General features: G+C 43.8%; 1 protein-coding gene across 1 annotated transcript; it reads right to left on the minus strand.

Annotated features, from left to right (window-relative positions):
- Positions 1-11,239: 11,239 nt before the first annotated feature.
- Positions 11,240-73,791, minus strand: slc16a10 (solute carrier family 16 member 10). Its single transcript, XM_034076684.2, has 6 exons — positions 73,378-73,791; positions 39,254-39,398; positions 37,690-38,119; positions 22,476-22,619; positions 21,995-22,223; positions 11,240-14,685 (listed from the first exon to the last, which is right to left on the minus strand). The coding sequence occupies exons 1-6, from the start codon at positions 73,679-73,681 to the stop codon at positions 14,441-14,443; spliced, it is 1,497 nt and encodes a 498-aa protein (XP_033932575.2). The 5' UTR covers positions 73,682-73,791; the 3' UTR covers positions 11,240-14,440.
- Between the last annotated feature and the right edge of the window lie 64,299 nt (positions 73,792-138,090).

A 138,090-nucleotide genomic window follows, 5' to 3' on the forward strand; every position in this document is an offset into this window, starting at 1 on the left:
GGGCTGACTATCAATCCATCGAAGTGCGTCTTTGCCGCTGCAGAGACGGAGTACCTTGGCCACATCATTGGACGCGGGGTGATACGGCCACGGGTCAGCAAGATTCAGGCCATCGAGTCATGTCCTGTGCCACAAACAAGGAAGCAGCTCCGATCTTTTCTGGGCATGGCAGGCTTCTACCACCGCTTTGTACCACAATTCTCTGCCAGGGCAGCTCTACTCACGGACCAGACTGGATCCCGGTCTTCAAATCAGATACAGTGGACAGAGGAGTCCATGGCAGCTTTTCACGACATCCAGGGATCATTGAGTAAGAAACCTGTTCTTTACAGTCCAAACTTTGATGAACATTTTATCTTGCAGACGGATGCTTCTGATAGGGGTCTGGGCGCTGTGCTTCTCCAGGGGTCATCAGACAACCGCCATCCAGTGGCCTACATCAGCCGGAAACTGTTCCCCAGGGAGGTCAGGTATTCAACCGTGGAAAAGGAGGCACTGGCTATCAAATGGGCCCTCGACTCTCTCCGGTATTACCTCCTGGGTAGAGAATTCACCCTGGAGACTGATCATAAAGCGCTTCAGTGGATGGGAAGGATGAAGGATACCAATGGAAGGATTACCCGGTGGTACCTGGCACTGCAACCATTCCGCTTTAACATTCAGCACATCCCAGGCAAGGACAATGTCACAGCTGACAACCTCTCTCGCTGTTTCAGCGAGAGTCTTGAAGGGGGGGGAGTGTGTGATGGCCACAGCCACACAGGGTAAACCAACTACACTGCATCCTCATCTTCAGTAGTTTTGCTTTAGTGCAGCTACAATAAAACATGCCAATTAACACCACACATTTGCTCTAGATGGTAAAGTCTTTATTTGATTGTAATCTGACATTACTTCAAACATTTTAGCACAGCTAAAACACAAGTATTTGTTTGTATTAATTACATTCTTTGTCTCTTCAGTTACCATGTCCATTGGGGGAGGTTACTTCCTGGTTCAGCAAAGGGCGTGGCCGAGCGCTGAGGGCTCATAAATACTGCAAGGAGCAAATTGGGACAGATTGGGACAAACCACCTGCTTCCATGTCAAAGGGGGGGATTTGGGTTTCGTCAGTGTCCTGTGTATGATGTGACTATTAATTATCCCTTAGGTTCAACTTCGTTTGGCCAAGTCACTATATAGGTTCCTTGGTTTTTCATTGTAGGAGGTCCGTTTGTTGAGTTAACACCTGTTATGTTTCTTTGAGGTATTTTCTGTTGACCTCTTTTATAGGCCTTGCTATTATATGATGTGTTGTGGATTTTTGGGTAAATAAAAACCCTAGTTTATTTAAACCACTCCTGTGTCCTGTTGTCTTACTGCTTGGTCCCTGACATTCTCAAACAATCAAACATTGTACACAGATATATTATCATATTGGCCCCAAAAAGAACCTTGAAAAGGACATGTGTGCGTTTGGTAAAGAGGAAGTGTATGTGTGTGTGTTATCTTGGTCAGGGAGTGTATTGTGTGTGTGTCAGGGTGTCTGGGAAAGTGTGTGTGTGTTGGTATCTTGGTCAGGGAGTGTATTGTGTGTCAGAGTGTCTGGGAAAGTGTATGTAAGAAGGTTTATATATATATATATATATATATATGATTACTTAAAAACAGTCCCAAATAATACATGTTCACTTCAATACAGTTCAAGATAATACCTGTTTACTTTAATACAGTTTAGAACAATATCCGTTTGCTTTACTCTTAAACGCACCAAAGTTATATTTATCTAATATTTAACTCCCTCCACCCCCGCATACAATCCCGTTTAGAAGCCCCTCTTCTCTAATTCAACAACGTTGGACCAAATAGACATTAAGAGAACGGAATTTACAATTAAAAGGCTGTTCAACGTGTGTTGCTAACTTGCTTCGGTATCCTAGCTTAATCTGTTATCTGTAAACGTTCCCTAAATCTACTAATGTAGGGATAATCCACTGACATCCTTTAATACATATGTTCATTTGAATCAGATGTACTGATAATATCCGCAATATAAATCTTTAAACTTCTTCTTACCTTTAAAAGTCCGTCACGAACGGTCTATTATGCTGAAACTCTACAGCTCTGCTAGCTTTGGCGCTAACTTCCGGGGAACGATTGAGAGGCTCCACGATCCACCATTGCTGTAAAAAAGTGGTCCATTGGAATGAACGGAGATGTCGTAACTCTTCTATTATATGGCTCTGGGTAGGTGAAAAGGTCAAGCTGCATAATAGATTTATAGCATTTTTTAACATAAAAAAAAATAGTATAAAATCAAAAGGTGGGTTTTTTGACAAAAAAAGCTTTGTGTTAAGTGTAGGGCAGTTAGCTGAGTTCATCAGATGTGTTTTGACATGGGTAGGTGAAAAGGTCAAGCCGCATTATAGATTTATAGCATTTTTTAACATTAAAAAAATAGTATAAAATCAAAAGGTGGGTTTTTTGACAAAAGCTTTGTGTTATATAGGCGGGCCTTGTATTAACACATCGAAGTTGGTTTGACAAAAATTCGTCCATCGAAGCCAGTGTTAAATAGATTTTTCGAATGTGTCGAATATCCAACGTCCAATATAAAACCAAATTTACCACGGTAAACAGCCGTGCAGTACGTCCAGCTAGCTAGTTAGCGTTACATATTTATCCGTATTTAACGAAAATGTACGTTTTAATGCCCCTTGGGATTGACGTGTGTGATGTTAGTTAATTTAAAGTAAGTTAAAACCCAATACTCACATTTATTAGTGATTCCTCCGCTTGCGGCTGCTTTTAAATCCACTCTGCTGGGGAGACCGGAAGCCATTTCATTTGAAAATAACTCACTCTTCCCTGTGCGCATTGCACCCTGGGATATGGTAGGCCACGGAGTGTACATCAGATGTATCCTTCAAATTGGGGAAAAGTAGGCTGCATTCGTGGGCAGCATTCAGAGGAGTCTCGTCTTTTTTTTAAATTGGGACAGCCTTCTTTCGGCGGAAGTGACGTGTGCGGTCTACGAATGCACCCTTCTAAGGATACAACCCCTGAATTGAGACACAGCCCATGTATGAATTGCAGGCCCAATCCCAAACCACTCCCTCGACCCTACCCCTCCGTGATGGAGTGAACTCCGTCTGTAGCCACACTCGCAGCTCAACGAGGCTCCCGCATGTCAGATGGAGGGAATAAATACAGCAGCAAGCTTTGGGACGGCCTCCACTCTCTCCGGCAGAAACAGGAAGTGCCGTAACTGTATGTAACAACGGTTTCAAATCAGCATCTCTTAGACAAAAAGTTTAAATGAATAACTCAAATGAAACTCCAAACATCTTTCATTGTGTTTCAAAGCTCTTTTAGTTTTAAACCTGATGTTTATAAGCTTCTTAGTTTTTGCAACAGTCTGTAAATATACACAACTTTATAATAAAATGCACACATTTACCTTTTTCTAGACTAAACACAGGTTTGATCCTAACCCCTAGTTTCCACCGGGTCCGTCTGCGGCGCGTTACGGGCGCGCCGCGGTTTTGGTCCGGCCTCCTCCGGCGTCATACCCTACCGGGCGCGTTTCACGAGCGTTTCAGAAGCATTACGGAAGCGGAGCGTCGTGCATGCCGGCTCGCAGTTTCAGTTGATTTGAGCATATTTCCTGGACAGACTTTGTATAGACAAAGTTAATAATAATTGTAATATCCCAGTTATAAACGACATGAATCAAAGATGTGTTGCTGTATTTTAGTGGTAAAATCATCATAATTATTCTATATATAGGCTATAATTTACACAGTGCCTGTAAACCGGAGGAGAACGCTGGCATTTCTCCTCCTACTTGAACGACTACGGAGGGATAGGGTCTGCAAAATGAGTTGCCGTGTGTATATATATGCTATATATGCTCTGAACGTTCCACTTCCTGCCTGCCCGACATTACCTTACGGCTGCGTCGCGTTGAAAAATAGACTTCAATCCTATTTCGAGCGGAGCCCAGCGGCGAGACGCTTCTGGGACGCTTCTGAGCCGTAACGCGGCGCGTCTGGTGGAATAGCACCCATTGACTAGAGTGGCCGCGATCCTTGCGGACGCCGCAACGCGGCCGCAACGCGGCCGTAACGCGCCGCAGATGGACCCGGTGGAAACTAGGGGTAAGTTGAGGTTATCCTGAGGTTGTTAACATCGTAGTTTATCAGTGGATGTTTGCTGGAACTACTTGTAAACAGCGTGTTTCCCGACGGACACACACAGCGTGACTCCGGTCAGGGAGAGACCGGTCTCAAGTCAGCACCGCTGCAGACTCGCTGTTTGAGGGCTTGATAGCCCACTCCCCCTCCACACTCGTTACTTTGGAACAGCCCTCAATATGGCGGACCCTCCGCGTGAACGCGCAAACGGGGTCTGTAGGGGTAGGGTGTAGGGGGCGGTTTGGGAATGGGCCGCAGTTTCATGCCACACGGGCTGAAGGTGGCCCGACTGGCCGAGGTGGAAGGCCCACAGGTTGAGGGTGAGCTACCCCTGTCTGGAGCAGCTAGGTCTGAAGTAAGGACAAAAAAGGGGTGATATCCCGCAGGCTAGAGCTCCTACCCCACAATGGGATGAGGATGCCCTGTCTACGAGGGTTTCCTGTAGCCATTTGCAAACCCAACTTGATTGCACCTGGTTTACTATAATTTCTTAAAAGGGAAGTTACATCTGAGTTATCCTGTGTGTTGTAAACATTTTCAGACAACTTATTTATATATTTATTTTGGTGACGATCCAACCTTCCGAGGCAGCAGCGTTTACAGAGTACTCCACATGCTACAACTCTTTGTAATGTTCAAACTGCATCCACCAAACAATCTGATTCACCTGTCTCCACCTCCCCAACAAGAACCAAAATCTGACAGCATGTCAAATGTTTGTTTAGCTGTTCTGCCGGCATTTCCTGGCAAAATGTGCGGTCCTTCAAGGACACTTTGACCACCACGTACGCACAAAAACGGGCGAGATGAGAAACTGTCACACCGATGGCCTGGCCCGCTAAGTGGCCTGCTGGCCTGAGGATTTTTTTTTTAATGTATGTATTGTGAACGCAACGCTGCGCAAATGTGGGTCTGACTCTGCCTCACAGAGGGTGACTGGCTGTCTACATGATGTGGCCTGCCCACATGGCCACTTTCATACAGACCATACTAATGCCCTTGATTGGTCTCTTTGTGTCATTCAAGCTCGGGAGGGTGTGTGTATGTGTGGCGCGAGCGAGTGAGATAAAGCGTGCGCACCGGTTACGTGTATTGTTGTTGTTAGCATCTGGTGCTAGCTAGCTGCGCTAACGGATATAAGGATCTTGTTCAACAACAAGGTGGAGGAGAGTCCTCTCCTGTCAGACTGAGAGACTGATAACCTCAGCTCAGGTGAGGTAAAGGACTCTGAGTGTTTAGATACTTAACTTAGTCCAAGTTATCTCAGTGGGTCTCAAACGGTTTGGTCACCATTTATGTAAACACATATTTCCATTTGAGGGGGGAGTGATTCGTAAAATATGCATGAATAATATAAAAAAACGTTAACTAGGTGAAAGGGGTCATTCCTGAATGGGAGGACATTTCATGTCTCCCATATAAAAAATCTAATAATCCATGCCCAAAATGCTAAAACATGCACTTACTTGTCTTGAGACAAAATGTATATAAAGTTGTAGAAAAAGTGGTTTCAAAATATTATTTAAATTATCAAATGGCTCTCGAACATCCCCTAAAATGGCATTTTTCTCTTGTCCCCGCTTCTTGGTGACCAACTTATAACATTTAAAATAGGGATTTTATTTACTTTTTTTGGTATTATTCTATTGATATATGTCTCTTGTAATGGTAAAATAAATGTGTTAAATCATAAACATATTTTAAATAACAGTAATTTTGCACAGAAGGTGTTCAACCCTGTTACCCAAACCTTTTTAGATAGGCACAGGAAGTGAAAAAACTGTAAATCAGATGACACAGTGGAAGTGACATCAGCAAGCCATGTGCTAGTGCCATGGGTAGACCAAAACTAAGTCCTCTCTTTTATTTTTCATATTATTACAATCTTTTCAATCTTAAAAGAGTGTGGCACTCTGACCCACTCAACCCTGTTACTGATATTATCAGAATAAAGCATATTCATTTCAAAGTTATCTTTCTTGCAATAGATAAGTTTGTCCTTGCCTTGAAAGTAGCATTACATGCTACATCTAGCAATATTTCCTGAGGTTAAAGCTCAAATTAGCATTGATTTTCAACCCTGTTACTTTCAATCCTGTTAGAGTACTGGGGTAATTCTTCATTGGAAAATATACATTTGATGCCTAGCTGGGCAAATCACTTTTTTTGATGGTTTATTATCTGTTTTTCCTAAATACATAAAAAGAAATTATAAAATAAAAGGTTCATTTTTCAAAAATGTTGGTGTCTAAATTGTCCTCCAATTCTGGAATGACCTTAAGATAAACTATTAAAACTTGTTGAGAGCTAAAACTAGTCTTTGCTGCTGCCTCAAAGAGGAGCAGGAGGGAGAAGGGGGAGACAGGAGAGGCTGGGTCAGGAGCACAGACACACTCACAACTATAAATGAGCCAAAAACAAATAAATAAACAAGTTTCAATGTTTTTTCATATTGGTTATGGCCATGTTTTTATGATTTTTTAAATGTATACAGTTATGTTTCATACTGTATGGGTGTAGTCTCTTCTTACCGGGGGAGCATGCCCCGGTAAGATGTAGTAGATTTAGAGGCAGGCCCGGTTCTACGGGGGTGCATAAGGGTGCATTGCACCCTCAGTTGAGTCGTTATGCACCCTCAGTTGAAAAATTAAAAGTGAAAAATAAAAAATAAATTATAAGTGAAAAATATTACATATATGATAACAATAATAATAATAGTAGTAATAATAAGAAGAAGAATATAGTTGAAATAAAATAAATTGTAATTGTGGTTAAATAACATTGTCTGCTCAATTTAAACGGTAAGTAACGTTATTATGTCAGGTGCGCGTGACCTGTGCCGCTGCGTGTTAGTCATCTGAAAGGTGCTGACACAGCAGTCAATGATGGAACACAGAAAATGGCTAAAACAACCAGCCCTTATCGCCAGCAGTAACATGCATCTACTGCAGGTAATGCAGTTCAGATCATGGGGACATTACGCTACCCGCGGCCACTGTCGTGGACACTAACGTCCTCCCGCCCGCCTTGCCCACGGAGGCGGAGGCGGGGCAGCCGCAGCCGTCTTCGTTGCCCCAAACGCCGCCACCCCTCGGCGGCCCGCAAGTGCCAGAGGACCTCGGCAAAACAGAGCCTGCCCAGGTATATTTAAACAGTGTTGGGACTAACGCGTTACAAAGTAACGCGTTACTGTAACGCGTTACTGTAACGCCGTTATTTTTGGCAGTAACTAGTACTCTAACGCAGCCTTTCCCAAACTCAGGGTCGCGACCCAAAATGGGTCGTGGACCCGTTTTGATTGGGTCGCCAGTTAAATGCATTGCTACACGCACACACAGCGTCAGAGCTGATGGCTGCGTTGCAAATACAATTTTTTTATAATTTTTTATTTTATTTTGAAAATGAAATTATGCAATATAGCATTGTATATTGAATGATTTAATTTTCTAAATACAAATAAACTAAAAATAAAAGATTGTATTTGTATCAGCTCTGACGCGTCCCCCGCGAATGTTTTCGTGCCGTCTGTTTATTGTCTGTTGATTAATCCCGATCGTACATGATGGCAAAAAGACGATACAAAGAGCAATTTTTAAACGTTGGCTTCACGAAAGCTTGAAAATGAATAAATTGGACCGACATCTCCAAACAAAACATCCTCTGCATCGGGACAAATCGAAGAATTTTTTCATCTGCAAAGAAGAGTCTTTCAAGCGGAAAAGTAAGTCACTCATTTTAATAATTTGTTTTGTGTGTTTGTGAGCCTGTCAGGGTCTGTTGTGAAATTGTTTCGTTAATGCAAAGGTGGATGAAATGCAGACTGAGCCCCGGAGCGGACCGCCAGCTGCGCGCTCCCGCGAGTCCACTACATTCTGCAGCGGCATAGAGCGGTGTTTCAACTTTTACTTGCCTGAAATGTTTTTAAAACGGCCGGGAGAAAAACAGAGAAACAATAACCACAGGAAGATTAGAGGGAAAGTGACAGGCAGTATGAGAAGGAAAGCGAGAGAAAGTATCAGCGCACGGACGTGACTGCTGCAGTGTGATGCACAATACATATGGGGGTTATTCCCTATCTTTATTCAAGAGCGTGGTCTTTAAATTTGAGAGCATACTTTATTGATTTCACGTTCCGAATATGTATTTCTTTCCCTCAAACCCTGTCCTGGCACTCAAATAGTGCCTGCTTGCGCTTAGATCTGCTCTGCTTCTGCTCAAACTACGCTTGCACTCAGATATATTGCTGCTTACAGATTTCCTGTGTTCCAACTTAAAACCTTCTCCTCGCACTCAGGCTGTTTCTGTGCGCTCGTGAAATGTGTGCTCTCAGATTTCTTCTGTGTGCGCTTGGATCTTTTGTGCAACAACCCTGTCAAAATCCCTCTGTGGGGATTCCCCACAGTATTGAGTATGTAAGTCGCTTTGGATAAAAGCGTCTAACAAGTAACTAATGTAATGCGCTATAAATGCGGTTGCCAGGTCCACATTGGGTATACGTACGCCGTCTGGTGTTTAAAATCACCCAATAACCCAGCAATGTTAACGATAATATCTTCTCTGTTATTTTCAGGCATTCAAAGGGAACAGAGGGGGACTATCAAGTCAGCCTCCACACAAAAAAAGTTAATCAGTTGCCAAGTGTTGGAGTTTCTTTGTCTCTGTGTTTTACAACAGCTCTGTTCATTTAAAAGTGTTTGTGTGTACATAGTTTTTGATCTAGTGACAAACTTAATGTTGCACTTCTGATCATTTAAATGTGGTTTCACCTGTGATGTACTGTATACTGCACTTCCTATAGTTAGTGTTTTGTCCCTTTCTGTTTACAACATGTTTGTTCTGTGTTCATTTAAAATAGTTTAAAATGGTGTGTACATAGTTTTTGAGTTAGTGACAAACTTAATATTGCACTTTTGATAATTGTATAATTTAAATTTGAACTGTATATACTTGACTGCACTTCCCATGTTTCGTCTTTCTGCGTTGATCCTTATTTTCTCTGGGCAAGCTCAAAGGGAAGGTTGTTATGGTGAGAAACCTAATTGCTGCGATGCACTTTTATAATTAAATAAATATTTTCATTTTAAATTCATGGTGTGTTGCATTCTTTGTTTATAACTGTAGATATTATGGAAAACCATGACATTTTTTGAGCTTGGGTCCCTTAGGACCACAACATTTCTGTTTTGGGTCTCATGCTGAAAAAGTTTGGGAACCCCTGCTCTAACGCATTACTTTTTAAATTCAGTAACTCAGTTACCGTTACTACATGGTCCGTTACTGCGTTAGTTTTTTTATATAGTCAACAGCCAGGCGAACAGAGATGAGAACTGTACTTAAGTACAGTACTTGAGTAAATGTACTTAAATACTTCCTGTGTCACATGCGGAGACGGCCTGGGGGCGTGTTTGTGTTGTTTACTAACAAGACTATCATGGCGGCGGCGGAGCTCAAGTCTAGTTTCTCCACCTGGAGATATTCTCACTATTTCACTTTTGTCGAGCACAAAGAAAAGAAAGTTTTAGTTAAATGTAAGTTGTGTCCTGGCGGGTCAAAGAGCCTATCTACTGCCCAAACCAATCATTCAAATCTCTTAAAACATCTGCAGAGACAACATGCTGGGACGAAGCTAGTAGCTAAGACCAGAGACTCAGCCGACGCCACTCCACCTGCACCTAAGCAACAGCGGCTGGATTTTAACCAAGGGACTGCTAGCCAGGGAAAAGTCGATAGAGCCATTGCACGGTGTGTTGTAGAACACATGCAGGCTATCGCTACAGTGGAGTCACCCGCTTTCAGGGAGCTAGTTAGCATGATAGCATGTCCGGGCGGCACACGGCATATGGGACGGAAAACTTTTTCCAACTACCTGGAGAAAGAATATACAAAAATGTAAAGCCAGCTAATATCGATGCAATCCAGATTGCATATAATGCATGTCAAGTTGATCAACAGATTGTATTATTCTCCAATGCAATAACAGTACTGAAATGAAGGCTCTAAGGGCATTAATGTAATGGGAGCCCTTTTTTTTAAGTAACTAAAACGTTACTTTTCACAGTAACGCATTACTTTTTGGTGTAAGTAATCAGTAAAGTAACTGAGTTACTTTTTAAATGAAGTAACTAGTAATGGTAACTAGTTACTGGTTTTCAGTAACTAGCACAACACTGTATTTAAACAAGTACCAAACTCGCCTGTACAGTGGGATAAGGCGCTCATTTTGCAGCTCATGGTTTCAAAACAGAGCTTGGCTGGAATATTCATGTAAAAAAGATGCCATCTTCTGCTGTGCATGTAGAGTCATTTCAGTCTTAAAAAGGGAGTGATTTATAAAATATCCATAAAGAAAAAGTAAATCTGTTTACAGTTCTGTTTCATATGGTGTTAAGAGATGTATCCATAGATCTCTTCATGTTGCTCTCAAAGTGCACCAGATTGGTGCTTTCAACTTCAATATTTAAAAGAAAATCTTCCTGGGGGAGCATGCCCCCGGACCCCACTAGAGGAGGTGAGGACCCCCCTAGAGGAGGTGAGAACCCCCTTAGAGGGTGTTAGGTCCACTCCCCACTTATAAAAATAGCACTTTACCTCTGCACCCTCTCTAATTACAGATTAGTCATTAGTCCTGAGTCATTTTGTTCTGGAACCGGGCCTGTTTAGAGGGCTATCACTATGGGCAGCAACGCTGTAAAAGTTGACAAATAAATCCAGCAAAATGGCACAAAAAACTAGTAGTGGCCTGGCTGGGTGTATAATTCCCGGCCTGACTTATTGTCCCGGTCCGGCCCTGCCATTGGCCGAAGGAAGAATGGAGAGAAACATGTGAAAATAATACCATGAATCTAAATATTCCCTCTCATGAATCATATATGAATAATTAATTTGCAAAAATTGATAACAGTCTTACAATGATACAATACATTCAACATGTGTTTTGTTGTGTAACTGTAAAAAGGACGAGGTTTATGAACCTTGAATCATGTTCATTTGAGCCGAAATGGGCCTTACCTAACAACAGCAATACCAGACAAAGACATGGAGATAAATTATAAGAAAGTCTCAGAAATTGTAAACGTTCTTTTTTACTGTCTTGAAAATTCTGAAATGCGATGTTTACATGTTTACATAATATTACATTTGATATACTGTAGTTCACCACATGTCCTGCAGGAAAGATAAGAAAGTAATACTTTTGTAGAAAACATTTCAAGATATGCATGAAACAAACATGTAGCAATAAATGAACAAATATTAGGCAAAAATTATGCAGAAATAGGATGAAAAAAAGATCAATTTCATACACGAGATATTCAGAATAAAGCCTGTGGTTTAATTAATTTTAAGTTTAAATAATAACAGCAAGTTCTGAATGAAATGCTATAAACATTGTGGAGAAAAAAGAAACGAAAAGCAGTCTAAAAAGAACCTAAAGTCTGCTATAAACAGTCATTCCATTTTAATGACATTAAAAAAAGATACATTCGAATGAAGGCAACAGATGTGATTTAATTGTAATAAAAATATATATTTAGGGGGGAGAAAATATGTAAACGCTGTCGAAGTTCCTCATATCAAAAAAGGCAATTTTGGTTCTGAACAGCAACCAGCTCATTAAAGAGCCACGCTTTGGAGAGAGGTATCTAAGACTTGTAAGTCATTTGGTTGGTCGAGTCACGCTGCTGTGGTGGAGGAACAGAGCTCGACACATTTACAACATCTGAGGTAGAGGAAACACCATGGACTCAAAGCTCTCCACAATCATCTGCCAGTCAACACAGACACTACGCCAACAGCATTAGCACTTTCATTCCACTACATTTTGGTCTTCACTAGAATAAATCAAGGCTTTAGGCAAATGCCCGTCAATTACAGCATGACATTCTCCACACAAACCAACAAATAAATACAATGTGAAAACATAAAACAATCCCTTTCTATTAACAGCTAGAACCGGGCACAGAGATAATGATTAACTGCCTTCACTGACTGATGGTCCCAGTCAATGATTAGTCACACTCATGTCCTCACTTCCACTTGTGCTTCCAATGATACCATACTGTAAATGTGAGGTGGTGTGTTTTTTTGGTCCTTTTGTTTTTTTTGGACGCGAGCAGGTGATGACTTGTTATGACCTTGACAGAGCAAACTTCATGTTCTTTATACAGTCCCCTCCAAAGCTGCTGGAACAGCGAGGCCAATTGCTTTATTTTTGCTGTACACTGAAAATCACTAGGTTTTTCATCAGAAGACTGAGATGAGCCAAAAGGTCCGTACTTCAGGCATTTACATCTAGATCTGTTAAACAACTGAGAAGGAAGCACCTTTTGTTTAAACACACCCATTTTCCAAGTGAGGAAAAGTATCGGGACAGAGACTTCACATAGTGTGAAAAGTGAATAATACTTAGTAGTTAGTTGCACATCCTTTGCTTGCAATAACTGCATCAAGCCTGCGACCCACTGACATCACCAAACGTCTGCATCCTTCTTTTGTGATGAGGCTTTCACTCTTTCAGTTGTTTGAGGGGTTCTCCCCAATAAAGCTATTGGCCTTGCTGTTCCTATAGTTTTGGAGTGGACTGTATACCATGAAACATATGAGACTTTACGACAAAGGCACGACTTTGTGAATCCATGTCACACGATGAGAGTGTAAACTAAAATGTTACTAAATTACAGAGAAAAAACATTCAAAACAAACCTCAACACTGGCGGTTAACAAAGAAATACTGCTTAATGTCAATACTACAGCCACTAATAGACATGGGGTGAGCGGAAAAACGAAGAGTGGATCAGGCGAGCAAGTGTGCAGGTGTGAGTCATATGAGAGGCCCCACCTTACATTTTCCGCCACAGATTTGGGGAAATTGGTCCGTGCGCAAAGCATTGTGGGGATTTTAAGACCGGAGTCTACACATGTGCAGCCTCGACATTTCTCCAAACGAAGTACGCCGGGCTCGGTAGAATTCCAAGTATGCTGGACATTGGAACAGTCCTTCGGCGGCACTCGATGACGTAGTATGCTTGAAATAGTGGCTCTGGAGCAGCTTTACTCGACATTGAGAACCACCCATACAGTCTAAATGCCAATATGTTTCCAATGAGTCAATATTCACGTTCATATCTGAACGCTTGGGTGTGTGCGCTGGACAAGAGTCTTTGTTGTTAAAGGAATGGTTTAACGTACGGGGAAATGAGCTTACCTTAGCTCCTCGCCGAGTAATAGTCCGGCACATGAACCTCAGGAACACCAGCACTAACATCCTTACATTCATCTTGAGATCAGACACACTGAGCCTTAGGGATGTTCCTCCAGCTGTTCCCAGGCTGGTTGCTAAGCTAAGCTAACCTTCTGGCTTTATAAAATAACATATAACAGAGTGGTACTGTTAGTACTGTTGTGGACGTGTTTCTGTTGGGCTTTCTCTGGCACAGTCAGGCCCCTAAAACCTCTGTGGCCCCCCACTTTCTGTATATTGGGTTTGTAATGGTTAATCATTAGGTTATGCTTATTCCATATATCACAATTTGATATAGGAATAAACACCAAATAAGCTGATATCAAGTGAAATGATGAAGTCACACACACTGGGGGACATCGTATATTAAGACTCTTTAAGGCCCCTATCATTTCAGTTTATGGCGTACATACACAATTACCAAACTAATGTGGAATGAATTACAACAAGCTAACTGTGACATGGTGAACGCTGAACCTTGAGGGTCTGGGGCCCCTGAGGGTCTGAGTGGGGCCACACAGAGCTCCTGGATCCAGTCAGCCCCCACCCCACACACTCTGCCTGCCCCTTTGAATTCTATGACCACATCACCCCCAGTGTTAAATGTTGGCTCTAAGACGTAGTTAACAGGAGACGATAAAGATGGCGGCTTCAGGACAAATAAGTGTTTTTTCTTCTAAGTGTAAGTGTGTTGAAAACTGATTGTAAAGAATGGCCTGAGTCTGCCTTTCCCTTAAGACTGCCACATCTGTTTTTGGTAGATACAGTGGCTTTAAACTTTGACATTACGTTGGTAATAAGCACAGCATGCCTTCTTTCCCTTATGGAAACATGAAATGAGCAGTTTTCTCAAATGTTCTGTTGTTAGACGAGCTCCGTCAAACGATCTAATGCATAGTTCTTCAGGACCACATTCATGTGGAACTGGACTTCACCTTTGATTCTTTCTGATATGGTTCAACACTTTGGCATGTTTTGGTGCTGATCCAGCTGGTCCTGTGTCTCTGTCAGTCTGCCAGTGGGACACTTAGAGGACAGACTCGCCAGTTTTTCGTTGTGCCTCTTGCTCCACCTTCTCAGGCTCCGCCTTCTCAGGCTCCATCATCCTCTGAGTGACGTCCTGCTCTTTGTTCAGGGCCTCCTCCTTCTCCCTCCTCTTGCGCCTGGCCTCCACCCAGGGTATCAGACACAGCATGGCCCCTCCAACGATGGGGGGGATACCTGCCAGGTAGAAGGCCACGTCGTAGCTGCCCAGTCTGTCCCTCAGGAACCCTAGAGCAGAGACAGAGATGTTCTTAACTTATGACTACTTAAACACCATAGAAAGAGCTGCAGCAGCACCCTGCCTCTTCACCGAGTGAAGCCTGTACATGGGCTGTCTGCAGGGATACGTGTGCCTCCTTTCATTTATATTCAGCATCCTGGAGTTAAAGCATGCTGATTGGGAGAACCATTGAACACATGCGAGTGAACCTGAGGGAGCTGACCGCAGGCTCTCTGATGACCTCCTATGCAGACATGTATGTGCACTAAGGCAACCTGTAGGAAGTACAGGAAGCTGCTTATCATTTCAAACATCGTCTTAATGAGAAGCCCAGTCTGTCAGTGGTATCTTCATACATGTGAGAGAGACGAATGAGAAGACTTCAGACTGGATGAAACAGTGACACGGTGCACTTCATTACTGCAGAGCATGTTAATGATGTCATCGTGCCTGTGGTTCCTCTTCATGTTTAAAGAGGGTCCAAAAGAATCTGAACCGACCTGGACACTTACTGTGTCTCTGTGTTGCTTTGTGAGGAACATGTATTTGTATTTGAGAAGGATCAGCTCTGCATATGAATCTGCTGAAGTGCTTCTTACTTTATCTGATATATATATATATATATATATATATATATATATATATATATATATGTATGTATGATATCATTCCTCAGGAATGGAAACATCTTTGGCTGTACTCCCTACACATTCAGCAACTGCAAGATGCCAAAATAAACAGTAGGTGGTGCAAAAGAGCCAGGAACAGAAGTTTGAGAGGACAGACACACAGGAAGGAAAAGCTTCTTTACTCTGAGGTCAGTGGTCCACAGACAGGTCAGGGGTCCACAGACAGGTCAGGGGTCCACAGACGGGTCAGAGGTCAACTACATTTCATTAAACTTCATTAAGCTGATACTTTTATCTGAAGTAACTACCATACACTTCAATAGAGTAGATATGCTTTCATGAGCAATTAGTGGGTTCAGTATCTACACTTCCACATGTTGACGTCAGGAGCTGGGGATTGAACCACTGACCCTCTGATGGGTATACGCCCATACACCCCCACAGACTGAGTCTTCTACTAGAACTAGTGACTTACTCCAGATCTCATGAGAAGTCTCTAATGGCGCATTTCCACTAGACGGCCTCGCTCTGTATGGCTAGGCCTCGTTAGGCCTTGTTAGGCCCGGCTCACTTTATGCTGCGTTTCCATTACAGTTTAGGAACTGGGGCAGTATCTATAGTAACGCAGTGTTGGCGGAGCCGTGACGTCATCTTCAATGAGAGCCCCAGAAAAACAACACAGCCGTTAGCTCTTAGTACTCAGAGCTCACAGCTCCTCATATCTGTTCAGAAACTAGACAGAAGTGAAACAAGTACAAACCACAGACTGTCTGTGTCATGGAGAATACAGTCGCTGGTTTATTTATGTCTGTAGGCCGTTGTTGTGAGTGTGGACGGTCGGAGCATATATAACGTTAGCTTAGCCAAGCTCCATTCAGAAAACACGCATTTTCTTTTTTTAATATATTTTTTATTGACATTTGGCAGCAAACAATTACAGTGTTTTTTCAAGACATAATAATTGTACATTTTCAGTTTGTCTCTCCGAAATGCCTTTTTCTTTTTTTTACACAAAGATAAAATAAAGACAGTAAAAAGTACGAACAATAGGGAGTGATCAGGTCTTCACAGTAAAATCATACGTTTGTAAAAATTAAATCTGGCCTATGAGGTTTTACGAAATCAGTCCACTTTCTCCATCGTGACACAAATAGTTCCAGTTTGTGATTGACAGATGATGTTATCCTCTCCATTTTGTAAATGTCCATTGTAATATCCATCCATGTGTTTAAAGTTGGGCTATCAGGTGATAACCACTTCCTAGCAACAGATTTAATAAATATTTCTCTTTTTTAGTCCATTCTTGAGGTATGAGTCCAAAGAACAAAGTCTTACTATCCGTGGGCACATGATATTTTACGCTCCATGGGCACATGACACATCTTGTAAGGCTTTATGTATCTCTCTCCAAAAGACCTCAATAACAGGGCAGTCCCAGAAAACGTGATAATGATTTGCATTTGAATTCTCCAGCAGTCTGAGTTCCCACCAGAGTGAGACTTCTGAGAGGGTGTTATAACATATCTTATCAGGCCTTTCCAACCAAACGGCCTCCAGTTATGTGAACTGGTACATTTCCACTGATATTTTCATATTGTTGTCCATTCCTCCTCAGATATGATAACCCCTCCTTCCTTCTCCCACTTGGGTTGAGTGTATTTTAAGACTCAATAGCCCTTTATACATACATGAAATGACTTTGCTATCTGTTTTTGAATCGTATGCTTTTTTACATAGTTCTATCACACCTGTACTTGACTCTGTTATAGTTTTAACATTTTTGTTAACATAATGTCGCATCTGGAAGTATCGATAGAAGTCTTGTTTTTCTAATAGGAATTTCTCTTTAAGCATTTCAAAACTAAACAGCGTTCCCTCTTTAATGCTGCAAAGAGCAGTTATTCCTTATTAGGAGTAAAGTCATATGCACACCATTTCAGAATTGTAATATGTTCCTCTAATTTATACTCAGTTATGACTGTTTTCCATACTTTAAGAGTCAGTTTTACCCATGGATTTTCAATGGTATATATGTAGCCCTGTAGGTCGCTGTCAGCTATGATTGCTTGTATGGGAATGGATCATATTTTCTCTTCCATGGTTTTACATTAGCATCATACGATGGATTGCACCAGCATACCATAGGAGGCAGCTGTGCTGCCCGGTAATCCTCTTTAAGGGAAGGTAGGGCCCACCCCCCCTTTTCTTTTGATAATTGTAAAGTTTTAAAACAAATTCTAGGTCTTTTAGCCTGCCATATACACCTTGATATTATTCTGTCCCACTCGTTACATTGTTTTTGGTTCATCTCTATTGGTAAGGTCTGGAACAAATAAAGTAGTCTTGGCAGTATGTTCATTTTGATGGATTAAATTCTTGAGCTGAGACTAAAGAAAGGGATTAGGTTCCATCTAGCTATGTCCTCCTTAATCTTTGTGTTTAAAGGCGAGTAATTGTATTCTGATAGTTCTGAAAGATCCTTTGGTATTATAACGCCTACATATTTGAAATGCTCTGTGTGCCATGCCAAAGGGTCTATTTCTAATTTACCTGGTGGTCTGTTGTAAGCAATTGTGTCTGAGCAATATTGACCTTGTATCCTGACAGTCGACCATATTGTTCAAGTGATTGCATCAATTTAGGGAGAGAGTTTGTTGGTTGAGCCAAAAATACAAAATGTCGTCCGCGTAGCAAGCCAGCTTGTGTTCCCGCCCGTGATTAGTAATTCCCCCAATCTCTTCAGTCTTATGTATTGAGCCAATGGTTCCAAGTAGAGTGCGAAGAGTAGCGGTGACCATGCACAACCTCGTCTCGAGCCTCTTTCGAGGGTAATGCTATTTGACAAATATCCATTAACTTTAATTCTAGCAGTTGGCTTGTTGTATAATGCCTGTACAGTTTTAATAATTGTGTCATGTAAGCAAATCTATGTAGAACTCGATAGAGAAAATCCCAATGTACCGAGTCAAAAGCCTTTTCAGCATGTAGTCCATGACATGTAGTGTCCTTCGTATGTTGTCTTGTGTTTGACTTGTCGAATAAAACTTGTCTGGTCATTGTGGATCAATTTAGGCAGGACTTGTTCTAAACGTCTGGCCATGATGGAAGTAAAAAGCCTGTGATCCACATTCAGAACAGATATTGGTCCGAATGATCCACACTCCATTTGATCCTTTCCTTCTTTTGGAATTGCAGATATTATGGCTTTGTTCCAGCTGGGCGGTGTTTGAGCCTTCTTTAAGACCCAATTGAGTGTTGAGAGTATACTCGGTGTTAACTCGCCCTTACATTCCTTATCCCATTCTGCCGTACAGCCATCTGATCCTGGTGACTTGCTTAGTTTTAAGTTTACTTATTGCAATTTTTAATTCACCTAAACCTCAGTTATGTCGACAGTCATAATTTTATTTTGTTCTTCATTTAGGGTCGGCAGATCTATAGAGCTTAAGAAAGTGTCAATTTAAGTAAGGCTGCACCCTGGAACTCCAGAGTACAATTGTTTGTAGAATGCTTCAAAAGCTTCCTGGATATCACTTCATTTGGTTTGATTATTTTGGTTCTTGGATCCCTGATTTGGTGGATTGTATTCTCTGCTATCTTTCTCTTCAGTTTCCATGCCAGTACTTTCATAGATTTAGTCCCGCTCTCATAGTACCTCCGTTTAAGAAACATTCATTTTTTCTCAATTTCTTATGTAGCCAAATTGTTAATTTCGTTCCTTATTTTCTTAATCTCATCCAATGCATCCTGAGTCTGTCTAATTTTGTGTTTTCTTTCTAGTTCCTTCAATTTATTTTGTATATCCTCTTGTTCTTTATTCCTCTTTGTTTCTTGTATGCGGACAGTGCTATCATGTCCCCTCCAAGAACAGCCTCTAAAGCATCCCACAACATGGGAGGGGACCCTCTCCATTATCATTGGACTCCAAGTAAAGGCCGATCTCCTTCTTGATTTCTTCTTCAACAAAGGGATCATTGAGTAAACTTGCATTTAGTTTCCATACATTACTCTTGGTCTTAGGTCCAGGTCAACTGTCTGTATATGAGTCACTTCAATCTATTGATCCAATTCCACGCGTGTTTATTTTACCTTTACCAAATGTTATGAAATAATCTATTCTCGTGTATGAAGAGTGAGGGGCGGAATAATGAGTACAGTCTCTTCTGTTAGGAGAGAGGTCCCGCCATATATCAATCAGACCAACATCTTCAAACAGTTTGTTCACTTTCTTATGTAGAGATGTTGTACCATTAGTTTTCTTCCTAGAACAGTTTCATTCAGGGTGTAAGTGCACATTTAAGCATATTAGAATACCTGTCGTTTCCATTATGATGACATCAACCATTTTCTGGAAGAAATGAAAATTCCTTTCAGGAGGTGCGTAAACATTCAACAGAGTCATTGGATTTCCATCCATGTTATTAAAACAAACCCTCCTCATCTTTCATTTCAAAGACTTTCTCAAAGTGTAGCTTGCTTGACGAGAAGAGCAACTCCTCTTCTGTGTCCTGATTTGTACGAGGAGAAAAATACATTCGCAAAACCCATTCTTTTAAGTTTTTCATGTTCTTTATCGTTTAGATGTGTTTCTTGTAGGTACACTATATGGGGGTGTTCTTTGAGTTAACATGTTACTGCGTTTAATTGGATTCAACAGCCCATTCCCATTAAAGGAGATGAGTTTGACTTTACTTTGTCGTTAGCCATGTGTCTCTTACTTTCTGTGTTTCAAATCTAACGAAGAAAAGAATAACAGATCTACTCCCTGAACAATGAAGAACAACACAACATGTAACATAACAAAGGTGTGGTTCCAAGGTAGGGGTCTCCCGTGGAGGACCCTTGCCTGTGCTAGAACATCTCGCCATGGGGGAAAGCCTCTCTCGCCTGTGGGCCCCCGTTGCAATCTCCATGAAGATAACAGTCTCCGTCCATTACACCGGGTATTCCTCCCGTGTGTATTCCCATTTGGAGGGAGGAAGGTGATGAACATAGCAAACAAAATATAAAGTACCTGTTCATTTTAAATCTAGATCCGCTCACCGACGTTATCCAGACGTCACATCTCCTCTGAGGGGGGCGAGGCTCCTTCCTGAAGATCCGTAGTTTCTCTCTGATGCCCTGCTCTCGCGCATCCTCTGCCCCCTGTGGTTCGGATCCTCCGACCACCTTCCAGGCATAGCGGGCCAGTTGCTCAGCCAGGCTCTCCTTGGACTTGGTCACTCTGACAGGCAGACCTCTTTTAGTCATGTCCGTTGTAGCCTCGTCCACCGTCTGGTACAGCCGCGTCCCATCCTCATAGTATACTCGCAGCTTGGCGGGGAACAGAGTCTGGAAGCGGATCTTGTTCTGCTTTAACACCCGTTTCGCTTCGGAGTATTCCTTTCGCTTCTGCAGGACTGCAGGGGGATAGTCTTGATCAAAGTATATCATTCTTCTGTTTAAAACACCCGTTCCTTTCCCCAGGCCCTCCGCAAAATCTCTTCTTTCACTTTGTAGCGGTTAAATCTGATTATGATTGACCGTGGTTTGTCTCCTGGTCCCCCGGGGGGCTTTGGAACGAGCGACCCGTGCGCCCTCTCGATGTGGACCTCTGTAGCGGGGGGAAGTCATGGGTGTCCCGTAGTAATTTTTCCACAAAGTCCACCTAAGACGTTCCCCTCCTCACCTTCGGGGACATTATATATCCTTATATTCTCCCATCTAGATCTCCCTTCTTGGTCGAGTAGTTTGCTTTCTTGCCGAGTCAGCACTTTCATCATCTTAGCTAGCACCTGCTCCACGTTTTGAACACGGTCTTCCATCTTTTCAATTTGTGTCTCTGCCTCGGCTATTTTTGTATTAACGTTGGTAAGCTCAGCCTTAATATCGCTTAGTTGTTGTTTCGTGTCCTTTCGAAAGTCCTGTATCTCCTCCAAAACTTTGGCTAAGCCCAATGGGCTAGCGCTAGCTTCGCCATCTTGTACCTGCCGTTATCCGTTTTTTCTTCATTTCCAGGTTATCCATCGGCTTTTTTATTGGTTCCATCCCTTCTTCCCATTATTGCCCCACTGTCAAGTCGCTTATTCTCAGAGTTTGTTTTATTTGACGACCTTACGGGGTTAATTAACTATTACTTTGGAGGAGCTGCTATCTTAGGCTGCCATTCAGGGCGATGACGTCATCAGAACCCGACAACACGCATTTTAAAAGGTTTTTCGCCTGCCGTCTGTCTGCAGACTTGTCAAAGCATTAATTCATGGTTTTTACTAACCGGTATCAGTATGTTGTTACTTCGGCATCATTTTGAAACGTGTATTACAATTAAATCACGGTCAAATATGTTCATCGTGTTGTAGTTGTAGCCCCCTTGCCAGCGATTCTCTCTCTAGTTTAGCATACTCAGCCCGACTCAGCCTGGTTGTTGGCCTGGAAAGAACCTTGATTTTATGGGGCCAGAAAAACTGTGAAATAGTACCCGCTAGCCGGTAGGCTTACTAGGCCAAGTGGAAACGCAACCAAAAACGGGGCCCGCACGGCTCGGCACGTTCAAAGCGAGCTCCGCGCTGTAGTGGAAATGCGCCATAAATGCACTAAACCCCACACTTGAATGACACGTGGTGGACAGTCAGTGTGCTGGGAGTATTTACTGTATACCACATGCAGGAGCTTATAGAGCATTAACACCGTTTTAGAGTATTCCTGTTACCTGCGATGGGGGGCCCCACAGTCATGGGCACGGACATCAGGCCCAGCAGGAAGCCGATGGCCTGGGAGACATCTTCGTCTCCGACCAGCTCAAAGGCGATGGGGGCCATGATGCAGATGAAGCAGCCGTCAAACAGTCCCATCAGCAGGCACACGGCGATCAGCCCCCCGAAGATGTTGCACAGAGGAATCATCATCGACATGAGGCCGATGACAAAGAACGAGGCCACCTGGAAGGACAGATTCTTACTCCATTATTCAATGGTTTATTTCTCTTTATGTAGAACATTGACATTTATTAAGTGTCCTTGAAAGGTTGCAGTTTCATTTCAAGTTAGTTTGGATTTCAGTGAGTTTTAGTATCACATGACCTTCACAAGTTTAGTTTGAGTTGATAGTGTAATGTAATATGTAATATGTAAATAGCCTTATCAGTTGGTGAGTCCAGAGGGGACCAGCTCAGCTCGGTGTGTTTCCCTCACCTGTAGGTACACTTTGTTGACTCCGTTAACGTAGTCTGCCGCCCTGCCGAAGATGAGACGGCCCACACCGGATGTGATGCCGATGCACATGAGCAGAACTTCTTTACTGGCCTCCTTTCCAAAGCGCTCCTCCACATGCTTCATCTGGGGACATTTAGGACAAGGATGAGCACAGCTGTGGCATGGCTCTAATCCAATGTGAACTTAAAACAATGTCAGAAGTGCACACAGAAACACCACAGGGCTGAAAATGAACATGTCTTATGATGTTAAATATCTCTGGATAGTAAAGCATTAGAGGTGAAAACAACGGTAAGATGAGCCTTTTGGAGTGGCAGCATGTCCATGAAGAAGAACGTTCACCAAAACAACTCGACAGCGGCTCTTCTTCCTCCGCAAGCTGAAGAGGTTCAACATGGACTCCAGGATACTCTGTAACTTCTACAGGTGCTCCATAGAGAGCATCCTGACCTTCAACAGGTGCTCCATAGAGAGGATCCTGACCTTCTACAGGTGCACCATATAGAGAATCCTGACCTTCTACAGGTGCTCCATAGAGAGGATCCTGACCTTCTACAGGTGCTCCATAGAGAGGATCCTGACCTTCAACAGGTGCTCCATAGAGAGCATCCTGACCTTCTACAGGTGCTCCATAGAGAGCATCCTGACCTTCTACAGGTGCTCCATAGAGAGGATCCTGACCTTCTTCAGGTGCTCCATCGAGAGGACCCTGACCTTCTACAGGTGCTCCATAGAAAGGATCCTGACCTTCTACAGGTGCTCCATAGAGAGGATCCTGACCTTCAGGTGCTCCATAGAGAGCATCCTGACCTTCAGGTGCTCCATAGAGAGGATCCTGACCTTCTACAGGTGCTCCATAGAGAGGATCCTGACCTTCAGGTGCTCCATAGAGAGCATCCTGACCTTCTTCAGATGCTCCATAGAGAAGATCCTGACCTTCAGGTGCTCCATAGAGAGCATCCTGACCTTCTTCAGGTGCTCCATAGAGAGGATCCTGACCTTCTACAGGTGCTCCATAGAGAGCATCCTGACCTTCTACAGGTGCTCCATAGAGAGGATCCTGACCTTCTACAGGTGCTCCATAGAGAGAACCCTGACCTTCTACAGGTGCTCCATAGAGAGGATCCTGACCTTCTACAGGTGCTCCATAGAGAGCATCCTGACCTTCTACAGGTGCTCCACAGAGAGGATGCTGACCTTCTACAGGTGCTCCATAGAGAGCATCCTGACCTTCTACAGGTGCTCCATAGAGAGGATCCTGACCTTCAGGTGCTCCATAGAGAGGATCCTGACCTTCTACAGGTGCTCCATAGAGAGCATCCTGACCTTCAGGTGCTCCATAGAGAGGACCCTGACCTTCTACAGGTGCTCCATAGAGAGGATCCTGACCTTCAGGTGCTCCATAGAGAGGATCCTGACCTTCTACAGGTGCTCCATATAGAGGATCCTGACCTTCTACAGGTGCTCCATAGAGAGGATCCTGACCTTCAGGTGCTCCATAGAGAGGATCCTGACCTTCTACAGGTGCTCCATAGAGAGCATCCTGACCTTCAGGTGCTCCATAGAGAGGACCCTGACCTTCTACAGGTGCTCCATAGAGAGGATCCTGACCTTCTACAGGTGCTCCATAGAGAGGATCCTGACCTTCTACAGGTGCTCCATAGAGAGGACCCTGACCTTCTACAGGTGCTCCATAGAGAGGATCCTGACCTTCTACAGGTGCTCCATCGAGAGGATCCTGACCTTCTACAGGTGCTCCATAAAGAGCATCCTGACCTTCAACAGGTGCTCCATAGAGAGGACCCTGACCTTCTACAGGTGCTCCATAGAGAGGATCCTGACCTTCTACAGGTGCTCCATAGAGAGCATCCTGACCTTCTACAGGTGCTCCATAGAGAGGATCCTGACCTTCTTCAGGTGCTCCATAGAGAGGATCCTGACCTTCTACAGGTGCTCCATAGAGAGCATCCTGACCTTCTACAGGTGCTCCATAGAGAGGATCCTGACCTTCTTCAGGTGCTCCATAGAGAGGATCCTGACCTTCTACAGGTGCTCCATAGAGAGGATCCTGACCTTCTACAGGTGCTCCATAGAGAGCATCCTGACCTTCTACAGGTGCTCCATAGAGAGGATCCTGACCTTCTTCAGGTGCTCCATGGAGAGGATCCTGACCTTCTACAGGTGCTCCATAGAGAGGATCCTGACCTTCTACAGGTGCTCCATAGAGAGGATCCTGACCTTCAGGTGCTCCATAGAGAGCATCCTGACCTTCAGGTGCTCCATAGAGAGGATCCTGACCTTCTACAGGTGCTCCATAGAGAGGATCCTGACCTTCAGGTGCTCCATAGAGAGCATCCTGACCTTCTTCAGGTGCTCCATAGAGAGGATCCTGACCTTCTACAGGTGCTCCATAGAGGGGATCCTGACCTTCTTCAGGTGCTCCATAGAGAGCATCCTGACCTTCTACAGGTGCTCCATAGAGAGCATCCTGACCTTCAGGTGCTCCATAGAGAGGATCCTGACCTTCTACAGGTGCTCCATAGAGAGGATCCTGACCTTCAGGTGCTCCATAGAGAGGACCCTGACCTTCAGGTGCTCCATAGAGAGGACCCTGACCTTCTACAGGTGCTCCATAGAGAGGATCCTGACCTTCTACAGGTGCTCCATAGAGAGGACCCTGACCTTCTACAGGTGCTCCATAGAGAGGACCCTGACCTTCTACAGGTGCTCCATAGAGAGGACCCTGACCTTCAGGTGCTCCATAGAGAGGATCCTGACCTTCTACAGGTGCTCCATAGAGAGGACCCTGACCTTCAGGTGCTCCATAGAGAGGATCCTGACCTTCTACAGGTGCTCCATAGAGAGGACCCTGACCTTCTACAGGTGCTCCATAGAGAGGATCCTGACCTTCAGGTGCTCCATAGAGAGGATCCTGACCTTCTACAGGTGCTCCATAGAGAGGATCCTGACCTTCTACAGGTGCTCCATAGAGAGCATCCTGACCTTCTACAGGTGCTCCATAGAGAGGATCCTGACCTTCTACAGGTGCTCCATAGAGAGGATCCTGACCTTCTACAGGTGCTCCATAGAGAGGATCCTGACCTTCTACAGGTGCTCCATAGAGAGGACCCTGACCTTCTACAGGTGCTCCATAGAGAGGATCCTGACCTTCTTCAGGTGCTCCATAGAGAGGATGCTGACCTTCTACAGGTGCTCCATAGAGAGCATCCTGACCTTCTACAGGTGCTCCATAGAGAGGATCCTGACCTTCTACAGGTGCTCCATAGAGGGGATCCTGACCTTCTTCAGGTGCTCCATAGAGAGCATCCTGACCTTCTTCAGGTGCTCCATAGAGAGGATCCTGACCTTCAGGTGCTCCATAGAGAGCATCCTGACCTTCTTCAGGTGCTCCATAGAAAGGATCCTGACCTTCTACAGGTGCTCCATAGAGAGCATCCTGACCTTCTACAGGTGCTCCATAGAGAGGATCCTGACCTTCAGGTGCTCCATAGAGAGGATCCTGACCTTCAGGTGCTCCATAGAGAGCATCCTGACCTTCTACAGGTGCTCCATAGAGAGGATCCTGACCTTCTACAGGTGCTCCATAGAGAGGACCCTGACCTTCTACAGGTGCTCCATAGAGAGGATCCTGACCTTCTACAGGTGCTCCATAGAGAGCATCCTGACCTTCTACAGGTGCTCCATAGAGAGCATCCTGACCTTCTACAGGTGCTCCATAGAGAGGACCCTGACCTTCTACAGGTGCTCCATAGAGAGGATCCTGACCTTCTACAGGTGCTCCATAGAGAGCATCCTGACCTTCTACAGGTGCTCCACAGAGAGGATCCTGACCTTCTACAGGTGCTCCATAGAGAGGATCCTGACCTTCTACAGGTGCTCCATAGAGAGGACCCTGACCTTCTACAGGTGCTCCATAGAGAGGATCCTGACCTTCTACAGGTGCTCCATAGAGAGCATCCTGACCTTCTACAGGTGCTCCATAGAGAGCATCCTGACCTTCTACAGGTGCTCCATAGAGAGGACCCTGACCTTCTACAGGTGCTCCATAGAGAGGATCCTGACCTTCTACAGGTGCTCCATAGAGAGCATCCTGACCTTCTACAGGTGCTCCACAGAGAGGATCCTGACCTTCTACAGGTGCTCCATAGAGAGGATCCTGACCTTCTACATGTGCTCCATAGAGAGGACCCTGACCTTCTACAGGTGCTCCATAGAGAGGACCCTGACCTTCTACAGGTGCTCCATAGAGAGGATCCTGACCTTCTTCAGGTGCTCCATAGAGAGGATGCTGACCTTCTACAGGTGCTCCATAGAGAGCATCCTGACCTTCTACAGGTGCTCCATAGAGAGGATCCTGACCTTCTACAGGTGCTCCATAGAGGGGATCCTGACCTTCTTCAGGTGCTCCATAGAGAGCATCCTGACCTTCTACAGGTGCTCCATAGAGAGCATCCTGACCTTCAGGTGCTCCATAGAGAGGATCCTGACCTTCTACAGGTGCTCCATAGAGAGGATCCTGACCTTCAGGTGCTCCATAGAGAGGACCCTGACCTTCTACAGGTGCTCCATAGAGAGGATCCTGACCTTCTACAGGTGCTCCATAGAGAGGACCCTGACCTTCTACAGGTGCTCCATAGAGAGGACCCTGACCTTCTACAGGTGCTCCATAGAGAGGACCCTGACCTTCAGGTGCTCCATAGAGAGGATCCTGACCTTCTACAGGTGCTCCATAGAGAGGACCCTGACCTTCAGGTGCTCCATAGAGAGGATCCTGATCTTCTACAGGTGCTCCATAGAGAGGACCCTGACCTTCTACAGGTGCTCCATAGAGAGGATCCTGACCTTCAGGTGCTCCATAGAGAGGATCCTGACCTTCTACAGGTGCTCCATAGAGAGGATCCTGACCTTCTACAGGTGCTCCATAGAGAGCATCCTGACCTTCTACAGGTGCTCCATAGAGAGGATCCTGACCTTCTACAGGTGCTCCATAGAGAGGATCCTGACCTTCTACAGGTGCTCCATAGAGAGGATCCTGACCTTCTACAGGTGCTCCATAGAGAGGATCCTGACCTTCAGGTGCTCCATAGAGAGGATCCTGACTGGCTGCATCACGGCCTGGTTTTTTAACTTGTAACTTGCCGTGTTGAGGAACCTGCAATCTGAGTTTTTCATGCATTCCATAACTACACCGTAGTTGTCTATGTAATGACAAGAAACCTTAAAATCTTGAATTTAAACTCGTTTCTCTGCACTGATTCCCCGGTATACTATTTAAAAATATGGTGTTTGTGTGGTTTGAGGGCGTTCAACATGATTTCGTTTTTTAGGAGGATCTGAAATCCAAGTGAATCTCTCTTAGTTAAAATAATGCTGTTTTGTGAAGGAAGCGGTGTTTCTCAGATTGTACATTGCAGTGCGTGCTGAAGACCATTCTCTCGCATGGGGTGCTCACTGTTCTGCATTTATCAGAAGACAGGCTGTTTATGTCTGTGAGCCCTTGAGTGTTTGGAAGTGTGAGGGCTAACTCGGACAACACACTGCTGTCTGGCAGCAGTGTGTTGTCGTTATCAGAACTGTTATCCAACACATGCCACCTTATCTCCTCTGTGTGCAGCCGCTGTTAGATTCACTGCAGACTGCTAGGAAGGCAGCCCAGATGCTTTGCACATATTACCTGCTGTATGTGTCTCCAGAGTCCCAGTCTGAGAGGCCCTGAGTTTGAGAGCCAGTGAGAAAAGAAGGGCCCGCTTTGTGGAGCTACTTCTAGTTCCACAAGCAGCAACAGGACACCCCCCCTCCCCCACATCCATCTGCAGAGACCACTCTATGGTTTATCATCTTTGTCAATATGCCACAACAGCGTGCTCTGTTCAGAAAGGTCCTGCTCCAAGAAGCAGTGCTGGAGGCATTGGTTTTTGATCACTTTTCTTAACTAGAAAATCATGAATGACTTAAAATGATATTCCAGTATCATTCAATTCAATTCAAAACCTTTATTTATCCAGGTAAAATCCCATTGAGATCAATGATCTCTTTTTCAAGGGAGACCTGCAGCAGTAGGTTCCACAAGAAGACATAAAAACATAAACAACAGAACAACAAAAGGACATCATACAGCAACATGTACAGGGATTACAATTTACATATCTAACCACATGTACCGGTACGAACAGCTTCTGAGTGAGTAGCATCCAACCGAGCTTTAAAAACATGTAGTGGTACCAGATTGGTAATTTTCCATTCTTTTTGCAGACTGTTCCAAGTTAGTGGAGCTGCACATCTGAAAGCTTTCTTCCATAAGACAGTCCTAGCACTTGGCACATTTAATAAAACCACAACATGCGATCTCAGGCAATAAGTACTTTCAATTCGCCGAGAGATCAGGGAGCAGATATAAGATGGTACTTTATCCAACATGGCTTTGTAAATGAAAAAGTACCAGTGACTGAGCCTCCGTACAGTAAGTGATGGCAAAACCGCCTTGGTATACAGGGTACAGTGATGCGTAAGTGCTTTACAATTTTTCAACAATCTCAGTGCGCTGTGATACGCAGCATCTAACTTGACCAGGTAATAGGCAGGTGCATTCATATATAACAAATCACCATAGTCCAGCACAGGTAAAAAGGTCACAGAGCCTTTTCCTGGCCTCAAGCGAGAAACAGGACTTGTTTCTGTAGAAGAAACCTAGCCTAACCCTCAGCTTTTTAAGCAGGTTATTGACATGACATTTAAAAGTGAGACAATCATCAAGCCAGATACCCAGGTATTTATAACAGGCAACAACTTCAAGTTGTATTCCTTGCGTAGTTACAATATCCAAAACTGTAATTTAACAACAGCCTCGTTAATCGAGGGACCTGCACAGTACATAACGGTATCGTCCACATAAAAATGTAAGGTTGCTGCTTCGACATTTTCACCTAAACTATGAATATAGATAGAGAATAATAGCGGACCTGAAACAGAACCTTGTGGTACACCATTAGCAATGTTCAACCACTCAGAAGACAGCCCATCAAACTGAACACATTGGGACCTTTCAGAGAGGTAGTTCACAAACCACCCACTGCATGGCTGGACATGCCTATACTGGCTAACCTCTGCTTTAAGATGCGATGATCGACGGTGTCAAACGCTTTTGAAAGGTCAATAAATAGAGCTGCACAACTCTGCTAATTATCTAAAAAACTCGCCACATCATTCACCACTTTCATTGTGGCAGTGATGGTGCTGTGTTTCTTTCTGAAGCCTGACTGATGTTTAGACAGGATGTCATTTGTACATAAAACACCTTTACCTGTTCACTCACTAGGCGTTGAAGAACCTTAGCCAGAACTGACAATTTAGAGATTGGCCTATAGTTATTTAATTATTTAAGGTGGCCTCCCCTCCTTTTAGCAAAGGCAGAACATACGCTGACATATACTTTTGGAATTGTGTTTGTGCTGAGGGAGAGGTTAAAAGGAGTAGTGAGAGGTGGAGCAATACAATCTGCAGCTATCGGATGTAGCTCATTACGGATATCACCGGTGGATATCGATTTTATGGCTTTCCAGAATGTTCTAGGGTTGTTCAGGTTCTTTGTGGTAACTGACAGATAATACTTAGATTTAGCACTTTTGACATGTGAAGTGAATCTATTCCTTAGCTGCCTAAAACGCAGCCATTCTACCTCTGAGCCTGATTTCCTAGCCTTTGCCCAGGCCTTGTTTCTCTCATGAAGGAGACTGGACAGCTCAGCAGAAAACCAAGGATTGTCTCGTCCCTTCACTCTAAATGTACGCAGGGGTGCATGTCTATCTATAATTTCCATAAAACCAAGATAAAAATGAGACCATGCGGTTTCTACATCAGCACACAGATCGATTTTTCCCCAATCAAAATCAAACAGATCATGCACAAAACCCTGCTCCACAAAATGTTTTATGTCTCTCTTGATGATAATACGAGGTTTAACCTTTTGGACCTTAGTGTCCCTAATTGTGGCTACAACACAGTGATCACTCAGATCATTTGCAAATACTCCCACAGATGAGTATTTATAGGGAGCATTAGTTAAAATGAGATCAATTAGGGAGGATTTATTAGGGGACTTAATGTTAGGGCGAGTAGGACTGTCAACAATCTGAATAACATTTAAAGAGATACAAAGGTTTTTAAAATCCTCTGACACTGCAGTTAGTCTGGTCTGGTTAGTCCCAGTTAAAATCTCCAAGTAGCACTATTTCCTTGTAGTCTAGTTGCGATAAAAGATTTGCTAGCGAAGACAAGGAGTCTTTGACAGCTGAGGGGGGTCTGTAACAGCCCACCACCATGACCCTTTGTCACTTCTATATTTAAGGCTAAAAACTCAAATTGCTTACTGATCGATTTGGAAACTAATGTGGTTACACTGAACTTATTCTTAACATAAATGGCAACGCCACCACCTTTATTAGGCCGGTCGGTACGATACACATTAAAACCATTTAAGGCAATGTCAGAGGCCAAAATCGATTTGTTTAGCCATGTTTCTGATAAAACAATGACGTCAGCGTGAATCGAGCTCGCCCAGATACGGACAAAATCTAGTTTACCTAACAGACTGCGCACATTCAAGTGGATGAAACCCAACCCAGACCTAGCTTTAAAATCAGCAGGAGTAGTGATCTGACTACTACTACTGGGCGGACCAGGGTTAGGTTGTACATTTCCTGACAGTAATAACAACAACAAAAACAGGCATCTTTTCCTCTTAAACGACACACATACATTGTCATCTAATTTAGAAACAACATATTTTGTCGAGCAGATTGACTGTGACAAGGCAACCGGTAATTGTTTGTGCAACACATCCAAACCTTTGCAGGGGATGCCCACTGCGGGTGGCCGAACAGACCTGAATCCAGTAGTCTTCTCAGAATGACTAGAGATCTTCTCATAGTCCAAAACAGTTAACAGGCACAGCAGAATCCCGATATGGGCCATTTTCTCAGACCAGCACACAGAATCCACGATGTGCAAAATCAGCACAGAAGCAAAGGACAGCGCAGCAGCGTGGTATCCCCGGGGTGAAAGCAGGCCTCTGCAACAGCAGAACCAGGACAGGTGGAAAGCAGGCCCCAGCCGTGGTAAAATCCTCCTCCGCACAGCAGCACACGCCTGGTGGAAGCAGGCCAAGTCCGAAGCGTGGATCCACTCCGTTTCTCCGCGACGACTCTGGGGTAAAAACCTCTCCAGTGCAGCCGTACTCTACAGGTGGGAGCAGGCCTCCGTAGATCGCAGGCAGCAAACAGGTGGAGCTGCTCCGTCTCTTCGCGACGAGCAGGCCTCCGTAGATCGCAGATCGCAGGCAGCAACAGGTGGAGCCGCTCCGTCTCTCTTCGTGACGTCTCCGGAGGAAAACACCTCAGTACAGCCGTACTCGACAGGTGGGAGTAGGCCTCCGCAGATTGCAGACAACTAAAACTACTACTTGTATAAGCAGGGATGGCTAAACGTTTGTGAGCAGGAGGCATCTGTTAGCTAGATGCTAACAGATGCCAGATGCTAACAGGCAGTGGGAGCCTGTAAAAAGTGCGGACACCTGAACATCAGCAGGAGAGGACTCTTTAAAGTAGAGACACTACATACTGTTCAGTAACACCTCTCAGTGTGCTACGTGTCACTTTATCTGAACACTATCTTTAAAGCTTTGAATGTCTCATCAAACTGTGACAGAGACTTCCTGTGTGAGGTCAAACTCAGCTCTCATTTCCTGCGCTGCACAGACTAACTTCCCACTAATAGCTCATTTGACAGCACAAATCATGATCACTCCGGTTCAGGGTTTCCGTTAGCCGGTAATTACCGGTTTTTAGCTGGTAAAATGTATAAAAAACCGGTAAATTCAAAACCTGACGGTCAAAATGTCTGGTAATAATTAGCTGACGGGCTGTCAGGAGAGAGAGGGAGGGAGAGGGGAAAAGAGAGGATCCGTTTCTCCCGTGTTATTATCCAAATGTAATATAAACTTTTGAATAATGTACTTCATCTACTACAAGTAGTTTGTTTGAATGTAATAATTATGTTGTTTGTTGTTTGTGGAATAATTTATTGAAAAATGAATCTGAATTTTTCGATCTGTTACGATTATGAACTGAAGCAATATAAAAATGAGCCCGTGAACTGAGTTTTAAACATCAGCATATCCGCTCATAGTCCGGTAATTACCTGCTAACGGAAACTCTGCTACACAACTCTTAGTATTATTATTGAAATATGACCGGTAAGTTTCAAATTAGTCCGTTAAAATAAATTCTGCCCGGACATTTGACCGGCGAGAAAAAATCCTAGCGGAAACCCTGCTCCGGTTATGGAAATTGTAACGCTATGTTTTAAAAGAAAATCTATTCACCGGTTAAATGCAACTTAAAATGAAACATTCATACTGGGAGAAATGGCTTACTATTGCTCACACACATTCCTACTGATCAGCTTCATGCAGACGAGCAATGGAAAGGCAATATAACTGCATCTGCCATCTACAGTTAAGATAACAGATGTCATTGCCCAGCAACACAAACAAACACACACCGGTGATCACAGTGCCGGAGCAGGTTATCTCTCAGTCGTAGTGGCTGTGTAAACACTTCTGTATGTTTGAGGCAGAGACAGGAAGACATTCCCGATTGAGCTCAATCACACACTGCATCAATAATGTCTGTTATTAATTAATTAATTAATTAATTCCTTACATTTATTATAGCGCTTTTTCAATGACTCAAAGCGCTTTACATATACACACATTACACATATATCATACATGCAATGGTCAGAAACTGTGGACAATACCCACAGGAGCAAGTTCAGGTGAAGTGTCTTGCTCCTCTGTCCTACATCACATGCTCTGATAGATTGATCAGTGCTTATCTCACTTCCATCCTGTATTGTGTTCCTGTTAATTATGGAGCTTTTGTTACGGTTGAGTGAAGCAGGCAGGACCCAAATGCAGAATAAACTGAAGGCAGAGACCATGGAGGGGCGAAGGCCACAGCGGGCGAACTCAGGGGGCCGGGCCCGAGGGCGAGGACCGCGGCCCTCAGCTGGCCAGGCTCGAGGGCGAGGACCGCGGCCCTCAGGGGGCCAGGCTCGAGGACCGCGGCCCTCAGGGGGCCAGGCTCGAGGGCGAAGACCGCGGCTCTCAGGGGGTCGGGCTCGAGGGCGAAGACCGCGGCTCTCAGGGGGTCGGGCTCGAGGGCAAAGACCGCGGCTCTCAGGGGGTCGGGCTCGAGGGCAAAGACCGCGGCTCTCAGGGGGTCAGGCTCGAGGGCGAAGACCAGACAGCTCCAGAGGCCGCGCAGAAAGGCGCTGACAGGACAGCTCCGGAGGCCGGGCAGGACCCGGTGTCGGCCGGACAGGAACCGGAGCCGGTGGGACAGGCTTCGGCAGGATCCCCCACGGAAGAGGACCAGGAGTTGGCAGGACCCCCGGTGACACAGGTAACGGCGGGACCTCCAACGGAACAAGACATGGGATTGGCAGGACTCTCAGTGGGTCCTCCAACGGAACAGGACATAGAGTTGGCAGGACCCCCGGCAGAAGAGTAGTCGGCGGGACCCCCAACGGGACAGGACATGGAGCTAGCAGGAACCCGAGTGGAACCTCCAACGGCACAGGACATAGGGTTGGCAGGACCCCCGGCAGAAGAGTCGTCGGCGGGACCCCCAACGGGACAGGACACAGGGTTGGCAGGACCCCCGGCAGGAGAGTAGTCGGCGGGACCCCCAACGGCACAGGACATAGGGTTAGCAGGACCCCTGGCAGGAGAGTAGTCGGCGGGACCCCCAACGGATCCTCCAACGGCACTTCAGTAGGGACTTGAGTAGGAACTTGAGTAGGGACTGGATAGGGGACTGGAGAGGGGACTGGAGAGGGGACTCGAGAAGAGACTCGAGAGGTGACTGGAGAGGGGACTCGAGAGGGGACTCGAGAAGAGATTCGAGAGGAAACTTGAGAGGGGACTCGAGAAGGGACTCAAGAAGGAACTTGAGAGGGGACTCCAGAAGGGACTCGAGAAGGAACTCGAGAGGAGACTCGAGAGGGGACTCGAGAGGGGAAACTCGTCGGCCGGTAAGCCAGTACGGGAGCCGAAACTGGAGTAGAGACCATGGCTACTGGGGCCGGCACTGAAGCCGGAACCATGGCTGCTGGGGCCGGAACTGGGGCCGGAACCATGGCTCTTGGGGCTCGGGATGCTAGCCTGGCCGTGCGACTCCTTCTTTTAGGAGCCGTTTGGAGGCTCAGTGGACCTCCAAAATCCAGACGAGTTCCAGAGAACGGCTCCTGGACAGGAGCAGGACATGGGGCAGAAGCACGGGTTGACTCCGGACGGAACACACCGAGACGTTTGTCGTCAGCAGGCTGGAAATCACACACCCAGAGGAAGTTCACAATCCAGCCAGGTAAACATTTCACCAAGCCTGGTTTCTCCACAGCCAACCGGTGCGCCTCTACCAGAGCGGCCCCCTTCTGCAGAACACTGGACGCTCCCTTCCACCAATCAAAGCAGCAAGCCAGAGAAAAGGTAAAATGCTGCAATTCTACCTCAAATGGATCATCTGCTGGGTCCATTTGTGGTTGGTTCATTCTGTTACGGTTGAGTGAAGCTGGCGTGACCCAAATGCAGAATAAACTGAAAAAATACCTTTATTTCAAGGTCGAGAGGCACAAACAGAACACTAACACGAGAACACAGTCAAAGACAAACAATTAACCGACAAAGACAGACAAAAAACCCAGAACTTAAATACACACAAGACTAATCACACAAACAAGACACAGGTGAGGAGGGAGGAGAACACACAGGGCACCAGGTGAACACAATCAGGTAATCAGGCAGGAGGGAACACAGGCAGACAGCGACAGGCAGGACAGGGGGCGAAGACCTTTCAAAATAAAACATGAAACCAAAGACAGAAAAAGACAAAACAACACAGACAGATGGTGACAGCTTTAGATCAAGCCATGCAGCAATCAGTGTGTCGACATACACTACTCTCACTCTCACCTCCCATTGGTGTGCACTGAAGCATGCCAACACCTGGGGCACTTACTGTGTACTAGGATGTATTAACTGGTAGTTTGTTGAGGGTGTCTTTTATCAAGCTTTTAGGAATACACTCGCATATGATGCAACTCAGCTAGTCGTGTGGCAAAGAAGAGCTTAAGCATACAAAATAAAAGAATACATGAACTCTCACAGAAAGACCCAGGCATGCTGTCCACACACTGGTTTCCTCAGAACTAAGCTGGGCATTTCTGCAGCACTCACCCACTGCATACATCTCCCATGAACCCATTGACCTGAAGTACACGCCTGAACTACAGTGACAGTACTTGTTGGTCGGACCTATTCAATGTTGGTTTGGGTCTTTTTTACATGATAGAATTTGACAAGAGTCCAACACAGGTGTAAACAGTGGTATTATACACACGGGATTCTCCTGCTGTGAAGGAAACATGTAAAGGAAACATGTAGCTGCTGTGAAGCACACATAGGCTGCTTTAATAGTCTGTGTTGGGGTTGATTAATTTCTGCTTCAGAGCCCCACTGTGCTGTTCTCTCTGCTTAGCTGCCTAATGGTCCCTGAACCCTGCACCGACTGCAGCCTGCCAAGGCTCCTCACTACACACTGAAACAAAACCTCTCCAAAGAAGAGGCAGCTTTGTAAAACAATACCGTTCTGAGTACTGATGCAAACTGACTGAAAGAATGTGCCGTTCTTCAACATGAGAGGTGTGGCAAGGCCCTTCAGTCTGAACAAGGCCGTACCTGAAGGCAACATCTTCGATCAGCAATACGCGGAAGATAATGGGCAGGTGTGTGTGTGTGCAAACAACCTAGATTGGACTCTACACTTCTGCATTCTTCCCATACGCGCTGCTTGGTTTGTAAAGAGCTGTGTGGGGGGGAAGTCTCCAAAAGGCTGCACTCAGCATTTGTAATGCAGAGAAGGCGTGAGCATTGCACCCACACAAAGGACAGACTTCCTGAAAAGCTGAACAATATGCTGTTTGACACCACGTGCTATTTCCTTCTTCTCCTTCCCATGCCGTGTCACAAGACAGAGGCCAGGCCTGCAGGGGTGGGGCTGTGTTTCGGGTGCTGGAGCTATACAACCATGGGTGGTGATGCGGCTGCAGCCGAGGCCCTGTGGCGTCCCAGTCTGAGTAGCAGACACATGAGAAGTGTGTCTTTGGGACCATAACAGTCACCATGTCCAGTTAAACAGTCACTCCTGAGCCCCCCGGCTCGGCGGCCCAGCCCTCCCAACATGTCTCTCCAATATCATGTGTTCCCATCCAATGGGGAAAGGAACACCTGTTGACAGAGCTGGGTCCTGGCTGCAGGTCGAGCCTTCTGTCATATTTGGTTATTTTATGAGAAGAACACAGATCAGTACCTGCTGCTGCTGTGACGCAGACACACTGAGACCCATGAGAGGCCTGCAGGCTGCCCGTCTGCACACTGTGAGGACATTAGGTCCCTTCACCTCTTGAGGTAACAAGCAATGAGAATAGCTAGCTTATACACGACCGACAAACACTATTTCTGAATTTAGTAAATGAAACTCTGGATTTTGAGACCAGACTTGGAGATGGCATTATCAAGGATCACATACATAATTGTGAGCTATTCTTTAGGTTAAAATGTTATGTAAATGAAGTTTCTTATCTGACTATCAGCTCATGAAATCAGAACAGAGGGATCATGCTTTGTTGCTTCTTGCATAAAAGATTTCAAAGTGTCTTTTTCTTCCAAAGCTGTTCCTAATGGACAGAGACGTTTCCTGAATGCTGAGGTACACGTCTCATGGCAACACTCCATGGTTGACTGCCTGCAGGCTGGGGCTCAGACTGTTCCTCCTCTCATCTTTCACTTTCATACATCTCAGGTTGCTAGTGCGGCTTTCTGACATCTGTGTTGTTGGAGCTCCCTCCTTTGGTAACCCTAACTCCTTCCTTGTGCCAATAAACACATCCAAAAGACGGGATAAGGATACTGAGAAATCCCACCATGGTATTCCTCTATTGGCATTGCTGTGCTGTTTTTCATCATCAGTGACCTTTAGCCCAGAGAGTGTGGCAACGGTACCCAGCAGCAATGCAACAAGACAGTGTGAGCACGGAGAGAGCAGAGCACACTCACCAGGTGGACGTAAGGCACAAAGTAGCCGTAGAGGGCTGCTGGGATCCCGAAGGCCCAGATGCGATACCCCAAAGACTTCCAGATATGAATGTTGAACATCTTGTTCATGGGGGGGAAGCGGCTGCCGGTGCGGGTGTTGCCGGGTTTGACGGGCAGCAGGGGCCTGTAGGTGAAGCCCGCCAGCATCAGCACAAACATCAGGATGCAGAGGACCCTCATGGTGTTCTGCAGGCCCACCCGCTCCAGCAGACCCGACAGCGCGAAGGGCAGCGTGATGGTGAAGAGGCTGCTGCCCGCCGTCACGATGCCGTTCACCAGACCCAGCCGCTTCTTGAAGTAGTGGCCCAGGATGACCAGGCTGGGCTGGTAGGCGAACGAGCAGCCACAGGCGAACACAATGCCATAGGTGAAATACAGGGGGCCCAGGGACCTGTGGGGGGGGGGGGGGACACAAGTTACATCACTGTCTTAGCAATTCTGATTTTGTTCCTCAACAAGTTGTCATAGCTGTAACAAACAATGATGCATGTGGTAAAGGTCAAAGACTGCAGGGTGTGTGCTCCAGCAGTAACGGCTCTATGTCCTTGCTGTTTCATTATGTGCACTTCAAAGGCTGCTCACATTGTAGGCCGACACCACTGAGGCTACTGCTTCCTTCTGACGCTCTTTAGTGCCAGTCCCCAGGTGGCTGGTCGAGGTGTCCCACTCATATTAACACGAGGCCCCTGCTCTGTGCTCTATACGGAGTGTTTATGGACTGCTGACGGTAACATCTTGGATGCCATCGACCATTCTGCAGAAGAGAGCTTTGTGAATGTGTGCTTCGCCCTCTATCACTGAATTCTCTTTTGATGTAGTACAAGGGGATTGTTATGTGAGGAGGACTTCCTGAAGACATGCATCTGTAACTCTGCCAGCAGGAAGCCACTTGGCTTTTCAGCAATGGCAAAGGACTTGGAACAGCACACTATGAGTGATTTGGGTCTGGTGGAGCAGGTCCACGTACATGCAGGGTGGTGGGCTCAAGAGGTTAGAGTCCTGTTCGGGGTAAACACGTCTTAGCAGTGACATCACGTGACTAAGACATGTTGCACCTTAGAGCTGTGAGGGGCTGGGAACGCTTTTGACAGCAAATTGATAAGCAGTAATTCAACCGCTTTATTACTTGTTTATTGCACCTACGAGCGATAAAGTAAGGGCTGAACACTTGCAGCCTTGTTGGGATCACACATTTCTGTATGTGAGTGTGAGTCTCACGTGTAGACATAAGGGATTCCAGCTAAGTGTGAGGTCACACACACACACACACACACACACACACACACACACACACACACACACACACACACACACACACACACACACACACACACACACACACACACACACACACACACACACACACACACACACACACACACACACACACACACACACACACACACACACACACACACACACACACACACACACACACACACACACACACACACACACACAGTGAGGGTCATGTATATTTTATGAAGTGAGGACACACATTTGAAAATCTTAATGTCTTCCTTACGTGACAAATGAGCTGGCCAGCAGGCCAACCAGCCCGACAGCTGCCCCCCCCACGGCCGTTACTCTGCAGCCGAGGACGTCAGTGAAGACGCTGACGATGGGAGAGCAGAAGAAGATCATCCCCATGGAGAGGGAGCCCACCCACGCTGCAGGAGACACACAGTGAGGGGTTATCAGTTTGGACTGCATCCACAGAGAACCCTTAAGGAACACATTGGGTACAAGTGCATGTGATCAAGCCTTGCATCTTTGAGTCTCGACTCTTGGAGCGAACAAAAGACATTGTTTTTATTGCCTCACGCTGACTCAGCAGTCTTCTGTGAGGCGAGGTTACACACTGCAGCACACCTCTGATGTATGTTCAGATACTCAGGACACATCTACAGCGATCCAGATAGGGCTTCTGAGACAGGCTGCATGGCCTGATCACTGACGTGTCAAAGCGAGGCAGAGGGAAACAGAGGGTGCAGATAGCTGAAGGTCAGTTGGGCCTTCAGCTATCTGCACCCTCGGTTTCCCTCTAAAGTCTTATCACAAGTTCCTTTCAGTGCCTTACACAAACAGCCGGCACGTGTGTGCTGACATGCTTGGACACCACATGTCTGCTCGCCCGTGGGCCTGTTCACCAGTCAGACTGTGGGATAGGTCTCCAATCAAAGCACACATCCTGTCCTAGATAGCATCACAACCCAGTCATGTGACACAGAAGATGTGTATTCTCAACGCTGCAGCAAGGTCAGGGAGACCTGTGGGAAACACACAGCCGTCAGAGTGTACTGTAATCAGTTGTTAGGTGAGTAACAGGAGCCCACTGGATCGAGTTACAGTGTTCCGTCTTTACCCCCCCGAGTCCTCTAACCCGCGTGCTGGAAGGTGTTAGAGCTCCAGGGCAGCAGCTCCGGGAGAACACCCCCTGCTACCGTGACAGCATCAATCCGACTGCAAGCAGCTGGATACCTTTGTTTTAGTGTCGGCACACATTTCATATGTTCACATGGGCAATATGAACATGCTGACGGACATTTTTAGCATTTCAATGTGTTCACTTTGGCTAGCATTAGGAAGTACAAACGGGGCGGATGGGAATGCCATTATTCATGAATCATCAAAGCTGTAAGAGATCATCATAAAGGATCATGAATGAACTTCCAGTGCAGTGTTGGTACATCCGACACACACATGTCAGCCTGCTGGGGACAGGGGAGTGGGCACCAGCTCGTACGTCACCTGGGTACTTGGAAGTCTGTACATCATCTCCCAGTAATCAATTGAATATTTAGCATTTTATACAGAATGTGTTTGTAAACTAATGTATTATATCAAAACCAATGCCAGTAAAAAACTGTTAATTTCAGGTGTATTGGGAGCTTTCCCAACCCTCTCCTCTCAGGTGTATTGGGAGCTTTCCCAACCCTCTCCTCTCAGGTGTATTGGGAGCTTTCCCAACCCTCTCCTCTCAGGTGTATTGGGAGCTTTCCCAACCCTCTCCTCTCAGGTGTATTGGGAGCTTTCCCAACCCTCTCCTCTCAGGTGTATTGACCTGAGCTTTATACAATGCACAGATGATAACGTTTCAGTGGTTGGATACCCACTGGTCTCATTTCTTCACCGATGAGCCATGACGTTATGACCCCTGACCGGCGAAGAGAAGAACAGGGATGTGCTTGTTAGAATGGCACCTGTCAGTGGGTGGGATATGTTAGGCTGCGAGTGGACACTTTGTCCTCAAAGCTGATGTCTTGGAAGCAGGAAAAATGGGCAAGCGTGAGGATGAGGGGACTTTGACAAGAGCCACATGTTGATGGCTAGACAACTGGGTCGGATCATCTCCAAAGCTGCAGCTTCCCGGTCTGCAGTGGTCAGTACCGATGGTCCAAGGAAGGGAAACCGGTGAACCAGCGACAGGGTGACCAAGGCTCATTGGTGGGCGTGGGGAGTGAAGGCTGGCCCGTGTGGTCCGATCCGACAGAAGAGCTCACATTACTGAAACAGTTAATGCTGGTTCTGTTACAAAGGTGTCAGGAAACAGTCTCCCTGGCGTCGCTCAGCGCCTGCTCTGCTTCAAGCCCACACTCAGTCAGAGCCTCGCAGGATCTACTCCAGACAATGCAGTCAGACACAGCCCAAATGCAACGGGGTGCAGGGTGCCTGCTCACCTCTGGGGGGAGAACAGCAAATATGTAGCTTTAAGCGTGAAGCTACATATTGTAATAAATGTCAGCGAACAAGAAGGGCAAAGATTCCCTCAAGGATAACAGGAAATTGCTGTTGTGGTTTCATCTGCTGGCTCTCTCGATTTAAAGGCATTTACGCTTCAGACCAAAAGGAATTCCAGATTGAAAAATGTAATATCAGGATTGTCTCTGTCCCAATGACATCCAGCGCCGGCCCCGGGCCTGGGCTCTGACAGACGAGCAGAGAAGCCCTAAGTCGCCTGTCTGCTTTGTTAAAGACTCTGCTCTGAACCTGCTCACCCCACAAAGACTGAACCGACAGCCAGGAACATAAAAGCAAAGACAGTCTGACAAAATGCAATAAAGACGACAGCTCTGAGAGTTGGAGTTACATCGTTTAGGTGTGGAGGAGCGAGCAAAGGTCCTGTCAGCTGTTTGACTCTTATTCCAAAAAGCACTATCAACCGTTTCATTTGTCAAATCAAGCCGAATATTCATTTACTTTAACCAACTATGGTCTAGAACCACTGCTACACACATGAGATGAGTATGTGAAGAGCAGACCAGCCGCGTGGTGCCCTGATGGCTTCCCTCAGTGAGTCAATAAAGAGGGCCGCATTAAGCAGCTGGTGGAAAGTTAGCTATTAACCAAAGTGAATGGAAAGAGCGCAAGGACAGGACAGGCGTACTTGGATCCTATTGCAGTGGTGAGACCATCTCCAGGCCTGGTCAACAAACAGCTTGCCCTGCAGCATATTCCACGACCTGTGAGCAAAGATGCTCCGGCCACCGTCTCGCTCCAACGGGCAGAATACAGTCAGGCTCCATTTCATATGAGAGACCACTTTACACTCTGGCTGTCACCCGGGAACAAACACAACCAGGGCCGCAAGCGTGTCAATAGGTTCTGCTCTCTGTCAGGGTCTCCACTCAGACGGATGACCCAGAGGCACGACCCAGAGGCACGACCCGGAGGCACGACCCGGAGGCACGACCCGGAGGCACGACCCAGAGGCACGACCCAGAGGCAAAGGCTTGAATTAAAACAAATGTAATTTTAATTTCACAGATCAGGTAATCCTTTTTAATATGGGATTAGTTTTGTATCATACAGATAAAGCAACACTTTCTCAGAATAAAGCAAAACTATGAGTTTAAAAGAAAAAAAACTGAGTCAAGCAAAATAAAATAAATTTCAAAACTAAGTTGCAAACAAATAATTAGTGTAATCATGTAAACTATAAGTCTTTTTTCTTTGTTTTAACAGGTTTTTGTTTGCAGTTCTTGTTTCTTCTTTCTCAATCAGACTTTTGCTCTCGCTGCAGCTTTCTCTTTTGCGCTCCCTCATTTTTTGTTTTCGATTTTGACACAAACGTCCCAGGTGGGCGGGACTTTCAGGGGTGCGTCCCCATTGGCTACTCAGTTTTTGAGTGACAGCCCAGTCCTCCAGCGATTGTACAGTGCAGGCAGCGGTGTGGTAGCTGAGCGTGGACAGAACACCCCCAGAAGAACCAGCATTTCAATTATTAGAATACTACAAGTGAAAATATATGCCAGTATTGATTTGTGTTGTTTGTGCTGTACTATACGGCAGTGTGCAAACTATACCACGGTCTCCGGGGGAGCCGGGTTTTCTTTTCTTTTTTGCGGGGTGGGGGGGTAAATGCTGATCCGTGCATTAATAGCAACAGCACAGACATAGGCCTATTATTAAGAGAAGACCTGTTGCACACGGGGTGGTGCCACAGGTCTACATTTACATGAACCGTCCCGATGGATCATGTTCATGTCAACAGATTTCCCGAGCATGTATGGGCTACGCAAACTTCAATCAACTTGATAATAAATGATCCACGGACCACCAATGTAACGTTTGACTGTTTAATTAAATCAACTTAAAATGACTCAAAAACAGGCTACATTGTTTCACATAGGCTATAGCCTATTATGGCTGAAGCCCACACAGAGCCGAACCATACTTGCCAACATTGAGACCTCAGAAATCGGGAGCATTTCAAAACCACCGCGGGGGAGGGGGGGAGGGGTGCTAGTGGATCCCCGGAGCTGGATTAACATTAACATGCTTATTGTAGTTGTAAGGGCACTGCCTTGCGGCCTGTAGCATCATCCTTTATGGAGCATATGTGAAGGACAGGAGTGAGCAGAGTTGTCAATTCTTGTTCTGTTTTCTGTGACTATTTTCCCCACCCTCTCAGACTTTCAGTTGCGCGCGCTGTCCTGAGTAAATCTGATTTGCAGAAATCAGGAGAAATGCGAAACCGGGAGAGGGCAGTGAAATCGGGAGTCTCCCGCGAAAATCGGGAGGGTTGGCAAGTATGAGCCGAACACACGCGATAAGAGCAGCCAGCGGCACCAACCATGAACAATATTAATATTAATAATACAGCTATAGCACAACACAACCCTCTCACTGCCTGGAGAGACGCAACGCCACACACACACTACACAACGATGCACATAGCCCTTCTCTCATAAGTAGGCCAGCCCCCAAGTTAACGTTAGCTGTCAAGTTAGCACTAGCACTGACGTTAGCTCCCTCCTCTCTCGGTTCTGTTGTAGCAGCAGTCACAACGTACGATGTGCTACCACCAGCTACATTCGGTTGGTCTTCTTGATCAGGTTGTTTGGCAGTCTTTTTAAAGAAATTGCCCAAGGTAAGTTGTTTTTTTCTTTTCGACATGTCAGCAGCAGCAACAATGCCTGGTAAACATGCAGTGCCAACTAGTGCTGCGTACCTGGACTCACATTCAGGTTCAGGTCCGGACTCAAGTCCAGAGGTTCAGGTTCAGGTCCGGACTTATAAGTCCGGACCTGAACCCATGGCTTGTGTCAAGTTGTGCGAGTAACTAAAGTGAACTTATTGTGAGCTAATTATCAATTGAAATTAACTCATAAACAACTGAAATTCAAACTCGTCAGGTTTAGTGCGCTCCCTTCCAACTTGTGTCTACATTTCTCTAAAAAGTACAAATGTAAAAAAAACACTTTTTTCCACTTAGTCTACAAATGACTTATGACAGCAACTACAGTGAACTACTACAAAGTTCAATATAATAATAATGTTTACATTATACAGTACATACTACATACATAGTGATGTACATACATACTGTTAGAAATTAAAATCAATGTTGATATGGCGTAATTTTGAATTAAATACACTATTTAATTTAAATCAGTTTTATTCTGAAAATCCGGAAGTTCACACTATTTACTTAATACTTTTATTCTGAAAATTCTTCACTTCCGGTTAGCATTAGCATGTGGGGAAATGCTACGTCTTCAAACCGTGAATCGAAGGTGAAATGACATGTGATGTTGTACACTGAGCACACTGGGATTAGCACTCATTTATTGACACTGAATCACATTTATCAGGGAATGTTTAAATAACCACAGACACCAGAATATACGTAAGTGCTAGTTTTTTTGCGAGTCCAAGTACCGGTTCCTGACGTTCCGGTTTTAACCGGACTTGAACCGAAACTTTTTACAAGTCCAGTACCGGTTCGGCGTACCGGTACGCAGCACTAGTGCCAACTAAACGAGCTTGTGAGTGAGTGGGTAGTGGGTGGAGCTGCGGGCAGCGTGCAAGCAGGCGACACTTTTTTCATGAATCATAAACTCTAAATATAATTTTATTTCACTTATTTTACACCTTTGAAAAAAAAACATGCCCAAAATGGAATTTATTTGGTCATCATATCAGTATTTTAGAGAGCTCCCCCCACATGTCACAAACCATGTTCCCAGGGGAGCTCATGTCCCCACTAGGGGAGCTATAGCTCCCTCTGCTCCCCCCTAGTTCGCACCCTGCTGTACGGTCCGTTTCTTTATTGTGTTGAGTGAGAAGTAAAGCTGTGCTATGAAAGTTAGCTTTTGCTACCTTTAAGGGGGGGGGGGCATGAAGAAAGACCAGCACCATCTTCATCCACGCTGGCGTTGCTGTTATCACTGACTCAGTGTCATTTCATTTGACCAAATGTCTTTACATATACATTTAATAGATGTTATTATTATCCACCTTTTTGTTTCATGTCCTTGTATTTAAAACATTCTTTGAGACTTCATCTTCTGGTTCAAATTTCAATAAATGTAATTTGTACAATCACTCTTTTGTCTTTATTCTACATGAAAATGTTAGAGATTCCATTCAAATCTGTTGATCATTCAGATCTTGACTAATCCCATACTTAACAGAGTAGGTACTGGAAATAACAAAAGGCGCTCACAAGGAGGAAACAACTAGGCATAACAAAAAGAGAACTTAAGAAAAGCTTAAGCCTACAAAAGAAACAAAACCTGACATGAGTCAAAGCGACCCTTTCTGAGCTGAGTCTTGGCACGACCAATCGGAGACACAAACAAGAGGAATTGACACAGGGCAGGGGAGAGACAGGACTGTTGAAACAAGAGGTGAGTGGGGACAGGTGGAGACAATCAGGGGAGAGACAGGACTGTTGAAACAAGAGGTGAGTGGGGACAGGTGGAGACAATCAGGGGAGAGACAGGACTATTGAAACAAGAGGTGAGTGGGGACAGGTGGAGACAATCAGGGGAGAGACAGGACTGTTGAAACAAGAGGTGAGTGGGGACAGGTGGAGACAATCAGGGGAGAGACAGGACTATTGAAACAAGAGGTGAGTCGGGACAGGTGGAGACAATCAGGGGAGAGACAGGACTGTTGAAACAAGAGGTGAGTGGGGACAGGTGGAGACAATCAGGGGAGAGACAGGACTGTTGAAACAAGAGGTGAGTGGGGACAGGTGGAGACAATCAGGGGAGAGACAGGACTGTTGAAACAAGAGGTGAGTGGGGACAGGTGGAGACAATCAGGGGAGAGACAGGACTATTGAAACAAGAGGTGAGTGGGGACAGGTGGAGACAATCAGGGGAGAGACAGGACTATTGAAACAAGAGGTGAGTGGGGACAGGTGGAGACAATCAGGGGAGAGACAGGACTGTTGAAACAAGAGGTGAGTGGGGACAGGTGGAGACAATCAGGGGAGAGGCAGGACTATTGAAACAAGAGGTGAGTGGGGACAGGTGCAGACAATCAGGGGAGAGACAGAACTATTGAAACAAGAGGTGAGTGGGGACAGGTGCAGACAATCAGGGGAGAGACAGGACTGTTGAAACAAGAGGTGAGTGGGGACAGGTGGAGACAATCAGGGGAGAGACAGGACTATTGAAACAAGAGGTGAGTGGGGACAGGTGGAGACAATCAGGGGAGAGACAGGACTATTGAAACAAGAGGTGAGTGGGGACAGGTGGAGACAATCAGGGGCGGGGCAGGACTATTGAAACAAGAGGTGAGTGGGGACAGGTGGAGACAATCAGGGGAGAGACAGGACTATTGAAACAAGAGGTGAGTGGGGACAGGTGGAGACAATCAGGGGAGAGACAGGACTGTTGAAACAAGAGGTGAGTGGGGACAGGTGGAGACGATCAGGGGAGAGACAGGACTGTTGAAACAAGAGGTGAGTGGGGACAGGTGGAGACAATCAGGGGAGAGACAGGACTATTGAAACAAGAGGTGAGTGGGGACAGGTGGAGACAATCAGGGGAGAGACAGGACTGTTGAAACAAGAGGTGAGTGGGGACAGGTGGAGACAATCAGGGGAGAGACAGGACTATTGAAACAAGAGGTGAGTGGGGACAGGTGGAGACAATCAGGGGAGAGGCAGGACTATTGAAACAAGAGGTGAGTGGGGACAGGTGCAGACAATCAGGGGAGAGACAGGACTATTGAAACAAGAGGTGAGTGGGGACAGGTGGAGACAATCAGGGGAGAGACAGGACTATTGAAACAAGAGGTGAGTGGGGACAGGTGGAGACAATCAGGGGAGAGACAGGACTATTGAAACAAGAGGTGAGTGGGGATAGGTGGAGACAATCAGGGGAGAGACAGGACTGTTGAAACAAGAGGTGAGTGGGGACAGGTGGAGACGATCAGGGGAGAGACAGGACTGTTGAAACAAGAGGTGAGTGGGGACAGGTGGAGACAATCAGGGGAGAGACAGGACTATTGAAACAAGAGGTGAGTGGGGACAGGTGGAGACAATCAGGGGAGAGACAGGACTGTTGAAACAAGAGGTGAGTGGGGACAGGTGGAGACAATCAGGGGAGAGACAGGACTATTGAAACAAGAGGTGAGTGGGGACAGGTGGAGACAATCAGGGGAGAGGCAGGACTATTGAAACAAGAGGTGAGTGGGGACAGGTGCAGACAATCAGGGGAGAGACAGGACTATTGAAACAAGAGGTGAGTGGGGACAGGTGGAGACAATCAGGGGAGAGACAGGACTATTGAAACAAGAGGTGAGTGGGGACAGGTGGAGACAATCAGGGGAGAGACAGGACTATTGAAACAAGAGGTGAGTGGGGACAGGTGGAGACAATCAGGGGAGAGACAGGACTGTTGAAACAAGAGGTGAGTGGGGACAGGTGGAGACAATCAGGGGAGAGGCAGGACTATTGAAACAAGAGGTGAGTGGGGACAGGTGCAGACAATCAGGGGAGAGACAGGACTATTGAAACAAGAGGTGAGTGGGGACAGGTGGAGACAATCAGGGGAGAGACAGGACTATTGAAACTAGAGGTGAGTGGGGACAGGTGGAGACAATCAGGGGAGAGACAGGACTATTGAAACTAGAGGTGAGTGGGGACAGGTGGAGACAATCAGGGGAGAGACAGGACTGTTGAAACAAGAGGTGAGTGGGGACAGGTGCAGACAATCAGGGGCGGGGCAGACGCTGATGAAGGCGGGAAAAACAAACAAGGGGAGGAAGAAACAGGGCCTGAAATGAAAGACAAGAGGTACGTACAAAATAAAACAGGAAATGGAAAACGAGACATGTCACAGAGACTGAGGAGAGATGAAGAACCTAAGTGACAGAAGTGAAACATGCTCCTCCCACACACCTGAGGAGACGCCCACTGCCTGCAGCGCGGAGCAGATGTGTGTGCCACCACCTTTACACCAAACATTCTGCCATCACCTTCCTATGACAATAATGAGACTGACTTTTTAAACTATGTCTTGCATTGTACATACTGGTAAAATGTTTCTTTAGCTTATTATCCCTTAATGCCAAAGCTTTGCCTAGCAACCTATGTCTCACAGGTTGCAGTTGTGAGCAAAGAGACAGACCACAGAGGTTCCTTCAGAGGAAAGCCTCGCCCTAACCAGGAAGTGAAACTTCTAACCAATGCATTTTTAGGTTACACCATCGGCACTTTTTTAAATAGTTATTTTTTTATTTTATTATTTATTTAATTACTTATAATCTGACATTCTAAACATGTTGCCATGGCAGAATCCTTTTTTTATATTGTACCTGACAACTTCATTTAGCTAAACATTTATATTTGATCTATTGTCACATTTGACCTGCCTCCCCATCTGTCGGACAGACATGATGAGTTGAGTGCTGAGTAACATCGGAGACAAAGAGAGCAGCTCGAGGAGCACAGCTTCTGCTAGCCCCTAGTAGGGCTGTGCATCTTCACTGGTCTCACGATTCGATTCGATTACGATTATCCTGTCAACGATTCGATTCGGTTCGATATCCCGGTGCATCCCGGTGCATCTCGATTCATACCAATGCGTTGCATCCTCAATTTTCTATATTACTGCACATGGCTTATTTTTCATCAATGCATACATGCAGTCAATACATATGAACTCTCTTTTTATTATTTAGAAAGTGCTTCAGAAATCAATAACATAAATGTCTTGACATTAATTTATAAACCAAAATAAATGAATTGTATAGGTCTAGCCTCCGTGTGTGAAGTTGTTCCATCCTCAAAAACAAAAAGCTAATGCTTCTGCAGTCTAGCTGCAGCTTCTAGCCACGGCCTTCTGTTAAGAAAGGACACTGAATGTCCTGAATGAGGCATCACACACAGGACGTGAGTCTGAACACAGCAGACAACAGGAGTATTTACAACAGCATATACAAACTAAAATACTGCATGTGGGTGCACACTTACATTCTCTGTTTTACTGTTACATAAATCCAATGAATGAAAGATAAAATTAGCTTCATTATATCTCAGTGATTAAGTGAATAATAAAGTTTCTATCGGGTCACTATAAGCATGTCACTCATTATTTTCAGGGAGGGGGCGGGGCTTGGAGGAACGGAGAGGAGACGGTGATCGCGGAAGCTTTTTTCCTCCTGCCTTCACAAACTTTACACACGTATATATCATCTGAAAATTGCTAGAGGACATTCATACTCTGCAATCCAAGACTTAATTAAATACACCAAAAACCTGACATGATTGTAACGCGATTATTTTTGAAAAACATAAATCCCTGTCTGTGTCTCTGAGCCGCAGCGACACGGAGTGATTCAGAGCGGGTCCTTCTGCTGTCGGTTCTGGACTGGTGTTCTTGTGTTGGTGGATAAAGCAGACTGCTCCGTGTTCGGTGTTGCTGTGCCGCTGTCACGTATGTTCCCTGATCTCTGCGTCACCGACCGATTTGATATTAAAGTGACAGAAAAAACGTTATAGTAAAGCCGCGGCCGGAAAATCAGGAAGCAACGTTACTACTCTATAACCGATTATCTTCCGTCACTGCATCGAGACCGAATCGTCCACGTCCGCATCGCAATGCATCGTAGAAACGATTATTTTCAACACCCCTAGCCCCTAGATGTATCTTCTTCCTTCTCTTAATCAGAGGACACATTTCATATATAATCCCAAAGCTACGGCTTCGCTCTGACTCCAGGGCAACGGGGCACAATCTGAACTAGGGCTGCACGCTATTGGAAACAACTGACATTGCGATATTCTTTTCCCCTGCGATATGAAAACATACAGGAATCGAAGAAAAGACCGTTTTTTTTGTCCGCAAACCATCCCTTCTTGAACTGTAATGCTATACAGTTGGTATTCTTTTAACTATATTTGACCGGATGAAGGATTTTAGTCACGGACTTCTGGATCTTAAGTTATCAGAGCAACAAGCTGAGCGAGCTCGGTTATCCAGCTGTGATCTGATCAAGAATGGTTGTGATTGGTGGTTGGCTGTGCATGCAGATTGCAGAGCCTGCATGTCACTCACTCAAGCACCTTTTCTTTTTGTAGCAAGCAGCAAAATAATTGTAACATGACGTGTTTGAGTGTATTTGCATACTTAATATCGTACGTCCTAAAACATTTAGTTAAATTGACGCACGATGTGAATATCGCGATTATCGTCACGACACGATATATCGTGCAGCCCTAATCTGAACACATGTAAATGATGAAAAGGAACTGTCGTCTCACACAAGGGAATAAGAGCAGAGGAATTGGAGAACCTTGGGTTCCCCGACCTTGTTTCCAAAGTTCGTCTCATAAAACGAAAAATGTAAACCCCCCTTCTTACAAAAAACAAAGCGGACGGGCGGCAGGGTTACTGGGGTTACGAGCTGTGGCCCACGTTAGGCTGAACATGTTGGGCACAAAGCTCGGACTCATTACTTTTTTTTTTGTAAATTTTCATTACAAAGAAAAATCATACAGAATGTCATTGAGTAGTCAAATACATACCGTAGATGCAACAGTGCACATTTAAACCAGACTGCCATAAGCAGATCAAATGTACCCCCCACCCCGACATGACATGAAACAAAACCCAGTAAATTAGATAAGTGTACACGTTCTCACAATTGACACAAAAATTAAATTATTAAAAACATACAAAGCAAACGACAAACAAAAAGACAAAATATTTACAAAGCTTACAATATAGCAATATTGTAAGTTTTGTATATATTTAGAAATGGTAGTAGCCCAGATTAAGCAACACTCAAATATATACACAATCTTCTTTAAAGACTTAAAGGGGACCTATCATGAAAAATGCACTTTGTGATGTCTTTTATACATAAACATGTGTCCCCGGGGCGTCGGGGAACTCACGCAGCGTCAGAAAATAAAACCTTTTTCCTCCGTACCCAAATCTTTTAAAAACAGGGCACAATGAGCGGATACAGATTTGCTGCCGATATGACGTCAAATCGGAAGCGGACCCACAGAAAGTTGCTATCAGAAACAATGCCTGACGTGTTTTGGACGTAATCTCGTCTTTGTTTACATTAGCCAGCCTCGCTAACACTCAGAGCTAACCTGTACTGGAGAGCACATGTGTTTAAAAAGCAGGACATAAAAAAAGGAACTCACCTCGTGATAAACCCGCAAGAGAGAAAGCATTTGAGCTCCATACTGTTTCAGAAATAATCCTTGCTGTGGTTTAGAACAGGATGGAGTTTTATCACAGCAGAATTTAACTTTATCTCCGGTAGAATTCTGATTAGGCTCCGCCTCCTCTTTTTTTTTCAAGCTAAGGACCCAAAATCTGCGTTTCTCTAACAGGGCTTCAAAACAGGGGTATGAGCAGTGTGAGGCGTGGCTGCAACGGGTGATCTGTTTGGGATTTTAAGCAAAACACTTCACAGACATGTTTTGGAGAGGTATGGCCCTACAATATATTTTTCCAATATAGCATGATAGGTCCACTTTAAGTCCAGCTTGCACTTCTCTACGTGTGTGATCAATGGCTGCCAGGCCTTACTGGGACTCATTACTAATGTCCCTCCTGGGGGGCTGCAGGTCCAGAAGACAACTCCACAATTACTTTGGTCGGCCCTGAAGTTTGCATGACTTACCAAAACAGAATGTTGGCTGGAAATGTATAGTCTGGACTTGAATGTGACTGAAGAGAAACATTTTAAAGAAGCTTTGAAGAATTTACATTGGTTTAGTGATTCTTTGAACAATAATTAAGTGTACAGTAAGTGACAGTTTTAGAGTGGGGGGATAACAGTTACTGACACAGGTCTATGGTTTCAGTAACATCCACGTCTTTCAAGTCTAATAAGATTTGGGATGAGTGACTGCCATTATTTCAGCCCAAGTTGAAGCCTGACTCCTGAGCCTGGAAGCACCTGAGGATATTCTTGCTACTATCCTAAGCTCAAACTCCAGGCCCTTGACATTCTGTAGACTTAATGTGGCCTTACATTACAACAGGCTATCCTGTTAAAATATTAGCTTACAGCTGTTGCTGTCCAATCATAAGAGGCCCGTCATAACCCTAAGAGGGCCTCATGGCACTGCAGATACACATCTGGCTGGACCATATAGAAGCATTACGATACAGCAGCTGGAAGACGTTTATACTGGGCTGCTCCATTGGAGGCCGGGGGTGGGGGGGGGGGTTAAAAACAGTTAAAAACGCCAATTTGTGTGCGCTTGCCTCCCAAGTTCTACTTTTTATTTATTGACTTACAACGAGAACCAATACAATTACTATGTTCAAAATACCAACTCAGGTTTTTAAAGAATGTATAGAATAAATAAAACAAGGCAACATTAAGCATGCTTTATTATATGACCTAAATCCAAAAGCACTTTTTTCTGCTCAGGAATCCAAACTCATGTCCTTCTTGTGTTTTGTGGTCACACAGCACAGGAAGTGAAACCTTATGCTGGCATACGTTCTCAAAAAACAAAAGTTGGGTAGCAGCCAGGGTAATGTATGGGTGTGCCTAACACTCTCTGTCACATGCATGTGTGGAATGGTTTCTCTCTGCAGCCGATAAAACAGATCCATATGAAAAATGTTAAATGAGAATTGTGGTGAGCATGTGAGGAGAGGGAATGGGGTGTTGTGTCAGGCTGCTTGGTGATTGGGGGAGCTCTTCGTCCACCCCCTTTCTAAGTGCACAGTATAGGTGGGCTTCCGGCCCACATACGCCTTTACTCAATTTCTGCATAAGTGTAGCCTGACTGGTGGTAAGAATGGAGAATAACGCAACATCAAAGATTTCCACACATTTACCAACTGTAGACAATACATGACTTTAGATGAAGACATTTCACATCATCTCTTCAAGATGTTCTCTTCACAGATCCTTATTGAGTATGTGTTGCTAAAGAAGAAGCATTTAGCACACTTCAGTGAGTGTGCTAAACCAAAACCCCGAGCTGCAGTCAACTGATGATTCTGGGCGGTCATCACTTTGTTACCATAAAGATATTGACCGAGAGCAAACAACTGTGTATGTGTTTATGTCTGTAAAGAATCGGACAACTACCATAACAACTGAAGCTTATTAATAACATGCTGACAGTAATGTGGAACGGCACACCCACCAAGTAACATAAGTGTTAATAAAGCATACAGATGGTGTGCAGGGCAGCAGTGTGATCCCCTCAGTGTGTTTTCATATGCTGAGCTCTAACAGTGGAGAGGAACAGGAGATTCACATCATACATATACTTGGTTCCCACTGACTGTGGGCTGATGATGTTTGTCATGTGAGTGCTGCTCTGCCTCCATCACGCTCTTGGCTTTATCTCCTGACAGCCTTCACCTAACTCAGGTCGAGGCTCACAGGCCTGTGATCAAATACCCTGTAAAATATTGACTGTCTTGTTGAGGCCTAATACAGTTATTTAAAAATAATATGCAGTAACTTTAGAATGACTTAACTGATCCTGTTTACTGCTGCTTACATTCTTTTACACTTAAAACTCTGAAATCTACAAGTTGATCCAACCCTTAAGAAGTAGGTGAAATAGATCTACAATCGTATCTATCAATTTAATGATACAATTATGTTTGGTGGTTAAGGATTTCATGCATTGCATTTCATAACTTAAATGTACGAAATGTCCGTTTATATCATAAGTGAAACGTTTTTTTCATGTGGAGGTAGTCCATCCAGATAGTGATCCACAGCAGCACGTGAGTTTGGATATGAGAACCAGAGGCGTGTTGCAACATGTGTCCTCTGGAGCTCTCACACAAAGCGCTTTTCAGCGTGTAGCTGTTAAAGTCGCACCGACAGACATGAAGTCTGCGCTCACTGCTGACAGCAGTGGTTCTCAAACTTTTTCTGTCAGGCCCCTTTGGAGAAAAAAAAAAGTCGGGCCCCCCAACACAAATAGTCATGTAATGGGCCAAGTTAACTTATTATTATTTAATTTATTAAAATACATCAATATGAACGTGAGCATTCCTTTAAACATTTTTAAAAAAATCACTTTGCTAGAACAGTGATAATAAAACAATGCTCCATAAGTCTGTGTGCTCAAAACATAACCATATGCGCCGCTGCTGTTGATATGCTCTCCAGATTAACAGCAGCATGAGAATAACCTGCCGATGCTCCATGGCGGAGGCTCCGGTAGAAATTGCCGGGATTTGCGTTTTTACCCCCTTAATGTCTGACCAATGGTTGAACAGCATTTCCGAGCACATGACTTGTGTTTGAAGTTTATAGTCCGTTTGAGTTTTGCCCGTGTGAACGCAAACCGAACCTTCTGAAAAATGAAACAATGTAACAAACTGTCGTCTGGCGCGCACCAGAGAAGCGACTATTAGGTCTGAATGCACCCTAAAAACACAAACAACAGACACATCTCTAATAAAAGGACTAATAAAAAGTACAACTACACCCTGCTCCGTCAAATCTCAAAATATTTAAAAAACATTTAAAAAGAAAAACACTAGTACAAACATGGACATTCAAAATTCATAATTAAATCAATAAATAGGCACTCCTGTGATGTGTTAATGTGTGCAATAGCTGCTGGGATAATGTAGCAGAATGCGTGACTCCACCACGCAATGCGGTGTTAAGGAGTCGTGGTGGAGTCACGCATTCTGGTGAGACCAGGTTGCAACGAGGCTGGCTGTAGATCTGAACTCGCGCCCTCATTATTGTCTTCATTATCTTGCACTTGTTCTAAGCTGCTGCTGATAGTGCTTGTCGCAGCGCTGCTGCCAACAAGGTCTGTCAATTTGCGACATTTATATGCTTCACCTGCGAGTTTAGTGTTAATTTCGTCAGCTATTTTTTTATTTAGTTTTAGTCTTAGTCCTGTGTTAAATGTCCTTTTTAGTTTTAGTCATATTTAGTCACCTTCATCCTGTTTTTATTTAGTCTTATTTTAGTCGACTAAAACAGTAACTATTTTAGTCACGATTTAGTCGACTAAAAGTCTGAGCATTTTAGTCTTATTTTAGTCAAAGAAAACTAATTATTTTAGTCTACTTTTTGTCAATGAAAACTGTTGAGTCTTTTTTAGTCATCAGATTATATAGAATATTTCAGTCAAACTAGTCTAGCCAAAACCAATAATTTGTCATTTTAGTATATATAAATAAATAAGATTATATCTTGTCCTTATTTGATGAAAAACACAGGTTGAATGATTAAGAATGCAGCTTTGCAGAGTATCTGGTCAGGTTTGTGGTGTTTTTACCAGCTGTGTTTTGGCCACATTGCTTCCCTTCTGATAAAACAATGCATTCGCTTTTTTTCTCCGCCTCATTGTAGCGAAAATGGGCCCAAATATCACATCGTTTCTTTCTCGCAAGCAGTGGTGGCTTTAGACTTTTTCGACGGACAGGATTGAAACATTTCTGTCATAATCCATTATTACCCGGCGAGTGCACAATGTATCAATCACTCGCGCTGACGGGGGTATTCGGTTAACGCGAGTGCGACCACTGCTCCTAAGCCCTGTTGTTGCCATTTCATTTTCTGTTAAATAAGGTTAGTTAGACCATGAGTTAGACCCGAGTCTTCCTGACAGTTCATATTGTGCCGCTGCCCGGTGTAATTCAAATGTAGCGCCGCGCGCAGCACAGACACACAGCTGCTGCCCAGCCGCAGCACTGGAAATGGAACTGCTGGGAGAAAAACTGACTATCAGAGATGTAACGTTATCTTTGATAATATTTCGCCTCCTCATTTTTCGTCAACGAAAGTAAAGAGAGATTTTGGCATAATTTTTATTTAGTAAACTACATTTTCGTCTCGTCACTTTTCGTCAACGATATTGCGTGATGATTTCGTTACAGTTATTGTTTACTACCGTCGGTGCCGTCTCGTCATCGTCTCGTTTTCGTGGAAAAAAAGGTCGTTGACAAACATATTTCGTCATAGTTTTAGTCAACGAAATTAACACTACTGCGAGTGACTTCACCTTTTTTTTTCTTGCCTTCTCGGCCCCACCTTTTTCTTTTTGTTTTCTTTGATTTGTATCCATGTTTTTTCATTCTCCCTGTCTGCCGTGGCGTCTAATCCCTTCTCTTCGTGTGGCCGGTCTTTTTTCTTCTTCGTGTGTGATTATTGGACAGATAAGAACCATTAGCGGCCGCTGTCGCCCTCTGTCGGCCGTCAGCGCAACTTAAATTATGACGGCCGGCCGTCAACGGCCCTTGACGACCGGCCGTTCTGTGGTTCTCCAGATTCTACAGATGGCGAGTCCGCCCCTGGTTGGGGTCATTGTCTAAAATTGAGCTGGATAACCGCTGTAACTGCCTGAGGTACAGGGTCTCCAGGTTTAGCTGTGGCTCACCAATCAGTCTGCTGGACCACTTTATGATCTGACTCAGAGAGTTTCTGCTCTTTAAAGTCAGGTTAACAAACCATGATATTACAGGTCCCATGTCATGGCCATTGCTACTGATCATAATTCCATTGTTGAGGTCTACTAGAATAGATTTACATTGTTCAATGTTCCAAACTCACATTGGTTTCTCACAGCATCTCTGTATAGTATGTGTATTCTCTCTGTCCTAAACGGCTTGTTGGAGCTCCTGCCCCCCCTTCCCTCCCTATGAGCCCACTGTGCTCTGATTGGTCACTGTAAATCAATGATCATGTCCTTGGTTTTGCTTATGTTCAGTTGTAGATGGGACTCCCCACACCACCTGACAAAGTCGTCGATGACAGGGCCGTGGCTGGTTCACTCTGTCCTAAACGTAGGTAGGCTCCAGGACAATGCAACATTGTCCTGGAGCCTACCAACAATTACAGAGTAAGCTGCATACTTTAAAATAGTACTATTTTCCCACCTACTTAGACACATATTAGTGTAAAGTATAAATAATAGTGGCGAAAGGACACATCCTTGTGGGGAGCCAGTGGAGGAGCTGACTTGATCAGATAAGGTCCCATTCTGTTAGGAATCATGGAAAAAGGTAGGACCCAAATGCAGACTACAAAAAGGTAAAGGTTATAAACAAAAGCGAGCTTTATTTAAAAGCTGAAAAACACAATAACATGGCATGAAAAACACAGGTAGCACAAACACACAACACTGACCGTGACCAACAAGGAGGGAGACAGGAGAGCCTAACAAGAAGCGTGACGTGAAGGGAGGACAAACAAACAATGAGCCGACGGGGGAACACAGGAAGAGACGGGGGAACACAGGAAGAGACTAAATACAGGGAGGGGTAATCAAGGAACAAGAAACAGCCGGGCAGGGGAGGCAGAAACACAAGGTGAATACAATCAGACACACCAGGGAAACTAACGACAGGACAACAAGACACAGGTGGGAACAGAACAGCAAAATAACACCCAAAACAAGACAGACTAAACTAAAAACGTGACATTAGGATTGTGACACCATTCACCCTCACTCTTTGTGTCCTATTGGTTAAAAAAAAATCAAGAATCCAGCCCATATGATTATTGCTTATTTCAAATTGTTCTAAAAGTCTGCCAATTAAAATATGAGGTTGAATTGTGTTAAAAGCAGAGGAAAAATCAACAAATAAAAGTCTAGCATGAGATCCATTTCCCTCCAAGTGTTTAAAAAGTAAGTTAAGTAAGGTGACCGTGGCATCCTCCACTCCTCTGTGTGGCCTGTAAGCAAACTGCATGGGATCGAGTGCATGCTCAGTCTTCCTTAACATTTCTGCTCTGACTAGTTTTTCCAATGTCTTCATTAGAATTGATGTAAGTGCAACTGGTCTAAAATCATTAAGATTTGTCGGGCCTCTGGATTTGGGAACAGGGAATACCACAGCATCCTTCCAAACCTTACATTATGTGCCTGTAAAGACATATTCAAAATGTAGTGGAACACAGGGCTAATTTATAAAGTGGACCTATCATGCAAAATGCACTTTTGTACGTCTTTTATTCATGAATATGTGTGTGTGTCAGGGAACTCACCAAGTGTCAGAAAACACAACCCTCTCTCTTTTCCTCCAAACCCAAATCTCTAAAAACGGGGCTGCAACGGATCTGATACAGACTGATACAGATTTGAAATATCTCTGACGTCAGAAACGAGGAGCTCCGCCTATATGGGCAACTCTCCACCTATCAGGGGGAGACAGCCACGGCCATTGCCGTTGGAAAGCGCTGGAGACGCTGTAGTACACATGCCAGGCCTGCAGGTGGCGCTGCAGTCTGCCAAAAAAGCAGCGAAGAGGACTTCTCACAGATTCAGCCCTTGCAAAAACAGGGCTAAAAAAGAGCAAATAGAGCAAAATGAGGCATGGCTAAAATGCATGATCTGTTTGGTATTTTGAAAAAAAAACTTCACAGAAATGTTTTATATATGTATGGCCCTACAATATATTATTCAAATATAGCATGATAGGTCCACTTTAAGTAAACGACCGCAGATGTTGTCAGGTCCATGACTCTTATTTATTTTTACTAAACGGAAGATCTTTTTCACTTCCCTCTGGTCTATATTAAAATGCCTATTGTCTTCAAGTTTAAGACAATAAGCATTTTAAATTGGAAACAACATTAACATTGCTTTATTTAATCTATAGTGTGGATTATGGGATGCTAGCATAGATAACATACCTGCAGTAAGTAACTAAGTAGATTTACTCAAGTACTGTACTTAAAGGTGGGGTAAGTAATTTTGGAGAAACCAGCTCGAGTGTGCAAGAATTTGAAAATACTCAGCTGGAAAAAATCTGCCACTTCCTTCCAGAGCCCCTCCTCCAACACACAGGGATGTGCACATGACCAATGAGGGCACGAGATAAGTTTGTGCACAGATGGAAGGCTGACAGGCAGGTAGGCCATCCAGTTACTTTAGCTGGGCCGGCTCAGATGATTGGTCGTGCTTTTTACAGAACTACGGCTTCCACAGTAAATGCATTTAAGATATTCATTGCTATCGGGATGTTAAGAGCATTCCATGGAATATAACAAAAAGTGTATCTTGAGCCGGTTTCTCAAACTTACCTACCCCACCTTTAAGTAACTCAACTCTTAAATCAGACTCTAGTTCCACCTGGAGTAAATCCACCAGCTACCCTGCAGTCTACAAAGTCATACTGCAGGCCAGGGTAGCATTTACATGAATGGTTACAGTGTATATCGTACTGACCTGGCTAAAAAAGGTGGTGCAGTTGCCATTTATGTGAAAAATAAGTTTTGTGTAACTAATATGGTTTCCAAATCTGTTAGTAAACAGCTAGAATTTTTAGCCGTGAATATTGAGGTAACAAAGGGTCAACAGGTCATGGTGGTGGGCTGCTACAGGGCCCCCTCGGCTGTCAAGGACTCTTTATCGTCATTGGCAAAACTGTTATCACAACTTTCCTACAAGGAAATAGTGCTGCTTGGTGATTTTAATTGGGACTGGTTAACTTCTGTGTCAGAGGATTTTAAAAACCTGACCTAAGGTCCAAAAGGTTAAACCACGTGTCATCACAAAGAGAGACAAAAAACACTTTGTGGAGCAGGGTTTTGTGCATGATCTGTTTGATTTTGATTGGGGTAAAATCAATCTGTGTGCTGATGTAGAAACTGCATGGTCTTATTTTTATCTTGGTTTTATGAAAATTATAGATAGACATGCACCCCTGCGTACATTTAGAGTGAAGGGATGAAATAATCCCTGGTTTTCTGCTGAGCTGTCCAGTCTCCTTCATGAGAGAAATAATGCTTGGGCTAAGGCTAGGAAATCAGGCTCAGAGGTAGAATGGCTACGTTTTAGGCAGCTAAGAAATAGCTTCACATCTCAAATAAAAAGTGCTAAATCAAAGTACTATTTGTCAGTTACCACAGAAACCCTGAATAATCCTACGAAATTTTGGAAAGCCATAAAATCGATTTCCACTGGTGATATCCCAAATGAGCTACCTCCGTGCCTCACCACAGCATCTGGCATTATATCAGACAGGGCTACTATGCTAAATTGCTTTAATAAGCATGTTGTGTCTTGTGGCTCTATTTTGTGTCTTGTGGCTCTATGTTTGATTCTGTCACTGACTGTACTTCTGCTTCTGTGAACGCTCCAATCCTTGACTCTGAACAATATGGTCTGGAAAACCCTTTCAGTTGTACTCCTTTAACTATTGGTATTGTTCATGAAGCATTATCCAAGTTAGATCCTAGGAAACCGGCTGGCCCGGACAACTTAGAACCTTTCTTTTTAAAGATAGCTGCAGATTTTATTGCTCCACCTCTTACTTCTCTTTTTAACTTCTCCCTCAGCACAAACACAATTCCAAAAGTATGGAAGTCAGCTTATGTCTTGCCTTTACTGAAAGGAGGGGAGGCAACTATTTTAAATAACTATAGGCCAATCTCTAAATTGTCAGTTCTGGCTAAGGTGCTCGAACGACTTGTGAGTGAACAAGTAAAGGAGTTTTTATGTATAAATGACATCCTGTCTAAACATCAGTCAGGATTCAGAAAGAAACACAGCACCATCACTGCGACAATGAAAGTGGTGAATGACATTACTACTATTTTAGATAATAAGCAGAGTTGTGCAGCTCTGTTTATTGACCTTTCCAAAGCGTTTGACACCGTTGATCATCGCATTTTAAAGCAGAGGCTACTCAGTATAGGCATATCCAGCCATGCAGTGGGTGGTTTGTGAACTACCTCTCTGAAAGGTCCCAATGTGTTCATTGTGATGGACTGTCTTCTGAGTGGTTAAACATTTCTAATGGTGTACCACAAGGTTCTGTTTTAGGACCACTTTTATTCTCCATATATATCAACAGCGTAGGTGATAATGTGGATGAAGCTACTTTACATTTGTATGCGGATGATACCGTGATGTATTGTGCAGGTCCCACCATTAAGGAGGCTGGTGTTAAATTACAGGCTGTTTTTAACACTATTCAGACTCAGCTCTCTGAATTAAAGCTTCTTTTAAATGTGGATAAAACCAAGGTAATGCTCTTTTCAAAAGCAAAAAAGTCACCAGAGCCTATTGTAACTACGCAAAGGAACAAAACTTGAAGTGATTACCTGTTACAAATACCTTGGTATCTGGCTTGATGATTGTCTCTCTTTTAAACTTCATGTAAATAACCTGCTTAAAAAGCTGAGGGTTAGGCTAGGGTTCTTCTACAGGAACAAGTCCTGTTTCTCGCTTGAGGCCAGGAAAAGGCTCTGTGACCTTTAACCTGTGCTGGACTATGGGGATCTGGTCTGTATGAATGCACCTGCCTATTACCTGAGCAAGTTAGATGCTGCGTATCACAGCGCACTGAGATTGTTGACAAATTGTAAAGCACTTACGCATCACTGTACCCTGTATACCAAGGCGGTTTTGCCATCACTTACTGTACGGAGGCTCAGTCACTGGTACTTTTTCATTTACAAAGCCATGTTGGATAAACTACCATCTTATATCTGCTCCCTGATCTCTCGGCGAATTGAAAGTACTTATTGCCTGAGATCGCATGCTGTGGTTTTATTAAATGTGCCAAGTGCTAGGACTGTCTTAGGGAAGAAAGCTTTTAGATGTGCAGCTCCACTAACTAGGGTTGCCAGAAACTGACCATGATCAAAATCGATTATTCGGCAGCTCTGGCGAATAATAATCGATTATTCGACCCCCCCCCCCCCACGGGAGAAAAACAAAAAATAAACTCAGACAAAAGGAATTCCATTGTTTTCTTTACTAGAACATGTTTAACAGTACAAACAACAAACAAGCATGTCATCACAACGACGTGGCCTTGAAGTGAAGTTGGTAATGGCCAGCTGTGCTGCGTCTTTCTCTGTAACCTCTTTGGCGCACTCAAATGCGAACGCATTGTTGAGGTTGAGTTGTGATAGACCAACGTCTTTTCGCAGAGCTTGCATTTCACTTGCTTTGGACTTGTAAGTTCGAAGTAGTTCCACGAGGAGGAACTCTTTTTACCTGCCGCTTTGTTCATCTTTAGTTGCACGTGTGAGGGAGAGGGGGGGTGGGGGTGGGGGCGGGGGCGGTGTGTAGCGTGCTGCAGCAGCAGTCTGCACGCAGGCTTCCTCCAAGTTTACAGTAAAACAAACTGGGTGTGACCAATGACCATTTACAATTATTAATACTATTACTATTATTAGCATATATATATTTATATATATTTTGGTTGAAACTAAGCCAGAAAATAAATAAATACATAAATAATAAAAAAAAATATATATAAATAAAATCGATTTTTAAAAATAATATGTATGATGTCCTTTTGTTGTTCTGTTGTTTATGTTTTTATGTCTTCTTGTGGAACCTACTGCTGCAGGTCTCCCTTGAAAAAGAGATCATTGATCTCAATGGGATTTTACCTGGATAAATAAAGGTTTTGAATTGAATTGAATTCAAACTAGCTGCACCTTTACCAGCTTTGAGAACACTATGATGATCAATCATTATAAAACATATCATATATATTATTCTGAAATGGACCAATCTGCACAATCACTACTTTTACTTTTGGAACTTTAAGTATGCCAATACTTGTTTTACTTTTACTTGAGTAACATTTGCAATGCAGGACTTTTACTGTAACAGAGTATTCCTAATCTCTGCTACTTTTACTTGTACAAGCAAGCTGTGAGTACTTCTCCCACCTTACATGTAATTGGGGCAACAGAGCTCCTAGTTAAGGCAGTGGAAAATTGTGCATTTCTCCAACTGAATATGATGCCTTTTGGCCTGGTGTTTGGACCGATTGCCCGTGTTTCCACACTTACGCGAAAATGCTTATGTCAAATGAGCATTGTCCACATACTTTTGAACGCTCCGTTCTCTCCATTAGCGGCAGATCTCTGTGTGCACGGTGCTGCAGAAGCCCGCCCCCTGCACACAGACGAGAGAGATATTTGTACTCTCTGTTCGCTGATTTGTATACATATTTGCTCGGTTTTGAAGATTTAGCGGAATCTCGATCATTTGGATTAGTCAGATTGCTTATTTATTTGAAAAATAAATTTCCACAGTTTAGGCAATTATTTTCCTCTTGTGCTTTCTATATCCAATGGTTGCAACATTATTCATGCTAGTCGAAATCAGCCAACCGAGAGTACAAATATGGCCACTTTTATGGTCCCCGGGCGCTGTACAATAGCTGCCCACTGCTCCTAGTACTAGACTCTAGGATGGGTTAAAAGCAGAGAACACATTTCACTGTGCTCTGCATGTGTGACCATTAAAGAGGGATTCATCCCTCCTATTCTATCTCTCTTCTCTTATGGTTAAAACGGCTTTTTCCTGAACATGTCAGTAATTTATTAAACATCCTTGATAACCCTTTAAACCACTCAAAATCGGCCAAACCATTTTTAAAGTACTGCCTGCAGACTATAAAACCATTCATGTAAATTAACGCCTCTTGTGCTAATTGTGCAAATTGCCCAACATATGCAAGTTAGAATCCGGCAGTTTCTATTTGCAGGAGACCTGCACTATACATTTATTTTTATAACATTTGGGAATCGAAAAGATAAGTCTTAAGCATACTCTTAAAAATTGAGGGGGTTTCTGCCGCCCGAACACAAACTGGAAGCTGATTCCACAGGAGTGTAGGAACCACTTATAACCGTGTGTTCTTGAACACTTAGTTATGTATAATATATGTATTTCAGAGGGTACAACAGACCCATGGAAACAGCTTGGTGTCCAAACAATTGCAGAGTTTCATAACCAGGCAGGGATGTCATTGTTCAGAAGAGAACGTTGTTTAATCATCTGCTAGCTTCTCTCACATAAACAAAGCCATGCAAAGGTATGCAGCGAGTTGAACAAAGAGGGAAACTTGAACGCCACCACCCCACTGATTACAAATCCTTCGCCTTCAGTCTGGAAGAATACCATTCGTGAGAAGTGAAGCTGGGGGCTAAAAGATATCGGCTGCTAGATGACAGCTTTAGGTGATGCAACTTTCACATTGGATTCCACGCATTCACGTCAAACAACCGTAAATGATGACCTTTTATAGAACTTCCATAAGTCAAGGAGACAGGACCCAGAACCAGAAGCTGCAAACACAGATGAGACAGCAAAGTGTCGAGACAGATGAAAGACTCTGGTAATAAGCAGGAACAACAACGTTCTTCTATTGAACCAACCTGTTCTGGACTCCATCCTGACTGGGCCTGATATTTGAGCAATTGTCACGAGTGATTAAACATGTTCTGACATATTCCAGCTGACTCAAAAGCCTAAACAGAGCTGCAGTCAAGAGCGTGTTTGTCCAGATCAAATCAATTCCAAACGAACCAGGTTCAAAGGTTTGGAGGCCCCTACATGATTACATAAGCTGATCTGAACCAACTGCAAAAAAGGCACACTGCGTTCTTTTTATGGCAAAACCACCACTGCATACTAACTGAAGTTATGACATATTAAGCTTTTTTACTTCAATTTCCCCCCTCATTTCATCATGATCACTGTGATTCTAGGTTCACAGGATTAAAATAATCATGTTTAAAAGGGTCATATTGTGCTTTTTTTTGCAAAGTGGAGCTCTGCCAATGGGGGGAGGGGTTAAATCTAAACGGCATGTTGAATCCCAGGTTTTCACCAAAAACTGTTGGTGGTATTTTGTCACAGTTTGAGGGTTAGTCGGTATGAAACCATTCAAGACAGAGTTAGTTTGACATGATCCGTCCCCTAAAAGGCAAGGAGAGATTAAGGCCGTCGAAATTAAATTCAGTCTGTTTAAAGAGTATCACTTGAGAACCTGATAACCCTCAGTGGAAGCTGGCTGCCTCAAGTCCATCTGCCATGCCTCCTCCTCACATTCCCATGGCCCAGTTGTCTCACATAGGGGAAGACATCATTCATCAAGACAGACTGCCCATGAACTCTGGACTTCGGCAGAGGTGGGGTTAGAGTCTATATAGTATATCCATGTCAGCCAGAGTGCAGCCATAATAAAATAGTTGCATGTGTTAAACAGTAGGCAGATGTTGTAGACTGTGAACAAAGTTCAACAGGAGGGGCAAAGAGTGCCTTATAACCGACACGCGTTACTTTTATAAAATCAGTAATCAAAGGGATTCCCTATATATATATTTTTTTTTTCTTTCTTTATTTTTTCTTTTTGTATTGTCTATATAATTTGTATCTGTATAAGTCCCTTTTGTGAGGGCAAAAAAAAAAAAAACAATAAAAAGTTGGTCATAAAAAAAAAGATCAGTAACAGTTAGCCTATTAACATAAAGAATTACTAGATTCTCCCTTTGACAGACAACAGGGATTTCCGCCGCAGGTTTATATTTACGTAACATTTGTGCGACTTGCGCGTCCACATGCAGTGCATAAACATGGCTGAGTCAACAGCGATAACTTTCAAGGGGTGGAGGTAGGGACGTGCACAGACATTTGGAGGGGCTATTGCTCTAAACTGGAAAAAGGGCCTCCCCCCGAAAAAAATCAAAAGACCTTTTGAAAATTGTAACTTGTTTTTAATGTAAAAGAAACCAAACGATTATTACATCAACTAAATTGAACAATAATTCACATCTCATAACAAAATAAGCTAAGGCGACTACTTGCATTCGATGACTTGATTTAAAAAATGAAAATCAGGGACATTTTTTGTTTTGCAGTCCATATCTCATTAAAACATCTAATGTTAGTAACTATTAAAGACAACATGGGGACAATGCTGTTCTAATGTAGTTTGACCATTGTAACTGCTGTGCAGTCCAGACATACTGATAAAATAGGGCCTCTAACCAGGGGTTAAATTGGGCCAGGGCTGTCCGGGGCTGAGCCCCGGCACATAGGACGATGCTCTGACATCATCACCCTCGCTCATTTGTCATTTGTTTAAGCCATAATGTTAAAACATCTCTCGTTCTTAATATAGACTTTATTTAGGGTCGCTATGTGTTGACAATTTATAATAGCAGATCTCTGTGACCGGATATAGTTTTTCCGCTTAGTGAACCCATGTCTCCGCTCCGATCAGGAGCTGCAGCACCGTGGCTCCTTCGTGCAGAGAGTCTGCAGGTGTGTGTGTGTGTGTGTGTGTGTGTGTGTGTGTGTGTGTGTGTGTGTGTGTGTGTGTGTGTGTGTGTGTGTGTGTGTGTGTGTGTGTGTGTGTGTGTGTGTGTGTGTGTGTGTGTGTGTGTGTGTGTGTGTGTGTGTGTGCAGAGAGTCTGCAGTGCTACCGCCAAACCCCCGACCCGTCTTGTAACACGGAGCCCGTTTCCTACACCATCAGGGCCGGTTCTAACCAATTTGCTGCCCTAGGCGAGAATTTAGCTGGGCCCCCCCCCTGCCTAAAAATCGTTCAGTAGAAAAGACAAAAGTACCCAAGGAATACACAATATAAAGAATAAATGAAAAATATCTACAAAAGACCAATACACTACAAAAACAGAAATGTATTGACATGTTGGTAATATACATTAAAAAGGCTTCAAATGTATTGTATGAACATGTTTGAATTGGGGTGTGGACGTCACATCCTCTAGGGGGGTCCGGGTTACGCCCCCCGGGAAGAAATGTTTGAACATTTAAAGTAAAATGCTTCAATCTGGTGCACTTTGAGCACACATTACTAGAGACCTGATCTACTGTAGGGGGTACAACTCTAAACACCCATATGAAAAAGATCGGTTTACATTTTAATAATCAAATAAGTATGTGAGCATAACCAGTAACCTACCATAGCCAATAACAAATAAATGTAACTTATTTTATTTTTGTTGTTCATTCATATCTTATTTTACCAGTTAACATTTATCCCTCAAGTTTTAAACAATATTTTTGGTTTACTGTCCTATAGTATACATTGGAATGATTTCAAACCTGTTTATCCCAATAATTATAGAGGAGTGCCTTGGAAATATTTGTTTACATACATTTCAGTTATCTCTCTCGCTCGCTCCCACGCCCACTTTGGCTGTGAGCTGCGGGCGCCTGATAAGCCAATACCCCCCACTTTCATCACTTACAGCGCCCATCGTACAGGGCAAATGAAACGTGTAACCGGGTGAAAAGGGTGTTACATTTACTTAATTATGAATGTTGTTACATCAAGGCCGAAAATTAGTATGAGCGCAAACAGTCAAAAATGTGTATTTCCCTCCCAGAGCTGCCAGCGCAGCGCCTCCCAGATCTGGCACCCTAGGCGACCACCCATGTCGCCTATGCCAAGAATCGGCCCTGTACACCATGCTAAATGTATGTCTGCATAAAGCTGAGTTATGATCGGTCATAATAACACAGAATTTGGTGATGATTAAATAGTTTACAGTGAGATTTACTCCCATACTTTTGGCCATACTTTTGGCCATACTCACGCATTGAGATTTCCACACAAATGTTCTTTAGCAAGTGTGCAGAGCAGTGTTGATTTAAGTGTGCATTTGATACAGATAATGGAGCAGTTGCTGACAAAGTGTGTTTCCCGCAGCGAGACGCTACTACACTGAACAAAAATATAAATGCAACACTTTTATTTTTGCTCCCATTTTTCATGAGATGAACTCAAAGATCTAAAACATTTTCTAGATACACAAAATAATCATTTCTCTCAAATATTGTTCGCAAATCTGAAAAAATGTGTGATAGTGAGCACTTCTCCTTTGCCGAGATAATCCATCCCACCTCACAGGTGTGATATATCAAGATGCTGATTAGACAGCATGATTATTGCACAGGTGTGCCTTAGGCTGGCCACAATAAAAGGCCACTCTAAAAATGTTCAGTTTTATCACACAGCACAATGCCACAGATGTCGCAAGTTTTGAGGGAGCGTGCAATTGGCTATGGAATGCCATTTAAGCCATAATTAAATAAATACATATATATATAAATATGCCTATGAAATAAATTCTGAAATAAATAAATGAGGCAATAAATATGTATACATGTACATTTAAATACACATTTATTTATTTCATGGGACTTTTATTTCATAATGACACATTTATTTATTTCAATAGACTTTTATTTCATAATGACACATTTATTTATTTCAAGAGACTTGTATTTCATAATGACACATTTATTTATTTCAAGAGACTCGTATTTCATAATGAGACATTTCCATTCCTTATATGCAAATGAACGGGCGTGGTTATCTCACAGATGCAGACCAAAGCAACAGCACCACAACACTGACTCAACAGCTTTTGTTTCACACTCCAGTACTCTTAAGTGGTTTGCAAACTGCCAATAAACCAAACCGGTTCAAGAACCATTCTTGTGCTTTTCTGGTGCTTAACTGGTTCTTCTCTGGTCTTATCTGGTTTGCCCAATGCTGCTGACAGCTCTCTCTAGTCTCTACTGGGAAACAGCTAAAAGTCCTTCTGGAGGTAAGCAACGCTACACAATTACACCAAGTCTGAGAGTAAAAGATTTCTCGAAGGTTCGTTTTGCTTTCTTACAATGTTAAGTTAATGTTAACGTAACCTTAAGTTTGCTAGGAGGCTATTGTTACGCGCTAGCTGTCTTAGCTAACAACAGTTAGCAGCTAACGTTTTCTGCAGTTTGTGTTGTCCCTGAAAAACGTGATGTAGTTATTTAAGGGTATGTTATATTAACGTTATTTTACAAGTTGAGAGAGTTAAGTTGTGTTTAAAATCATCAATGTAATCCACGTTAGAGGTTTTTAGTTGGACATGAAGTTAGCTAACGTTAGCTAACTCTACCAGGTTAGCATGTTAAGCTGTACTTTCTGTGGCAGCTAGCTTAATACAAAGAGGGGTTTTGTGCTTCATTCCAAACTTTTCTTTGTTAATCTACCTGAAACTGTAGGGACAGTTTGTTTCTACTCAACTATACAGACCATTGTTGAGGAGATGCAAAACATACTGTACATGAGTTGGGTCCAACATATACCTTGAGTAATGTTACTTTGCTGCTAAAAATGAAACATCATTATCAGATGAGGACATCACCAAAGTGTGTGAGCCTGTCAGGGGATTTGATCTATTCTCTGCATGTCGTACACACTGCTCTGGTATTACTTATCTTGTAAAAAAAGTCTCGCTCTTGTCATCGTTCAGGCTTTGCATTTGAACCTATGATTTGAAATCCTATGACTGGTTGCGGACTTGAAGGGAACGCCTTCCTGACATCCAGGAAAAAGGTGAGATTCTAATACATTTGAATGCCAAAAGCAAGTTATTGTTTTAACTTTTTAAATATGATTGTTTTGGGGCATTTCAGTTTTATTGGACAGAGGCAGTAGATATCTACTGGAAACAGTGGAGAGGGAGGAGATGATATGCAGCAAAAGGCCCAGCCGGATGGTTGCTGCTCCGTGTGGAACGTGTTCGATCAGGTAAAGCACTTTGGTACCCAGTTTTATGGTATTGAGTTTGAATTTAGCTTTTGGAATGTAATTTCCAACTGTGCATTGTAAAGACTGAAAGATGTAAAGCTTTACATGATTTAGTCTTTTACTTAAGCAGATGTTTGTCTTCCTGTCTCCTCTTATTTCCTTATCTTTCTTTCAGGTGTAACATCTACCAATGGTTGTACATGACAGAGACTTCCTCCGCCTCTTTGCTGTCTTACTAGTCAATCCTTCTGATCAGGTCCTTTCCTAAATAGTGGTAAGTTTTACAGTTCAGTGTATGTTAATTTATCAACTTAATGCTTTACCGCTGTTGAATAAACCCTATATTGCTAGTCATTTTATTAAAACTAAGATTTGTAAACTTTTTGATTCCAATTACAATAATCTTTTTGTTATAATTGTAAAACATATCTTAACATCCATCAGCAATCAATACAACAAATCATCCAACACTAAATAGAAGAAATCTGGACATATTTCTTTTGATACAGAAGCATGTTTTGGGACTGCTCATTGATGTCATCAAGAGCCATTGAGTCTACCTTTTGTAGTCGGCCTCTCAGAATGTTTAGCATTTATTTGTCTCTTAACATTCCTATAATCATTAGTTTTTTATTGTTGATATTGTTTTGTTCTTTATTTTTGTTGTGAGAATCACTTTGCAATTATTGTGTAAGTGCTATATAAATAGTTATACTAATATTATTGTTGTTATCATCATTACTATTATTAATAATTAGTGGTGCACAATAATTATCGGCCCGATAATTATCGGCCCGATATTAGGAATTATTATTATATCCTGGAGGCCAAGGGAAGCCAGGCATCCCCTGTATTATTATGACGTCAAAGTATTAATAGCCCCGATAATATACAATATATTTTTTGGGTAAAAAAAAAGAAAAAGATCCTGCGGTGTGGGTGGATTGGGATGAGGGGCGCTTGTTTTTCACTCGGCTCCTCCCGTGTTGCCAGTACTGTGGTATTAGTGGTTTAGGAAGAGGGGAGTTCTTCACAAATCCAGCGCTCCCTAACTCGTGCCTGGCTGTGACGTAAACGGTGTGCGGCCGTGAAGCCAGGACAGTAAACAAACATGTCGTATATACATATAATACTTCCAACCTGATCAGTCACCTGAAACATCGCCATGGCTACGATGGTGTGTTAACAGCGTACGAAGACGCCTGCGCTGCTAAACTAGCGGCGAATCCAAAGCCAGCTGCGAAGGCACCGGGGCTTTTACCTATCGACGAGGCTTTTGAAAAAGGCAAGAAGTTTATTTGGGAAAATAAATATGGTCACTTTGAAGTCAAAACTGCTCTTGGCTTTGTTTTGTTCATAGTAGTAATGCTCATGTCATTCGCTCACTACTAGTCTTTTTTACCACCAGGCGTGCAAAAACTACAGGTACATTTAATATATATATATTATATTATTATCGGTATCGGTATCGGTCTTGAGAAGCAGGAAGTTATCGGTATCGGTTTCAAAAAAACAATATCATGCATCGCTATTAATAATGTCTTCTTTGTTTTCTGTCTGCATCGCTGCAGAAAGGATCACGCCCGCCCACATCAGACACCTGATCAAGAGTTGGTGAGCCTCACTGCTGCGGACGCCTGTGTGATATTCCACTCTGACTGGAACCCTGGAAGTGACCTGCAGGTACGATATATATATCTGCTCTGTCCGTCCTAAAGATAGTTCAATAGGGCTACAACAACAACAACAACAACAACAACAACAACAACAACAACAACAACAGTCTTTCCGTTTATTAGTAAAGTGAACCACGGGCTGTGGAGTAAAGTGAACCACGGGCCTTGGGGTAAAGTGAACCACGGGCCTTGGGGTAAAGTAAACCACGGGCCTTGGGGTAAAGTGAACCATGGGTCTTGGGGTAAAGTGAACCATGGGTCTTGGGGTAAAGTGAACCATGGGTCTTGGGGTAAAGTGAACCATGGGTCTTGGGGTAAAGTGAACCACGGGCTGTGGGGTAAAGTGAACCATGGGCCTTGGGGTAAAGTGAACCATGGGTCTTGGGGTAAAGTGAACCATGGGTCTTGGGGTAAAGTGAACCATGGGCCTTGGGGTAAAGTGAACCATGGGTCTTGGGGTAAAGTGAACCATGGGTCTTGGGGTAAAGTGAACCATGGGTCTTGGGGTAAAGTGAACCACGGGCTGTGGGGTAAAGTAAACCACGGGCCTTGGGGTAAAGTGAACCATGGGTCTTGGGGTAAAGTGAACCATGGGTCTTGGGGTAAAGTGAACCACGGGCTGTGGAGTAAAGTGAACCACGGGCCTTGGGGTAAAGTGAACCACGGGCCTTGGGGTAAAGTGAACCATGGGTCTTGGGGTAAAGTGAACCATGGGTCTTGGGGTAAAGTGAACCATGGGTCTTGGGGTAAAGTGAACCACGGGCTGTGGGGTAAAGTAAACCACGGGCCTTGGGGTAAAGTGAACCATGGGTCTTGGGGTAAAGTGAACCATGGGTCTTGGGGTAAAGTGAACCACGGGCTGTGGAGTAAAGTGAACCACGGGCCTTGGGGTAAAGTGAACCACGGGCCTTGGGGTAAAGTGAACCATGGGTCTTGGGGTAAAGTGAACCATGGGTCTTGGGGTAAAGTGAACTATGGGTCTTGGGGTAAAGTGAACCATGGGGCTTGGGGTAAAGTGAACCATGGGGCTTGGGGTAAAGTGAACCATGGGGCTTGGGGTAAAGTGAACCATGGGGCTTGGGGTAAAGTGAACCATGGGCCTTGGGGTAAATTGAGCCAGTTTTTAAAAACCGAGAAATTAATGAAAGTAGGCCAAGTTGATAATAAGAGCTCATTGTAGGCTACATTTAAAGTTGAATTTACCCTGTGTTTGATTGGTAAGATGTATGCAATTGTATCACCATGTGTATGATTACATTTCCTTTTAACATGTTACAAAAAAATTCATCAATTCAATCGAAATTTATATGAAAAATATTTGAAAACTAAGCTTGTATTTGGTTTGTTATTTATTGTTTATAGTTACCTTTAAGATGTGTTGTAGGTATGCCCAGGTTTGAACAGTGGTTCAACTTCCCCCCTGACCTGGATCAACTTACCCCTACACTGGGGCAAGTTGAGGTTTTTTTTATAAGTCATATTTTCACTGCCCTTGATCAAATATTGATTATTATCATTGCCATTGATAGGAGACATCCTGAATTATAGGTGTGTGTTTTCATTTGTACTATGTGTCATTTCTCCTTTCTTAGAGGACAGCATAACTAAAAAATGGCTCAATTTACTCTCCCCTATGACTTGTAGCTGGCGTTAGCTAATTCGCACATTTAAGCACACTTACTTATGTGGCACACACGCTATTGTAAAAAGTGCACAACAATGCAAGATAATGTATTAGTACTCAAGTGTTCTAGCGTGAGGAGGTTCAACGCCCCCACTCCCCAAAAAAGGGTTTGGCGTTGGTCTTCGCTTAAGCGCCCTACCAGAGGACTTGTTGAATGGCTATACTGTATGTGTAAATACACTGAGGCATGCTGAAGTTAAAGCATTGCTCGTGGAGGTTACAACGCCTGTGTTGGTGGCCCTGGGAGGGGGTCACTCACCTGTCTTGAAGCGGAGGTCAGCGTCGTGCTCGGAGCCGAACTCCCGGAGCAGCGAGAGGAAGAGGATTCCGAAGGCGTTCTGGATCCCGAACACCGAGCCGTTACACCACATTGCGGCCAGCATCACCACCCAGCCCCAGCCACCCTCTGGGTGCACGAACTCCACCTCCTGAGCCCCCGCGCTCGGCTCCGGGACGGTCACCTTGCTGTCCCTGTTCTCCTTCTTCTCCTCTGCTAGAGCCCCGGCGGGCTCCTCGCCCCGCTCCGCTCGGTCTTCTCCTGGCATGTTGTCCCCTTCTGTCATTGTCTTTACGTCGGGGAACTTCTATTGGTGATTAGTTAAAGCGGAGGTATGGGCTGAGCTCAGGTAGAGTCACACTGGTCCGGGCTGTGCTGCAGGAGCCGATGCGGAGTCTGCTGTCAGAGCTCAGAGCTGCTGTTGCATTATTATAAATAGACGGCGGGGCGGGGCTCCGGGGAACCTGCAGCTGATTGGACGCCGTCATTCCACCATGGCAGCCGAGTATCGAAGATACAGAGGAAATGTGGCTGTAGACATACTGTATGACGTGAACGACCAGTAATAAAAACGAATATAATGTACAGCATCCCCTTCGACAGCTCCCACACTGCAGAGACGGAACTCCCTCCCCTCTCCCTGCTATAAATAGACACTGCAGGCAGATGGACATGAGCGGGATATGTGCAGGGAGATTATAGAACAAACGTAACTGGAAACTCAAGTTATTTGACAAATTGTTGATACAATTACAATAGACTATATGTAATAATGACATCAAACAAACTAATGATTTCAATTATTCGACATCAAAAAAGGAACTGTTATTAGGAGGAACAACAAACGGTGGTGCTCTTATCTGATTGACATGATGACATTGATAAAATCTCTGGCCAGAGATTTTATTTTGGGCGTTGTGAGGCTGACAAGTGAGCGGCCCAAAGCAGGCAGAGGCAGAACGTGCAAATACAACCCGGTGTGTGAATTGATTAATCATCGGTACACGATTCGGATTCACAGTCGTATTAACCAGTGGCGTTTCCTCCTGGAGGCCAAGGGAAGCCAGGCATCCCCTGTTTTTTCGGACAGTAGGCTAGTTATCATTGTAATACATTTAAAAAACACTTAGTTTTGTTTCGGTAATTATTCTGTGATGTGTGTTGCCATCTCGCCCCCATTCTCAGGCGCTTTCACAACGCAGTACTTTCCCCACAAAGGTTAATCAGAACTTAGTTTATGAGAACTCTTTAGTTCTTGGCAGGGGGGTGTGTGTGTCTACAGAAGGTCCAGTTGTGATAGACACGGTTCGCCACTGGTGCATATATATATATATATATAGGCCTATATATAGGCCTATATATACACCGCTAAAACTGTGTAATATAGCCTATTGGCTGCAGTGTTCGAATTACCCATTTGCTTTCGGGGGAGCCCCATTTATTTAATTTTTTGGCAATCATATAGGCAGACCTGAAAGCAGTGTTTTAATTGGGTGTGTGGTATATTTTCATGCGCGCACACGCATGATGTACAACCACTGTTCGAAATGGGGGGGAGCCAGGGAGGGAGCTCCCCTGAAGGCCGACTTTGAGATAAATAGGGGGAGCCCAAAACAATCGTGCATATTTGTGTCACACAGATTAGAAATGTTGAGTTTCTGTAAAATGTCTTGAAATAAATAATAGTTATGGTTCATTACAGTTTCTGAATATTTGTTTTATATTTATGAATATTTCTGGGCGTTGCCATCTGTACGTGGCGGCGATGCATTCTTTACGCTACTTACGTTGCTATGGTTACGGCAGGCGATGCTGGCGCGGTATTTGATATTTTCATAGGATAGGGTGAATTGTCCTACTGTGGGACATTTTTTGCATTTCAGACTTCGGGAATATATTGCGATATGAAGCCAATACAATAAATCAACATCCAGTACCATTCCGAAATCCCCAGGATGTGTCCTAATCAAACCAAAAGAGAAAATGCAGATATTACACTCATAAAAGAAATGGTAGACATATCAGTAGTGCCAAGTTGTCTCAGACAATCTGCTTTTCCTAATGTGGGACAGTTCTGTGCAAAATGTGGGACACTGAAATGTTGAAAAGCCTCAGTCACCTTAATTAATACATTTATTTATTTATTATTGTAATAAAACATCTCAGGTCAGTAACACTGAGCTAAATGTGCAATACCATGTTCAGCTCTTTTACTATTTATAATGTTATTGTTGTTACAACATTTAGGCTTATAGGTGTGGATGTTAACTTTGTGTTGTTGTTGTGAGAATCAAACATCATCAAACAACAATTCTAATAGTTTTCAAAAATCATTGAATTGTATTTCACAGGGAACACATACAACTGCAGGTGTATTTGAAGGCAACATATCAAACATTGAGGCAACACATCAAACCTAAACCTGTGTAAAAAAATTGCTTACAACATGCTGCTGTTAATTACAAAAGTTAAAATATTATTAAAATCTAAAATCATTACAATTTATTTCACAGGGAACACATACACCTTTAACAGGTAGCCTATATTTGAAGGCAACACAACACACACAAACATGAACCTGCCTAAAACAATTGCTTACAACATTACATGTCTGGAAACAAGCAGTCCTTGCATGTCAAGGCAACACATCCTCACTCCCAGGTCGGCCTATGTTGACGTTATGTCAAGTCCCCTGTGTCGGCTTTTTCCAACGCAAGGGGGGGGGGCCTTAGAGTCCATTTTCAACGCAAGGGGGGGGCCCTTGGCGTCCATTTTCAACTTTCCGGGATGTCCATATGCTTCTATGGACGCTCATGGAAGCACGGCATTCGTTTGTGTCGACTGCCCTTAAAGGCAATGAGAGTGTCCATTCTCATTGGATAACGGAGAATTGTACACCCGGAAGTAAGTATTCCCCTTACTGCCGATTGATTTTACAGTGATATCTGCACTACTCATCGACTAAAAAACACCAGATTATCCAACCCAGTCTCATAAAAAAACGTGTAATAACTACGTTGGTCCACAACGTAGGACGTAGTATTTCTACGAAAACGCCTCTGAAATTGTAAGATCCCTACGTTTTTTTTCACCATTCATTCCAATGGCTGGCGTCTATGTCACGTGATCTTCACATTTCTCCCTGCAGAAAAAGAAAACATGGCCGACATTCGTTTTATTCTTGGTGTAAAATGCCTATTTTAAGGTTAGTTTGGCGATTAAAATGCGTTTTGATGTCATTTGATGCGAGAAATATGAGTTGTTATATCAGATTATGTGTGCAGTGGATGTACATGATCTTTAGTTTGCTAGTTATTACGAAGATTACTTCAAGAAATTGTGTCCATACAACGTTTTCATTGTTACCAAGGTGGTTGCTGGGGACGCTGCTATCGATATTATTTCTGTTATGTTGTGTAAAATGGTGTTATCTTTATTGCTACTCCCTTCCCTGTCAATGTATAGTGTTGGTCCACAGTGCAAACGTATTAGTTTAACAAAATCCGCATCTAAAATGGTGGCATAGTGTGGTGCCGAGAGATGGGAGTCGGAGGCGGGGTATCAAAGGTACAAGCTAGACTTTTATCTAGCATCTCAAAACACATGTAAACAGCTTCATGCCCGGGAAGCGAAGACCGGCGGAGACAGGAAGTCCGGCTCACTAAAATGTCCGTGCAGAACAATACCCTAACCCATAGATCCGTGGGTGAATAATGTCAATCACCACAATAGATACGTTATTTTCCCCTGTGCAATTCTCCATTTACTCAACAATAACACATAATTATCCTTGTGTTTATTTATTTGTTTGATTAATAAACACAAGTTGGAGTCCGTCAGGACCGAGGGTCGGAGCAGCTCATTTGCTTTACAGAATATTACACCTGGAAGTAAGTATCCTCTCCGCTTCGCTTGACAAACCCTGTGATTGTCCTCAAGCTCTGTGATTGGAGAGGGTGCAGAGCCTCGAACAGCACTTGAAATGGGATGGAACCACGGCAGACTGTCCAAAACTGGATTTGAACGGGTCCACCCCGTCCCCCACTCCCCCACCCCGTCTCCAGAACTACACATGCTGGCTATTGTGTGTTTCGCAACATGTTCTCTATCTATGGCACGTCTCTACTGGGAGTTGTAGTTTTAAAAGACGTTTTCGTATTTCCCATAATAAGAAGTTGCCAGTATTAAACTTTGTACATCCCTGGAGGTTTAGGGGACAGGAAACACTCACATTTAAAACATATAATTAATAAATGGGTGAAAATGGCTTGTGTCCATAATGGGCAGCATTAATATATATACCCACACGATAGCTAAGGTCAGAAGAGCTTTATTTAACAGCTGGTCTTATGTCCGTGACCCCTCCTCTTGTTCATTGATGAGCCTGAAACATGCACTTGTCAAGGTTCAGAGGCACATTGTGCAAATATGGCAGTAGCCATCGATCATCTTAAGATAAGATATACTTTATTGATCCCAAGTTGGAAACATTTGCGTTACATCAGCATGTGTATAGTTGTAAATATGCAGTGGTGTTTATACTGTTACTAGACTACAAAGCATTAGTCAAAAGCTCTTGCAGCAGAAACCTATCTGTTAGTGCTATAGCCACATTTAAGGAAGAGATTCAACCAATACTTAACTCGATAGCATGTCTGCATGTAGGGGAGGAAACTTATACAAAATGTACACCACCCCAAATTGATCATGTTGTTGATAGTGCTATAGATGCGCTGCGAATAAAATTAGATTCTGTTGCTCCTTTGAAAAAGAAGAAAATAAAACAACATAGATTAGCTCCATGGCATAATGCCGAAACCCGCAAAATAAAGCAAAAGTCTAGACAACTTGAAAGGATATGGCGTTCCACTAAACTTGAAGAATCTCGTTTAATTTGGCATATTACTCTCAATGAATATAAGAAAGCACTGCGTAAAGCGAGAGCAGCCTACTACTCTTCATTAATAGATGAGAATAAGAATAATGCAAGATTTCTTTTCAGCACTGTAGCCAGGCTGACAGAGAGCCACAGCTCGATTGAGCCTTCTATTCCCTTAGCACTCAGTAGTAATGATTTTATGTGCTTTTTTAACGATAAAATTGTTACTCTTAGAAACAAAATTAATGACCTCTTGCCTTCGACCAGTATAGTGTTATCAACAGCTCCCGGAATCGTAAGTTCTAATATTACACTAGATAGTAAACTAGAATGCTTTTCAGCCATTAACCTTGAACAATTACATTCAATGATTCTCTCTTCTAAACCATCAACGTGTATGTTAGACCCAATTCCAACTAAGCTGTTGAAGGAAGTTTTTCCATTAATTAGCACTTCTTTATTAAATATTATGAATATGTCTTTATTATCAGGCTATGTTCCACAATCATTCAAAGTAGCAGTGATAAAACCGCTTCTTAAAAAGCACAACCTCGATCCAGAGGTTTTAGCCAACTATAGACCTATTTCTAATCTTCCGTTCCTCTCAAAAATTCTTGAGAAAGCGGTCGCAAAACAGTTGTGTGATTACTTAAAAAACAATGATTTATTTGAAGATTTTCAGTCTGGCTTTAGAACACATCATAGCACAGAGACAGCTCTGGTTAAAGTCACAAATGATATTCTAATAGCCTCAGACAAGGGACTTGTCTCTATTCTTGTTTTGCTCGATCTTAGTGCTGCATTTGATACTATCGACCATGATATCCTATTGCAAAGACTAGAGCACTTAGTTGGCATACAGGGAACTGCTTTAGGCTGGTTTAGGTCCTATCTATCTGAACGCTCTCAGTTTGTACGTGTTAACGATGAATCTTCCACGCAAACCAAAGTTAGCCATGGAGTGCCACAGGGCTCAGTGCTCGGACCTATTTTGTTCACATTATATATGCTTCCGTTAGGCAATATTATAAGGAATCATTCTGTAAACTTTCATTGTTATGCGGATGATACTCAACTATATTTATCAATCAAGCCTGATGAAATTAATCATCTAAATAAAATTCAAGACTGCCTTAAGGACTTAAAAACGTGGATGACCTTAAACTTTTTGATGTTAAACACGACCAAAACTGAAGTTTACTTCAAGTTTTACTTGGCCCGAAGAATCTACGAAACAAATTATCTAAAGACATACTAACTATGGATGGCATTAATTTGGCCTCCAGTGAGACTGTAAGGAATCTTGGTGTTATATTTGATCAGGATTTATCCTTTAACGCCCACATAAAATCAATTTCAAGGACCGCCTACTTCCATCTACGTAACATTGCAAAAATCAGGCATATCTTGCCTCAAAACGATGCAGAGAAACTAGTCCATGCATTTGTTACTTCTAGGCTGGATTATTGTAACTCTTTATTATCAGGGAGTACCAAGAAGTCAATCAAGTCGCTTCAGCTGATTCAAAATGCTGCGGCTCGTGTACTAACCAGAGTTAGGAAAAGGGACCACATTACTCCTGTTCTGGCTGCCTTACACTGGCTCCCTATAGAACACAGGATAGAATTTAAAATTCTTCTTCTCGCCTACAAAGCCCTTAATGGGCAGGCGCCATCTTACCTTAAAGAACTCATTATACCCTACTGTCCTACTAGGGCATTGCGTTCCAAGAATGCAGGGTTGTTGGTTGTTCCTAGAATCTTTAAAAGTACAATGGGAGCCAGAGCCTTTTCTTATCAAGCTCCACATTTGTGGAATCAGCTTCCAGTTTGTGTTCGGGCGGCAGACACCCTATCCGTTTTTAAGAGTGCACTTAAGACCTTCCTTTTTGATAAAGCTTATAGTTAGGGCTGATTAGATTCAGCCCCTAGTTTTGCTGATATAGGCTTAGTTTGTCGGGGGACATCTTACTTCTTCCTTCTCTCTGTCTATACCCGTGTACACTCATGTTCCGATTAACCCAGCTTCCCCAAATGTCTTTCTTTTTGGTGTCTATATACGCTGGGATCCGGAGTCATGGATGATACTGCGGTCCTGTGTCCTGGATCGCGAGCGCTGGATCTTGAGTCGTGGCTGTGGTACTGGATCATAGGTCCTGGATGGATATCCTCGTGGATTCATCTTCCTATTATACACACATGCATTTCCAAACATTTGGACTACCTATGTTGCAAATGTATTATCTTTTCAATTTACACACGGCATCTATTGCACGTCTGTCCGTCCTGGGAGAGGGATCCCTCCTCTGTTGCTCTCCCTGTGGTTTCTCCCATTTTTCCCTTTAAACTGGGTTTTCTTTGGAAGTTTTTCCTTGTATGATGTGAGGGTCTAAGGACAGAGGGTGTCGTATTGTCATACTGATATTCTGTACACACTGTGAAGACCACTGAGACAAATGTAACATTTGTGATATTGGGCTATATAAATAAATATTGATTGATTGATTTGTAAATCATTTTGTATAATCACACAAATTCTGTGTTTTATATTTAATTATTCTGTGTTCTTTATTTATTGATTCTTCAATACCTGACAAGGTCGGAGATGAAAAACTTTGGTCACAGGTTCCTCAACAGTGCATCACAAGACATCTTTCAATATGTGTACCTCTACCATTACATTGTCATATTCTGCACTATCGACATCTTATAAGAGTATAATACATATGTATAATATCAGTTAAAATAAGTGCTTCAACATAGTTAACATTGCTGGAGGTATGCACAAATATTAATAGATGTCTTGTAATGCGCTATTGAGGAATCTGCGACCCAAGTTTTTCATTCAATGCATAACTACACCATAGTTGTGTAGGCCTATATGATATGTCAATAAACCTTAGAAAATCTTGAAATCTTGAAAGGCATGTGCAAAATAGTCATTATATACAGTATTTACTTAACTATTAGTAGAGAATAACGAGTAATGAACATACTTTATAGGGATTCTATTAATATCTAATAATAAAAATTATGAAATTCAATAACATGCTTTAACCACCAGGGGCCTATACTACGAAACTGGTTCAACCTAACCTGGATATGTTTGAGTTAGCCGGTTGGCCTAATCCAAAACATACGCGCTCTCGCTAAACTGTACTACGACGCTGGTTATCAAGTGGATCGCTCAAGCCAGCCGTTTCCTATCTAGTTAGGTGCACGTTCACATGAAAGGGGTGGTATTTGGAGCATTCGACCAATCACAAACATGGAGAAGCGCACTGACAGCGCAGCGTCATACTTCCTGAATGAAAAGTGAACTTTAATACTAGTCAAAAATGAAGAAGTTAAACTTTAAACATCCATGACTTAAACACTTTATCCAGGATCAAAGCCACATAGCTGCACCTGCAAGGTGAATACAGCTGGTAACAGATCAAGTGTTTGAATGCGTACATTAACAGGTTTATGATATAACTGCCCCGTCTAAGACACGATCTGACTTTAATTACATTTGTCTCGAGTGTTTCGTCAACTTAATGTGTTGCTTAAAATAATACTTCTGCATACAGTATGTGACACTGTGAGTGTTGCACGGCCAGATACGGCTCAGCTGACTCAGATAAGGAGATATATGATACATTATGAAGTGATATGCCGCGGACTGTACTTAATGTACTCTGATCCGGTTACTTATGTTGTGGCCGATATGTCAGTAAGCTTTCTTAACGCTAATGTTATAATAGTCAGATTGCTCTGAAGATGGGAGGTGATATTCTATTAATGTTCACGTTCACACAGTCGGTGATTTTTGCCGGCCGTCTTTCCTGCAACGGCAGCTTTTCTGTATTTCCTTTCTCCTGTAATATGACTTGATCGCTTTAAACTCCGCACACTGAGCTCTGATTGGTCAGCAGGCAGTGCTTTCACTAAGTTGATCTCTTAGCCTGCAACCTAACCTGGTCCCGACCAGGTTAGCCGCTAAGCATAAGTTACCATGGAGATCTAGCCTGCTAAAAAGAGAACCAGCTTTGTAGGACCGGAAAGCCGGAGTTTCCCCTGAATTTAGCCGGCTAAGCGAAAATCCTGCTTCGTAGTATACCCTCCAGGTGTCCCTTTATATCAGCTGTGCACCTTTATGGTGTAAATACAGCCTATCTACCAATTGGATCAAATATAAAAGTCAGCCGAATTAGTGTTGATACTGCAAGGAGACGCATTGTGTGAAAAGAAATGTAAGATGTTGTTTAATTGTTGATATATTTATGATCCACGTCACGTTTCCAGTGTTGGCGGCAGTTGTTCCTGTTTGTCTAGAAGTCTTCTCCTCAGGGCTCTATAAATACCGAACTACGGCAGATATGTAATATTTAATGCAGCCGAATCGTGTATTACAATGCCGTTATGTGATGACTTTCAAAGAGAAAAGCAAGTACACTTGGAATAAAGTGTTTTCGGTCTGTTTCCGGTATTTGTTAATGACGATGTGATGTGAGATGTGAGACTGGAATTGTACAGGGGAAAATAACGTTTCTGCACCATTTTAGATGCGGATTTTGTTAAACTAATATGTTTGCGCTGTGGACCAACACTATACTTTGACGGGGAAGGGGGTAGCAATACATATAACACCATTAAACAGTTACACAACATAACAGAAATAATATCGATAGCAGCGTCCCTAGCAACCACCTTGGTAACAATGAAAACGTTGTATCGACACCATTTCCTGAAGTAATCTTCGTAATTACTAGCAAACTAAAGATAATGTACATCCACTGCACACATAATCTGAAATAACAACTCATATTTCTCGCATCAAATTACATCAAAACGCATTTTAATGGCCACAGTAACTTTAAATAGGCATTTTACACCGAGAATAAAACGAAGTTCGGCCATGTTTTTTTTTTTCTGCAGGGAGAAATGTGAAGATCACGTGACAGACCCCAGCCATTGGAATGAATGGTGAAAAAAAACGTAGGGATCTTACAATTTCAGAGGCGTTTTCGTAGAAATACTACATCCTACGTTGTGGACCAACGTAGTTATTACACGTTTTTTTGGTGAGACTGGGTTGGATTATCCTTGTTAATTACACAACATTGATTGGATTAAATTGTGCAATGCTTTTGTATTTTTCCCCTTCGATTCGGAGAAACAAATCTTTTTTCGGAGTAAAGGATGGCAGAAAACACTCCACTACCCAGAATCCCCAGCTATCGTTTGGACTACACCATGTGCTCTGTTTGACAAACCCCGTGATAGTCCTCAAGCTCTGTGATTGGAGAGTGTGCTCCGAGGGTTACAGAGCCTCGAACAGCACTTGAAATGGGATGGAACCACGGCAGACTGTTCAAAACTGGATTTGAACGGGTCCACCTCGTCGCCCCCTCCCCCACCCCGTCCCCAGAACTACACATGCTGGCTATTCTGTTTCTTAACATGTTCTCTATCTATGGCACGTCTCTACTGGGAGTTGTAGTTTTAAAAGACGTTTTCGTATTTCCCATAATAAGAAGTTGCCAGTATTCAACTGTGTACATCCCTGGAGGTTTAGGGGACAGGAAACACTCACATTTAAAACATATAATTAATAAATGGGTGAAAATTGCTTGTGCCCATAATGGGCAGCATTAATATATATACCCACATGCCAGCTTAGCTAAGGTCAGAAGAGATGTATTTAACAGCTGGTCTTATGTGTGTGACCCCTGTTGTTAATTGATAACATTACATTTCATTAATTGATAAGCCTGAAACATGCACTTGTCAAGGTTCAGAGGCACATTTTGCAAATATGGCAGTATAGCCATCGATCAGCTTAAGATAAGATATACTTTATCCCAAGTTGGAATATTTGCGTTACATCAGCATGTGTAACAGTTAAATATGCAGTGGTGTTTATTTGTAAATAATTTAGTATAATCACATAAATTCTGTGTTTTATATTTAACAATTCTGTGTTCTTTATTTATTGATTGTTCAATACCTGACAAGGCCGGAGATGAAATATCTACATACATCTTATAAGAGTATAATACATTATGTATAATATCAGTTAAAATAAGTGCTTCAACATAGTTAACATTGCTGGAGGTATGCACAAATATTGATAGATGTCTTGTAATGCGCTATTGAGGAAACTGCGACCCAAGTTTTTCATTCAGTGCACACCATAGTTGTGTAGGCCTCTATGATATGTCAATAAACTTTAGAAAATCTTGAAATCTTGAAAGGGATGTGCAAAATAGTCATTATATCCAATCTTTAATTAACTATTAGTAGAGAATAACGAGTAATGAATATACTTTATAGGGATCCTATTAATATCTAATAATAAAAATAATGAAATTCAATAACATGCTTTAACCACTAGGTGTCTCTTTATATCAGCTCTGCATCGTTATGGTGTAAATACAGCCTATCTACCAATTGGATCAAATATAAAAGTGAGCCGAATTAGTGTTGATACTGCAAGGAGACGTATTGTGTGAAAAGAAATGTAAGATGTTGTTTAATGGCTGATATATTTATGATCCACGTCACGTTTTCAGTTCCTCATGTTTGTCTAGAAGTCTTCTCATCAGGGCTCTATAAATACAGAACTACGGCAGATATGTAATATTTAATGCAGCCGAACCGTGTATTACAATGCCGGTATGTGATGACTTTCAAAGAGAAAAGCAAGCACACTCGGAATAAAGTATTATTTTATTTTTTAAAAATGTTTTCGGTCTGTTTCCGGTATTTGTTAATGACGATGTGCTGTGAGATGTGAGACGGGAATTGCACAGGGGAAAATAACGTAGGCTATCTTTAGATGCGGATTTTGTTAAACTAATATGTTTGCGCTGTGGACCAACACTATACATTGACGGGGAAGGGGGTAGAAATAAAGATAACACCATTAAACAGTTACACAACATAACATAAATAATATTGATAGCAGCGTCCCTAGCAACCACCTTGGTAACAATGAAAACGTTATGGACGCAATTTCCTGAAGTAATCTTCGTAATAACTAGCAAACTAAAGATCATGTACATCCACTGTACACATAATCTGAAATAACAGCTCATATTTCTCGCATCAAATGACATCAAAACGTATTTTAATGACCAAACTAACTTTAAAATAGGCATTTTCCACCGAGAATAAAACGAAGTTCTGCCATGTTTTTTTTCTGCAGGGAGAAATTTGAAGATCACGTGACACAGGCACATGGTGTAGTCCAAACGATAGCTGGGGATTCTGGGTAGTGTAGTATCTTCTGCCATCCTTTACTCCGAAAAAAGATTTGTTTCTCCGAATCGAAGGGGGAAAATACAAAAGCATTGCACACAATTTAAACCAATCAATGTTGTGTAATTAACAAGGATAATCTGGTGTTTTTTAGTCGATGAGTAGTGCAGATATCACTGTAAAATCAATCGACTGTAAGGGGAATACACTTCCGGTGTACAATTCTCCGTTATCCAATGAGAATGGACGCTCACATTGCCTTTAAGGGCAGTCGACACAAACGAATGCCGTGCTTCCATGAGTGTCCATAGAAGCATATGGACATCCCGGAAAGTTGAAAATGGACGCTAAGGGCCCCCCCCTTGCGTTGAAAATGGACTCTAAGGCCCCCCCCCTGGGCCTTGCGTTGGAAAAAGCCGACACAGGGGACTTGACATAACGTCAACATAGGCCGACCTGGGAGTGAGGATGTGTTGGTCAAGGAGCCATCAACATCCAAAACCCCATTATCCTCTGCACAGCTTCTACAGGAAGGAGGTGTGGCCCTCTGGCGGCTGGTGGTTGGGCGTTCTCTTACTGGAAGTGTAATCAGAGATTTGAAGGAGACCTCTGGCTGTGTCACTACTTCAACCTCCTCTGCCATAGGTGGTGGGGTTACAATGGGGGACAATGGTGGAGAGCGCTGAGGAGGGGAGATTGCTGGCTGAACAGCATCATGCAGAGGGTGGCATGGGGTCTGCTCCAGAAGTTCCCACATGTGTGGATGGCAGGAATCATCATCATCATCATCATCATCATCATCATCATCATCATCATCATCATCATCATCATCATCATCATCATCATCATCATCATGTGGAGGATGACACGGGGCCACTGTAGTCTCTTGGAAGCATCTCTCAGATGTTTGAGATGAACATTGATCATTGATCTTGGCAGGGTTGAATGGGTATATCGCTGCCCCTCGAAAGCTGCTGCACCACCATTCGGTGGTGCAGCAGCTTTCATCCAGGCCTTTGAAAACAGTGGCATGAACAACGCCCTGTCAAGCCGTTTCCCTCCACTCTCCCTGGAGATCCTTCGTCCCTCGAGCCTCCAGTAGTGTTTCCAGCTCTTGAACAGTGCTCTGTCTGCTGGCTGCAGATAGTGAGTTGTGTGAAGGGGTAGGCTGAATACAGTGACGTTGTTCTCTCTCATCATATGTCAAAAAGTCGATGTTGTACACATGAGAGGTGTGACCACCAACAAGGAGCAGATGGGGTCGTGGATCATTTCTTGGAAGGCTTTGCAGAAACCTATTCCCCCATTCTGTGAACAAGTCACTATTCATCCAGCCATTATCGGACATCTTTACAAAGGTATTCTTCGGAGCCCTGAAGACCCATTCTGCCTTCATCCGCTTGCCTTTGAAAATAATCATTGTGGGTCCATACCCACCAGCAGCATTGATGCAGGCCAGACAGGTGGTGGTTTGACCTTTCTCTCCACCAGTGACCTCAAAACAGGGTGCCTCAACTTCTGCAACCACCCTGGTGGACAGGAAGTGATCCTGGAGCCCTGTTTCGTCGCAATTCCATATGTGGCCTGGGACATTTTTCAACCTAGGGTCTCAATCGTGTCCTTATACTTTTCAAACCACTTCTTCACAACAGTGGGGTTGAACCCTGCTGTTCTTGCGGCTGAGAGCGCCTCTGGTTGCGCATGCTCAGTTTGAGGTTTCGCCTCAGAAACCCCTGAAACCATCTATAGCCAGCCTTTTTTGTGATTTGACTGAAGCCTTTTATTCCTTTTTTTTCGGCAAACTAAAGGCCAGTTTTCTAATGTCGTCCAACCTCAGGGGGAATCCACGTTTTCCCAGGGTTGCTATCATCTCCTCCAGTTCTGCTTCATCCTTCTCAGGAAGGAATGGCTTTATGATGAAAGTGACCATTACCAAGTGATGGTCCCTGCGCTGGAGAGTGGATTTAGGAACGGTCCAGGCCCTGGCCAACAGCCTCAGCTGAGGAACCCCACCATCCTCAATGATCTGTCCATACTCTTCTATGGCTGCCCTCATCCTGTCCTGCCTCCACTGATTCAGTTTCCTTCCCTGACCTTCTTTTCCTCCATTATTCTTTGCCTGCTTTGCCTTTTTCTGTGTCTGCGATACTCTCCCTGTCTGATTTCTCTCCTTTGCCATTGTGATCTAAAATGCATTCCATTAATCATTAATATGCATAGAATAAAACGTGTGTTGGAAAGATTTATTAAATTACTATGAATATTTGGGCTTAAATTCATTCCCATCTTCTAAACTCAGACATGTATCCGTAACATACTCCCTGATTTAATATCATTTGCCCTTCACCTTAAATATCTAAATTAATGCCTTAGAAGACTAAGACCCTAAATAGCCATTGCTCTTGCACAACCCATGCCCCTTTTAGACCTGTCCCACATCAGGCAAATCATACTGTCCCACTTTGCGAAACATGTTTCCTAAAGTGGGACGATGGAACATTTGATTGAAATAAAAAATATAGAGTATATTTACACCATATTATAATATGTTCTGATGAACAAACATATCATCAACACATCCTGATAAAAACTTCCAAGATTGTTTTATTTAAACGAAATTTAAAACCTTAACATTACATTTGTCAAAACACTACGTCACTGGCCTTTTGGGTGGTCTTCACACAGGGTACTTCCTGTTCGAATGTTTTCCCACCCTCATCTGTGATTGGACATTTGACAAGTCATGTGATTTTGATCGCATGACATCACAGCTTGTGTTTACCAATAGTTTAATTGACTCTCATTTGTTTGCGGAAGACCTACACCCATTTGGGCTTACAGTAGGTGTCCCACATTAGGGCAACTCACCCATATGTTTCCTGCATTAGATCAACATTGATTGCCAATAGGCCTACCTTGTTTGGTAGGACATATTTTTTCTCATCTCCGAAATCTCGATCTCTTTTTCCTGTGCCTGGCTCTTATTGTGCTTATAAATCTTTTTCCGCAGGTTATTCTGTTGATCACTGCTGACTTTTCCCTGAATCCATTCTTGTGAAAGGTGCACTCAGGTGGATGTTTTTGCGAGCGGCAGGGAGATCAATATACTTTTTGTCTCTTTGCAAATCTCACATCCACATTTTTTTTTTTTTTGAAAAGCTGTGACGAAGGGAACTTCGTCACTATGGACTGACGGCTTCAGGCCGGGTAATAGGGCACTTTATTAGCGTGATTGCACAGTATAGGTTGTCTGTGGCTGATGACGGTGTGCACCTGGTGTCCTGTGTTGTCCTCCCCCCTCACCTGTGTCTTGTTGTGATGATTAGAGTGGGTGTATTTAGGCTCGGTTGCCCTGTCTGTTGAGAGGGCTGGGTGTGTGTGAGATCCTTGTGGCTGCAGGATTTGGACAAGGAGAACAGCAGGATTGAGACTGTGAACTTCGTGCCCATGTTTTTAATAAATGCCCACGTTGGGTTATATTTTTGGACGTTCTGCCTCTGCCTCCTTGCTTGGTCTGGGCCGCTCAACGGTCAGCATCACAAAAGCCATGGATACCTTTCATTCCACTCACTCCATCTTTTCTGTGTCCAGTTAAAAGGCAGGTCATGGGCATCGTCAGGTTCGCTAGTGCAGGTGGCGCCGGCGGCCGTTGCCGTTGAAGCCTCTTCAGGCTCCGCATCGGCAGGCCTCTCCCTCGGTGTGGAACTGTCAAACTCGACCCTAACGCCGCTTACAGCCGGCCAACTAAAAGTTATTCCGTTCACGTTGTCATTTTTAGACTCCGTCACTTCTTTGCTTGTGAATCCAATAGCTGCGAGGCTTGGCTGTTTTCGTTTCGCCGTATTTTTTATTACAAAGCCAGAGTTAAACAAAATATCAAATATGACACAAATATGCACGATTGTTTTGGGCTCCCGCTATTTATCTCAAAGTCGGCCTTCAGGGGAGCTCCCTCCCTGGCTCCCCCCCATTTTGAACAGTGGTTGGCTGCTAAATCCTCCAAACTGTTACAGGATGTGTATTTTGTAAAATGTGCAACTTTTTTTTATTATAATTTCTTTTTTTTAATCTTTAATACTTATTTTATGCATACTTTAAGTAACATTATGGCTGTCTTTGGCTCTTTTCTGATGTAACAATGTACATTATTCGTTTAGTTTGTTTCCCTATATTGCCACATTTGTTTTGTTTACGATTATTTCTCCTTTTTTACAGACATACCCAACCAGAGTGGAATGCTGTTGTAAATTATTGCACTGATCCGTGCATCAATACCTTCACCCAGCTTTGAGGCCTCCAATGAACATCATCTTGTGGCTGGGAAAAATGTGAAAAAATAAATCTCACAAAGACTGACTTTCTGGTGAAATCATTATAATATAAGACAAGCACTTTCAGTAACAATATGTAACATCATTCAGCAGCAGAGATTGGGGTGGAAACAGCATTTCTAACTAAGATGATTACAATATTACAAGTTAAACATCAAGATGAACATACTATTATTAATTAAAAAAGTACATGGGAAACTTAAATATCCTGCAATATACCATTAGCAGAATAGGAACAAATGTCCCAAAACATTTCTAACATAATCAACTCAAACTACTGGAAAGAATACACATGGAAGATTTTCGTCTGCTACTTTAAAGGAATGGTCCACTCATTAGATAATTAATCAAAACTTCAGTATTTAGTGAAACATTATGTTTAAACCATACCCTGAAGAAATCAGCGATATTCCCCGGTAAATAATGATTTTATAGCTCTTTTTTTTATCAAAACCTGTATATTCCGTCTGGCCGCCGCCATTTTTGCCATTTTCAGTAGTCACGTGATGGTCGTGACGTCATCCATGCGTTCACTTTGTCAACACACGGAAACATGGCGGAGTATTTGAGTTCGGACTCGTCAGCAGAGGAAGAAGTTTTGACCAATGTGAAGAGATTGGATGGGGGAATTCAGCCATACATATCAGTATGACAATACGACACCCTCTGTCCTTAGTCCCTCACATCGTACAAGGAAAAACTTCCGAAGAAAACCCACAGTTTAAAGGGAACATGGGAGAAACCTCAGGGAGAGCAACAGAGGAGGGATCCCTCTCCCAGGACGGACAGACGTGCAATAGATGCCGTGTGTAAATTGAAAAGATAATACATTTGCAACATAGGTAGTCCAGATGTTTGGAAATGCATGTGTGTATAATGGGAAGATGATATAAGATACTATATGTATGCATGTAGTACCACCCTTGCTAGCGATTCCCTCTCTAGTTTAGCATACTCAGCTTCGTTGTCCCTGGCCATAGAATCACGATTTTATGGGGCCGGAAAAAACTGGGGGGAAATACACACTAGCCGGTACTACGCTATATGGAAAGGCCACCAAAAACTGTCCTGGCCTGGACGCTAAAGGACGTTAAAACGGGGCTAGCCGCTGCAATGGAAATGCGCTATAACATACCTTATTCTTACTCCGAGCACTACTTCTGCTCCTCCGTCGCTTCACACTTGCAGAGGGCGATTTCTCAACTGGCCGAACTGGTGTCCTGGTCGGTGATGACACCAGAAAGACCGATGGTACTGCATCTTCATTAAGTAATGGTTGTTCCATAAATCCCATGTTATGTTTTATCATACTCTCAGAGTAGTCGTCCGGAAATTTGAAATGTTCGCTGCATACATGAGCCTGTGAATCTCTCGGTTCGGGCCGGCCACATTTCGCTAGCCACTGCCTCTGAATGTACTTCTTACGCTTACCTTTTGGCAACAGATGGAACTGAGCATTCCGTGGATTGTTCCTATCAGAATTGTGGCAATATTTCGCGATACAGTGAGGCATATTTGAAGAGAGAAACTACAGTAAATAACATGGAGATCAACGTGTCTTCGAAAACCAAACGCATGGTTTACGTCACGTCCGTAAAATGGCGGCGCCCACAGTGTTGATGTTATTTCGGTATATAATCAGTTTAAAGTCACTGATAATGTCATCGGATTAAAAAAAAAAAAAAAAGACTGGCAGAGACTGGTCTGTTTTATCGGATGATAATTATTTAAAAATGAGTGTCATGAGCATACCATTCCTTTAAGATACCCCAATTTCAAAGTCTTAGTATTTGACCATGTCTTGGTTTGAGAAGGGCCTGATCCCTTCACTGCACAGTTCAAGGTTCAATGTTTTTATTTGACATAGCTACAGTGTAGTTATGACGATGAAAATCTTAGGTCACACACAGGCTCCTCCAACAGTGCAACACAATAAAACAGATAAACAGACAAATATAGTGCAAGTAAATAGTAAATACAAAACAATATATATAAAAAAAATAGTGAAATAGTGCAACAAGACTCTAAATGCAAGTTATTGGAATATGATATATTAGATAAATAAAGTAGCAGCCAGATGAATGTTATGGATGTTTCAACAGGTGTTTAACAGCCTTATGGCCTGTGGGATGAAACTGTCCCTGAGTCTGGTGGTTTTAGTCCTGATGCTGCGCTACCGCCTGCCAGACGTGTTGGGTTCAGAATTCCAGAAAAGACAGGCAACTACTAAGTTGAACTATTTATTGTAAAGAGAGCAAAAGACATATATTACTTGGCCAAGGACTCATCACGTCTTTGGGAATCACAGGCAGCAAAGCTGTAATCTGTAACCACCAAATCCGTCAAGAGCCTCGAACCTCGTGCGACAATACATTTTATTACACAGGGCGTTGCCCGTACATTTATGATTGGTCAAGACTAGCTGAAGAGATACAATGGTTTAGACTTGGTTCTCTTTGGTAGGTGCACAGACTCAGATAGAGTCTCTTGGCAACACGATCCTCCAATCAGCATTCGGCCGGCCTGTGGAAGCCCCTCCCTACTCTGGCACCATCATACGTAATTGTTTTGATGAAGCTTCTACAGAAAAGTGGAATCTTGGTCATACGGATTCCCAGCTATGCGTGGGCGCAGAGCTAACCCAGGCGGCCAAGGCCATAGCCTCAATAACTTGTTGTTCCTACAGCGCCTGCATCTGGCTTCTGCTACTTTCTATTGCAAGCTGAACTTTGTTCTGACTATTCCCTTCGTTGGTATCAAACCCATCAGAACCTGGGATTAGTGATGGTGTCTATTTATTCTATAGTCATAGCAATCTCATGAGCACAATAAGCATAGCATGTAATAATAAGAATCAGTCTTATAATGTTATATACAAATAGACTCCACAGACGGCAGCAGAAGGTCAGGATCCTCTCTATGGAGCACCTGTAGAAGGTCAGGATGCTCTCTATGGAGCACCTGTAGAAGGTCAGGATCCTCTCTATGGAGCACCTGTAGAAGGTCAGGATCCTCTCTATGGAGCACCTGTAGAAGGTCAGGATCCTCTCTATGGAGCACCTGTAGAAGGTCAGGATGCTCTCTATGGAGCACCTGTAGAAGGTGAGGATCCTCTCTATGGAGCACCTGTTGAAGGTCAGGATCCTCTCTATGGTGCACCTGTAGAAGGTGAGGATCCTCTCTATGGAGCACCTGTAGAAGTTGCAGAGTATCCTGGAGTCCATGTTGAACCTCCTCAGTCTGTGGAGGAAGAAAAGCCGCTGTCGAGCTGTTTTGGTGATGGTGTTTGTGTGAAGAGTCCATGTCAGGTCCTCAGTGATCAGTCCATGTCAGGTCCTCAGTGATGAGTCCATCTCAGGTCCTCAGTGATGAGTCCATGTCAGGTCCTCAGTGATGAGTCCATGTCAGGTCCTCAGTGATCAGTCCATGTCAGGTCCTCAGTGATGAGTCCATCTCAGGTCCTCAGTGATGAGTCCATGTCAGGTCCTCAGTGATGAGTCCATGTCAGGTCCTCAGTGATGAGTCCATGTCAGGTGCTCAGTGAAGAGTCCACGTCAGGTCCTCAGTGAAGAGTCCACATCAGGTCCTCAGTGATGAGTCCATGTCAGGTCCTCAGTGATGAGTCCACGTCAGGTCCTCAGTGATGAGTCCATCTCAGGTCCTCAGTGAAGAGTCCACGTCAGGTCCTCAGTGATGAGTCCATGTCAGGTACTCAGTGATGAGTCCATCTCAGGTCCTCAGTGATGAGTCCATGTCAGGTCCTCAGTGATGAGTCCATGTCAGGTCCTCAGTGATGAGTCCATGTCAGGTACTCAGTGATGAGTCCATGTCAGGTCCTCAGTGAAGAGTCCATGTCAGGTCCTCAGTGATGAGTCCATGTCAGGTCCTCAGTGATGAGTCCATGTCAGGTCCTCAGTGAAGAGTCCATGTCAGGTCCTCAGTGATGAGTCCATGTCAGGTCCTCAGTGAAGAGTCCATGTCAGGTCCTCAGTGAAGAGTCCATGTCAGGTCCTCAGTGAAGAGTCCATGTCAGGTCCTCAGTGAAGAGTCCATGTCAGGTCCTCAGTGAAGAGTCCATGTCAGGTCCTCAGTGATGTGGACATGTGGCTGCATTTCCCCCTTTAGATATACGATTTCAGGATCAGGGTCTAATTACCAAAGACTTAACATTGATCATATGACATTGTTCTTTAAACAAAATGAAGTCTCTCCTGATTGAACCGTCTGGACCCCATCCTCAACTTTTTTTCACACCATAACATTCCTTCATAGGGCTTTCCTGTTGATCATGTTTGGTGGATTTTTTAATTGAATAATTGTAATCAATATTATATTAACTTTTCATCTATATAAGCATAAAACAACACTAAAATAAACTTGTTATTTGTTTTTTGGAAAAACACAAGGTTGTTCATTTGTGTATAAATATACAACACAGGCTAGATACATATACATTTACAATTATAATCAATACAATTAATTTGATTAGAGCTTTGACACATATATGTCACGATTCTTGTGTTGTGTCACGTTTTTAGTTTTGTGTGTCTGGTAGTGGGTGTTTTTCTGTCCTCCTTGTCATGTTTTCCTCCCTGTGTATTGTCTGGTCTTTCTCCCCGTGTTCTATTTCGTATGAGGCTTCGCCCTCTAAGGCTATCGCTATTGAGTAATCCCACTGCACGTGTGCAGCACTGACAGACTTAATCCACGCCCACCTATGGGCCCCACCTACGGACTCACTTCCGTATAAATAGGAAGTAGTCCCTACAATCTGCTCCCACTTTTCTTCAGCACTCCGTTGCAGAAGCATGGATCACCATGTGGTTCCCCCGGCCCCATCCTCCCTCTCCTCCGGACGGGGGAGACAGGGCGGGGCCCGGTGTCAGCCCGGCAGCCGAGCCTATAGGTTCGGCTGCCGGGCTGACACTATCCGCCATCTAGGCTCTGCCGTATAGGCGGTATTCTCCAGGAACTCCAGGAGATCATCGGAAAGGCAGCCGCCTAATGAGATCTCCCCGTTCCCCCGGTTCAGGAGAGCTCTCCTCTGGATGACATAAGCGGCTGCCTCGTTAGCCTGTCGGTTATTAGGCAACAGGGCTCGCGGCACAAACCGGCTGTCTTTAAAACCTGGCGGTTGATTAGACAGCACGGGCTTGTTTCCTAGGTCACAGATATGCCTCCACACACCTTTCATTCCTCAAGCGGGTTTGAGCGTGAACGCGCCTCAATGTCCGGTTTACGAGCCTTCTCCTAAACGGCGACATGATGAGAGCTGCTGTGCAATACAGCGTGTGGAGGTGCAAGAGCCGGCTGTAACCTGTCAGTCAGCGGCAGCAGGGCTCGTGGCGCAAGCCAGCTGTATTTAACCGGGCGGTTATTAGACAGCAGGGCTTGACGTTTAAACCTGATGCTCCTAACCTGTGTTCTATCAGAGTGGTTTTAAAACCCACCTCGGCTCCGCGTGTTCGTTTGGTGAGCATCTTGTAAAATCATAAAGGAAGGAATTCAAAGCACCAGATACAGGGTTAAACAATAATCAGTTTTAATGATAAAAGGTAAGAATACAAATACACTTCTCAAAGGGGTAGGCCCACCCCCTGCTCTGGTCCAAATGCCGGGAGAACTTATCATCAGTCTTGACGGCAGGAGGAAAGAGAAAGAACCAAAGACAGAACAGGCTTACATGCCAAAAACAAAACAGGAGGAGCTGGCGTGTCGTAGCGAATCAGCCGAGATGATCCGCAAACAGTCCCTTAGTTTGAAGCAAAAACAACCACATCTGGTGTTCGCTGTCTCATTCTGTTGCTTTCACACACACACATTCTTCAGACTTCCCTCCCTGCTCCCCTCCCCCATCTAGTCTCCTGTCCTGCACAACTGCACTTTATGCAGAGTAATAAAACATGTTTACGCCAACCACCCCACACTGTTTGGAGCAATTTTAGTCCTCACATTTATGAAAGAATAAAACAGAGAAATAAATATAAAACACAAACCCCAGTATAATTGAGCAGTTATTATACAGCCTTATGGCTCCTGCAATGCATACACACATGAATATATAAAAACACACTTCTTATATATCAGGGGACATTAAGATGAATATACCAAAAATACGCTGTATCAAACTTTCACTTCAAACTTTCAAGTTACTTCAATTTTCCCTCAATTCCCCCTTTGTATCTCTTTCTCCAGAGATAAACTTACACAAGGCATTTCGAAACATAACCACTGTCATTCTTTTCTACTGTGTCTGTCCCCCAAACATTGTATACATCTATCAGAAACTGAGACCCAAAGTACTTGAAATCTTTGGGAACAGAACACCACTTTCCATGGCGGTGAAGGAACCATGAGAGGGCAATCTGAGTGCTAGAAAGCAGTCTCCTTGTGTGGTGAAGCTCAGCTCACACACCATAAAACAAGTACAAGTAAAAACAAAAAACAATTTAAATGCAAAAAAGCAACACTCTAAAAGATGTTGAAACGCCAAATGTTAAAACGCTAAGGAGAAGAGGTGGGTTTTAAGAAGCGATTTAAAAGCAGGCAGTGTGGAGGCCTGTCTGATCTCCAGGGGCAGAGCGTTCCACAGTTTGGGAGCCGCTACAGAGAAGCAACGGTCCCCTCTGAGCTTTGATCTTGTTTTAGGCACATTCAGGAGCAGTTGGTCCGCTGACCTGAGAGGGCGGTTCGGCGTGTAGTGCTGTAGCAAGGTAAGCAAGGTATGGTGGGGTCATGCCATTTAGGGATTTAAAAGCAAATAAAAGAATTTTAAAATGGATCCTAAAATAAATTGGCAGCCAGTGGAGAGAAGCTAAAACAGGGGAAATGTGGTCAAACTTCCGTGTGCCAGTTAAGAGCCTTGCTGCAGCATTTTGCACCCGCTGCAGTCGTGCGAGCGAGGACCCACTGACCCCCATGTAGAGAGAGTTACAGTAGTCCAGCCGGGTGGACACAACGCAGTCCCCAGAGTCAGTAGAAGATGGACGCTGGCGCTGCTTGTTCGCCGCTTTCTCCTCGCTAGCTCCAGTTTAATTTGTTGTTGTTGTTGTTAACTTTCAACGACTAACTTTTATATTTAGCTGACTGTATCCCTTCCTCTACCATTGCTACTGTGAAGTATCTCCCGGACAGCCTTTCAGCTATCCCGGTGTGGTTAGCCCTAGTGCAGCTGCCTCCACAGCTAGCCGGCTAGGACAGCTGCCTCCACAGTTAGCCTTCGAACAGCCTGCTGACTAACCTGCTTTGACACAGACTGCTTCTCCCAGCTTCCTCTCCTCCTGCCATGCTATGGGTCAACATCTCATTCTACCAAACAGTCTTCAATCTCTGTCTATGGCTAACGGCTAGCTCTAGGCGAGAACCTGCGGCCAACGGCATGATGTCAAAGTATTCCATCCCGCAACTGCTGAGTCTCAACAACTACAAAACTCCAACGTGCATCTCAGCCATCAAACAACTACGCCGACCTCGTTACATCCACAGAGGCTCTCGGAGAAAGTTTGTTTACAACCGACCGTGCCCGCCTGGATCATCCATTCCTTCCATCTGGACCACTGTCGCACGTCTGCCGCGTCATCACAGCGCTGACGCTCTCGGTGTAAATTGCATGGGAAATACCGCGAGACTGCTACACACTGAGCTGTGCGGAAAACGGGGAGTGGATCATAGTTTACTGCGGACCCTACAGAAACCCAGCATTTCATCTACAGTCAAAATAGAACTATTTAATGCACAATCCCTTACAAACAAATCGGCATTCATACAAGACCACATCATGGACAAGGGAATAGACTTTATGTGCCTCACAGAAACGTAGCAACAGCCAGAGGTTTACTCTGCCCTAAATGAAGCCTGTCCCCCTGGCTACAGCTACCTGGAAAAATCTCGCAGCACTGGTCGTGGTGGCGGATTAGCAATAATACACAGAAAAGAACTGGAACTGTCCACCCTGCCTCTGCCTGTACTATCCTCATTTGAATGCCTTGGATTTAAAAGTAAACCCCCCCTCTCACTGACAATACTTCTCATCTACCGGCCACCCAAACCCAACTCTGCCTTCATCCCAGAGATCCACGATCTTCTCAGTACACTCTGCGCTACCTCCGCCAACATTATAATACTAGGAGACATCAATATTCACGTTGACACCCCCTCCTGTCACTATGCAGCCGAGTTCCTACACCTTCTGGACTGCCTCAACCTAACACAACATGTTGATGTCCCCACACACACTAGGGGACACACACTGGACCTTGTAATCACAAACTCTGCCCCCATTAGTAAACTATCCGTTTACGATCTAGGTGTGTCGGATCACAAGGCCATCTCAATGGAGCTGCCACTGCTGCTACCCCACACCAAACCCAAGCGTCAAATCCGTTTCAGAAATCTGAAAAACATCAACCCGGACACCATGACCTCGGATCTCCAGCATCTCTCCACAATAACTCCTACATCAGTAAATGAATCTGTGGATTTTTACAATACATCTCTGAGCAGTCTCCTGGATCTCCACGCCCCTGTCAAAACTAGAACAGTCACTTTCTCACGGTCAGCCCCCTGGTACACCTGCGAGCTGAGGAAAATGAAGACAGCGGGGCGTGTCCTTGAGCGGCGCTTCAAGGCTTCAGTCCTCTCTGTTCACAGACAGGCATACCGGGACCACCAAAATGCCTACGCAAAGTCCCTCAGAGACATACGGTCAAAATTCTACTCCGCCATCATCAACAATAGCCCTGGCAACTCCAAGCTACTTTTTTCCACCATAAACCATCTCCTCAAACCTCAGACTCCGCTACACAAAGACACCACAGAGGAGCAGTGTGATAATTTCATCACATTTTTCAGGAAAAAGGTAGAGACCATCCGCTCTCTCCTCACAAACTCCGCTGCTCTGCTAGTTCTGACCGTCAACCCCCAGCCTGGACCGACCCAGCCTCTTTGCTGCTTCACTAACATCTCGCAGCATGAAGTTGAGGCCATCATCAAAAAGATGAAACCCTCCACCTGTGCCCTGGACCCCTTTCCCACAGCTTTGGTTAAATCGAACATTGATGCCATAAGTCCGCTGATCACTTCAGTGATAAACCAGTCCATCCAGTCTGGTCATGTTCCACCACCATTAAAAGCTGCTGTCATCAAACCACTCCTCAAAAAACCCACTTTAGACCCTGAAGTCCTAGCCAATTACAGACCCATCTCCAACCTGCCATTCCTATCCAAGGTACTGGAGAAAGTAGTTGCCATTCAGATCCAGGAACATCTAACACTGAATAAACTATTTGAAAAATTCCAGTCTGGTTTCCGCCAGGGCCACAGTACAGAAACTGCCTTAGTCAGGGTGACCAATGACCTGCTGATGACAGCTGACACCGGATCTCCATCTCTCCTCATCCTCCTGGATCTAACTGCAGCATTTGATACCGTCGACCATGACATCCTACTCCACCGTCTTCACACTACAATTGGACTCTCTGACTCTGCCTTAAACTGGTTCACCTCCTATCTCACCGGGAGGACTGAGCACGTCACCTTGGGAGCGGCTAAATCAAGAACTCACTCTGTGACTTGCGGTGTCCCCCAAGGATCAGTCCTTGGCCCCACCCTTTTCACCATATACATATCCCCCCTTGGTCGTGTCATCAGCCGGCATGGAATATCTTTCCATTGCTATGCTGATGACACACAACTCTACATCAGAGCAAACCCAACCCCCTCTGCACCTCTGCCATCATCCACAATAACCAGATGCCTGGAGGAGATAAAGGTGTGGATGAAGCACAACTTCCTCCAGCTAAACAGCTCCAAGACTGAAGCCATTCTTATTGGCACTCCACATCAGGTCTGTTCATCTGCCATCACCAGCATCACCTTCTCCGGTCAGAACATTCCACTCTCAACAACGGTTACCAATCTGGGAGTTAAAATGGATCCTCACCTGACCTTTGAGGCCCACATCAAGCAAATATGCAAGACCTCTTTCTACCACCTGAGAAATATTGCGAAACTCCGCCCCACACTCAGTCTGCCAGATGCTGAAAAGCTTGTCCACGCCTTTGTCTCCTCCAGGCTGGACTACTGTAACGCACTTCTCATTGGGATTCCTAGCAAGAACATCCAGAAGCTGCAATACATCCAAAACACAGCTGCTAGGATCCTGATGAGAGTGCGGAAGTACGAACACATCACACCCATCCTCAAATCACTGTACTGGCTCCCGGTCTCACTCAGGATTGACTACAAAATCACCCTCTTCACTCATCAGTGCATATATGGAAATGCTCCCTCCTACATCAAGGAATTGCTCACCCCACAAACCTCCACGAGGAACCTACGTTCAGTAAAGGCAAACCTCCTCATCCCACCAAGGACAAAACTGAAGACCATGGGAGACCGAGCCTTCTGCTCCGCTGCTCCGAGATTGTGGAATGCCCTCCCAAGCCAGCTGAGGACACCACAGACTGTGGAGGCTTTCAAAAAAGGCCTAAAAACGCATCTTTTTAGAATAGCCTTTAACTAGATTTTTAAATCCCCCACATTATGCCATGCGGGCATGAATGTCACAGCTTTTATTATGTTGTTTTAATTTTTTTTTTTTTTATTGTTTTGTTTCACCCTTTTTAATTTTTAATTTTGTAGCACTTTGAGTTTTGTTTACGCAAATGAAAAGTGCGCTTATAAATAAAATATATTATTATTATTATTATTATTAGTAGATAAGAGGATGTCATTAAAGACTCTTAAAAGCGCTGTTTCAGTGCTGTGCATAGTTGTAAAACCGGATTGGAAAACCTCCAGTATATTGTTCTCTTCCAGAAAAAACATAATTTGACTGTAGACAATCTTCTCCAGGATCTTTGACATAAAAGGCATTTTGGAAATGGGCCTAAAATTAGCCAGAACTGTGGGATCCAGGCTGGGTTTTTTAATACGAGGTTGCACTACTGCATGCTTCAGGTTTTCGGGGACCTTCCCTGAGAGCAGGCTGCTGTTTAAAACTGCCAGCACAGATGGTCCAACAGTGGGGAAAACCTCTTTAAAAAGTCGAGGCGCGACAGGGTCATTTGGAGAACCAGAGGGCTTTAACTTGGAGACAATCTCTTGTACAAAAGACAGAGCTACATGCTCAAACTGATTAAAGACAGCAGAGCACAGTGCAGGAACTGAGGGGTCATTTGCAGGAGCAGAGATTTGAGCTCTAGTGGAGTTTACCTTATTAATGAAAAAGTGAAGAAAATCTTCACAGACCGCGGTAGAGGTCTCCATAGAGCTATTCTGGGGGGCATTAAGGACCAAATCAATAGTCTGGAACAGAACGCGTGGCTTATGACGATTTGACAGAAAGATGTCAGATAAAAGTTTGCTTTTTGCCTCCTTCACAGTGATCTGATAGAAACGCCAACACTCCCTCAACATTTCAAATGAAACTTGCAGTTTGTCCTTTTTCCATTTACGCTCAGCTCTACGGCAATCCTGTCGGACAGCCCGAGTCGTGTCATTTAACCAAGGCTCAGATTTAGTTTTAGGTTGCCTGGTTTTTAAAGGAGCAACAGTGTCTATGGCAGCTTTGCAAGTAGAGTGAAACCATGAGCTAAGCTCATCCGTTTCAGGTGACATAGGTTCCCGATTCACACAGTTCTGTTTAAAGGCAACAGAGAACTGACCAGCAGTGGAGGGGTTAATAATGCGAGCGCGCCGAGGAGCAGCGCGCGGTTTAACCGTTTTACAAGCAAGACTCACATCAAATAATACAGGGATATGATCAGAGAAAAAGGCGTCACAAATCTCCAGGTTAAGAACAGGCAAACCATAAGATAAAACAAGATCAAGTGTGTGTCCGCGTTCCTGCGTTGGGCCAGACACAGACTGCACAAGATTAAAGGAATCAACAAGGTCTAACAAGTCCTTTGCCATAGCTTTGTCGGGGCAACACACATGAATATTAAAATCCCCAACAATAAGTACACGATCATATTTTGGCATAATTTCAGCCAAGAAGTCAGAGAAATCGTTTAAAAATCCCTTATTGTATTTGGGAGATCTGTAGACCACAGCACACAGCACTGTATGAGAGCGACCAAGCTCGAACATGCTCAGTTCAAAGCTGCCGGGTGAGAATGTCAGTGAAAGCTGCTGGCATTTATAGTCACTCTTAAAAACAGTTGCTATACCTCCACCTCGGCCTGACGTCCGCGGAGAGTTAAAATAACAGCAATGCTGCGGTACAAGTTCGGTAAACGCGCTGGACTCACCAATACTGAGCCATGTCTCAGTCACGAAGAGGAAATCCAAGCCCTTGGAAGTGAAGAAATCCTTTAGGACAAAAGTCTTGTTTGTTAGCGATCTTGCATTGACCAGGCCAAACCTGGCAGGGGCTGGCAGATTGGCGGCGTTAGAGGACCGGGGAGCCCGACACAGAGACCTCAGGTTATGCGGATTAACCCCACGGCAGCGGGGACGAGGGGAGCAGGTCCCGCGGTGCAGGAATGCCTCATCCGGGTCGACGACAGGTACCAGCCAGGCGTCGACAGGGTCCAGGAAGCGATGAGCTGAAGAAGCCTTCATTCTCACCAGTCGACCACTGCGTTTTCCCCGGCGGCGGTGGCGTTTACAGCGGGTAGGTGGAGCAGGGGTGCGGCACAGGTAAACTGGTCCCCCTGATAAAAACGGAGGCAGCGTTTTATCTCCACCACGAGTAGACTTTGCTGGATTAATGGCAGAAAACCGAAGGTCCAGCAGTGTTTGGCGATCGTACACCAGTAGAGAGTTGACATTTTGCATTAAGCATGACAAAAACAGTACAAAAACACACAGCGTAAGCATCGGCAGACGGCAGGCCATACACACTTAGGGTTGGGTATCGTTTGAATTTCCACGATTCCGATTCCGATTCTACTTTTCGATTCCGGTTCTTAACGGTTCTCGATTCCGATTCTTTGAGGGGCAGGGTAAAAAAATGATACATGCTTCTTCCACCAAAAAAATTACATTTATTTGAGAAACTTTTACACAGGTTAGTTTAAAGTAATATTCACATTAATCAGTCTGTTTATATTCACTGCTATGTAACTTTAACCTGAGAACCACTGAAGCTGCAACAGTCCAACTTTTAAAAACAGTTCTTGTTGAGAAAAACAAGCATATCTGCCTCTCAGGCATTGAAGGATGAAGATAAGGAAAAAGTAACTGTGAATATAAGATATAGTAAATCCTGTTATAGGAAACCTTGAGCTGTCTGAGTGGAAAAATAACGTGTTTAAGTTTACTGCTGTTAAAGTTTACTGCTGGCCGGCTACATCCTGTTATCTTCAAGGACGAGATGTGGGGCCCTGATCCTCACCAGACGCAACTGTCTTGTGAGAAAACCAGTTAAAACAGGTAATTAGAAAAAGGGAGTATGGCCCTGGCCTGACCTTAGCTAAAACTGTGTGTTGCTGGGCAGAAAAGGCAGACTGCAGCACAGAGAGCACCAAAGGTGGGGGCTTCACAGCAAACACTATAAAGAAAAAGATATATTCAGAATTCGGGACTCACTTCAACTGGGATCTCACACTGACGAGCCTGTCACGGTGGGAACTCAAGAAGGAGTCCAAAGCGCTTTGTGGTATAGTACGGATTGATATATTTGTGTTGAACTGTGTAATAAAGTGCTTATTTGTAGAAACAATTCATTGGAGTGCAAAGTCTAGTTTTTGTACAGCTAACAGAGAATAGTGTCTAGGACACAATTCCTTTCCCCTCAGAACTAAGAAAGGTCATCGGCAGATCCGGACGGCGACCCCGCTCTGGCCATATCCAAACGATCTGCGCGGAGGATGGACCTGGTCCGGTAGACTCCAACAGCTTGGTGACCCCGTGACGTGATGGTCTAGAGCGGGAAGTCCGGACACTGATGACTTTCTGAGAGGACACCAAAAAACATTGAGTTTACGGCTTTTACAAGAAACCATCTCACACAATCAAAAACCCGGGCAATTCAGAATCAAGGTAAGCATCTGCCTGTTACAACAAATAGATGTGTTTGAAATACCACTACATTTTAGGATTGTGTGAAAATGGCAGAAATAATTGTCTCAGCTAAAAAGTAAAGATAAAACGTAAATAAAATTGTGTGCACTGAATAGATCAACAAGGGTATAAACAAATCTGTGATGAGAAGCGGGTGGAACCCGTAATTTATGAGGATCCGCCGCGGTCCAACGGGAAGGTGTCAAACTTGTCAAACAAGTAGCCAACAGTAAGGTGTCAAACTTGTCAAAACAAGTAGCCAACAGTAAGGTGTCAAACTTGTCAAAACAAGTAGCCAACAGTAAGGTGTCAAACTTGTCAAACAAGTAGCCAATAGTAAGGTGTAAAACTGGTCGCCGTATCAGTAGCTAATATATCTGTGTACAATGTTTGCTGTTTGTTGATTGTTCTGTCTGTTGGTTGTCATTGTTGATTCGTAAAGACCTTGTTTTATGTTGGTAAATGTTTTGGTATACCAATAGTTTGTTGATTAGTTGTTGAAAGAAGCCCCCCTTCTCTTGAAAAGGCTGAGAGCTCCAGCCGGAGCCGGGGTGTCAGTATTTGTCTGTGAAAGAATCTCCCCCCACTTTCGGATTCTGTAGAAGAATACTCTTTGTTTCAATCAGAAAAAGAGCAAGCTATTCATCACAATTGTATTTTTAGGTTATGAATAAAACTAAAAGTAGTAGCCTAAGTGATAAACAGGAGGGTTTTTGAACGCTTGTCAGTCAGAAGGAATATATTAATGTTTATATAACAGGGGAAGCTCATTTGTGGTCAGCTGCCCTCTGTTCTTCAATATTCTGTGTTGCTCCACGGACATTCAAATAAAAAAGAATAAGGACATTAAGAGTAACGACAAGAATTGTCCAGTGTATTAATAAATACAAGTGAACATATATTAACCTAGTCAGATAAATAGATACGAAGTCATTCTTGTTTCAAGGAAGCCCCCCCCCTCATGGAATGCCTGTTCAAGCCGGGGTGTCTGTGAGAGTACCCACACCCCCCTCCTTCTTTTTTCTCTCTCTCTTCTTAAATGCATGAAGAAAGAGCATTGAATTTAAAACAAGGAGTGAATAACATTGAAAATTAATAGATCAATGTGGGAGCTCAAGTAGTAGATATTGAAATAAATAAGAAACTATAATTTGCTGTTTTTAGCATAGTTTTTGTAGGATACAGTTACGTCACTTTGTGGTTTTACGAGGGGTTTTGAGAACTGATTGGTACCATTACATTGCATTGTGAATTTCGTGGTATTTGTCATTTACTGAGAAGTTTACTTATATTTCGAAGGCATTTATTGCATACAGTAACGTTGAGGGAAAGTAATAATACTGTTTGCTGAGTATATGAAGCAGGTTAAAGTTTGATTCAAATTGAACATAATACTGGATTATTCCACCTAGTGTTTTTATAATATCATTAGTAGACATTAATTGTGTTTGTAAGTTTATGAAGAAAGAGTAGAAAGTAAACGGGAGGTTGTTATGAGTTTGTCAGTCAGAATGAATCTGTTAAATGGTTACGCATGACAGAGGTGTTGCACAAACACACCGGTGATTGATGAGAGGAAACTTGAGCCGGCAGCTGCAGGGCACAGGGAGGAAAGAGAAAGACAAGTAGATGTTTTGAAGAGTTCAGAGAGAGTACAACTTGTTTCTAAATAATGTCATATTGTTTTGTGAGTAAACATGAAATAAAAATATATTTACTAGATATAACAACAACAGGCTTAACTAGGTTGACAGAAAACTGCTATTAACCAGTTTCAGCAGCTACTGTCATATCTGTGTTCTACAGAGAACATATGTTGCATTTACAATTCATATTAAGGAAGTCCACAATTGATACCATTAAAGACCTTTTTTGGTTTCAAATTAAAGAAGATTTTAAAGATGAAGTAAGCAGGACTTCAACTAGACAAAAGAGATTTTACAATGTGGTTTTACTACTGTTAATGGAGTAAAGAATCCGGGTAGACTACTGCCATTGATTTGTTTTAACATTCACATGTTTCAGCATTCCTGACCATATAGACACTCAGCCGTTTTATTTTGTAACCCTTTGGGGGAGAGATTTAAATTGAGTTTATCTCCAGTTGCTGATTTATTGTGATTTACAGCGGCACTGGAAAGTTGTGCGCCACCTTTGGGTTGTACTCTGAATCAGTGTGTTGGTGAAGAGTTGCTCACTACAGAAACAGAAGAACTGTGCAAAGAACGCATCTGAGGAGGGTTTGACATTTTGCGTGTACCTCGTTGTCAAGGCAACAGTGGTGGGAAGAGAAACAGCAGTTTTGGGGGATTCCTGCTGTGCGGAGGACAAGTGTGTCTGCTGACTGTAGCACATTGATCCAGAGGTGCCTTCCCCCTCAGGACATCTCAGTGCAAGAGTTTCATTGATCCTATTGGCTACAGCTGCAGAGGACAAGCATTACTGACTGTTCACAATGTGACAAGATCTTGAGACAGGCTGGTCTCAGACGGTTCAGACTCTGAGGAAAATATGCGATGATTTGACAGCATAACTGTGCAAGAGTTTTCCAGAGGGTGGTGTACAACAATAACATTAGTGTTTGAGAGGGGAGGCTGATTGTTTAAATGATGGTCTGGAATGCTGAAAAGATTAAAGTTTAATATTCTTGGTTGACAAACAAGACATCTGATTATTAGGTCACACATAATAATTTAGACATATAAACTAACTATGAGTAAAGGGATTAATGGATTTCATATCCTAGGGAGGGTTAGTTAGGTTGCGAATACTTCGCAGGGTATTTGCTAATGTATTTTGAAGAACAAATAACAAGGACACAAGTCCAATTTTGTTTTGTTTTTAGATTAAATTGTCCGTTACCAAAACTGTTCACCTTGTGTCTAGATTTGGACTTTGAGGGTAAGGGAGTATTTAGGCTTATTTTTATACATCTGACATTTTAAAATATGTTGGCTAGTCACCAGATAGACATTGGTTAAGAACTTTTCTGAAGATTGAATATTTGTTCCATTTCTACATATTCCTATTTAAAAGTAATTTTAGAGTAAAGAGGGCTGATGCTGAAATGGGAAATAATGTGGGGCCTTCAATCACCCATTAGAAGGGTGCATATTATTGACGACCAATAGGGAGGAGGGGTCACTCGACCCACCCTGCAGTGGGTTTTAAAATCTTACTTGCAGCTTCACAGGAAGCGCACAGCACCAGATTATGAGTTTAGAGGACTAGAGGCACCACCTCCTAATGGACATTCATTTAGTTAGTAATTAACCGACATTTAGAGATGTTAAAAAGTAAAAACATACCTACCATGAGGGATGATTCCTAAGTTCAGCTACAAACCATTGATGAAATTACTTCTGTTTTTAGGTCCTTGATAAGGGAAGGAGTGATTGTTACATGTTCAGGACACCCAGGGTTCCACGCACTGTTAAAGAGGGTAACATTGTTCTTTAAGTGCACCAGAATTGAAGATAAATTAATAGAATGAGTTATGGAATACATAGCAGAGCTTTACAGATCCTGATAATGTTTTGACACAAGATAATAGTGATGTACACAAGTTTCTGAATTACATCTATTAGACGTGTTGATATTGATTAGGTGTTAATGAACTGCAGTAGTAGTACAATAAGGAAGTGACATTTTTTGGCTAACACTTTTCAGGGAATTTGGGAAAACAGAGATATCTTGAACATTATAGTTGTAATTGTGAATTAATAAATGATGGCGCTCCATATATACAGATTTCTATAGACGGAGGATGCTGGCCTGTGCTGGAACATCTCTGCAGGGCACGACACATGGCAAAAAGACCAACTGACCTTTGACCCTGACAGACAGGGTAACTTGGGAAGGCACTGTCAATGACTGACTCTGAGGTGTACCTGACCAAAACCTGACTTTACAACCTGACAGTGTGAGTGAGTGTATGTTTGCATCTGATCAGTGCAACTGCATGATTTAAAACGATGACTAATCAAGCATGTTTTGGACTAACACATTATTTCTGTGTGATAATAATGTGTGAAATGAGAGGTTTCCTAACATTGCACAAAAGGGGAAACCGTTTCTAACCTACTTGATGTTTCACTCCCACAGGAGGTGGCGGTTTAAAGAATGTGAAACTCAAACTATGACATTTGAAGATTCTGTTTCTTTTAGGACTGAAAGATGGAGAGAAACACTTACTGGAGTGTTTACTGTGGGAAATGATGGATGTACATTTGGGAAAAATGTTTGGTATTGTCTTATAATCCATTATGACCTGAAGGTTTTCTTCCCATACAGGTTTTTGTTTACACATGAGATAATGTGTAAAAAAGGGGGAGTGTAAACTTTACAATGTACATTTTTCATGTAGGGACTGAAAGGAACCTGCTGCCCAACTCCATTGTTCAATCTGATCATTGATTGACAGTTTTAGAATTGACCTGCTCCATATTTGGGGACACACTGTTTGATGAATGTTGACATGTCTCTAATATTGATTGAGTTATAGCAGGTAACACAGATAAAGAATCAGTGGCCAAGGGGCTACCAGAGAGATGGACTTAAGAAGCTGACCTGTGAGTAATGTGTCAACTAATGTGTCAACAGGTATTAAAGTAACTAAGGTTTGAAATGTAGAAAGAACATATTTACAGTTAAAGTTAAAACATAGTAATGTAATGAGATAGAATGTAATTTGGACAACATCATGTAACTAGCCTGGTAAAGAAGTAAAAGCCATAGACTTTATTGTTGAGGTCATTATGGGGATATACATTTAATCTAAATACATAATAGAAAGACATTTGAGGACAGTTTGTTGGAATTCTGTATTCATTTTTTCAGCGGGATAATATCTAAGCACTGACGGGTAAAAGCAGTATCACCAGGAAGACATTCACTTTGTTAGTATTGTGATTTTGGTTGTTTTTGAATCCATAAGATTAGTGTGTTTCTTTACCAGAAACATTAGCAGTTCAAATCATATTTAGATTTTTAATGGGATCTCAGGGATTTCATTTAAAAATAAATACAGATGCTTGTCAGAAATTCAGAGCTATTGAAATATGTTATTTAGTTTACCTAAAGATGTTGGGGTTCTTATTTAGTTGGCACAGTCCAAGTATTAAGATTCTGAAGCTGCACAATTAATTTAGAAAACCTGTGCACAGACGTCTGTTGTTTTAAGACACCCCACCAACAGGCTCCAAGTGGCCACGCACTGGTGGGTCAAACAGCCGAGGGCCCCAGAGCCCGGAGCGTAGGCTTGAGGGATTTGTATCAGATTTCTCCACACAGGTTGCTGACGCCGAAAGGGGGACCCGAGACGCAGGAGGCTGACTGTCAACCCCAGGCTCTCCGGCCCCGACCGAGTGACCCAGAGGACATCCCATGCCGTCCGCCTACAAGGAAAGGGGGACACGTGGTACCACTGGAGCAGGTGTGTGGAAGCACCAGCACCTACCAGGACCCTCGCTGACACCATCCAGGACCTAGGCCAACTGAACATCAGGCAAACAACCGAAGCCCCCCAACCCCCAAGTGTGGACATCGACTCAACTTCAGAGGAGGAGGAGACAACAGGAGAACCAACAGCAGCCCAGGAGATACCAGCCGGCGAGGAGGCACAACAAGGGACCGCTCCCCCAAAGTAGGCGGTACACCACACGCATCACATACACACACCACACAAGAGACACTCACCTACACTGATACACCAAAGGAACTTTTACAAGAAAAACGAAGATGAAGAAGAACTCAGGACCTAACCAACACCTCTATTGCTTGGCCTTAACACTTTGTTTTTTCATCATTGTTGGAATAATCATTATCATAGTGGGTGAAAGGGGGAGACAAATCATTGACCAAAGTAATAATCCAAATTCCCCACAAAATGAAACTACACAAGATATCAATGGCCGTGTTTGCAGCAATTTTGACCTTGTGCGGGTGCTGCTGCATCCCAGGTATCCGCTCAATGGTGGACAAAATAATTAGTACCGCCATAGCACCTTCTACTCCCCTGGGCCAACAACTCGCCTTGCTATCCTTAGAAAACAACCCAGACATTGAGGAAGGCGAAGAAGAAGCAGCAGCAATGGACACTTTCCCGACAGCACCATCAGTACCACCGTATGGCAGAATGTGGGAAAGAGAGACAGAAGCCTAAAACAGCTGACATAAATGTACATAAACAATAGCGTTGTTTTGTTGCCCCAATCATTAGAATGGGGCAAAAGGGGGATTGAAGGATGAAGATAAGGAAAAAGTAACTGTGAATATAAGATATAGTAAATCCTGTTATAGGAAACCTTGAGCTGTCTGAGTGGAAAAATAACGTGTTTAAGTTTACTGCTGTTAAAGTTTACTGCTGGCCGGCTACATCCTGTTATCTTCAAGGACGAGATGTGGGGCCCTGATCCTCACCAGACGCAACTGTCTTGTGAGAAAACCAGTTAAAACAGGTAATTAGAAAAAGGGAGTATAGCCCTGGCCTGACCTTAGCTAAAACTGTGTGTTGCTGGGCAGAAAAGGCAGACTGCAGCACAGAGAGCACCAAAGGTGGGGGCTTCACAGCAAACACTATAAAGAAAAAGATATATTCAGAATTCGGGACTCACTTCAACTGGGATCTCACACTGACGAGCCTGTCACGGTGGGAACTCAAGAAGGAGTCCAAAGCGCTTTGTGGTATAGTACGGATTGATATATTTTTGTTGAACTGTGTAATAAAGTGCTTATTTGTAGAAACAATTCATTGGAGTGCAAAGTCTAGTTTTTGTACAGCTAACAGAGAATAGTGTCTAGGACACAATTCCTTTCCCCTCAGAACTAAGAAAGGTCATCGGCAGATCCGGACGGCGACCCCGCTCTGGCCATATCCAAACGATCTGCGCGGAGGACGGACCTGGTCCGGTAGACTCCAACAGCATACCGGGAAGAAATGTTTGAACATTTTGAAGTAAAATGCTTCAATCTGGTGCACACGCAGAATTACTAGAGACTAGATCTAGGGGGTACAACTCTAAACACCCATATGAAAAAGATCAGTTTACATTTTAATAATTAAATAACAAATAGCCTACATGTAATGCATTTTATTTTTGTTGTTCATTCATATCTTATTTTACTATTTTATTTATGCATATCTTTTTATCTCTCCAGTTTAAAACGATATGTCTGGTTTACTGTCCTATAGTATACATTGGAATGATTTCAAACCTGTTTTATCCCAATAATTATAAAGGAGAGCCTTGGAAATATGTGTTTACATAAATTGTGATCAAAACGTTTGAGACCCACTGAGATAACTTAGACTAAAGTGAACTATCTAAACACTCAGAGTCCTTTACCTCACTGAGCTGTAGTTATCAGCCTCTCAGTCAGACTGGAGAGGACTCTCCCTCCACATCATTGAAGAAACATCTTCTTCTTCCGTAAGAGCAGCTAGCACCAGATGCTAATAACAACAGCGCCGGTTCCAGTGCACCCTCCCTTTCTCCCTCGCTCACGCGCACTTTGGCTGTGAGCTGCGGGCGCCAGATAAGCCAACATCCCCCATTTTCATCACTTGCAGCGCCCATCGTACAGGGCGAATGAAAAGTGTAACCGGGGTGAAAAGGGTGTTACATTTACTTAATTATGAATGTTGTTACATCAAGGTCGAAAATTAGGATGAGCCCCAACGGTCAAAACATTTATTTTTTCTCCCAGAGCTGTCAGCGCAGCGCCTCCACAGATCTGGCGCCCTAGGCGAACATTTATAATGCCAGTGCGACGGGCCGGCCCTGGTCTCAGGTTACACTGTAGGAAATGTAGATACAACGCTACATTTCCCGCCCCGCCGCAGTCATGCAGCAGGCTACGGAGAGCGGCGAGAAACATTTCCTCAGGAATCGAAAAGCGGAACCGAAATTCACATTTCTAAATGATACAGTTGGAATCGAAATGTTGGAACCGGTTCCGAACCGGAACCGGTTCTCGGTACCCAACCCTATACACACTGGCGCCATCTTGCCAGCTTACTCTGTCATGTCTCCCCCTTCATCCCTCAGTGTGTTTTAGGATGATTCTCGTGTTACTTTAATAGTTTCCTCTTTACTGCTATTTTTAATTTACCAATTGATTAATTCATGGTTAATACAACTTTATATCTTCACTTATTTATCAAGTCAATTCAAGTTCTTTAAATGTGCGCTTATAATAAGTGTGTTTATGTGTAAACTCACTCATTCCCGTTGATTCCCTTCTCCTCTCCTCTGGTTTACCTCAAGCCGTGACCCCGGCCTCCTCACATTCTGCCCGACCATCTCCTCTGACTCTGAATCCTCCCCCTTTATCCCTCAGCTGTAACTCTTTGAGGCAGCCATCTGCCCAGCTACATCTGCAGCCCCCATCATGCCGCGGTTTTTGTACTGCTTTGCATTTCATCTCCTCCTTCACAGTCTCTCTGCTGCTTTATGCAGGGCGGATTCTGCTCTCATGTCCCACCCTTTGCTCTTTTGCCAAATCTCGTGGCTCAGCTTGGAACTTCATGCCCTGCCTGAGAGACTGATGAGAGTAGATCTCTGCCTGTCAGCAAGCTGTTTGGTTCTGGATGCCACAGGTGGAGATAGTTCTGGCTGCAGTTCTTATTGTTGTTGTTGGTCCAGCTCTGGTTCTCTGTCTGGTCTATTGAGAAGGAGCAGTCTCCTGGATGGGATAAGCCTTTGTTTGCTCCGGCGGATCGGGGTCTTAGCCGTCTGACGTGCAGAGAGAGAGAGTCCAGGTCTCGGGACGCATTACCTATAGAAATTCTAGCACACTGAGGTTAAATAAATCCAACCCTTTCCACTCTGTCTCTTTCTAATCATACTATTTGTCTTAGTAGTTAACTGCCATCTAAACAACACCATTAATGTCTACTAATGATATTACAAAAACTCCCTCTAATAATCGTTTCATCCATTGTGACATATTTACCCAAACTAAGTTTTTCAACACACACATGTTTCCAGCATCGCAGATTTCACACACTACGAAAGAATAGTAAACCTGCAGAGCACACTAAACATTTATAGATAAATTGATTTAGCAAAAATGAAATCTTATGTAATTCAAAATGTGACAAACGAACAATGATTTGTCTTACACAAGATTGTGGTCTCACAGAATGACTCTTGACCTCATGGGGTCAAATAAATTGGATGCTGAACATCCTGAACATGTGGCCTGAAGAACAAAAGGACCTCTTACTCATTAACACAATGGACTCAGAGATGAGATCGAGCCATGAGGTGGCTGACTTTAAAATGAACTGTGACAAATAAACCACATGCGTGTGGGTACATTATAGTTTTAGAAATATAACTCAAAACAACACTACATTAAAAATAATAACAATTCAAATGAGCTTTGGTGAAAAGCATGAAAAACAAAACAACTTAATCTACTCTCATTGTTCGTGTACATCTTTACTCCAACTATTTCACCATCTAGTACCAACTGGCTGGCCAACTAGCTTAGCAGTATAGCACTAACCTCATGTGAGTGGGGGAAGGGGAGGGGAACACTCAAACATGTGCAGATATAAACCACACTGCTTGGAGACTGAGTTCAATAAAAATTAAACCATACGACTTGTAGTCTGGCTTCAATAAAAATGTAACCAGCAAAGGCCAGTTCACAACACTTAGAGCTGAACTTCACTGTTGTATGATCAATACAACTCCTAAATAACATTACAATATATATTTCTTACAGTGAGTTTGTTATCTAATGTTTAACAAATTCCCCTCTTTCTATGTCTAATCGAGGTGGAATAATCCACTATTATATTTAATTTGAATCGAACCTTAACCTCAATGTACTTCATATACTCAGTAAAACCTCTTTTTACTTTCCCTCAATGTTACTGTATGTAATTAAGTTCCTCTGAAATATAATTAAGTACAATTCTCAGTTAATGACAAATACCACAAAATTCGCAATGCAATAGTAACAATCAGTTCTCAAAACTTCTCATAAAAACCACAATGTAACGTAACTGTATCCCACAAAAACTATGCTAAAAACAACAAATTATAGTTTCTTATTTATTTCAATATCTACCACCTCAAATCACACATTGATCTATTAATTTTCAATGTTATTCACTTCAACTTCAGATCACTCGTTGATTATTCACTCCTTGTTTTAAATTCACTCCTTTTTCTTCAGACATTAAAGAAGAGAGCAAACAGGAGAGAGAAAAAAGGGGGGGGGGGAATACTCTCACAGACACCCCGCTGGAGCTGTCAGGCATTTCAGGAGAAGGGGGGCTTTCTTGAAACAAGAATGACTTCGTATTTCTTTATCTGACTAAGACTATTCTATGTTCAATAATATATTGTATCTATCCACAAGCACATAAATATATCCTCCACGCTGTCTGTTCAGCTTTTAAGATGCGATATTTCTTTCAACAGAATGGGCGTTAAACCCAACAGAACAAGACAGTGAGAAATCCGTTCATTTCAATGGCTTTTGAAGTTGGCGTTTCTCCTCTTGGATTTTTTACATATAATACAACTGCAGTTTGTTCTGGATGGAGTCTTTAGAAAATCACTGAACTTCCCCGATGAGTATGTCGTAATATTGATTTCTGAAAAAATCCACTGGGTTTTTCACCTGGTGTTACACACCTCATCGCTTCACTTGTAGCTAACGAGTTTAGCCGTATGATTCTGAAAAACCTACGGGGCCTTTCACCGTACTCTTAACACCTCGTTGCTTTATTTATTTTATAACTTACCTACCTATAGTAAAGTATGCATTGCATTCTTTACCGTAAATGACACTTGGAAATATCTTTGATAACTCTAAAATGTTAGCTTAGCCAATTACAGACCTTCGATAGAAACAGGCGTCCGTTTTACCTTTCAGTTGTAGGATCCTTAGTTGTCATCGATTATTCCAGGCATCTCCCTCCGTCCGCTGGCTGCTGGTGCTTCACCTTTCACCCACGTCGTTGTCACCACTTGTTGTAGCAGAGTGGTTTTAAAACCCACCTCGGCTCCGCGTGTTCGTTTGGTGAGCATCTTGTAAAATCATAAAGGAAGGAATTCAAAGCACCAGATACAGGGTTAAACAATAATCAGTTTTAATGATAAAAGGTAAGAATACAAATACACTTCTCAAAGGGGTAGGCCCACCCCCTGCTCTGGTCCAAATGCCGGGAGAACTTATCATCAGTCTTGACGGCAGGAGGAAAGAGAATGAACCAGCTGGCGTGTCGTAGCGAATCAGCCGAGATGATCCGCAAACAGTCCCTTAGTTTGAAGCAAAAACAACCACATCTGGTGTTCGCTGTCTCATTCTGTTGCTTTCACACACACACATTCTTCAGACTTCCCTCCCTGCTCCCCTCCCCCATCTAGTCTCCTGTCCTGCACAACTGCACTTTATGCAGAGTAATAAAACATGTTTACGCCAACCACCCCACACTGTTTGGAGCAATTTTAGTCCTCACATTTATGAAAGAATAAAACAGAGAAATCAATATAAAACACAAACACCAGTATAATTGAGCAGTTATTATACAGCCTTATGGCTCCTGCAATGCATACACACATTAAAATATAAAAACACACTTCTTATATATCAGGGGACATTAAGATGAATATACCAAAAATACGCTGTATCAAACTTTCACTTCAAACTTTGAAGTTACTTCAATTTTCCCTCACCTGTCAGTCAGCAGGCAGCAGGCCTCGTGGCGCAAGCCAGCTGTATTTAACCAGGCGGTTATTAGACAGCAGGGCTTGACGTTTAAACCTGATGCTCCTAACCTGTCGGTTACAGTGGCGTCTGGTGAAAAATATTTTTGGTGGGGCTGTTGATATAGTGAGTAAATTACCCCTTAAATTAGGACTTCTGGTGATGTAATGGCGCGTTTCCAGTGCAGCGCGGAGCTCGCTTTAATGCTGCGTTCAGACCGGACGCGATGCGAATATTCGCTTCGCTCTAAACGATCCAATCGCATCGCTCTAGTCGCTCGAGTTTTACCGCGGCTGCCAGCTGTGTTTACTCGCATCATTCAAACAAGACGCGCTGGCTCGGGAGCTACAACTACAACAAAATGAACATATTTTACCGTGATTAAATTGTAATACACGTTTCTAAATGATGCCGATGTAACAACATACTGATACCGGTTAGTAAAAACCATGAATTAATGCTCTGACAAGTCTGCAGACAGACGGCAGGCGGAAAACCTTTTAAAATGCGTGTTTTCTGAATGGGGATTGGGTCGACCAGGCTAAGCTAACGTTGTATATGCTCACTCCACACTCATAACAACGGCCTACAGACATAAATAAACCAGCGACTGTATTCGCCATGACACAGACAGTGCCGAGCCGTGCGGGGCCCGTTTTTGGTTGCGTTTCCACTTGGCCTAGTACCGGTTTCACAACTACCAATATTTACTAGTCGACACGTTTTTCAAAATAGCAGTCGACTAGTCGACTAGTCGTTACGTCATAATAAAGACACACAAAGAGAGGTGTACAACTGTATTTTATATTGGAACTCATACAGTTACATTAAACACTGCATTTTAATTTGTGTTACATGGCTGAGTAAATAAAAAACAGTAACTGGACTTAGTAATTAACAAACAGTAACTGGACTTACCAAAATCGACAGGAAAAAACTCCTCAAACTGTTTACTGAAATACCACGTAAATCCAGTGCGCAACACTTTACTCGCTGTCCTCCACGATAACGTCCACCTTTCCAGATTTTTGGTTTGCGTTGAGGAACACAAACGCATCGACATGTGAGGGAAGGAGGCTTGACCGCTTTCGGGTGACAGTGTTGCCTGCCAGGGAAAAAACCCTCTCACTCGGGGTGCTCGGTAGCTCCTCGAAAAGCTTGGCTAAACGGGAGACGCGGTGCGCGTTTTCTGCCCACCACTCCAGTGGGTTATTCACTGTGGGGATATGCAGTGTCCGCTGGCAGTAATCCCGTAGCTCATCATCCGCATCACTGTAGACCCGTTTTATTTTGCTGCTCATCTGCCTCTGTCCTGTGCTGATGCCGGTCCGTTGCTCACTGGTGCTAGCATTACTGCTAGTGCTAGCTGTCGGCAGCGGGTGTCTCATCTTCAGATGGTTGCGCATAGCAGATGTATTTGTGTGGTACTTCAGTACAGCTGTATACAACTGACACTTCACTGTGGAGTTGGTTACATCTTTGTTGAAGTACTGCCATACATAAGAATGTCGGACAAGTTTTGGAGCATTTTGCAGCACCTCGTTTACCTACAATTTTTTCACGACTAGTTGACTAGGGCCTACAGCACCGACTAGTGGTAAAGGTAGTCGACTAGTCGATTAGTTGGTGAAACCCCTAGTACCGGCTAGCGGGTCCTAATTCACAGTTTTTCTGGCCCCATAAAATCGTGTTTCTAGGGCCAGGAACAACCAGGCTGAGTCGGGCAGAGCATGCTAAGAGAATCGCTGGCAAGGGGGCTACAACTACAACAAGATGAACATATTTTACCGTGATTTAATTGTAATACACGTTTCAAAATGATGCCGAATTAACAACATACTAATACCAGTTAGTAAAAACCATGAATTAATGCTTTGACAAGTCTGCAGACAGACGGCAGGCGAAAAATCCTTTTAAAATGCGTGTTTTCTAAATGAATATCGGCTAAGCTAACGTTATATATGCTGCGACCGTCCACACTCACAACAACGGCCTATACAGACATAAATAAACCAGCGACTGTATTCTCCATGACACAGACAGTCTGTGGTTTGTACTTGTTTAACTTTTGTCTAGTTTCTGAACAGATCGTATCTGTCCCCGGCTGTTTGAAGAGCAAGCATGGGAAACAAAAGACAGCATTTACCTGTTTGCATCCAGCTAGCCATGCCTTTCTGGTGTACCAGCTACGTGAGAAGCCTCGTGGATACCTTTTTCACGAGCTTGCTGAGATATATACAAATCGGGTTGGTCCGGTCCAAGGTCTTTAAGCAACAGTTTATCTTCCAAACTTCTCCTTTCGAAAGGATTGGAGAGTAGCTCTTGCACGGAATTGGGTGCGGACCGAGGTCCGGCGACTCCACCTGCACACGAAGCCATTCTCATCCAACTACTGCGTCACCTTGGTCACTCACAAGTCTAAAAATCAACTCACGTCAACGCACGTAAGCAACGTGGGCGCCTACGTGAGCGCCCTCATGACCAAAATATTTGACGGCGCTGATTGGCTGAAATTATGTTTCGGTGGCACAGTTTACTATTGAGACTTTTGCAAGGTGCTGGTTGCTGCTGTTTGGCTCGCGGGCTCCTTGCACGGCGCCCGGTAATGATAAACTAATGCCACGGGCAAGGCCAGGCAGGAAACATGTGACTTATCAGTAACTTTAGACATCGTAACACAATTTTAAACGATAAAAAATTGATACCAATTGTTTGATATTTACCTTGTTCATTAAAAATAAAAATATAAAATATATATTTTTTTTAAATATTTTTTTTAATTTAATATATTTTTTAATATTTGTTTAGTTTGTGGGAAGAGGTGGGGCGGCGCCCCTAGCGCTCCTATGGGCCGGCCGCCACTGGTCGGTTAGCAGGCAGCACGGTTTTTTCCCTCTGTTCCAGATGTGCCTACTACACACGGTCGTAATGAGCCCAGGGCTGTTATTACGCACTGTGTGAATAGCACTGCACACACCTCCGCTCATTCCTCAGCAGGTTTGAGCGTGAACGCGCCTCAATGTCCAGTTTACGAGCCTTCTCCTAAACAGAGACAGGATGAGAGCCGGTGTGAGATGCAGCATGTGGAGGCCCCCTCGCAGCTTTTCGGTCCGGGCCCCTCTTGGGTTGCTTCACGGGCAACGGCAGTGAGGGCTCTGACGTGGCTCGTCACCATGACAACCACAGCACATCCAGAGCATGTCGCGTGCTCTCAGAATATTACTCAGAGTGGGGACGCGTGTGTTAGATGGACAGATGAATAATTATAAGCAGCAAGGCCCACCGAGTAAGTCGGCTGCCCCTAACCTGTCGGTTATAGGCAGCATGGCTCGCTTCATAAATCGGCTGTCTTTAAAACCTATTGGTTTCTAGGCAGCTCGGTTTTTCTCCTCTGTCCCAAACCTACCTCCTACACATGGTCGTAATGAGCCCACAAGTGCCATTATTACAGTGAGGACAGCACTGCACACAGCGCCGCCCATCCCTTAGGGGTGTTGAGCGTGAACACACCTCGGTGTCCAGTTTAACACTGTAAGCAATTGCTGTTATTTTTCAGCCAATTTTCAACACTAATCTACTGGCAGCCCCCTAACCAGGGCTTACTATTCAATCCGTCTACCTTAAACTTTTTGGGTTGAGGCAGCACGGATTTTTCTTCTGTCTCAGACGTACCTCCTACCCACGGTCATAATAAGCCCACGGAGGGCCATTATTACGCATTGGGTGGACAGCACTGCACACACCTCCGCTCATCCCTTAGTGATGTTGAGCGTGAACGCGCGGTTTACGAGTCTTCTCCTAAACGGCAACATATTGAGAGCCTGTGTGAAATGCAGCGTGTGGAGGGCTTTGGCGTGGTTTGCCACCAACCACAGCACATCCAGAGAATGTACACCCGGGACTATCAGAGTACTGTATGGTACTCAGGGTGGCGGTGCGTGTGTCTGATGGACAGATGGATGAGCAGGCGGATGGGCAGAGGGTAGTCTCTACAGTTCGCCTCTCCCCCCACAGTTCTACTGGATACAGGGAACCCTGTCATCCCAGGAACAGTGTCTCGCGCTCCGTGCAGAGCGGCAGGAACTCTTGTTAAAAGAAAGCTTTTTTCCAGGGTTCCTCATGGGGAAGAAAATCAGGGTTTTTTACTCCCGGTATTTTCTGGTCCCGACGGACACGGGGCGGGGGGAATGAGACCCATCCTCGATCTGTCAGTGTCCAACAAGGGAATGGCCTTTTTCCATGCTGACGATCAAACAGGTGCTGGAGTGTTCACCAGGGAGACTGGTTCACATCCATAGTCCTGAAGGATGCATTCCTCCACGTAACCATCATCCAGAAACACAGCAATTTCCTGCGTTTCTCATTCCTGGCTCCACGCACTTTTTCAAAGTGGGTGGAGACGGTTGGAGCAGCTACTCAGAATGGGGATGAGTGTTATTTTACCTGGACGACCGGCTGTGGCTGGCTCGCTCCAGGAAGAGAGGAAGCGGCTTACAGATGATACAGTTCGTATCTCATCTGTCAAACCTGGGTTTCATGATCAACTAGAAGAAGAGCTGTCCTCATCCCTCCCAGGTTATCTTTTTAACTGGGAGTGGAATTTAACTCAGCCCGCATGAGAGCGTGACTCTCACAGCGGAGAGGGGAGAAAATGACAGCTCTCCTCCGGCACGTCACACCCCGCGGGGCGGTCACTGTTGGAGTGGTTTTAAACCCCCCTCGGCTCCGCGTGTCGTTTGGTGAGCTTAAATCATCACAGGAAGGAAATCAGAAGACACCAGGATACCAGTTAAACAATAATCTGTTTTAATTATAAAAGGTAAAAATACAATGCAATACAATACAATAAGGAGTACTCCTGCCCTGGTTCGCGTGCTGTTCAGATTCCGGTCTTGACAGCAGGAGAAGAGAGAGCGATTTAAAGACACAACAGGCTTATATGCAAAAACAACGGGGAGGAGGTGTGCCAGATTCTCCTCCCATAGAGTCCAGTCATTGGTTGATATAAAAGCGACGAGCCAGCAGAGGACCCACAGAAACAAGAGTCTTTTACCATTTAAGGTAAAACAGATGCATTGGGTGTACTTTCACACACCCACACATTTTGCAGAGACTTCCCTCTCTGTGGCCCCCTCTCCCCTTAGTTCAATGTACACACAGTTTCACATACTTTTGTTATAGTTGACTAATACAAACAATATATGTACTACTTTAATATCAATAATAACGAGGAAAACATTACCTCTGTTCTCAAGCAGTAACATCGTAGAATATCAGCCTCTATAGAGAACGCACACTCATTTTTCCTTAGGCTGTGTCACGCACCCTCATTTTTCCTTAGGTTGTGTCACGCACACTCATTTTCCTTGTTTTACCATTTAAGGTAAAACAGACACATTGGGTGTCCAACACGAACTCTACATAAGATATACAGAGAACACACACTCATTTTAGAGCTCTGAGCTTATCTTCAAATAAGGACATTCCCCTGCTCACATCTTACTACAAATAAAATGGTTATACTCCTCATATTTCCAACTCTATTATTATTGATACAAAGTAATTAAACACACACATATATTTTAGACATGTATCGTTCTAGCTACTTGGTATTCTGTGTTTAGAGAAGAATGTATCCTCTCCCCACATCTCTCCTGTCATGCAAACCTGCTCCTTATTTTACACAGAGTAATCTAAACACATTTAAGACAACTACTGCACAATGTTGTGGTAATTTAGTACTCACAACATGAAAGAATGAAACAGAAAGAAATCAATAAAAACACAAGCACCAGTATAATTGAGCAGTTATTATATGGCTACTGCAAGACACACACACATTCTACTGTCTGCTGTCTTCCAGCTGTTTGCCCCGCTGTACCCATATAAGGGTATTTCCTTTCTGCACTTCTCATGACAGGGACGTTTTCACTTCTCATCTCTCCAGCTTCTTGTTCATATAAACTGCTACTTTTACATACAAAGTAATTAAGTACACACATGAATATATAAAAACACAGTTCTTATATATCAGGGGACATTAAAATGAATATACCAAAAATTACACTGTATTACTTCCTGCTATAATATGTTAATTTATTCTCTTCATGACACCCCTCTCCGTGATGCCGCAGTTAGACATGATATCAGCTGGTCACGTGGTGATCCCTGCAGCGGCGGCCTACATAAATCGCCAGGGAGGTGTTCGATCAGCGCAGCTGCTGAACACACATCCTACACAGCCAAATGGACAGCGTTCCGTTTGGTGTGCAGGGAAAAGCCTGGACCCCGTTGGGCCCCCTGCCTCGTGCTGTCGTTCCTCCAGCTGTTGCTGGACAGGAATTGGTTTATAGCACGGTAAAAACATATGCAGCTGCCATTTCATCTTGCCACGTAGGTTTGGGGTCAGCACGGTGTTTAGTCACCCGCTGACAAAACGTTTTCTACGGGGAGCACAGAGACTCAGACATGTGTCGCGCGATTTGGCGCCTCAATGGGTTTCGGCTTTAGTGTTACGCACACTGAGTAAAGCTCCATTTTAAACTTTAGATCAGGTTCTCCTGAAGTTCTTGTCAGCCAAAGTAGCTCTGCTCTTGGCTCTGACATCAGCTAAAAGGGTGAGTGATGTGTCTGCTCTCTCGGTGGCTCCGTCATGTCTCCGGATCCAAGGAGATGGCAGCTCAGCTGTTTTGTGCCCTAACCCGGCTTTTATGCCAAAGCTCTTTTAGATCGAGAGTGATACCTTTGGATGGCTTCTTTCCTCCTTCTCACACATCAGAGGAGGAAGCCACATCTCATCTCCTCCGTCCCGTGCTCTGTCATGCTATATTGCAGGCACGGCTGCTTTATGCAGCTCGTCTGTTTGTGCATTACAGAGAGCGCTCAATAAGGCAGCCTCTGTCGGCACAGCGCCTGTCACACGCGTTATACATTTTCGCCTAGGGCGCTGAACTGTAGAGGGAGCAGTCCAGATTTTTTTTTTTTTTTTTTTTAATAGGCCTATGTATATTTTTTTATTTTTGTAGGCGCCCCCCAGATTCCTTTTTTTTAGGTGCCACTCAGATCAGGATTCATTTGTTTTTTGAGAATATGAAAAATAAAACGTTTGTGTTTCGCGTGTCGCGCGCGCTCGCGTCTTGAACGAGAATTAGAACTTCACTGTCACAACATGAAGCGGGGCAACCCCAACAAAAAGCCGTCTGGGGCGCATTGGAAAAGACGAAGAAATTGAGAGGAGGAAAAACTCCAGGAAAACAGAGGTATGTCTGATGACTGTTTGTGTTTATTGGCATTTTTCAAGCAACGGTATAAAGCTAGCTAGCTAACGTTAGCTAATGATAGCAGCTGATATATAGTATGATAGAAGCTAGCAGATGAGCTGCTTTACCATCTAGCTTGATAGCTCTTTTTACACCAACTGCACTGTGTGGTTTTTCTTGTATTCATTATATATATTTATTATTATTAAAGCTATCTATTTAGTTCCATCTGTAGCTTACAAATGGTAATGGACACAAAATAAGTCTAAATCATTAACTAGCTAGGTTATCACTTAAAAAATATATTTTGCATATTTGGGCACAGGACATAATGTCAGCTAGTCTGAACTGCTCAGTATTATTGCAGATAGATACCTGCTACATTATTATCTGTGTAATTTACAGGTGCATTGTTAAAATATCTGGGTAATCCCACTCCCACCACTGCACAACCTGAGTCTACTGCATCACTGCCTGTAGCAGGTGAGTTCAGCCAAGTTTTTTGTGATATTGCCTGTTGAGTTTATTAGGGTTGTGGGTAGTTCATACACATGTTCACACCTGGAAGCTTCCCAGCACAGTACCACCGTTTTCTAGTTTATTATTGCACATTACAATAGCACCTATATTACTAATAATGTACATGTTATTGTAATACACACGCACACACACACACACACACACACACACACACACACACACACACACACACACACACACACACACACACACACACACACACACACACACACACACACACACACACACACACACACACACACACACACACACACACACACACACACACACACACACAGGGTGTCTGACTGTATCCATGCATGCTTGACTGTCTGCAGGTGAAAACGTATCACTACCAATCCCAAGTGAACCTGCTGCTACACAATCTGCAGGGGAAACATTGATCCCGAGTACCACAACACAGTCTGCAGCACCTGACGCCACAAAGGCAGCAGCTGTTGACCCTGCCGACTGGCCATCCATGTCTGATAAGGTAAGAACAGAGTTTGTGAGCAGAGGACCCTACCAGGCAAAACCACACTTCATTTTTCCAAAAAGACAGGATGGGAGAAGCTGCCACCACCAATACTTTTATAGAAAACTGGTAAATGGGGAAAGAATCAAGAGAAGCTGGCTATTGTACTCACAGAAAAACGACAGCCTTTACTGTTTTTGCTGCTAGCTGTTCTCCCAGAAGGAATACAAATTAATCAGTGCAGGACTAAGTGACTGGAAACATTGCCACCAATTACTGACAACACACGAGAACACTCCAGAACATACTAAACACATGGAATCATGGAAAGAGTTAGAGTTTCAACTACAAAATGGGCAAACTATTGATAGGACTGAGATGGCGCTTACAGACAGAAAGGAAGAGATGGCGTGAGGTGGTAACAAGGTTGGTCGCCATCATTCAATCATTAGCTGATAGAAACATGGGCCTCAGGGGAACATGTGACACCCTCAACAAACCCAACAATGGCAACTTCCTTAAAGAAGTGGAGCTGATGGCAATGTTTGACCCTGTAATGAAAGAACACGTTGCTAAAGTCAAAAGGGGTGCAAGCCATACCACATATCTCGGAAAAAATATTCAAAATGAACTCATTGAATATATCGGTGAGAGAATCAGTGCCCACATGATTGAAGAAATTAAGAAGGCTAAATATTATTCCATCATTCTGGACTGCACACCTGACATTAGCCACACAGAGCAGTTATCAGTCATCTTAAGGATTGTTACAATGGAGGAGATGCCACAAGTTAAGGAACACTTCATGGGGTTCCTTGTTGCTGAGGAATCAACTGGCGAGAGTTTGTCATCCCTCATCTTGGACAGGCTCCAAGAACTGAACATCCCCTTTGAGGACTGTAGGGGACAGTCTTATGACAATGGTGCCAATATGCGAGGGAAAAACAAAGGAGTTCAGGCCAGGTTACTTGAACTAAACCTGAGGGCACTATTCGTGCCATGTGGCGCACACACTCTCAATCTGGTGTTAGCTGATGCAGCGAAAAGCTCCCTAGATGCCACTGGATACTTTGGCTTCCTCCAAAAGCTTTTTACATTGTTTTCAACATCCACAAAGCGCTGGGACATTTTGAAGAGCCATGTCACCACTACCTTGAAATCATGGTCTGAAACCAGATGGGAGAGCCGGGTCAACAGTGTGGAAGCTGTGCGATATCAGGCTCAACATGTTCGAGATGCACTTTTGGAGGTGACAACCTTTTGCAACATAGGTAGTCCAAATGTTTGGAAATGCATGTGTGTATAATAGGAAGATGAATCCACGAGGATATCCATCCAGGACCTATGATCCAGGACCACAGCCACGACTCGCGATCCAGGGCTCGCGATCCAGGACACAGGACCGCAGGATCATCCATGACTCAGGATCCCGGCGTATATAGACACCAAAAAGAAAGAAATTTGGGGAAGCTGGGTTAATCGGAACATGAGAGTACACAGGTATAGACAGAGAGAAGGAAGAAGTAAGATGTCCCCCGAAAAACTAAGCCTATATCAGCAAAACTAGGGGCTGCATCTAATCAGCCCTAACATAAGCTTTATCAAAAAGGAAGGTCTTAAGCGCACTCTTAAAAACGGATAGGGTGTCTGCCGCCCGAACACAAACTGGAAGCTGATTCCACAAATGTGGAGCTTGATAAGAAAAGGCTCTGGCTCCCATTGTACTTTTAGAGACTCTAGGAACAACCAACAACCCTGCATTCTTGGAACGCAATGCCCTAGTAGGGCAGTAGGGTATAATAAGTTATTTAAGGTAAGATGGCGCCTTCCCATTAAGGGCTTTGTAGGCGAGAAGAATCATTTTAAATTCTATCCTGTGTTCTATAGGGAGCCAGTGTAAGGCAGCCAGAACAGGAGTCCCCTTTTCCTAACTCTGGTTAGTACACGAGCTGCAGCATTTTGAATCAGCTGAAGCGACTTGACTGACTTCTTGGTACTCCCTGATAATAAAGAGTTACAATAATCCAGCCTAGAAGTAACAAATGCATGGACTAGTTTCTCTGCATCGTTTTGAGGCAAGATATGCCTGATTTTTGCAATGTTACGTAGATGGAAGTAGGCGGTCCTTGAAATTGATTTTATGTGGGCGTTAAAGGATAAATCCTGATCAAATATAACACCAAGATTCCTTACAGTCTCACTGGAGGCCAAATTAATGCCATCCATAGTTAGTATATCTTTAGATAATTTGTTTCGTAGATTCTTCGGGCCAAGTACAATAACTTCAGTTTTGGTCGTGTTTAACATCAAAAAGTTTAAGGTCATCCACGTTTTTAAGTCCTTAAGGCTTGAATTTTATTTAGATGATTAATTTCATCAGGCTTGATTGATAAATATAGTTGAGTATCATCCGCATAACAATGAAAGTTTTCAGAATGATTCCTTATAATATTGCCTAACGGAAGCATACAAATGTGAACAAAATAGGTCCGAGCACTGAGCCCTGTGGCACTCCATGGCTAACTTTGGTTTGCGTGGAAGATTCATCGTTAACACGTACAAACTGAGAGTGTTCAGATAGATAGGACCTAAACCAGCCTAAAGCAGTTCCCTGTATGCCAACTAAGTGCTCTAGTCTTTGCAATAGGATATCATGGTCGATAGTATCAAATGCAGCACTGCGATCGAGCAAAACAAGAATAGAGACAAGTCCCTTGTCTGAGGCTATTAGAATGTCATTTCTGACTGTAACCAGAGCTGTCTCTGTGCTATGATGTGTTCTAAAGCCAGACTGAAAATCTTCAAATAAATCATTTTAATTTTTAAGTAATCACAAGGATTTTTGAGAGGAACGGAAGATTAGAAATAGGTCTATAATGGGTCCTACCGCTTCTCCATTTGCACTGTGGTGTGGTACGAAATCCTCAGTAAAGTCAAACAGGTCAGTAAGGCCATGCAGTCTGTGTCAATGCAACTTGACATCGCAGTTGACCTCCTGAGAAAGACAAAGGCCACCCTGGAAGACTACAGAGCCACTGGATTTGCCTCTGCTCAGATCAGTGCTAAAGACATGTGTGAGAACATGGATGTTGATGCTATCCTCAAGGCGAATAGGCTGAGGTCAACCAAGAGGCAGTTCTCTTATGAAGCACCTGATGAGCCAATGGCCAATGCCCTAAAAAAGATGGAAGTTACATTTTTCAACAGGGTGGTTGATGTTTGCATCACTTCCCTCAATGAGCGTTTTGAACACCTGGAAGAAGTTCAGGCAAAGTTTGGGGTGCTTGTCAACTTCCCCGAACTGCCCAGAAACGAGCTGACAAAGCAGTGTCAAACACTGAGCAACACCCTGAGCTCTGGCGGACAGTCAGACATAGATGGAAAAGAGTTGGCACTGGAGCTGATGAACTTTCCAACTCTCCCCTCACCCACAATGACCACCCTGGAGCTGTTGGTGTTCTTGGAAAGGAAAATCTCGCCTAGGGCTGAAAATTGTCTAGAGCCGGCCCTGGTCACACGGGATGTGTGAGGCTGTGTCACAGGCGTATGTCTCCTCTGGGGTGGATCCCCCGGAGAACATCAAAGCGCACGGCACCAGAGGAATTTCCTCCTCCACGGCGTTGCACGGAGGAATGACAGTGGAAGACATTTGCCCTGCTGCATCTTGGTCTTCCCCCTGTTCTTTTATTTTGAGGGATGTCTCCCAGTCCTCTCTGACACACTCAGTACTGAGTGTCCTGTCAGAGTGAGTAATGTCGAGGACTCAACTGCGTGCCCTCTCTCCTGCCTGTCGGCACAGAGAGCTGCTAATGTGTTGCTTAAAATAATACTTCTGCATACAGTATGTGACACTGAGTGTTGCACGGCCAGATACGGCTCAGCTGACTCAGATAAGGAGATAATATAGGCTACGTTTTGGCTCAGTTTGATTCATTCGCTATGCTATACCATATGATATCACCCGGGGAAGTCGTCATACTTATACATATATAAATAAAGATATATTGTTATATATTATCTCCTTATCTGAGTCAGCTGAGCCGTATCTGGCCGTGCAACACTCACAGTGTCACATACTGTATGCAGAAGTATTATTTTAAGCAACACATTAGGTTGACGAAACACTCAACTCAAATGTAATTAAAGTCAGATCCACTCGTGTCTTAGATGGGGCAGTGATATCATAAAACTGTTACGCTTTCAAACACTCGGTAGTTTATTTATTTTTTAACCAGTTGTTCTGTATTCACCTTGCAGGTGGCTTGTATCCTGGATTATTATGTTTAAGTCATGGATGATTAATATTAGACAAATATGAACTTTAAAGTTCATATTTGTCAAATATTAGTTGACTTTTCATTAATGAAGTATGACGCTGCGCTGTCAGTACACTTGTCCCTGTTTGTGATTGGTCAAAGGTTGACATTTACAAAAAGAGCATAGACCTGACTGTGGCAAGAGACAAGACCTTACCAAGGCAAAAGACAAGGAGCATAGACCTGAACATGACAAGAGACAAAAACGAACTGACACTGAACACTGGGAGACAGGGGAATTTAAACACAGGGTAACAAGACACAGGTGGGAACAATCAGGGGCGGGGCTGACAGGTGAAAACAATCAGGACATTAGACACACCAGGGAAACTAACGACAGACATAAAAACTGGGGTTACGTACTGTAACCCAGCTTCTATGAGTATAGGCGCAGCCCTCTAAGGCTATCGCTATTGGGTAATCCCTCTGCACGTGTGCAGCACTGACAGACTTAATCCACGCCCACCTATGATGTGGGCCCCACCTACGGACTCACTTCCGTATAAATAGGAAGTAGTCCCTACAATCTGCTCCCACACAAACAGCTTTTCTTCAGCTATTCGCGGAGCCAGTGGGGCCCGAACCTTAGAGGGCTGCGCCTATACTCATAGAAGCTGGGTTACAGTACGTAACCCCAGGTCTATTTCGTATAAGGCTTCGCCCTCTAAGGCTATCGCTATTGGGTTAAAGGTGAAGCAGGATGTAGTCTACGCCCCACTGGTCCGTCCGTTACCAGAAGCACAAAAACACACCTACTCAATTAATAACCCATGTCCATTTTGCCATGCCTAAATGGAGCATCACATTCCCAGGGAATATAGCATTTAAAATGAATATTCTCCATACGGGAAAGAAGGTAGGCTAAATAGGCTACCTAACATTTATAAAAAGTAGAGACCAAAGTCCCACTTGTTAAAACGATCAAAGAGGGGGAAAAGGGCAGCTCTCTGTGCCGACAGGCAGGAGAGAGGGCACGCAGATGAGTCCCCGACATTACTCACTCTGACAGGACACTCAGTACTGAGTGTGTCAGAGAGGACTGGGAGACATCCCTCAAAATAAAAGAACAGGGGGAAGACCAAGATGCAGCAGTGCAAATGTCTTCCACTGTCATTCCTCCGTGCAACGCCGTGGAGGAGGAAATTCCTCTGGTGCCATGTGCTTTGATGTTCTCCGGGGGATCCACCCCAGAGGAGACATACACCTGTGACACAGCCTCACACATCCCGTGTGACCAGGGCCGGCTCTAGACAATTTGCAGCCCTAGGCGAGATTTTCCTTTCCAAGAACACCAACAGTTCCAGGGTGGTCATTGTGGGTGAGGGGAGAGTTGGAAAGTTCATCAGCTCCAGTGCCAACTCTTTTCCATCTATGTCTGACTGTCCGCCAGAGCTCAGGGTGTTGCTCAGTGTTTGACACTGCTTTGTCAGCTCGTTTCTGGGCAGTTCGGGGAAGTTGACAAGCACCCCAAACTTTGCCTGAACTTCTTCCAGGTGTTCAAAATGCTCATTGAGGGAAGTGATGCAAACATCAACCACCCTGTTGAAAAATGTAACTTCCATCTTTTTTAGGGCATTTTCAGTCTGGCTTTAGAAGACATCATAGCACAGAGACAGCTCTGGTTAAAGTCACAAAATGACATTCTAATAGCCTCAGACAAGGGACTTGTCTCTATTCTTGTTTTGCTCGATCTCAGTGCTGCATTTGATACTATCGACCACGATATCCTATTGCAAAGACTAGAGCACTTAGTTGGCATACAGGGAACTGCTTTAGGCTGGTTTAGGTCCTATCTATCTGAACACTCTCAGTTTGTACGTGTTAACGATGAATCTTCCACGCAAACCAAAGTTAGCCATGGAGTGCCACAGGGCTCAGTGCTCGGACCTATTTTGTTCACATTTGTATGCTTCCGTTAGGCAACATTATAAGGAATCATTCTGAAAACTTTCATTGTTATGCGGATGATACTCAACTATATTTATCAATCAAGCCTGATGAAATTAATCATCTAAATAAAATTCAAGCCTTAAGGACTTAAAAACGTGGATGACCTTAAACTTTTTGATGTTAAACACGACCAAAACTGAAGTTATTGTACTTGGCCCGAAGAATCTACGAAACAAATTATCTAAAGATATACTAACTATGGATGGCATTAATTTGGCCTCCAGTGAGACTGTAAGGAATCTTGGTGTTATATTTGATCAGGATTTATCCTTTAACGCCCACATAAAATCAATTTAAAGGACCGCCTACTTCCATCTACGTAACATTGCAAAAATCAGGCATATCTTGCCTCAAAACGATGCAGAGAAACTAGTCCATGCATTTGTTACTTCTAGGCTGGATTATTGTAACTCTTTATTATCAGGGAGTACCAAGAAGTCAGTCAAGTCGCTTCAGCTGATTCAAAATGCTGCAGCTCGTGTACTAACCAGAGTTAGGAAAAGGGACTACATTACTCCTGTTCTGGCTGCCTTACACTGGCTCCCTATAGAACACAGGATAGAATTTAAAATTATTCTTCTCGCCTACAAAGCCCTTAATGGGCAGGCGCCATCTTACCTTAAATAACTCATTATACCCTACTGTCCTACTAGGGCATTGCGTTCCAAGAATGCAGGGTTGTTGGTTGTTCCTAGAGTCTCTAAAAGTACAATGGGAGCCAGAGCCTTTTCTTATCAAGCTCCACATTTGTGGAATCAGCTTCCAGTTTGTGTTCGGGCGGCAGACACCCTATCCGTTTTTAAGAGTGCGCTTAAGACCTTCCTTTTTGATAAAGCTTATAGTTAGGGCTGATTAGATGCAGCCCCTAGTTTTGCTGATATAGGCTTAGTTTGTCAGGGGACATCTTACTTCTTCCTTCTCTCTGTCTATACTTGTGTACTCTCATGTTCCGATTAACCCAGCTTCCCCAAATGTCTTTCTTTTTGGTGTCTATATACGCCGGGATCCGGAGTCATGGATGATCCTGCGGTCCTGTGTCCTGGATCGCGAGCCCTGGATCGCGAGTCGTGGCTGTGGTCCTGGATCATAGGTCCTGGATGGATATCCTCGTGGATTCATCTTCCTATTATACACACACATGCATTTCCAAACATTTGGACTACCTATGTTGCAAATGTATTATCTTTTCAATTTACACACGGCATCTATTGCACGTCTGTCCGTCCTGGGAGAGTGATCCCTCCTCTGTTGCTCTCCCTGAGGTTTCTCCCATGTTCCCCTTTAAACTGTGGGTTTTCTCCGGAAGTTTTTCCTTGTACGATGTGAGGGTCTAAGAACAGAGGGTGTCGTATTGTCATACTGATATTCTGTACAAACTGTGAAGACCACTGAGACAAATGTAACATTTGTGATATTGGGCTATATAAATAAACATTGATTGATTGATTGATTGATTGATTGATTGATTGATTGATTGATTGATTGATTGATTGATTGACCCCACTTCCTCAGCCAAAGCCTGTGCCTCTATTTTTATCATCATGTCAGTGGCCTTGTCCCTCACCTCCAAAAGTGCATCTCGAACATGTTGAGCCTCATATCGCACAGCTTCCACACTATTGACCCGGCTCTCCCATCTGGTTTCAGACCATGATTTCAAGGTAGTGGTGACATGGCTCTTCAAAATGTCCCAGCGCTTTGTGGATGTTGAAAACAATGTAAAAAGCTTTTGGAGGAAGCCAAAGTATCCAGTGGCATCTAGGGAGCTTTTCGCTGCATCAGCTAACACCAGATTGAGAGTGTGTGCGCCACATGGCACGAATAGTGCCCTCAGGTTTAGTTCAAGTAACCTGGCCTGAACTCCTTAGTTTTTCCTTCGCATATTGGCACCATTGTCATAAGACTGTCCCCTACAGTCCTCAAAGGGGATGTTCAGTTCTTGGAGCCTGTCCAAGATGAGGGATGACAAACTCTCGCCAGTTGATTCCTCAGCAACAAGGAACCCCATTTTTTCCGAGATATGTGGTATGGCTTGCACCCCTTTTGACTTTAGCAACGTGTTCTTTCATTACAGGGTCAAACATTGCCATCAGCTCCACTTCTTTAAGGAAGTTGCCATTGTTGGGTTTGTTGAGGGTGTCACATGTTCCCCTGAGGCCCATGTTTCTATCTGCTAATGATTGAATGATGGCGACCAACCTTGTTACCACCTCACGCCATCTCTTCCTTTCTATGTCTGTAAGCGCCATCTCAGTCCTATCAATAGTTTGCCCATTTTGTAGTCGAAACTCTAACTCTTTCCATGATTCCATGTGTTTAGTATGTTCTGGAGTGTTCTCGTGTGTTGTCAGTAATTGGTGGCAATGTTTCCAGTCACTTAGTCCTGCACTGATTAATTTGTATTCCTTCTGAGAGAACAGCTTGCAGCAAAAACAGTAAAGGCTGTCGTTTTTCTGTGAGTACAATAGCCAGCTTCTCTTGATTCTTTCCCAATTTACCAGTTTTCTATAAAAGTATTGGTGGTGGCAGCTTCTCCCATCCTGTCTTTTTGGAAAAATGAAGTGTGGTTTTGCCTGATAGGGTCCTCTGCTCACAAACTCTGTTCTTACCTTATCAGACATGGATGGCCAGTCGGCAGGGTCAACAGCTGCTGCCTTTGTGGTGTCACGTGCTGCAGACTGCGTTGTGGTACTCGGGATCAATGTTTCCCCTGCAGATTGTGTAGCAGCAGGTTCACTTGGGATTGGTAGTGATACGTTTTCACCTGCAGACAGTCAAACATGCATGGACACAGTTCGACACCCACTGAGCCCCGAGCCTGTTTTCCAGGTCTTCCAGCGTTTTTCTCGTTTTAATGCCATTGAACACCATTTTTGATCAGCATAACAGCTAAAGGTAAGCATATCTCCTTTTTTTGCTACCTAAAGCTAACACACTAAAGCCTAAAGTGTTGTGGGGCTTAACAGGCAACGAACATATACGACTTACCTTCTAGAAGTCAGGTGGATTTTTGTCAACTCCAGTCCAGTCAGTATAAAGAAACGTTTTGCTGCAACCTGCTGCTGTCTGTGCGAATCTCAGTGTCAGAGTGGTGAGCGCGAGTGTCAGAGTGGTGCGCGCGAGTATCAGAGTGGTGCGCCGAGTATCAGAGTGTTACCATGGTAGCAGAGGGAGAGGGAGGGGCTGCAGTATGAGCATTGGAAGCTCAAATCAAGCGACTCGCTGGCTGTGTATTTGTTGTTAAATATCAGATAAACTACTATGCACACGTGACTGGCGAGGCGGTGTGTGTGGTGGGGGGGCCAACAAATATATCAGGGTGGCCATGGCCCCCCCTGGCCCCCCCCTGCTGGCGCCACTGCCTTTAAACCGGAGCGTGTGTGAAGTTCATTACAACTTCTCACTGTTCCGTCCACCGGGATCAGCTCACTGTCTTTTGTGAACTTTCACCCTCACCCAATCACCTGGCCGAACAGGAGTCTCTTCTGGAGTCTCGTCTGGTATCTCTATAGTTTTCCAGCCTGTGTAGACAAAACTTGGATAATATTACTCAGAGTTCTGACATATTCATCACTTCTATTCATCTAATATCTAAAACTGGACCACTCCCTCCTTGGAGGAGGCCCAAGCTTCGGCATACCTTTTGTCGTTATGAGACCTATTATTAACTACATGTTATTATTTATTAACTACAACGTCACTGAAATCAACATATCTGTATAATCATGACACTCCCTCCTTTGCGCATAACATGCTCAATCAATATTGCAATGATTACCCTATTCTGAACAGGACATGTAAAACCCATAACGTTGCATTAAATAAATATAACTTCTCCGTGTAGCCATAAGGTGTACAAAAAATATATCGTATGATGTATGGCTTTCTGATGGTATAAAAACATATTCACTAAAATCTGCCATTAGCACAAAAAATGGTTTACTTGTTTCAGGAATGGCTTTTGTCCTGGTATTATGCATCATTGTTGCTGCGAAAAACAATACCCCTTGTGTCGCTAATGCGTCTCAATAATTCTAGGATTAGAGGATTGGTTGATACTGCTGAATGATAAAATAATATTTCTCCAAACTAGAGGGAAAATACGAACTATTCTCACAGAGGGTGACATGCATGGAGGGCTGGTGACACTCACTCAAAATGAGATATTGCCTTACGCACTACATTATAAATCAGTAAAGTTACTCAAGAATAAATAAATAAAAACTGATTCTTGAAACTGTTGTAAAAACCCTACAACTTCTTCATCCAAGCTCTCAATCAGTGTTATGTTATTTAGTTTGCAGCTCATTGCCTTAAAACAGATACTTCAGACCGATTATAAAATTGTGTCTATGAGAAAAAATGTAATCTGACTCCAAAGATCACATAATTGTTTGACTAAAAAACTACACTTCCACTAACAATAAATGAAGTTCCCCTTTAAACACAGCCCCGGTCTTCTGACGGGGTCTATCTATGTACTGGCTGGAAGATGTTGTGCCAGTCTCTGTCGCTCCGTCACTGTTCTCCCGCCAACAGTCACTCTCTAGTTCTGCTGGGTTCTTGTTGACTTCTTCACTGGTTTGAGACAAGCGACCCTATCGGACACCTCCCTTTGTAGCCAGACTTCACCACAGCAGAATCGAGTTTCTGTTTTCAGGTCTCAACAGCTCCACGTCAGGTGTATCACCGCCCCTTGAACTGCAGTCAGTGTAAACAGGAGGACTTGGTAAGGATCCTCCGTCTTGGGCGAGTACTAGGTTTCCGTCTTCATATTTTTTGGTGGAAACCCGTCGTCTTGACCTCACTAGCTGTGTGGACACAATAGTTTTCTGTGTAGGGGAACAACATCACTCGTAATCTCTATCCTTCTCATAATTACAAAAATAGTCTGCTAAATGTTCTATTCTGTGGATGCTTTATGTGTAAATGCAAATGCTACTCTCGATTTTGTTTTTACATTAAACCTCTCCCTCCTGTGGTGACAGATATGGCTCAATGTAGCTGGATTTCAAAATACCCTTGTGCTGAAGATGCATCACCTGGTGGTCTGGTCCTCTGAGCTTCCTCATTGTTGTGGTTGATACCAGGCTGTCAGTGGCATTTGGGTCATGTTTGGCACCCCTGTTCGTCTTTGACATCTCTGGGACTCCCTGCCTCCGTCGTCATCATGGAAACCTCCACCGGGGTATCTACATGGAGGGCCGTTGTTTGGTGCATGTGGTGGGTGTTTCATTTGTTGTTGTGGACAATCTCTATTCCAATGGCCCATTTGGCTGCAATGGTAACATCCCTCAAACCGTAAACGTCTTCTGCCTGTGCCTCCTTGGAAACCTCCTGGTTGTTGGTTCTGCTTCTGATTCTCTGGCACTATCTGAGATTTAACTGTTTGAGGTGTCTGCCCTGCATTCTCTGGTTCTTCCTGAGCTTGAATTGTTGGAGGTGTCTGCCCTGCCTTCTCTGGAAGTTTCCCCTCCCTTCTCCTTGTCTTGTTCCTACAAGCTACGATGTTTTTTGTTTTTTCTGCTATGTCTTCCCTCACTGGCAGGTCTGCTACTCGGACCACATTTATGCTGTGTGCCAATAGGCTTGCATATTCCAGATGGAGTATCAGACTTGTAACTCTTATAAATCTTTCTTCAGCTTCCCTCCATATAGTTAGCTGTTGTAGGCATTGTTCGTGCTCATAGTCGAGTACTGCTCTTCTATGGGCTTTTGTTGGTCCAGGTTGATCATCTGCTGGAATCAGCCCTCTTGTTTGCCACTGTTCCAACAGTTTCTCTATTTGGTTCCATGTCTTCTGTCTTTTAATTGGAATATGCGGAAAGTTGCGACCGTCCTGGTCGTGGAACGACGGATCAGCTTTTTACTCTCGCAAGGATCCTGGAGGGGGCCTGGGAGTACGCTTATCCGGTCTACATGTGTTTTGTAGACTTGGAGAAGGCGTATGACCGGGTTCCCAGGGAGTTACTGTGGGAGGTGCTGCGGGAGTATGGGGTGAGGGGGTCTCTACTCAGGGCCATTCAATCTCTGTACTCCCAAAGCGAGAGCTGTGTCCGGGTCCTCGGCAGTAAGTCGGACCCATTTCCGGTGAGGGTTGGCCTCCGCCAGGGCTGCGCTTTGTCACCAATCCTGTTTGTAATATACATGGATCGGATTTCGAGGCGTAGTCGTGGGGGGGGGGGGTCTGCAGTTCGGTGGACTAAGGATTGCACCACTGCTTTTTGCAGATGATGTGGTTCTAATGGCTTCATCGGTCTGCGACCTTCAGCACTCACTGGATCGGTTCGCAACCGAGTGTGAAGCGGCTGGGATGAGGATCAGCACCTCCAAATCTGAGGCCATGGTTCTCAGCAGGAAACCGATGGACTGTCCACTCCAAGTAGGGAATGAGTCCTTACCCCAAGTGAAGGAGTTCAAGTATCTCGGGGTCTTGTTCTCGAGTGAGGGATCAATGGAGCATGAGATGGGCCGGAGAATCGGAGCAGCGGGAGCGGTATTGCAGTCGCTTTACCGCACCGTTGTGACGAAAAGGGAGCTGAGCCGGAAGGCAAAGCTCTCTGTCTACCGGGCCATTTTCGTTCCTACCCTCACCTATGGTCATGAAGGATGGGTCATGACCGAAAGAACGAGATCGCGGATACAAGCGGCCGAGATGGGTTTCCTCCGCCGGGTGGCTGGTGTCTCCCTTAGAGATAAGGTGAGAAGTTCGGTCATCAGGGAGGGACTCGGAGTTGAGCCGCTCCTCCTTCGCGTCGAAAGAAGCCAGTTGAGGTGGTTCGGGCACCTAGTTAGGATGCCACCTGGGCGCCTCCCTAGGGAGGTGTTCCAGGCACGTCCAGCTGGGAAGAGACCAAGGGGTAGACCTAGGACCAGGTGGAGGGATTATATCTCTTCGCTGGCCTGGGAGCGCCTTGGGATCCCCCAGTCAGAGCTGGTTGATGTCGCCAGGGAAAAGAAAGTTTGGGGCTCTCTGCTGGAACTGCTACCCCCGCGACCCGACCACGGATAAGCGGGAGAAGATGGATGGATGGATGGATGGAAAGTTGCGAAATATACTGAAAAAATAAATATTGGGCTGTCTTATTTATTTATTCTCTCTCACACACAACCTGCCACTAACGTTAAACCCCTTTACTATTCAATTAAACACATTCAATGTTTATTTATTGTAAAAGCAATTGGGCTATTTTAATCACACTCTCTCTCTCACACACACACACACTTCTCCGCCTCATTCTGTTTTCATTTACCCGTTCGTTATCTGACCAGCTTCAATCTTGTAGGCTACTCACTTCGTTTCTTGTAACCCTCGAAAGGGTTTTGGAGGTCGATGCCTCGGTGAACGTGAGCTGTTTGGCTTTCTTGTCCGCAGTCCGGGTACTGCTTTGCCCGGTCTTTAGCAGAAATGTTCGTCGGTAAATGAGATGGATTAGATGTTTTCATCTTGGTGAAGAGAAACTCTCGTGTGAGTGCCACACGTTCACTCTACGGTGTTGTTTACCTTCTGTGATGCGCGAGCTGATGACGTCGCGCATCATCATCACTTCAGGTCAAGACGAGTTAACTTTTTTTTTTCTCAATTTTGTGTGGAAAAATGCGGGGATTATGCGGCCTTTTGATAAATATGCGGCTTTTTAAAAATATGCGCCATTTTGCTGATTATGCGGTAATTTCTGCGATCGCAGAATCGCGTTTTTCTGGAGGCTCTAATATGCACTTGCAAACAAGAATACTTCCAAAACCAGACTCCTACAAATACCAAACTTCCCACGGTAAGATAACCTGTCTATTTTATAGTTCCAACTCTGACAAAAGACATGATTTGTCCTTCTCAATATGGAGTGCCTAGCCTCATGTGAGTGTGACTGAGTGTGTAAAAACAAACAGAGTACTTTCAATTAGCATTTCACGAAATGGCGACTGCCGTGTGGCTTATTTTCAGCATGAGGGCAAAACAAGATGGCAATTGATTTTCCAAA

This window comes from Pseudochaenichthys georgianus, chromosome 24 (genome assembly GCF_902827115.2).
Source record: "Pseudochaenichthys georgianus chromosome 24, fPseGeo1.2, whole genome shotgun sequence".
Classification (NCBI taxonomy): domain Eukaryota; kingdom Metazoa; phylum Chordata; class Actinopteri; order Perciformes; family Channichthyidae; genus Pseudochaenichthys; species Pseudochaenichthys georgianus.

Coding starts and splice junctions, on each gene's coding strand:
- slc16a10 (XM_034076684.2), bottom strand. CDS start 73,681: ATGACAGAAGGGGACAACATGCCAGGAGAAGACCGAGCGGAGCGGGGC. Junction 39,399..73,377: donor TGACCTCCGCTTCAAGACAG/GTGAGTGACCCC, acceptor TGTCTCCTGCAG/CGTGGGTGGGCTCCCTCTCC. Junction 22,224..22,475: donor TCAACAAAGTGTACCTACAG/GTGAGGGAAACA, acceptor CTGTCCTTCCAG/GTGGCCTCGTTCTTTGTCAT.